At 39.9% G+C, this 139,346-nt stretch overlaps 5 protein-coding genes across 9 annotated transcripts in view; 1 reads left to right on the top strand and 4 right to left on the bottom strand.

Annotated features, from left to right (window-relative positions):
• LOC121865175 overlaps positions 1 to 14,241 on the top strand; it is a 21,323-nt gene extending 7,082 nt beyond the window's left edge. Inside the window, exons 2-7 of the mRNA XM_042364486.1 lie at positions 7,269 to 7,411; positions 11,387 to 11,467; positions 11,802 to 11,960; positions 12,604 to 12,713; positions 13,601 to 13,683; positions 14,005 to 14,241. Of these exons, the coding sequence (XP_042220420.1) occupies positions 7,269 to 7,411; positions 11,387 to 11,467; positions 11,802 to 11,960; positions 12,604 to 12,713; positions 13,601 to 13,683; positions 14,005 to 14,233 (805 nt within the window). The 3' untranslated portion in view covers positions 14,234 to 14,241. The remainder of the gene's footprint in view (positions 1 to 7,268; positions 7,412 to 11,386; positions 11,468 to 11,801; positions 11,961 to 12,603; positions 12,714 to 13,600; positions 13,684 to 14,004) is intronic.
• A 10,834-nt stretch (positions 14,242 to 25,075) lies between these two features.
• LOC121865174 (regucalcin-like) lies at positions 25,076 to 35,912 on the bottom strand. Its single transcript, XM_042364485.1, has 7 exons — positions 35,781 to 35,912; positions 34,048 to 34,225; positions 33,026 to 33,238; positions 28,703 to 28,806; positions 28,321 to 28,435; positions 27,851 to 27,966; positions 25,076 to 25,627 (listed from the first exon to the last, which is right to left on the bottom strand). Exons 2-7 carry the CDS (start codon positions 34,208 to 34,210, stop codon positions 25,364 to 25,366), a joined length of 975 nt encoding a protein of 324 aa, XP_042220419.1. The 5' UTR covers positions 34,211 to 34,225; positions 35,781 to 35,912; the 3' UTR covers positions 25,076 to 25,363.
• A 22,891-nt stretch (positions 35,913 to 58,803) lies between these two features.
• LOC121865172 (inositol monophosphatase 1-like) lies at positions 58,804 to 81,813 on the bottom strand. 4 transcript variants are annotated; one of them, XM_042364482.1, is made up of 6 exons: positions 81,498 to 81,813; positions 76,086 to 76,219; positions 73,425 to 73,684; positions 71,598 to 71,703; positions 70,013 to 70,164; positions 58,804 to 59,698 (listed from the first exon to the last, which is right to left on the bottom strand). In XM_042364482.1, exons 1-6 carry the CDS (start codon positions 81,561 to 81,563, stop codon positions 59,580 to 59,582), a joined length of 837 nt encoding a protein of 278 aa, XP_042220416.1. In that variant the 5' UTR covers positions 81,564 to 81,813; the 3' UTR covers positions 58,804 to 59,579. The 4 variants fall into 4 exon arrangements, with proteins under 4 accessions (XP_042220416.1, XP_042220417.1, XP_042220418.1 ...); XM_042364483.1 differs by lacking the exon at positions 70,013 to 70,164 and adding an exon at positions 71,148 to 71,299 and having other exon boundaries at positions 81,498 to 81,812; XM_042364484.1 differs by lacking the exon at positions 70,013 to 70,164 and adding an exon at positions 61,070 to 61,221 and having other exon boundaries at positions 81,474 to 81,807.
• Positions 81,814 to 89,897: 8,084 nt separating this feature from the next.
• LOC121865171 (transmembrane 9 superfamily member 3-like) lies at positions 89,898 to 113,002 on the bottom strand. Its single transcript, XM_042364480.1, has 11 exons — positions 112,820 to 113,002; positions 104,850 to 105,045; positions 103,541 to 103,663; positions 103,043 to 103,281; positions 98,992 to 99,123; positions 98,573 to 98,739; positions 98,280 to 98,374; positions 93,952 to 94,082; positions 93,320 to 93,528; positions 91,692 to 91,922; positions 89,898 to 90,405 (listed from the first exon to the last, which is right to left on the bottom strand). Exons 1-11 carry the CDS (start codon positions 112,892 to 112,894, stop codon positions 90,261 to 90,263), a joined length of 1,743 nt encoding a protein of 580 aa, XP_042220414.1. The 5' UTR covers positions 112,895 to 113,002; the 3' UTR covers positions 89,898 to 90,260.
• Positions 113,003 to 129,867: 16,865 nt separating this feature from the next.
• Positions 129,868 to 139,346, bottom strand: part of LOC121865170 (2-aminoethanethiol dioxygenase-like) — a 16,555-nt gene continuing 7,076 nt past the window's right edge. Inside the window, exons 3-4 of one of the 2 annotated variants that reach the window (XM_042364479.1) lie at positions 136,983 to 137,154; positions 129,868 to 130,685 (exon numbers count right to left, since the gene is read on the bottom strand). In XM_042364479.1, the coding sequence (XP_042220413.1) occupies positions 130,663 to 130,685; positions 136,983 to 137,154 (195 nt within the window). In that variant the 3' untranslated portion in view covers positions 129,868 to 130,662. Of the gene's footprint in view, positions 130,686 to 135,801; positions 137,155 to 139,346 lie in introns of those variants that run through there. The other variant, XM_042364478.1, reaches the window with a different exon arrangement.

Genomic DNA, 139,346 nt, shown 5'->3' with positions numbered 1-139,346 from the left:
ATTTTCCTCCTCTTTTTCTCTTTCCTTACCCTCCTCCTCTTCTTTCCTCTCCTCCGTCCTCCTCCAGTCCACAGCCAAAGGCGTCTCTTAAAACATGTAGAGACTAACCAAAGATTAATTCCCCTCAAGACCCTTTGTGTGCGAGAGAGGGAGGGAGGGAGGGAGGGAGGGGAAGAAAGAGAGGGGAGGGGAGAAAAAGAGAGAGAGATGGGGAAGAAAGAGAGAGGGGAAAAAAGAAAGAAGGGTGAGAGAGAGAAATTAAAAGAGTAAAGCAACGATAGAATATTCCGGAAAAAGAAACTTAGCCAACTCTAGTTTCTCGCCTGCACACACACAAAGGCACTTGGATGTGACCTCATACTTATCAACGATGTCCTGAAAGATTCTCTCACTCGTTGGAAGTTTGTGTGTGCGTACAACTCGGCTCCCGACTATTGCGCCCTCTAGAATATGCTGAACAGTCTCCAAGATTGGGCCACCATCTTCCACGTCACTATTAACCATACCAAGACCATGGTTGTGCACATCAACCTCTCCTCCGACCCTGTCCCACCTCCCTCCACCACACTGGGCCCCAACACACTCCAGGTTGTGGACTCCACAAAGCTCCTCGGCGTCACTATTGATAATAAACTAAATTGGAAAGCAAACGTCACTACAACCGTCAAATCTTCCAGCTTTCGTCTCCACCTCCTCCGTCGTCTCAAGTCCCTCGGAGTTCCCGCACCTGAGCTCTTGAATGCTTATATAACATCCATACTTTCTAAACTCACCAATGCTTCCCCTGCCTGGTCTTCCTCCTTAAATGTTACACAGCGAGGACTCACTCCCCCTCCTGCACCACATATCAAGATGTATTCAGTATACTAACCCTTTCAACTATCTCTGATCATCACCATGTACCTCATCTAAGAAGTTTGAGGAGAAGCTTCTGAACCATCCTCTCCTCCCACCACGAATTGCTGTTCGACACTACAACCACATCCAGCCCGTACGAGCACGCACTGATCACTATAAGAACAGCCCAGTCCCAACCATTGTAAAAATCATCAACAAGTCGTAGATCACCTGTGTGTTTATTCCTTGCCAGTCTTACTTTTATACTGTAACTGTTGAATTTTGTGTTAAACGACCGCCCCCCCCCCCTGTCACTATATATTATATACAGTATGGACCACTTATGCCACTTGCATATTTTCAGCTTATAGCTGCTGTATTTGTTAATAAAGCAATAATTACTACTTTTTCTACTATTTCACATGCACGCACACTACTCGGCACACACACGACCTATAAAACGTAACTCGATATATTTTCATTTCTCGGTTACTGATGTTGATATATCAAAGACCTTGGATCAATATTCTCTCTCTATATATATATATATATATATATATATATGTATATATATATATATATATATAGAGAGAGAGAGAGAGAGAGAGAGAGAGAGAGAGAGAGAGCGACCAGAAAGTAGAAATCTGGGTGTTAGGCCCCCGTGGTCGCCCCCTACTCCTCCCCACCCACCCAGAAAGGTTGAACCCCTTCACTAAAAAAGTATATTTTTCTATCTACAACTACAGTTTTTAATAGAGCTGAAATATGTGTGTGTGTGTGTGTGTGTGAGTGTGTGTGTGTGTGAGCGTGTGTGTGTGTGTGTGTGAGCGTGTGTGTGTGTGTGTGTGTGTGTGTGTGTGTGTGTGTGTGTGTGTGTGTGTGTGTGCGTGCGTGTGTGTGTGTGATGGAGGGGAGTGAACCTGTTATTAATAAATAAGTCGTGTATGAGGATGATAACTGCAGTACTGTAGTAGTAAGTGGCGTGCTGGCTGTAGCCTCGTACCTCTCCACAATCAATGCCACTAACCAACCCACGCCTCTACGCCACCCGAGTTTACACACCTGACTACTGAGCTTACACACATGACTACTGAGTTTATACACCTGACTACTGAGTTTACACATATGACTATTGAGTTTACACACGTACCTATTTAGTTTACACACATAATTACTGAGTTTGCACTAATGACTACTGTTAATTACGGGCCATGTAGCCGTGTGTGTGTGTGTTTGTGTGTGTGTGGCTGTGTGTACGTGCACCTGTGTGTGTGTGTGTGTGTGTGTGTGCGTGTTTAATTACGTGCATAAAATAATTACACTTTCGCCACCATTACTTGTTGTTCATTTGTCGAGTGAATTACAGTGTGAAATAAAATAAAGGAAATATAAGCACAAGTATACCTTAATATACAAATATACTCTACATACACATACACATACACATACACATACATATACACATTCACATATATACTGTTTATCAAATACATTGTGTGTGTTTAAATGTGCATCATGTACGAGTATTTCCACAGTTTACAAGTTAGAGGGCTGAAATTTGGTAGGGAGGTGCGGGTGACTTAGGAAGATGGTTGAGCACTATCACTAATAATAATAATAATAATAATTAACGGTTTATTGAAAAAGTTCTGCAGCCCGAAGGCTGAAAATATACATTGGGCATAAATGACTTATTACATACATTGGTGGTTTAACAAAAGCCTTCATTAGAGAAAGGTAAAGGAACATACAGTGAACATACAGATTAATGTAGGTGTTGAACAGCAAAAACGTAGTGTAGTAACTCCCTCCCAGATGGTGTTAGGAGGGACCTCACGTGGTGTAGTAGTTCCCTCACAGATGGTGTTATGAGGGGCCTCACGTGGTGTAGTAATTCCCTCACAGATGGTGTTATGAGGGGCCTCACGTGGTGTGGTAATTCCCTCACAGATGGTGTTATGAGGGGCCTCACGTGGTGTAGTAATTCCCTCCTGTCCCTCCACCCGGGGTAAGAAAGGTAACTCAGCCACGCCCACAGCCGTCTCGTCCACACTTACATTTACTTAACAAGGAAAGATAATTTGAAATAAACTGCACGTTTAACACTGTTCGACTCTGTGTGTGTGTGTGTGTGTGTGTGTGTGTGTGTGTGTGTGTGTGTGTGTGTGTGTGTGTGTGTATGTGTGTGTGTGTAAGTGTATGTGTGTGTGTAAGTGTGTGCGTACGCTAATTAGTAAAGAAATAAATATAGACAAAGAGAATTGGAGAAATAAACATTGATGAAGAAACAAAGATAAAACCAGAGAAAGACAGAGAGGTAGACAGGGAAAGACAGAGAGGTAGACAGGGAAAGACAGAGAGGTAGACAGGGAAAGACAGAGGTAGACAGAGAGGTAGACAGGGAAAGACAGAGAGGTAGACAGGGAAAGACAGAGAGGTAGACAGGGAAAGACAGAGAGGTAGAGGGAAAGACAGAGAGATGGGGAAAAAGACAGAGAGGTAGATAGGGAGCATAGAGAGGTATAGGGAAAGACAGAGAGGTAGGGACAGAGAAAGACAGAGGTAGACAGGGAAGAGCAGAGAGGTAGACAGGGAAAGACAGAGAGAGGGGGAAAGACAGGGAGGTAGACAGGGAAGACAGAGAGGTAGACAGGGAAAGACAGAGAGGTAGACAGGGAAAGGAGCAGAGAGGTAGACAGGGAAAGACAGAGAGGTAGAGGGGAAAGACAGAGAGGTAGACAGGGAGACAGAGAGGGGACAGGGAAAAGACAGAGAGGTAGACAGGGAAAAGAGAGAGGGGTAGACAGGGAAAGACATGAGGTAGACAGGGAAAGACAGAGAGGTAGACAGGGAAAGACAGAGAGGTAGACAGGGAAGACAGAGAGGTAGACAGGGAAAGACAGAGAGGTAGACAGGGAAAGACAGAGAGGTAGACAGGGAAAGACAGAGAGGTAGACAGGGAAAGACAGAGAGGTAGACAGGGAAAGACAGAGAGGTAGACAGGGAAAGACAGAGAGGTAGACAGAGAAAGACAGAGAGGTAGACAGGGAAAGACAGAGAGAGGTAGACAGGGTATTACAGGAGAGGTAGACAGGGAAAGACAGAGAGGTAGACAGGGAAAGACAGAGAGGTAGACAGGGAAAGACAGAGAGGTAGACAGGGAAAGACAGAGAGGTAGACAGGGAAAGACAGAGAGGTAGACAGAGAAAGACAGAGAGGTAGACAGGGAAAGACAGAGAGAGGTAGACAGGGAAAGACAGACAGACAGGGAAAGACAGAGAGGTAGACAGGGAAAAGACAAGCAGAGAGGTAGACAGGAAAGACAGAGGTAGAGGCAGACAGGGAGCATAGAGAGGTAGACAGGGAAAGCATAGAGGGCAGGGAAAGACAGAGAGGTAGAGGAAAGACACAGAGAGGTGTGTGTATAGGGAAAGACAGAGAGGTAGACAGGAAAGAAGTAGGGAGGCAGAGAGGGAAGATAGAGAGGTAGACAGGGAAAGATACAAGGAGGTAGACAGGGAAAAGACAGAGAGGTAGACAGGAAACATATAGAGGTAGGCAAAAGACACAGACAGACAGACACAGCACAGACACAGACAGACAGACAGATAACAATAGACAGAGAAAGACAGAGACACAGGGCGGAAGAGAAGCAGTAAAGGAACAAGAGAATCGAAGAGAGAGAAAATAATGAGAGATGATTTACGAAATTATTAGTGACGACCAGTAATTAGGACATGGGGAGGGGTGAGGGGTGGGGGGGGGGTGAAGGTGGGGATGAGGGGTGGTGGAGGGGTGCGGGTAGAGGGGGGGGGGTGGTAGAGGGGGGTGAGAGAGGGGGGTGAGAGAGGGGGGTGAGAGAGGGAGGTGGGAGGATGAGGGGGTCAAGGTTGGGAGTGAGGTGTGGAGGAAGAGGGGGTGGAGGGAGAGCAGGGTGACTGTACGGTAACTGCTTTGGCAGTCTACTGTCGTCCATGAGTGTAAAGTGGCCAGTCCAGCATAGATGTTCATGGATAATGGTAGCCTCGATGGTCCTACAGTTGGTGTCAGCAAGAACTGGCATTTGTTCTCTTGTCTTCCCAGCGAACATGGAGGATGGAACATAGACTACGTTGGTGAAAGTTTTCAAGTGTCTTGAGGTGCCTCCTGTATGTGACCCATGTCTCGCTGCCATATAGCAGGGTGGGGAGGACCACTGCAACTTTGTAGATAATTTCAGCTCCCTACAGCTGAAGACACGGGTACGGATGTTGAATCTCCCCACCGATTCCCCGGTAGTGGACAGGTGTGAGCCGAGATACCGAAAGTGGGCAACATTAGAGAGGGTAGTACCTAAGCTGGATGGATGGTGGAGGTGTGGCTGAACCAGGGGCAGGCTGAAAGAGAATCAGAGTCTTACGCACATTAACCTCAAGGCTGAAGTGTGCATACGCATCTGCGTAGGTGTTCAGGATCTCCTGTAGGTCGTGTTCAGTGTGTGACAAGGGTGAGGTCGTCTGTATACTGAAGCTCAGTAATGTTAGCTGCCGACACCTTTGTTCCTGCCTGGAGTCGTCTTAAGTTGAAAAGACCCTTCATATGGTACTCTATGTCCACCCCGCTGGCTAAATTGGCACTGGCATGAGTAAGGAAGGCAGCCAAGAAAATGGAAGAGAGAGTTGGTACTAGTACACATCCTTGTTTTACCCCAGTTTAGATGGGGAAGAACTCAAACTGGGTGCCATTGTGCAGGGCACTGCCGTTCATGCAGTGCTGCCTTACAATGGCGATGAATATTGGTGTGCAGCTAAAATGGCTGAGGGTCCGCCAAGGGCTTCCCTGTTGACCGAGTCAAAAGCCTTGGTTAGGTTGATGAAGGCCATGTACAGGTCACGACGCTGTTCTCTGCCCTTTTCCTGTATCTAAAGGGTAGCAAAGATCATGTCAGTGTGCCACGTGATGGTCTAAAGCTACATTTATCCACGAGTACATTGACTTCTGGGTCATTTTCATCAAACCAGTCCTGGTGTATTCTTTCGATTTGGCTGAGGGTCTCTGCAGATTTTTGTAACGACTGTGTGGAGAATACCCCTGTTCCCCACGAGGGCTAGCCAGCGGCGGCAACTGAAAGCGAGAGGAAGCAAGCAGTGCTTGCACTTTAACACAATCACAATGCTGCCACAATAGACGCATTACATCACCCTGTGTACGAAACACACACACATACATACATACACACCTCTGTACTGTCATACTTTAATGAAGGGTTAACCATAAGTTTCCGTGTTCAGTATGAGACGTCGCGGGTCACGGAACTCTTGGCAAGGCTCCGTGTTGTTCCGTGTTCAGTATGAGCCGTCGCGGGTCACGGCACACTCGGTAAGGCCCAGTGTTCAGTATGAGACGTAGCGGGTCACGGCACACTTGGCAAGGCTCCGTGTTAAGTGTTCCGTGTTTATTATGAGGCGTAGTGGGTGACGGAACACTTGGTAAGGCTCCGTGTTAAATGTTCCGTGTTTATTATGAGGCGTAGTGGGTGACGGAACACTTGGCAAGGCTCCGTGTTAAGTGTTCCGTGTTCAGTATGAGACGTAGCGGGGTCACGGCACACCTCGGTAAGGCCCAGTGTTCAGTATGAGATGTAGCGGGTCACGGCACACTTGGCAAGGCCCGTGTTAAGTGTTCCGTGTTTATTATGAGTGGGTGACGGAACACTTGGCAAGGCTCCGTGTTAAGTGTTCCGTGTTCAGTATGAGACGTAGCGGATCAGGGAACACTTGGCAAGGCTGCGTGCTAGAGTCTACCATGTCAGGTGAAGGAGCAACAGGTGTGCGTGTATAATTCAGGTAATGAATGATGGAGGATTACACAAGGGGGAAGGGTTGGTATACATGGAGGGCTATCATGCACTGAATAATACATGGAGGGCGGGTATACAAAAGAGGGTATGTTACTTAGGTACACAGTGAATAATACGTGGGGGAGGTAGGAAGAATTATCATCCACTAGTCACGTATACATTATCATCCACTAGTCAAGTATACATTATCATCCACTAGTCAAGTATACATTATCATCCACTAGTCAAGTATACATTATCATCCACTAGTCAAGTATACATTATCATCCACTAGTCAAGTATACATTATCATCCACTAGTCAAGTATACATAATCATCCATGACTCACTTATAAGAGCGACCCTGGATAATGTTCTCATCACAAAAGACAAAAAAGATCCTAATATAATGTAAATCACCGGTGTGTGTGTGTGTGTGTGTGTGTGTGTGTGTGTGTGTGTGTGTCAATCTGTCTTTCTGTCTGTGTCTGTAATTTCTAAATGTGTCTGTCTGTCTGTCTGTCTGCATGTGTATCTGTCTGTGTATGTGCGTTTATCTGTATTAATGATCTCCAAGATGTCGATATGATAATAAACTGGACCCCCCCTTACAGGTTCTTGGTGGATGGTGGGGCCCCTGTGATGGCCTTGGTTTCCTTCCCCGGGTCAGGTAACACGTGGCTGCGGTACCTGACGGAGACGATAACGGGAGTCTTCACTGGCTCCGTCTACCACGAAGAGACCCTGGCCAAGAGAGGTTAGTCACTTCTAGTGTTAGCGTATGGTCGTACTCAAGCAGGGTCGATCTTAAAGCCTTTTGGGAGTGGGGGGGTCCCAAGCTGACTTCTCTTTCGGGGGTCCTAAGTTGACTCTTTCGGGGGGCCCGGCTGACTCTCCTTTCGGGGGCCCTGCTGGACCCCTCTTTCGGGCCCTGTTGAGTCGGGGTCTTGCTTCTTTTAGCCCTGTTGACTTTCGGAGTCTCCTTGACCATTCTTTGGGCCCTGTTGACTTTTCTCTCTTCGGGGGCCCTAAGCTGGACTCTCTTTCGGGGACCCTAAGCTGTCTCTCTTTCGGGGGCCCCTATAACCTTCATATTCCGCCCCTATATCGCGAGCTCTAGGGTGACCCCGGGACATTGTATTCTAAATAAATAAATGAATAAATAAATAAGTTATAGAAGATTAATCAGTACCTCCTCCTCCTCCATCACTACAACTGATGACCCACCAGTCACACCCTCGAGTTGCTTAATTTAACAGTAAATACGTTATTATTATTTCCACCTAACCCAAAATAAACACACAGGGGAAAAAAACAAGCTGAAATTTTGATGTTAGGTTAGATTAAATTAGGTCAGGTTAGGTCAAATTAGGTCAGATCAGGTCAGGTTAAATTAGGATGAATGACGGCCCAGGTGTCATGTTAACCAGTGATAAAAACAAGAGACAAGTGTACCGTGATTACGAAGCCGTCTCCAGACACTCCACAATAAACCCGTGCACCCGAGGCCTTTAATACCTAGTAGGGAGCGTTAACGTAACTCTCCTACACCTGAGTATATATTGGGTGTGTGTGTGTGTAACAAGTATAATTTACATACTGTATAATTTAGAGTAAGTAGTTAATAACCTACAACTATGGATGTATACTTATGAACATTCATTATTCAGTGACCTGTAGATGGTAAAGGTTGTTCATCGGTTATAGCCGTGTTAAACATCCGGCGGGGGTTATGTCCAGCCCGAGTGTCGAGGTATTTCCTTAAACACTCAGTAGATTACTCCTTTGTGGTCAATGGTTACCTTGCTTCACTCTTGCACTGCGTCAAGTATGTTAGGTAGTTAGTTTGGTAATATATAGAGAATGACACCGCCAGTTTAGAGTGATTCATGGGTCAAAGGGACCAATTACCAGCCGGTTGTTTATACACGTTATGTAAACACCCCTGACTGTAGAGTTGCTTGATATTCCGAAGGGTTGACTACTTCCTCCTTCGAGGAACCTTCTAGAAGCTTGACTCATAGATCGCTCTGGAGACGAGTGTAGGAATTACTCTCCAGTCTTGGACTGGACCCCTTTTAGTAAAGATCTACACCTGGAACCTCCTTACGAGCTTGCCTGACACGGAGCCTGTCTCAGTATACAGCGCGACTCACAACGAGAACTCTTGAGTAACAGATCACGGGGCCAGTCTAATAAACTGTTCAGTATTTGGACTTGTAAATATCACACTGTACATATACACCAGTCTTGTGTATAATTTACCTCCTCTTTGTGGAAGAAGTGAACGTTTGATGAACCATAATTATCTACAGTCTCAGGCATCCTACTGATATCAACGGGACTTAAAACAACTACAAGCAAATTAATATTTAGTGAGACTGCATACTGACAAGTCTTACTCCTCACAGGCCTACAAGCCATAGACATGTGTGTGTGTGTGTGTGTGTGTGTGTAATATTCCTATAGGTTGTGACGCTGCTACAACCGTGGTAACGTCACCTAAAGATTAGCCCCCCACCTTATTTCACTGTGAGATTAGCCCTTCCAGTGGGTTAGGTTAGGATAGGTTAAAGGTGGTTAAGTTATCTTAGGTTAGGTTAAGTTAGATTAAATTAGGTTAGGTTAAGTTGGTTATGTTTGGTTGATAAGGCTAATTTACGTTAGGTTAGGTTAATTTAAAATTGGTTAGGTTAGTTAAAGTAAATTAGGTAAGGTTGGATAGGTTAAATTACGTTAGGTTAGGTTAAATTAAGATAGGCAAGGCTAGGCTAGGCTAGGCTAGGCTAGGCTAGGCTAGGCTAGGCTAGGCTAGGCTAGGTTAGGTTATTACATGTCTCTGTCGCCGTAATAACAAATTGTTGTTTACGGCGACATTTACTGACACATAACACGCAAGGTTAACCCACACACGAGCTGCGCAGTGAGTTAACAGCAAAAAAGATGAGTTAACAGCAGGAGTTAGATACTAATATGAGCTTGATAAACTAAGGGTATTACCTGAAGATTAACCTAACCTATCCTAACCTAACTTAACCCTAACGCTAACCGAACCTAACTTGGCCTAATGTTAACTTAACCTAACCAACCTAACTTACCCTAACGTAAGTGAATACAGCCGATACAGTTAATAAAAGCGAGTGAACACAGCCGACACAGTTAATAAAGGCGAGTGAATACAGCCGATACAGTTAATAAAGGCGAGTGAACACAGCCGATACAGTTAATAAAAGCGAGTGAACACAGCCGACACAGTTAATAAAGGCGAGTGAATACAGCCGATACAGTTAATAAAGGCGAGTGAATACAGCCGACACAGTTAATAAAGGCGAGTGAATACAGCCGACACAGTTAATAAAGGCGAGTGAATACAGCCGACACAGTTAATAAAGGCGAATAACACAGCGATACAGTTAATAAAGGCGAGTGAATACAGCCGATACAGTTAATAAAGGCGAGTGAACACAGCCGATATACAGTTAATAGGCGAGTGAATACAGCCGGATACAGTTATAAAGGCGAGTGAACACAGCCGATACAGTTAATAAAGGCGAGTGAACACAGCCGAGTGAACACAGCCGATACAGTTAATAAAGGCGTGAATACAGCCGACAGTTAATAAAGGCGAGGAACACAGCCGATGAATACAGCCGACACAGTTAATAAAGGCGAGTGAATACAGCCGACACAGTTAATAAAGGCGAGTGAATACAGCCGACACAGTTAATAAAGGCGGTGAATACAGCCGACACAGTTAATAAAGGCGAGTGAATACAGCCGATACAGTTAATAAAGGCGAGTGAATACAGCCGACACAGTTAATAAAGGCGAGTGAATACAGCCGACACAGTTAATAAAGGCGAGTGAATACAGCCGATAGTTAATAAAGGCGAGTGAATACAGCCGACACAGTTAATAAAGGCGAGTGAATACAGCCGATAGTTAATAAAGGCGAGTGAATACAGCCGATACAAAACTAAACTACATCACTGTATCTTATCGAGACCCAGGGCACGAAACTGTTTACACGACCCCCAGTTTGCCTGCACTGATCCTCACCACAACCCCACCACACAACCAATCACAACTCGCGGCCTGTATATCTCAGGCTTCTGATTGGACGAAAACTGTTTGGTTAGCTCTTGTTAATTAATTAAATAATTGCCCTTTGTTAAGTTGGTTGATACCAGTTTATATAATTTTAAGGTTAAATAATAAACGTTTTTCTCCTAAATTCGTAAAATAATAAAACAAATTAAATCGGTACAACAAAACTTTTCAAGATTTTCTCTACATGCTCTCTACTTTATACCGCTTATATCTACTTTATACCACTTATATCTACTTTATACCACTTATATCTACTTTATACCACTTATATCTACTTTATACCACTTATATCTACTTTATACCACTTATATCTACTTTATACCACTTATATCTACTTTATACCATTTATATCTACTTTATACCACTTATATCTACTTTATACCACTTATATCTACTTTATACCACTTATATCTACTTTATACCACTTATATCTACTCAAATAAATGCTGCAATGTTTCTGTGTATGTGTCTTTACCTATAATACTGTAATCATGTATCCCTGATGTATGTGTCTTAACCTATAATACTGTAATCATGTATCCCTGTTGTATGTGTCTTAACCTGTAATACTGTAATCATGTATCCCTGTATCATTATGTCATAGGTATCCTCTTCCTTGTAGGTTTCTTAGGTGAGCGAGATGGACACAGGAAAGGCACAACACTCATGCAGAAAACACATAGCTATCCCCTGCTGCCTGAAGGTATGTGTCTATACTCTTTATGTATCTCACACACACACACACACACACTGACACACACACACAATTCAACATTCTCCTCGTCATCCAACATTCTTCTCGACATCCAACATTCTCCTCATCATCCAAAATTCTCCTCGTCATCCAACATTCTTCTCGACATCCAACATTCTCCTCATCATCCAAAATTCTCCTCGTCATCCAACATTCTCCTCGTCATCCAACATTCTCCTCGTCATCCGACATTCTCCTCGCCATCCAACATTCTCCTCGTCATCCAACATTCTCCTCGTCATCCAAAATTCTCCTCGTCATCCAATATTCTCCTCGTCATCAGAAAACTTTAATGGGACGGAATTCAAGCTCCTGCTGCCAAGGTCCCCGAGGAAGGTGGTACTGCTTATACGAAGTCCCTGGGAAGCTGTCGTTGCTCTAAGACACTATCATGCCGCTGGTCACACAGGCTTCGGTAGCAACACTTTCTTCAGGGGTCCTGGTGAGTATGTGGTATGTGGTGAGGATGGTGAGAGGATGGTGTGGTAGTGGTGAGGATGGTGTGGTAGTGGTAGTAGATGGTGTGGTAGTGGTGAGGAGGGTGTGGTAGTGGTGGTAGTGGATGGTGTGGTAGTGGATGGTGGTGGTTGTGTTGTGGTGATGTTGTGGTGGTGAGGGAGTGTGGTGTCGTGGTTGTGGGGGGTGAGTGGTTGTGATTGTGTGGAGATGGTGTATAGGTATGGTGGAGATGATGTGGTTGTGGTGGAAATGATGTGATTGTGGTGAAGAGAGTGTGATTGTGGTGGAGATGGTGTGGTTGTGGTGGAGATGGTGTGGTTGTGGTGAAGATGGTGTAGTGTGTGTGGAGGATGTAATTGATACGGAAAATGTACATCTTTATTTTAATCCATGTAGGTGTAGTGAAGTCTAGGTGTGAGTACATGAATGTCAAAAAACTTTATTCAGAATACAGTAATCAAATTCATCTTCAGACACAAACTACAGGAACAGGTACAGTTTTGTATTCACTCACTCCCTAACTTAATTACTCACTAAATGACTCATTCACTGACTAACTGAATCACTCATTCACTGACTCACTCACTCGTTCGTTCACTGACCCACTGACTCACTCTTGCCGCCAGGGTGGGCCAACTTCACAGTGCACAAATCCAAAGTTTGGGTGAGGTTAAACAAGGTGTGGCTTACTCTACCCAAAACTACTATCCACGTCATCCACTACGAGCACCTCCAGGTTAGTAACTATCCACCTACCATCTAACCACATCTCAGAATCAAAGCTACTATCCCGTAACATATCCCCAATTGAACTATCCACAGCTGTTCTTCAACCTATTATCCACATCTCAGAATCAAAGCTACCTATCCACTTAACTATCCTCCAATGAACGATCCACATAACTACCATTCATTAAACTACCCACATACCTTTTCACTTAACTATCCGTCATCCACATTTTAAAATAATCTGAATTTTAACTCAGTACAGTAATTCCCCCTCTGTAGCACCACACACACAACACTTTCTTGCCCCTGTTATTAATACACGACTTCATTATTCACTAAATTCTTTCGGCTTTATTTTAATTCTTTATATAAATTTAATCAAAGTTTGAACAATATGTAAAATATTATTTAATTTAGTAGACCATTGTAAAGTATTTTAGTATATCTTTAATATAAAACTTTGATTGATGCAATAGTGTATAGGGGCGTCAAACTCATGGCCCTCGGCCCAATTGTGGCCCTTGGGATGGTCAGGTGTGGCCCGCGGGATGACGGTAAAATTTATCATCCCGTGAAATTATGAAAGAAATAGATATAATCATGTTTATTTAGTAAAATGAATTTTACATACTTAAGATCAGACAAACCCAAATGAGGTATTCCTGGTAAGCCAGGTAAGGCAATGTGTGAAGCTGTAAACTTCAATCCTGCAAATATGTGATATAGCACTTGTGTTGGCCCTAAAATAAGAATTGGCCTTCGAAGGTTTTGAGTTTGACACTGTATACAGTACAGTCTTAGTGTCAGTCTATCTAAAATGATCTAACATTCTTTAATTTTTATAAGGCTCTAGACATACTTAATAAACAACTAACACATGTTCCAACATTACAGCACCAGCTCGAGGAAGAAATGCTACGTCTCATGAGGTTTCTGGGGCTGCCTCTAGACTATGGCAGACTCGAGTGCCTCCTCAGGTGAGTGATTGCTTAAAACAGTGATTCCCAAACTGGTGAGCACTAATTTGGAATTGGGGGGGGGGGGGCATGAGGCCATGTGGTATACAGTACATATATATATTCTTTTTTCTTTATTATGAAATTTATAATAATATTGTGCATCATTAAATTTTTTCCGTAGTATATTTCACTCTTCCTCATATACAGTATGTGAGTGCGAGCTGTAAAATTTATTCAAAATTTATCAAATTGATTTTACCAAATGCTGAGGGAGGGTGAGGGTTTAAAATCTATATAACAAAAATATTATGGTTTACTTAGGTAATGTCCTACACACAGGTACCCAGAGGGCCGTTTCCGTCGTCCAAAATACCCAAAGCAATTGCAAGGATACCGCTTCCCAGTCAAGGTGGACAAGATCCTTCAGGAGGGCATGGCGGTCTTGAATGCCATCTTGGCACGAGGCGGCCATCCTACCCTACCCACACACCTCTACAACTTCAAGCCTATTTTCTATGGATCGGGAGACTCGCCAGCACCACTAGTTGCTGTACCCGTGGAAGGTTAATTTAAGAGACCACGGGGTTGAAAATAGCTACCAATACACACACACACAAGCAGAGAGTCGGCGCTCATAGAAACAAGTCATGTCCTAAGCACTCTCCCGGCAGCCTGGACGATCTGCTTAGCCCTGTCCCCCAGCTCCACCCCACCTTCCCCATCTCCTTCCCAACCTCACTACACCGGGATTTATCAACTAAACATTCAAGTGATAAGTGCAAAGATTGGTTATCAAAGTGATTCAATAATGTATCTCGAGGAAAAAACGAGCGTGATTCACAATAACAATCACCAGTGAGCACTGAGCAGTGTAGTACTAGCCCGTGGGTTCTTTGTCCGTGACCCTCAAAATGCCCGAGACAGGACTGCCGCGGTGTTTACAACTAGACAAGTATTGACAGATGTCTACCAGTGTACCACACCATGAAAATTTTGTCGATGGCCCTCAAAGTGCTGCCATCGAGTTAAAGATCACCGCATATGTTTACAACAACAGATATTACCAGATGTCCACCAGTGAAGTACTCCAGGCATACCTTGTAGTGTACAGTTTAAAGCCAGGGAAGAGATACCCTGCCAGCAGTGTTATTGTGCAACTAGAAATCACTAACTTATTCTATGCTCGTAGTCGCAGACAAAGATATTGTGTACAGAAGCCCATCAGGACCATCACCTCCAGTAGAAAACCAAAGAAACCTACTCCTGACAGACCATACCAATACAATGAAGTTCCCCAAATATGGCACAGTCTCCCCTCCTTACGGCTCTCCAACATCACTTCCCTCGCCAACAAATTTGAAGAGCTCACCACCACCGTCAGGTCAGTTACTGCCAACATCGTTCTCATCTGCAAAGCGTTGCAAATTGTTCCTGAAACTTGCCACATTGAGGGATATCAACTCTTTAACCACCTTCATACACATGGACGTGGAGGGGGCATTGCCCTCTTCTGTCAGGATGACCTACATCCATCACGCCTGGACGATTTAATCCCAGCTGATGTGGAGGCATTATGGGTACGTGTTGTGCCACGTGCCCACCCTCGCCACACTGCTTCTATCAAATACAGTGCGGCATACCACCCGCCTCACTCACCCACCAGAGACAACCACCTCATTACCACCCTAGAGTCAGGTATCCATGTACCAACTAGTATTATGTGGGGATTTTAACGAAACTGACACCACTGAACGAGGACCAGCTGCTACTATCACAAGCTGTGAACTTCCATACGAATAGTTAAAACACCCTTGACGTTATCTAAACTGACTTAGTGGACCAGTAATAACCATCTCAACCAATGCCTCTTACCGGGTGTAGCACATACCTATCTATGTTTTGGTCTCCAGCTCCCACTACCAGCCACGTGCAGAGTCCCTACATCAAGACTTACAGGCCGATTACTGATTCTGCAACGCATCTCTTCGGGCAGTGGATAGTTCACCATCCTTAGACTGAAGTAATAAGTGTTGATGAGGTAAACACCAAATGGACAAATTACATCAACACCACCACGGATCACCACCAAGTGGTGTTCTCCGAAAAGTTCGTCAGATTACACCCAACTGACTTGCCCTGAATCACACCTCGGATCAAAAAACTTATGTAGCCCCTTTTATCTCAATAACCACAACCGCTACAGGGCCCTTCACAACCAAATCATCCGTGAAATACGCACTGCAAAGAAGTCTTACTACCCAACCAAGCTGCAACACCTGAAGCAAACCAACATCAGTGAGTGGTATGGTAAGCTTAATGAACTCTGTGGACTAAACAATAAGACACACCCCCTCCCCTTCCTTTGCCATCTCACTAATGGTGACGCAGCTGAGCAATCAAACAACCATTTTGCAACTATATGCCAGACGCTCCCCCAGCTTGACACAACCAGCCTCCCTGCTTACCTACCCGTCCCCCTTTCCCAATGACTTACAGGTGGAAGAATTTGAAGTAACAAGACGTTTGGACAAACTGAAGATAAAGCGCTCCACCACCACTATTGTTTTACCAGTGAAACTCTACAAGGAGTTTTCCCCGGAACTAGCTAAACCCCTCTGCTCCAACATCAATGCTTCCTTCAGTCAAGCAAGATGCCCAACTGATTGGAAGACCTCATATGTGTCACCAGTGTCCAAATCAACCAGCCCACAATCCTTAAATGAGTTACAAACCATTGTCATCACCCCAATACACGGCTTAATCTGTGAAAGTTTCGTTTTTGACTGGGCTTATGCTGATATTGTAGGCGCCATGGATTCTCAGCAATTTGGCAATATGAAAATTTCATCCACCACCTACTGCCTTTTCAGCTTTCTTGACTACATATACCGCCATTTGGAAAAACGAAAGACGTCTGTGGCTGTCGCCTTCATTGACTTCACCAAGGCATTCGACCTGGGCGACCACAATTTAATCATCAACAATGCTATCGACCTCGGGTTTCGGAAAAGTCTTATACCATGGATTACAGACTTCCTAATGCTTATCAATGATACCCTGAGAGACTCTCCTGCTTCTTGGAAATATATCAACGACTCCACCATTGGAATCGACGTGAACAACTCGGATACCAACTACAGCGCCCTCCAGAATGTATTGACGTCTCCAAGATTGGTCTACCACCAATCATGTCACACTCAACCAAACCAAGGCCATGGTTAGGCACATCAACCTTTTCTCTGACCTTGTCCCACCTCCCTCCATTACCTTGGCCCCCAACACACTCCAGGTTGTGGACTCCACCAAGCTCCTCAACGTTATTATATATATAACAAACTAAATTGGAAAACACACCTCAGTGCAATTATCAAATCCTCCATTTTTTGTCTTCACCTCCTCCGCCGTCTCAATTCCCCCGGAATTCCCGAGTCTAAGCTCTTCAGTGTTTAACTCAACATCCATACTTCTCAAGCTCATCTATGCGTCCCCTACCTGGTCTTCCTCCCTAAATGCCACACAACGGAAACACCTAGAAAAAGTACAGATGAGGGCATGCAAGATTATTCTCTCCCCCTCCTACTCCACATATCAAGAAGTGCTCAACATACTGACCCTCTCGGATCTCTCTGATCATCATCATGACCTCATTTGCAAATTTGGGGGGAAGCTTCTGCACCATCCTCGACACTGGCTCTTGTTACCACCCAAAATCCCTCGTCCACGAATTACTGTTCGACACTATAACCGCATCCAGCCCAAACGAGCACTTACTGATCGCTACAAGAACAGCCCAGTCCCAACCATTGTAAAAATTATCAACAACTTGTAATCAACCAATGTGTTCACTCCAAGCCAATCTTACTTTTGCACTGTTAATATGTTGACATGCCTTGTAGTATGACCTTCTCCCCAACTAATTACAGTATTATATATCATATTTGTATCACTTATGTTACTTGTATATTATTTGTCAGTCAAGTAATCCATTCCCCAATTAGGTAACTGTATATTTTCAGCCTTCTGGCTGCCATGTTCTTTCAATAAACCGTTAATTAATATTATTATTATTTATTATCACACACACACACACACACACAGTCTTGCCGATAGAAAATTATCCCAGGTAGGGTAAGAGTTGTTTAGTCTTCAGGTAAAATAAGCTGTAACTTTAATCTTCAGGGGTTTATATACTGTATTCAAATGATCCGAAGATCCTATAATTCATCCTCACTAAAATCATTCCTAAACCCGGATCAACTTATTGTCTTTCTTAAATCTGTCTGGTGATACAGAGGGTTGATAAAGGTCCATCTAATAAACTCTTGGAGAACTACCATTTAGGTGATATTTAAAAGAAGACCATTACGCATTACACTGTGACCCGTGGGAGTAAAATACACCGTTGTCTTACCAGTATTATGTTATTACAGGTGTGTGTGTGTGTGAATAGAAAGTCATCATCTAGCAGTGGTTCCCAACCTTTTCAACTTCACAGACAAGTAGAGTGAAAGATTCTAAAGACAGGTAATTGTAAATATCTTATATTTACAATTTACACGGTCCATATACAATAGAGAAGACCCTTGATATTTCGTGAGCTTGGGGCTGATAATTACAGTGAATATCGTTTTCATGATATATCATTCTATAAATTTCAATGGTGAAGATGACTGCGTTGAAGAGGTTTATTTCAGTAAACAGATGGTTTCTGCCCCTTGCTTGTCTGCTGCGATTCCAGGTCTGCTCTCGACGGGATCGCATTTGGATCAGGGGAAAATAAGGACTTCATCCTCCGAATACGAGGGTTAACATCCACACTCGGGATGCAGGCCGTCCTGTGACATTCCTATGGACACCCAGTCATGTCGGTATCTTGGGAATGAGGCAGCAGATGGCCTTGCCAAGACTAGCTGCAACAAGGCCACACCTGACTACGTTGTTCCTCGAACACTCTTACAGATTAGGACCCAAATTCGCCGCAAACAGAGAGAAGCTCGGGAAGCAGCCATCCCCCTGGACTCCCCGCCCACCTGGTACGATGTCCTCCGTAAACTTCCTGACCTCTCGTACGTCTATGGGAAAGGGTCGCGGAAAGGGGACGTGATTGCTGCCCGTATCATCATTGGGTATGACTTTGCTTGGGAGATTGGTATCCCCGCATCCCCTGAGCAACGCTCTTGTGCATTATGCAGAAGACCCGACAGCAGCACCCTTATCCACTACCTCCTAAGATGTCCCCACACACAACGCTTCCGTGACGCCTGCTGGACCACCACTCCACGACCCCCTGACGGAGACACGATGATCCTCCCCATACTGGCCAGATATTTTGTAAATAATATTGATTATGTGTTAAAGGAATATTCTTCCTTCTTTAGGCTTTAGTAAGCCCCTTTATAATATTTATACTGTATATACTTGTCACACTTGCCAGATGCTTCTGGTGTCATTGTACAGGGGTACCTAGTGACAGCACTAGGATCCCGCTTCCTTTATCAAGGAATAAACAATTGAAATTGAAATTTGAACATTGATAGCAGCTCAGCAGTGAGGCTCCACTTTAATATGTACAGGTGCGTATTAAAACAAAATAGTAATACCTTGTAAACTGAGATAGAGGAGAGAGGAATAAATACACTCAACCCCCTCACCAACTGACTAAAGACTAATTCGTCAGTAATTTGTGACGTGTCATCTGCCAGGTCAACCAAGAGTCAGCGGACAGTTGCCAGACTAAATATAAATGTAGGATTTTTAATGCTAGACGCGATTGTATTTTTGAAAACTCAATTTCTACTGAGTTGGAGGTACAGCTCAGGTCAGGAGGCCTACAACCACAAAATAATTGTCATATTACAAGCTTTTATTTTTTTTTTACGGAGTTGTGGTCACGGCTGTGCTAAAGGCCAACCAGGGAGTAGTATTGTGCTTTTAGGTAAATCAGTTCATAGCGTCATCAGTGACCGCGGAAGAGGCTAACGGCGAACGAGCCGATCATTTGGTGAAGAGGATAAAAGAAAAAGAAAAGTAACAGAGACGTGACCGATCGCCCAAGCGGCTAACGAGCCGATCAGTGGTGAAGAGGATAAAAGTAAATAACATACCCGACTTTCACCAAAATCCCAAAGCCACCATTCCCCCCTAACAAAACCCAACATACACGACCAAATTCGACAAACTCCTCAAAATAGACAACCAACCCAACAACTGAAAAATAATAAATAAATAAATAATTAAATAAATAAAATCCTAACTCTCTTTTCAATCTCCACTAAAAACTTGACAAAAAAAATCAAAATCTTTATCCTGCTCTCACCAAAAACTTCTACGATACACTCATCCTTCCATGTTATGAGTACTTTGACATTTCAAGATCAAAGACTCAAAACTCTTCCTCCAACTCGCTCCGTTCATCTTTGACTAAAAGCTGAAAGACTTTACCTTCACCTTTCCCCAAAACAACCCTACAATTCTTACCTTTCGTTTTTCCTAGTTTTATGGCGGTGACGGTCTTCCAAACACTGATACAGTCCGTTGTCCGACATGACCGACGCCTGGAGCACCCCCCCAAACCCCCTGAGTCCGAGCGTGGTGTACAAAGACTATATACTAAAGACAGAAATGAGTGTAAAATAGTCGGTAATAATACTAGCTGAGACAGCAAGACACAGTGACGTCATTTTATGTAGTCCAGAATTAGGATGGCGCTGCAGTCGTACTTCTGTGACGTCAAGTTGTCGTCTGCATGTTTTCAAAATCTTAGACTAAAGCCAAGAATAGCCATTTTATAATCAGTAAAATTATAGATGACACCATTATATTTCAGTTTAACTTTGTTCTCATAGATACTAAGAAATTCGTAATTTTATTAAAGAAAAAAGTGGATACCTTTGGGATACTTTTTAGTAGATTATGGCTACGTTTTTACCTTTTTATTACTTCTGTGGATATGTTTTGATTTTTCCCACTAACACACTGTAGCCAAGACTTCTGGGCGCGCAGTTCACCATGCCGGGTAGATCGCATCCCTGCGTTATTTGCAAGAGGAGAAAGGATACACATCCACATTTTCATTTTCATCGGTTCCCAAAGGACAGATATAGGTAACTTAAGTATTTAACCTATTGTGTGTTACAGTGAAAATGTGCAATTATATATCGAAATACATTTCAAATCAGAGGCAGCAGCTTCATCAATCACTCCGACTCTTGATACGAATTTGACAGGTGTCGCGGATGGCAAAATACCATTGACATTACCAGAATATACGTGAAGAACTGTGGGGTATAACACAGAAGTTATATTTATATTGTGCATGATTAATAATTATTAATAATTAATGTTAATTTTTCTGATAATGTACCATGTTGGATGAAATATTATAATACATCAGTAACGAAGACACAACTTGAATTTTGGGTTTTGTGTTTGTTTATTTCAATAAAGATAAACAATAAGAATGCCGTTTAATAGCCAAGAACTCTACTGAAAACAAGGCAATTGTTCCCCCCAATATGTAACGGCATGACAGGTGATTCATCACTTGCAGTAATTTTATGGTAATTGTGCAGAGAAAAGATTTTCTTAATTTCTGAACTCATCTAAGATCTTGAGGCAATGAAGTCAGTGTAAATTATACAGTAGTGTTTTCATTCTCTCTTTATATGTATACATACATAAATGAAGATTGATATGTATAAAATAAATGGAAAACGTAAAAAATACATCACTCATGACGTCACATCAACGTCTATGACATCACGAATAGCTTTTTGGACGCAGCCAATAGATGGCACTATTATTGAGGTATTTGGCAACTGTACCAGATTTCAAATTTGCCCCCGAGGGGGCTAGTTTATTGGGCACCCCCTTACATCCTGTGCAAGGTGAAGCGCAGAAGCGTTTACAGCGCCCAACAGGGAAGTATGAAAAGTTCATACTTGCCTTTATGACTCGTATATTAGAGGCAACTGTACCGTAAACACATTTCATATTTATTTGTGCTGGAGCTCTCCTATCTTGAGTAGAGTATCTTTGGTTGTATAGATCCCTCCACCAATCACGACAGTGCCTCATCCAAGGTAGGTAGATACCAGGTAGCCTCACGCAGGCCCATAGGAAATCACTAATTGGCAATTCTACTCTCGAGATCGCTAAGCCACGCCCCTATTGTCACTTCATACGTTTGTAATGTGGTATTATTATCTGTATAGATCCTTTCTCTAATTAAAATATACTAGCATAAAATGTTATTAATCAGATATATATTTAATAATATGTAATTACAGTGTATATTGCCATGTGAATTATACAATAAGAAAATGTTTGACGAAATTTACAATAAAACGAGAACTCGGGTCGAATTGTAAAATATTCAATACATTTCCTCCCATTTTAGTTTCATTCTGGTGTTCTGGCTGTTCCCAGCAGTTTTCTGAAGCAAAATATATTGGTGTAGATAATTTTTTCCCATGAAATATATAATTGTTGGAAATTTTTACAATACCGGTACTGTATATTTTGACAATTGAAAATGCATAATACATTATTCATAAAACAGGAAACAAAACGTATGCACATTTAATGTACTTACAATATATGATCTTCGTACGTTGTAGCATTCTTGATTTGACCTCTTAATCCCGATAGATTTATTGTTAGACGTGAGTGTGGCTTTAACGAAAGCTTTACATTGTCCACTGCTAAATGGCAATTAAACATTCAGATTTAAAATGCACTGAACATATCGTATGCCACGCCTTCACTTGTTTGGTTTTTTTTATATCTTTTCTTTTACAGGCATCTAGCCACTTTGCCTGTAACTTTATGTCCCGAGGGAATGAATAAAAATATACAAACTTTTTCTTCTTTTCCGAGTTGAATTTGCAGGTGGCTACAGCGCAATAAATCATTATAAAAAAAAAACACTCCACTTTCACTTGTAAATAACCCGCTTATACGGTTTGATGTAACGAAGTGGGCGGAGCTTAATAAGTGATGTCATCGCTAGCCAATCAGCGACGTTAGATTGAATCCAGCGGTCGCAAGCGTCACAAGAAAGATATTTATTTTTATTTTATATATTTAATCTGTGGCTCCAATTAAAATAAAACAGAAAATCTCCCTTCCATACATTTATTGTACAACTTTTGATATCGTCATAAGCCTTCAAAAATACGTAAATAAAAATTTCAATTTTATTTTCATTAGCGTAGAGCCTATGGGAGTGAGGCTACCTGGTATCTATCTACCTACCTTGGCCTCATCGCCCACACACAAGCTGTGTTAAGCCACGGCACCTTTTTGTCTCACTTAAATTCACTCCCATCCTCTCTTTAAACTTCCACTGAACCTCTTCCCCCCTGTCACTAGCCTTTATTCATTCAATGAGCCATGGCGAAGAGGTAAATGAATAATATGGGTATGGGTATTAGAACAACTCTTATTTTTCTTAACAATAATTAATCGTGTCATTAATACTTTATTTCCTTTATTGTGCTTATTTACTTCATTTACCGAACACCCACTATAGGTAGCCACGCCGAAGGAAGGAGGTAAGGGACCTGTGTAGGATCCCTCCAATGTTCTTGATAATTTTATCAAGGGCTATTTTGTGGCCCAATACTGTTCTCAATTCCACAGCTTGGGCTCGTATACCATTCCATAGGTTTACCACCCTGTGTGTGAATTTTACTTTATCCTTTTCGCCACTGATCGGTTCGTTAACCGCTTGGACGGTTGGTCACGTCTAGGTTACGCATTCGTGAAAAAAATGATCCAGAGGTGAATTGGATTACAAGCGAGGTCAAATCAAACCCAAAGGATTTCTGCCGTGATGTTAAGTCGAAATTAAAGAACGTGAGCGTATGAAATCCGAGATGTTACTTGAATATGGTAATTACGCAGACTCAGATAAGGATAAAGCGGAGGCATTAAACAAATTATTTTCCTCAGTCACAAGTGAGAATACGAACAATCTTCCTACGATTCAGGACGGTATGACACAGCAGTGACGCACATTATGTTCTCGGAAAAGAGTAGTATTAGGAAAATGGCATATGTGAGTCCTATATTCAATCAGGGAGAACGCCAGTCCACAAATAATTATGGGCCGGTGAGCTTGACCAGCATAATGTGTAAAGTACTAGAGAGCACTAACCGAGATGCCATGGTGGAACATCAACGAAACAAACTAGTAAAGGAATGACAGCAGTCCTATATTCAAGAACGGCGATCACCACTCCACGAATAATTATAGACAGAGCAAGTGTGTAAAGTACTAAAGAACATAATAAGAGATACCATGATGGAACATCTACTGCGAAACAACCTCGTGAAGGACTGCCAAGACAGTTTTATGCCGGGACTCTCCCGTTCAACACAATCAATTACTCAAGATCCTGAATGTTTCAACAAAAATTCTGGAACAAGGTGGAATATTGACAATATTTACCGAGATTTTGCCAAGGGTTTCGACAACGTACCCCATGAATGGAATGGTACGGGATTCGGTGAAATGTCCCAGCGTAGATCGGAGACTTTCTTTACGGTCGCAAGCAGTGGGTGCTGATTAATGGCACGAAATCGTCATGTGTACCTGTGACAAGTGGGGTACCACAGGGCAGTGTATTGGGCCCGCTGTTTGTTTGTTTCCTAAATGACATGCCAGAAGCTATAAACTACTCCATACAAATTTTTGCGAACGATGCCAAGTTATTCAGGGAAATTAAGAACCAAACAAACTGTATTTACTGGTGACTGAGAGGCTTTTATTACAGTTTTGGTTACCGTACTAAAGAATGGATATCGAATCCCTAGAAAGCATACAGTGGAGGATGACAAGACTAATCCCAGGCATGAGGAACCTTGAGTATAGTGGCAGATTAAAGCCACTCCCTCGAGAGACATTGAGTGAGGGGCGATATGATCGAGGTGTATAAATGGAAGTCAGGGTTAAACAAAGGCGATAAAACGAAGGTAATTAACTATCCAACCAGGTACGAACTCGTAGCAACGGTTTCAAATTAGACAAATTTAGATTTAGGCGCAAGATAGGTAAACACTGGTTTGGAAATAGAGTAGTGGATGAGTGGAAAAAGTTATCAAACATCATTAACTCGAACACGCTGGATAGCTTCAAATATAGGTTGCGCAGATATAGGAGCGATAGGGGTTGGGTGTAGACGGGACTGCCCAGTATGGACCAATAGGCCCGCTGCAGTTTCCTCCATTATTATGTGTTCTTACATCCTCTGTGGTACCCCCGTGTCTCCAAACAGCCAACCTATAGCAAACCTATCCACCAATGATGTCCGTCATGACCAACACCGTTGCCGTTTGAAGACGGGGTGTAGAACACATTTCCGTAACTACCACTAGCGTGGAATAGGTTCGACAGAAGAAAAACTCATTTGTGGTTTTTACATTTATTTAAGTCTCGTGTTTTTGAAGCAGGTAACACTTACAGTCAACCAGGTACTGTACTAGTAATATATGCCTTACCGGTAAATTTGTAACTATTTAGATAAATGCAGAATATAGCAAATTACAGCCCATATCAAGTGTAGAGGGAAATCGGTGCCACACACCCACATCCCATTATTGCAATTTTAATTAATAAAAACAACTAACAGTTCATATTAAGTATATAACTGGACCCCACAAGTTTTTTCATGCTACTACAGTACAGTCTTTACATTCATCCTGTCAGCTTTGCTTTAAGCTTATCCATGTTAGCTTTGAAGTTAGTTGGAGGATTACCTTTAGTGCCCAACCCAGTGATAGCAAAGGTTCCCCCAGCAGATGGGTTGGAGGCGATTTCTTGAGGGGAGAGTTTGAGGGTTCCTGAGGTGACGTACAATGTGGAGTAGTCTTTGCCACCCCAGCACACAGACGTCACATTCTTGGATGGCACAGTCACCTTACGAATCACTTTACGTGCTTTAGGGTCTACACAGATGACCTGATGAGAGGTAAGTTTTATGTCATTATGATCCATAAAATATTCCTTCGTTGACTATTATAGAATTGTTCAATCACTAAAAAATTACTAATAAGATTATGGCACATTTGACCCACACATGTTGGTATTTAGTATTATATAATTATACACGTACTATTAGCAAAGTGCAATAAAATGATAACGTTTATTATTATGTATGATAGCAAGCAGTGGGTGGCGATTAATGGTAGGAAAACGTCATGTGTACCCGTAACAAGCGGGGTACCACAGGGCAATGTATTGGACCCGTTGTTGTATGTTTGTTTCATAAATGACATGCCAGAAACTATACGCTCCTTCATACAAATGTTTGCGGACGATGCCAAGTAATTCAGGGAAATTAAGAACCAAACAGACTGTGAAGAGCTGCAGAAAGATCTCAGTAAGCTTCAAGAATCGTCAAAGAAATGGCTGCTACGATTCAATGTCATGAAGTGTAAAAGGATGCACATGAGTCGTACTAACGGTAAAGAGGCATATCATATACCCCAATGGGACGAAAAAACTGCATTAATAGGGACTGAATGTGCAAAGGATCTGGGTGTGTATGTTGACAATGAACTAAAGCTCTTGGGTCATTGCAAGAAGGCGAATCAAGTAACTAAACTAGTAGGTCTTATAAGATCATTCAGATATCTTGACGGTCCGTCCCTCGTAACGCTTTTCAAGAGTGAGGTGCTTCCCCGCCTGGGGTACTGTCAACCCGTCTGGTCCCGAGATATGTTAGGGACTGTCACTTGACTGAAAATTTCCAAAGGAGGGCCACCAGACTGGTGCCTGCACTCCGGCACCTCAGTTATCCAGAGAGATTAGAGCGCCTGCAACTGCCTAGCTTATTCTACAGACGGGCGAGGGGGACCTAATAGAGGTGCAAAAACATCTCAAACGGCATTACTCAGATGAGTGTCCATTCCTGGAGTAAGCAGACGCCCGCCCCACAAGGGTCACAGCTCAAGGTAGAAGAAGCAAAAAGTCCAGAAAACTGGAAGGCAAACTTTGTCAGAGTGAGAGTTGTGAACTCTTGGAACAATCTGCCAGAGAGCATTGTGACGGCACCGAGTGTGAGCTCTTTCAAGACCAGACTTGACCAACGCTGGAGCAGGTACAAATACATTCAGGAGCTAGTTCATGCCCAGTACTTGCCAACAGTGTTTAACAGACATTACCGACCGCCAAGCGGCTAACGAGCCGATCAATGGCGAAGAGGATAAAAGTAAAAAAAAAGCCACCCCGCAGTGTAGGTAACACAGTAGGCACACCAGTGTAAGTAACACAGTAGGCACACCAGTGTAAGTAACACAGTAGGCACATCACAGTGTAAGTAACACAGTAGACACCCCACAGTGTAGGTAACAGTCGACAACCCACAGTGTAGGTAACACAGTAGGCACACCACAGTGTAGGTAACACAGTAGGCACACCAGTGTAAGTAACACAGTAGGCACACCACAGTGTAAGTAACAGAGTAGACACACCACATGGTAATTAAGACAGTAGACACACCAGTGTAGGTAACACATTAGACACCAGTGTAGGTAACACAATAGACACACCAGTGTAAGTAACACAGTAGGCATACCACAGTGTATGTTTCAGAGTAGACACCACAGTGTAAGTAACACAGTAGACACACCACAGTGAAACAGAGTACACACACACCACAGTGAAAGTAACACAGTAGACACACCACAGTGAAAGTAACAGTACACACACACCACAGTCAAAGTAACACAGTAGACACACCACAGTAACACAGTAGACACACCACAGTGTAAGTAACACAGTAGACACACCACAGTCAAAGTAACAGTACACACACCACAGTCAAAGTAACACAGTAGACACACCACAGTAACACAGTAGACACACCACAGTGTAAGTAACACAGTAGACACACCACAGTCAAAGTAACAGTACACACACCACAGTCAAAGTAACACAGTAGACACACCACAGTAACACAGTAGACACACCACAGTGTAAGTAACACAGTAGACACACCACAGTCAAAGTAACAGTACACACACCAGTCAAAGTAACACAGTAGACACACCACAGTAACACAGTAGACACACCACAGTGTAAGTAACACAGTAGACACACCACAGTCAAAGTAACACAGTAGACACACCACAGTAACACAGTAGACACACCACAGTGTAGGTAACAGTATATAGCACTCACCTGGCTCCCACCGAAGCAGGCCACCCACAAGTTACCCTCCACGTCTATGGTCATCCCATCAGGAAATTGGTCCTGGAGTCCTGCGGCCTCGTACTCCAGTAGTACACGCTGGTTACCTGGAGGAGGTATTGTGTACAGTACACACCACCATTTATACATGTCTCGACTTAAACACATTTCTACTTGAATATACCTCCACTTATATAATTATGTTTTCACTTGTATATACCTCCACTTATATAATAATGTCTTTATTTATATATACCTCTACTTATTTGTATCCACTTACATATGCCTCCACTTATGTACACCTTCACTTATGCACACTCGTACACTATCCGTACACCCAGAGCCACACCTCCCAGCCAGTCTAAATTTACAACCTATAGTAACTCCCAGTCACATCTCCTAGCCACATCCCCCACTCTGTCACACCTCCCAAGAAACAATAATGAAGGAATATATCATACTGATGGTGCCGGCAGCGTCGGCATAGTCGAAGTAGTAGATGCTCTTGGCGGGGGTGTCGATGTAGTAGAAGGTCTTCCTGTCATGACTCCAGGCTAGCCCGTTAGATATTGTCACCTGCAACACACACAGAGGTTATGTCTGCCACTGTAGTGTTTATGTCTTATATTGTACACACACACACACACACACACACACACACACACACACACACACACACTTTGAATGTTTATGGTGACAGCACGATATATGTAAATTGTGTAATAATTTATTTTAGATAAACGTTTTGAGGAATCTTATAAAGTTAAACACATTAAAGACATAATTATCCCATTATGAATATCTAAGTAGTAAAGACTAGTTGCGTTTTAAGTATTTACCTACCTTCTGTACCCAGCTGGTGAAGACAAGGTCATGGTCGTACTTGAACAAGGAGGAAGTGTTGAACTCGAGTAACTCACCCTTCTCATCCAGGGGGCCCATCGTGCCTGTAGGGAACAACCGAGGAAATGTATGGTCATCCACAATGGTCAGCTGTAACACACTGTCTTAACACTAACCTACAAACACACACACAACAAAGTCTCACTTGGATAACAACACTAGTGGCTCCCAAGGCCATTTGGACCAGGTTTCAGCATTGATATCTATTTATGTCTTCCCGTTCTGTCTATCTGACCTTTTCTTTCACCCACGACGGGGGAGGGGTAGGTGATGGAGAGGGGGTAGAGGGTGCTCGGGGTGAGGGATCGAAGTAATATGAGCATCATCTTATCACGCCCTCGACTCTTCAGGCTTCTACGCCCTTAACTCATGAGACATAAAGGCAAGCATGAACTTAGCATGCTTCCCTGTTGGGCGCTGTAAACGCATCTGCGCTTTACCTTACACAAGGATGTAGGGAGGTGCCCAATAAAATAAATAAATAAATAAATAAAATAAAACTTGCACAATCTCTCTCTCATGTCTGATAAGCTTCCCACTTTCTCTGAAAGAAATGGACTTTCACTATTCACAAGAAGGGGTTACATCCCACTTAACAATTCCTAAATAGAGGAATCCCAAATATACACAATTCAAGAATATAAACTAGCATAGACTAGAGAACAAAATAACATCACAACTTAAATTATCCAATTAAAGTCAATGCACACAAAAATACTAATACCAATTTCTCCTAGTTATACAATATAAACCTTGGCAGGAACCACCTCCTCCTTCTAGTTATACAATATAAACCTTGGCAGGAACCACCTCCTCCTTCTAGTTATACAATATAAACCTTGGCAGGAACCACCTCCTCCTTCTAGTTATACAATATAAACCTTGGCTGAGACTTTCTCCTTCTAGTTATACTATATAAACCATGGCAGGAACCACCTCCTCCTTCTTCTGAATTTATACTATACTAAACCTTGGCAGGAACCACCTCCTCCTTCTAGTTATACAATATAAACCATAGCAGAACCACCTCCTCCTTCTTCTAGTTATACAATATAAACCTTGGCAGGGGAACCACCTCCTCTATTTCAGATTATACAATATAAACCATGGCAGGAATTGCCTCCTCCTTCTTCTAGTTATACAATATAAACCTTGGCAGGAACCACCACCTCCTAGTTATACAATATAAACCATAGCAGGAACCACCTCCTCCCTTCTAGTTATACTATACTAAACCTTGGCAGGAACCACCACCTCCTTCTAGTTATATACAATATAAACCATGAGGAGCCACCTCCTCCTTCTAGTTATAAAATATAAACCATGTGAGAACCACCACCTCCTTCTAGTTATAAAATATAAACCTTGGCAGGAACCACCACCTCCTTCTAGTTATACAATATAAACCTTGGCAGGAGCCACCACCTCCTTCTAGTTATACAATATAAACCTTGGCAGGAACCACCTCCTCCTTCTAGTTATAAAATATAAACCATGGCAGGAACCACCTCCTCCTTCTAGTTATAAAATATAAACCTTGGCAGGAACCACCACCTCCTTCTAGTTATACAATATAAACCTTGGCAGGAACCACCTCCTCCTTCTAGTTATACAATATAAACCATGGCAGGAACCACCTCCTCCTTCTAGTTACTAAAATATAAACCATGGCAGGAACCACCTCCTCCTTCTAGTTGTAAAATATAAACAGCAGCAGGAACCACCACACCTCCTTCTAGTTATACAATATAAACCTTGGCGGAACCACCACCTCCTTCTGGTTATACAATATATAGCAGCAGGAACCACCTCCTCCTTCTAGTTATAAAATATAAACCATGGCAGGAACCACCTCTTCCTTCTAGTTATACAATATAAACCTTGGCAGGAACCACCTCTTCCTTCTAGTTATACAATATAAACCTTGGCAGGAACCACCTCTTCCTTCTAGTTATACAATAAACCATGGCAGAACCACCACCTCCTTCTAATAGTTATACAATATAAACCTTGGCAGGAACCACCTCTTCCTTCTAGTTATACAATATAAACCTTGGCAGGAACCACCTCCTCCTTCTAGTTATAAAATATAAACCATGGCAGGAACCACCTCTTCCTTCTAGTTATACAATATAAACCTTGGCAGGAACCACCTCTTCCTTCTAGTTATACAATATAAACCTTGGCAGGAACCACCTCTTCCTTCTAGTTATAAGAAATATAAACCATGGCAGGAACCACCACCTCCTTCTGGTTATAAATAAACCACTTGGCAGGAACCACCTCCTCCTTCTAGTTTGCAAAATACCAGCACCAGCAGGAACCACCACCTCCTTCTAGTTATACAATATAAACCTTGGCAGGAGCCACCACCTCCTTCTAGTTATACAATATAAACCCTGGCAGGAACCACCTCCTCCTTCTAGTTATAAAATATAAACCATGGCAGGAACCACCTCCTCCTCTAGTTATAAAATATAAACCCTGGCAGGAACCACCACCTCCTTCTAGTTATAAAAATATAAACCATGGCAGGAACCACCTCCTCTTTCTAGTTATACTATATAAACCCTGGCAGGAACCACCTCCTCCTTCTAGTTATAAATATAAACCTTGGCAGGAACCACCTCACTCCTTCTAGTTATTATATATAAACCCTGGCAGGAACCACCTCCTTCTAGTTATAAAATATAAACCTTGGCAGGAACCACCTCCTCCTTCTAGTTATAAAATATAAACCTTGGCAGGAACCACCTCCTCTTTCTAGTTATACAATATAAACCTTGGCAGGAGCCACCTCCTCCTTCTAGTTATACTATATAAACCCTGGCAGGAACCACCTCCTCCTTCTAGTTATAAAATATAAACCATGGCAGGAACCACCTCCTTCTTCTAGTTATACAATATAAACCTTGGCAGGAACCACCTCCTCCTTCTAGTTATAAAATATAAACCATGGCAGGAACCACCTCCTCCTTCTAGTTATAAAATATAAACCTTGGCAGGAACCACCACCTCCTTCTAGTTATAAAATATAAACCTTGGCAGGAGCCACCTCCTCCTTCTAGTTATAAAATATAAACCTTGGCAGGAGCCACCTCCTCCTCCCTAGTTATACTATATAAACCCTGGCAGGAACCACCTCCTTCTTCTGGTTATACAATATAAACCTTGGCAGGAGCCACCTCCTCCTTCTAGTTATACTATATAAACCCTGGCAGGAACCACCTCCTCCTTCTAGTTATAAAATATAAACCATGGCAGGAACCACCTCCTCCTTCTAGTTATAAAATATAAACCATGGCAGGAACCACCTCCTCCTTCTAGTTATACTATATAAACCTGGCAGGAACCACCTCCTCTTTCTAGTTATACAATATAAACCTTGGTAGGAGCCACCTCCTCCTTCCTATATAACCTGGCAGGACCACCTCCTCCTTCTAGTTATACTATATAAACCCTGGCAGGAACCACCTCCTTCTTCTAGTTATACAATATAAACCTTGGCAGGAACCACCTCCTCCTTCTAGTTATAAATATAAACCATGGCAGGAACCACCTCCTCCTTCTAGTTATATATAAACCTGGCAGGAACCACCTCCTCCTTCTAGTTATAAAATATAAACCTTGGCAGGAACCACCACCTCCTTCTAGTTATAAAATATAAACCTTGGCAGGAGCCACCTCCTCCTTCTAGTTATAAAATATAAACCTTGGCAGGAGCCACCTCCTCCTTCCTAGTTATACTATATAAACCCTGGCAGGAACCACCTCCTTCTTCTAGTTATACAATATAAACCTTGGCAGGAGCCACCTCCTCCTTCTAGTTATACTATATAAACCCTGGCAGGAACCACCTCCTCCTTCTAGTTATAAAATATAAACCATGGCAGGAACCACCTCCTCCTTCTAGTTATAAAATATAAACCATGGCAGGAACCACCTCCTCCTTCTAGTTATACTATATAAACCCTGGCAGGAACCACCTCCTCTTTCTAGTTATACAATATAAACCTTGGTAGGAGCCACCTCCTCCTTCTAGTTATACTATATAAACCCTGGCAGGAACCACCTCCTCCTTCTAGTTATACAATAGAAGCCTTGGCAGGAACAACCTCCTCCAAGTTATACAATACGTATAAACCCTGGCAGGAACCACCTCCTCCTCCTTTTAGCTGTACAATATAAACCTTGGCAGAACCCACCCCTCCTTCTAAAGCTGTCTACCCATTATAATTTCCTATATAAACAGCAGTGGCTCACCTGCCCACAGTCGTCCTTGAGGATCACACTTAGCATCATTGAAGTGGTCATCAGTGGTGGTCTGGATAACCTTGGTTTTGATGGTGTGAATGTCTGGGTCAGAGGTAGACCAGCGCACCACAGAGAGCGCCTTGCCCAGACCCACCACCATCAGCTCTGGGTCGTCGTGCACGGGGATCACCATACTCACGACCTCCGCCACCCCGCCATCATCTGTACCAATACACACTTTATTTACTCTTACTCTACTATAATATCGTGCACCCCCACATTCCATCTTCTGGTGTTACTCAAAGTGAGTGCAATGCAAAAGGTGAGGGTGGTACTCCTTCGTTGTTCTTTTTATTAGTTTGTTTTTATTTTTTGTTTGTTTGTCTCGGCAATATAATAATAATAATAATAATAATAATAATAATAATAATAATAATAATAATTAACGGTTTATTGAAGGAGCATAGCAGCCAGAAGGCTGAAAATACTGTATACAGTTACATAATTGGGGAATGGGTTTCGATTTGCAAATAATATACAAGTAAAATAAGTGATACAAATAAGATATATAATAACTAGATGGGGAAAAGCTCAAACTACAGGGCATCTGATGTACTTTGAGTTTGGATACAATATTTCATGACATGACATGGGGGTGGTTTACAATGTTCATGGCACACGCATGCACACGCATACACACACACACACACACACTTTTTACTTTAAAATTTATCCTTTTCACCACTGATCGGCTCTCTAGCCGCTTGGGAGATCAGTCACGTCTCTGTTAGGCACTGTTGGCAAGTGCTGGGAATGCACTGGTTCCTGAATGCATCTGAACCTGCTCCAGTGTTGGTCAAGTCTGGTCTTGAAAGAGCTCACACTTGGTGCCGTCACAATGCTCTCTGGCAGATTGTTCCAAGAGTTCACAATTTTCACCCCAAAAAAGTTACCACACACACACACACACTCAAACATACCCAAAGACAGACAGACAGACAGAGACACACACACATTGACAGGCTCCTCACCTAAATTCAATAACTGATGTCTTCCGGTGTTGATAAAGTGTCGCCGAAGAGCTTTATCGAAGACGTCAACATAGAGGAGAGCTTGAAGGTCCTCCTGCCAGTGTGGACCTTCACCCAGCTTCATACATGGCACGGGCAGCTTCTCTACCGTCTCGCTTGTCATAGCTGCTTCTTCAACCTACATAATCATAATGTGTCTTAATTAAACATACAGGTGATATAATCCAACAATTAGTAGGGTAGTGTATGGACTGATTAGTCAGTATACAGGCAGGTGAGTTAATATATGGGTTGGCGAGTCAATATACAGGCAGGTGAGTTAATGTACAGGTTGGTGAGTCAATATACAGGTTGGTGAGTCAATATACAGGTTGGTGAGTCAATATACAGGTTGGCGAGTCAATATACAGGTTGGTAAGTCAATATACAGGTTGGGGAGTCAAAATACAGGCTGAGTCAATATACAGGTTGGTGAGTCAATATACAGGTTGGCGAGTCAATATACAGGTTGGCGAGTCAATATACAGGTTGGGAGTCAATATACAGAGTCAATATACAGGTTGAGTCAATATACAGGTTGGGAGTCAATATACAGGTTGGTGAGTCAATATACAGGTTGGGAGTCAATATACAGAGTCAATATACAGGTTGAGTCAATATACAGGTTGGGAGTCAATATACAGGTTGAGTCGAGTCAATATACAATATACAGGTTGGCGAGTCAATATACAGGTTGGTGAGTCAATATACAGGTTGGTGAGTCAAAATACAGGTTGGCGAGTCAATATACAGGTTGGTGAGTCAATATACAGGTTGGTGAGTCAATATACAGGTTGGTGAGTCAATATACAGGTTGGGGAGTCAATATACAGGTTGGTGACTCAATATACAGGTTGGCGAGTCAATATACAGGTTGGCGAGTCAATATACAGGTTGGCGAGTCAATATACAGGTTGGTGAGTCAATATACAGGTTGGGGAGTCAATATACAGGTTGGTGAGTCAATATACAGGTTGGTGAGTCAATATACAGGTTGGCGAGTCAATATACAGGTTGGCGAGTCAATATACAGGTTGGCGAGTCAATATACAGGTTGGCGAGTCAATATACAGGTTGGCGAGTCAATATATAAAATGCAATGAGATAACACCCGGACAAGCAAGTAAGAAATAAAGCATACAGTACAATCACCAATGGCCCCATTTCGGCTGATCCGAGACCTAGAGGTACGGGCTTCGCGCGTCACCTGGAGACGGAATGGGGGAGAGGGGTGTACAGTTGTTGCAAAGGTGAAAAAAATACATTAACGCTGAAGATTCGTCATCCCAGTTTATTTCACCTTAAGTTTAACCACCCTATCGCTATCTTAACCTAACGTAACGCTACCTTAACCTAACCTTACCTAACGCTACCTTAACCTAACCCAATCTAAACTTAACCTAACGCTAACTTAACGTAATCTAACCTAAGCTAATACTAACCCAGTCTACCTAAAAATAACTCTAATCTAACCAATTTTAACACTAAACAATCCTAAGCGAACCTAATGCTATTCTAACCTAACACTAACCATATGCTAACCCAACCTGATGCTTACCTAACCTAACCTAATGCTAGCATTAGAGTGATTAATCTTCCGGTAAAATAAGCTGAGGGTACTGTACAGGTGATCCGGCACTATCAAATATCTCGAGAATTTTCAAAATTGACTATTGTTATGATAATTAAAATACCTTGAGTGTGTAGTATGTAATGATGGTGGTGGACTGCAACACACTGAGGCTCGGCGTCTCCTTCTCCCTGGCCTCACCTCATATCAACAGTTAGGTGGAGTGGCCGGGTGTTGCCCTCACCTTACCTCCCTCCCTCACACCTCATCTCACTACTCCTTAACGCACGTTTTTCCCATTAAGATATTTATCATAATATTAACTAGCACTTCTCAGTATCATACAAATAATAAGGAAAATATTAATCATTATTTTATGAGAAATATTACCGAATATAATGAATTGTATATTATAGGCTAACCGGCAACTTTGCTCGGTAACTGCTTAACCTGTTTTACCAGTAGTGATAATACACTGTACTTATTGCTAGTGATATATCATACCACCCATACTCTATACTTAATGCTAGTGATATATCATACACTATACTTATTGGTATATATCATGCACTGTACTTTTTGGTACAATCAAAATAGCATACTTATCAGGGGCGGCTCCAGGGAGAGGGGGGGGCGCTAGCGGTCCGGACCCCCCCAAATTCACCAGAAAATTCCAATACATTTTCTTTAAAGTATTATTGTAATCAGATATTTTTGCATGGTTAAAAGTAATTACCATTGACTCAATACCTTTGAGTATTGAGTCATGTTACGAGCTTCCCTGTGTCAAGTTTGATTGATAAGAGATAAAGTGTTGAAGTGTGTTGTTGTTTTATCTAATCTGCTCCTCCCTTTCTCAGTCAGTTATCTTACACCACCCATTGTTTAAAGGCATCAAGGTTAAACCAAGAGTAAAAGCTGGAGTTCTCTTCGCCAAGGATATACAGGTAGAAAAGGTTTTATCTTCCCCAAATAAATCTTTAAGATCTATTGTGTCAATATCCAAAATAAACCACAGATTATATTATATTTTATTTTATTTTATTCGGTATATATTCGGGAAAGTTGGAAGAGACGGTTATCACCGGAAGGAGCTGATGGAATTGCTGCAAAATTTCTGGAAATGTTATTTACATGATATTAAATAAGAAAATGGAAACAACAATGCACAGAACCTACCTAGCCAAGCTAACCTTACTTAACTTCCTAACTGGATCCCGTAACAGCAAAAGAAGCTTACCTTAATCCTAAGTGGATCAAGTGCAATATAGAGAAATATATGTGCGTCAAGTGCAGTACAGAGGAAATATTAAAGAGATAAGAAATTTTGCATCAATAACATAACTGTATGTACTATAATTGATTATATGAGCTATATTTGTATTAAGGGTTTATGTGAGTCCTAAGGGGGACATTCCTGGATTGGGGAGGGGATGATTTATGTCACTTCATCCCATTAAGATGTTTTTTTTATCTCAATAAACGTATCAATCAATCAAGTGCAGCGATGAGATCCGACTGTTACACTTACAATAATTTTTCTTTAAAAATCAGGACTTTGCCCCTTTTTGGACACTTGCGCGTCCTTCCAATAAGTCCATGGTAATGCGAGTCCTTTACACTGCACTACATCTCCCGTGTCGCCTGCATCTCATTGTGCGCCTAGGCAGTAGGCAGGCTAAGCGTCCCCTAACCCCTCCAGGGAGAAGAATAAGATAAGGCAATGGGAAAGTAAAGTTTATTAAATTGAAAACAAAAGAAAATTATGTAAATATTTACGTTATTATAACCCTTGATAAGATCCTCCAGTTTTTGTTTTACTTGTTAACAAATCTGAAATCACAAATTTATAATTTAAGAGTGAACGAGAACAATGGACGCCACTGGAGAATAAGCAACAAAATATTTACGGTAAATAAATTATTTATTCGCGTACAAAGCACGTAGAGCCGTAAAATTACTGCCCTCTGATCATTTTTTGTCATATTTTACCCCCAAATCCCTCTTTTTTCATACCCTGCCTACTACAGGTGATTTATGATTGAAGGTGGAGGGAAATTATATATATATATATATATATATATATATATATATATATGCTGATAACCACAAGGAAACAAAAAACACGGCAGGGTCGTTCACAGATGTTGCACATGTGGAGGGCTCCATCTAGCGCGGGAGGAGCAGCGGCAGCGTCTCTGCGGCGTTTGTGCTTGCCTGCCTCGGTTTGCAGTCAGACTAACTCTAAAGTATTGACTCCTCGTGTGGTGCTCCTCCAAGCGTTACAGTGTGGAGTAATCGTCTCCCAGGTGAGGGGTCGATTTGGCATGTTTTCAGGTTTGTCTTAAGACTATCCTTATACCTTTTCAGTTACCTACCAGCATTACGTTTACTATTCGTTAAGTGACTGTAAAGTAGCTGCTTTGGCAGTCTACTGTCGTACATGTGGGTAACATGGCCATTCCAACGTAGTTCATGGATAATGGTAGCCTCGATGCTCCTACAGTTGGTGTCAGCGAGAAGACTGGCATTTGTTCTCTTGACTTCGCAGTGAGGATGGAATGTAGACTATGTTGGTGAAAGTTTTCAAGTGTCTTGAGGTGCCTCCTGTATGTGACCCATGTATCGCTGCCATATAGCAGGGTAGGGAGGACCACTGCTCGTAAGACGTGCAACTTTGTAGATAATTTCAGCTCCCTACAGCTGAAGACATGGGTACGGAGTCTGCCAAAGGCTTGAGATACACATCTGATTCGACGTTGAATCTCTTTATCGATTTCCGCGGTGGTGGACAGATGGGAGCCCAAATACTGAAAGTGGGTAACAGTAGAGAGGGTAGTACCGTTAAGCTGGATGGATGGTGGAGGTGTGGCTGAACCAGGGGCAGCCTGAAAGAGAATCTGAGTCTTATGCACATTCACCTCAAGGCCGAAGTGTGCATACGCATCTGCGTAGGTGTTCAGGATCTCCTGTAGGTCGCGTTCAGTGTGAGCGACAAGGGTGAGGTCGTCTGCATACTGAAGTTCAGTAATGGAAGCTGCCAATACCTTTGTTCCTGCCTGGAGTCGTCTTATGTTGAAAAGACCCTTCATCCGGTACTGGATGTCCACCCTGCTGGCTAAATTGGCACTGGTGTCATGGTTACAATGGCATGGTTAGTCTGTTCAACACTTAATTATTCATATTATGCTACACCGCATACTATCATCCAAAGAACATCTCTTGAAAAATTGAGCCAATTCTATAAACCACAGTACTTCTGGTGGTGTATTGGTCTCGGTGTTTGTTTCATAAATGACACGCAGGGACTACACTCCTCCATACAAATGTTTGCAGACGATGCCAAGTTATTTAGGGAAATTAAGAACTAAACAGACTGCAAAGAGCTGCAGAAAGATCTCAGTGAGCTTCAAGAGTGGTCGAAGAAATAACTGCTAAGATTCAATGTCACGAAGTGTAAGAGGATGCATCTGGTACATCCTAACGGTAAGGAGGAATATCATATGACCCAATGGGACGAAGAAACTGCATTAATAGAGACTGAACGCGAAAAGGACCTGGGAGGTGTATGTTGACAATGAAATGAAGTTCTCCTGCCAGTGTGAGAAGAAGGTGAATCGAGCAACAAAACGAGTAGGTCTTACAAGAAGGTCGTTCAGATATCTAGACGGTCCGTCCCTCGTAACGATCTTCACAAGGTGCTTCCCCGCCTAAGTTACTATCACCCCGTCTGGTCCCTGAGATAAGCTAGGGACTGTCAGTTGATTGAAAATGTCCAAGAAAGGGCCACCAGAGTGGTGCCCGCACTTCAGTTATCCAGAGAGATTAGAGCGCCAGAAATTGCCTAGCTTATACAACAGACGGGCAGCGGTGAATTAATCTGAGGTGTATAAGCATCTCAAAGGGTACTCACTTCTCAGTCGAGAATCCATACCTGGAGCTGGCGAACGTCCGCTCCACAAGGAGTCACAGCTCAAGGTTGAAGAAGCCACAAGTCCAGAAAATTGTGAAGACAAACTTTTTCGGAAGTGAGAATTGGGAACTCTTAGTACAACCTGCCAGAGTGTTGTGATGGCACCGAGTGTGAGCTCTTTCAAGACCAGACTTGACCAACACTGAAGCAGGTTCCGATACATTCAGGAGCCAGTGCATGCCCAGTACTTGTCAACGAACCGATCAGTGGTGAATAGGGTTAAAGTAAAGTAAAAAGTACGTGTTAATACCAACATAAATCATATGGCATTGTTAATAATAAATGTTACTCGCAACAGTTTCATTTACGGGGTTTCATCACATTCCTGCCAAACCTGTCATAGGCAGATTAAAAGAAAAATATGTATATTTGGTTAGTATACTGTACATGATGTACAGTAGGCTCTCACCAATAACGTTTAATAGGTGCCTGAAAAACACCGTTATTAGCGAAAACGTTATTTGTGCGACATTAAAATACATGTAAAAAGGGTTTATTGGTGCCGCCGCCACAAGAATTTCACCCATTTTTTCCCCTTGAAGCCCTCCAAACACTTTTTGTTAGCTGAAATAAAAAGAATTGCTATTCAATCATCAAAATAAAGAGTTTGAGTAATATAACACTTAGTTTTTGAGGTGCTTGGTGTGATGATTGTTCCGTATCTGAGGGCCGCTAACACTTGCACTGTCTTTCATTCTACAAGTTAACCATTTCACAAGAAAATGCTCTGTTATCACTAACAACCTGTTTCTACCGCCTTTATCATTCATAGCTCGCCTCGCATTTCCATCACTACCGAAATATTTTTAGCCAGCACAATACTCTTCTTGGTCTCCTCTAAGTTCCTCTTAATATTTTGCACTGTAGACTCAGGACAGTTCAATTTCCTCACTTTAAAAGTTCCCAGTCATTCAGGTGGCAAATCACTCCCTCCACCACCTCCCCTAGCCTCCACAGGCAAAAATGCGTTAGCCATTATTGATCACCGACCCTAACAACCACTGGTTATAGTGGCGAAAATCTCACAGGTGGGCGCAGCGCTGTATTCCACTGAGAGTGCGTGAGAGTGAGGCGGAGTGGACAACTACGTCATCAACACGGCGGCAAACAAATGCTATCATTGATGCGCTCGGACGCTTTCCGCGAAATTTCCGTTATTCAAGAGAATCCAGACGTTATTATCGAAAATGGGTACCTATTGTAACTTACCGTTATTGTCGAAAACGTTATTGTGGAAGTCTTTATTGGCGAGAGCCTACTGTAAGACTTTCTAGTGTACGTTGTGCTGCTTGTGCAAGACACTTTATACTGTACACCATGGAAGACTTTCTACTGTAAGCTGTGCAAGACACTTTATATTGTAGCTCATGGAAGACACATTCTACAATAAGAATTTACAACCAATGTGTGAGTTACTACCAAGCACAGGCAGACTGCTTGCTGGGGTGTATTAAGTGAAGTACACAGGCCGACTGCTTGTTGGAGTGTGCTTATTAAGTGAAGCGCACAGGCACAGTGCTTGCTGGAGTGTTTGTTAAGTGAAGCACACAGGCACACTGCTTGTTAGAGTATGCTTATTAAGTGAAGCATATAAGTCAATGTCACAACACTTTTGACACAAAATATTGTCTTTCTTAACCTGTGTGTTTATTGACTTTTATTGTTGCTTGTTTAAGGTGGTTTGATGTTGTTTGTTGAGTCGTAGGTGTGTTTAATCATCTTAAGTCTCTGTCTATCCTTAAGTCAATTACAGTGGTATGCTGTGGATTACTGACATTACCAATACCTAATGCCAGTCAAGGTTAATCAGTTCTAATAATTCCATAAATGTGTAGAGGGTTCAGGTGTGTGTGTGTATGGTGCCCCAACATTACACGCAACCCACAGTGCCCTAACACCATACACAGTGCCCCAACACCATACACAGCCTACAGTGCCCCAACATCACACACAACCCAGTGCCCTAACACCATGCACAGGCCACAGTGCCCCATCACACACAGCCCAGTGCCCTAACACCATACACAGCCCACAGTGCCCCAACACCACACACAGTCTACAGTGACCCAACACCACAACAGCCCACAGTGCCCCAACACCACACACAACCCACAGTGCCCTAACACCATACACAGCCTAGTGTCTCAACCACACTCAGCACCTCAACACCATACACAGCTCACACATGACAACGTTATTCCATCTGGGAGACTAAATGACGTGCGTAATTGTTTGCCGAGTCTTCGTTAGTAGAGTAGGATCCGACTTGGAACATGAAGCCATGCTTCCGACGTAGATATACTGTATAGTCACGTCATGGGAACACTTAACATAGGGTGATGCCTCAAATCTCAGTGCTATGTAATGATTGGGTTGACCAAATTTATGGTGAATTTTGCAATACCATAGTCCATACCAGGTACTGTAATACCATAAATGCTACAATTATAATTTTCTGTAAGTAGCATTTAAAGAATAAAATGGGTTGTGCCTCACTGAGCAATGGTTTTCAAGTCATCCCACAGAGATGATTTATGTTACCTGGCAGTAAGAATTATATCCTGTAAGGCTGTGGCCACCTGAGTGAAGGATTTATAGGAGTGCATAGAGTTGTTTGTCACAAAAAGGTAATTAATTCGTAATGTGATAGTTCACAGGTCACTGGGACACAAATTGGAACCTGTGAAACACGTAGCTTGGACCTGCCGGTTCCCATCGAAAGATTTTTAGCTGTAGGCTTCGTTGGTCGGACTCCCTATAACACCCTCCCCTCTGCTATTGTATATAAGTTCATGCACTTGACCAGTTTGTTAGAATGTCAGTAAAGCTACATCTTCCAGTTCGTGGTCTGTCTCTCTGGATCAAGTTTGATCAATTCAATTTGTAACATTAAGGTGTGTTGTATTTTACTGTGCAGCATTCTTACAGTGATTCATGTTGTTTTGTTGTTGTTATGATGTTACTACTATGCTTCAAAAACCTAAGGTATTTAAATGCATAACAAGGTTAGTAACACACACACACACACACACACACACACACACACACACACACACACCATCATACTTGCCATTTCCTTGCACACACCATGGGTGAACGACATTGAGAGAGTGACTGCGAGGGAGTGAGAATAGGGGAGTGGTGGTGAGGAAATGACTGCGAGGGAGTGAGAGTGAGGAAGTGACTGCAAGGGAGTGACTGGGGTAGTGACAGCGAGGAAGTGACTGTGAAGCAGTGACAGTAAGGGAGTAATGGCGAGAAGTGACTGCAAGGGAGTGACAGTAGAGGAGTGATGGTGAGGAAGTGACTGTGAGGGAGTGACAGTGAGGAAGTGACTGCAAGTGAGTGAGTGGGGTAGTGACAGTGAGGAAGTGACCGCAAGTGAGAGAGTGGGGTAGTGACAGTGAGGAAGTGACTGTGAGGGAGTGATGGTAAGGAAGTTAATGTGAAGGAGTGATGGTGAGGAAGTGACTGTGAGGGAGTGACAGTGAGGAAGTGACTGCAAGTGAGTGAGTGGGGTAGTGACAGTGAGGAAGTGACCGCAAGTGAGAGAGTGGGGTAGTGACAGTGAGGAAGTGACTGTGAGGGAGTGATGGTAAGGAAGTTAATGTGAAGGAGTGATGGTGAGGAAGTGACTGAGGGAGTGACAGTGAGGAAGTGACTGCAAGTGAGTGAGTGGGGTAGTGACAGTGAGGAAGTGACTGTGAGGGAGTGACGGTGAGGAAGTGACTGCAAGTGAGTGAGTGGGGTAGTGACAGTGAGGAAGTGACTGTGAGGGAGTGATGGTGAGGAAGTGACTGCAAGGGAGTGACAGTGGGGAGTGACTGCGAGGGAGTGACAGTAGGGGAGTGATGGTAGGGAAATGACAGTGAGAGAATAACTGTGAGAAAATGATGGTGAGAGAGTGACGATGGGAGTGACCATGAAACAGTGACAAGAAACCACAACGTTAATTACTTCATCTCTCAAACACATTAACTAGCGATCAGATGTAATTACCTTCACCAAATCATAATGTTGAACAAATATCTTTCTCTTGTTTAGTCTCAAGCGATGAATTAAGAGAGTCATTATTTAAGGGGGACAAGTAACAAATGATACAAACTACTGTAGTAATTTACAAAACTTAATGAACTGTATCAACTCATTTCAGTTTCATTTAGGATCTTAATTGAGGTCAATTCTGTTGTTTAAATGAAGATAAAACCTGGTTCCAAGGGCGGATCCAGGGGATCGGGGGGTGTCCTGGGGGTCCGGACCTCCCTTTTTCATCAGAAAAATCCAATACTTTTTCTTTAATGCAGAATTGTACTCAGTCATTTTTGTATGGTAAAAAGTATTTACTATTGACTTCAGAATAACTCCTATATCAAGTGCGCATGGCTTCAAAATGTCCATGATATTGGTCAGAGTTCAAAAAATTTTCTGGGGGGGCACACAGCTGGGTGGGCTTGCTGCACTTGCCATGTTCCCACACCCACAACTTCTTGGATCCCCCCCTTTTGCTATTCCTGGATCCACCCCTGGGTTCTTAGTGTGTGTGTGTGTATATACAGTTGCCAGCAAAAGTCCTCCCACAAACTTGCTACACGGCTGTGGGAGAACTTTTGCTGGCAACTGTACAGATTTGTGTCTGTGCATGTATAGACTAGGGTTAAGATTAAAAATAACTTGCAATGTTTCCTTAACGACATCCTTGATAACTGCGCTGAACAAAGCGGAAATGTTGACAATACCAGCCTTGGTAGGTAAGAATACTTACTTTATATACTGATACAGTAGCATGAGCTAATGTAATTTCTTTAACGTCGTGTACAGGATTAGAGTGACGATATCCACAGAATAATTGACAAACAAGACCTACAAACATTGATTTATCTCAGTATCAGATAAGTATTTAGACATAAAAGAAGTTATCACACTACCTTTGAAGTGAAATCATATGTAAAGCACTTTCTATGTTGTCTAGTCATTTTGTAGTAGCCTAAGCTGCAAGCCAACAACACTTAACAGGATGTCAAGTAAAGACATTTGACTATTCTTCTCTAAAGAATGGGCAGTAGGTATCATCTATCAAGGAAATACTAGTATCATTGACAACTTTCTTGGTTTTGTACAACTTCCCAGTGCAATACCAAAGGAGAGGACACCTCTCAAATATTTTTAGGTAAATTCTAGCAGTGAGGTGTAACTGTGTTTAAGAAGCATGCACTGCAGCTAATATGTCTGGCATCCACAAAGGGGTGTTCAACCTCGAATCAGTCAACGGTTGGAGCTATGTATGTTCACTATAAGGTCTATTCTCTGAACCTACTAGCTGTTGTTCATTCGTACTCATACAGAATATGATGGGACCAGTACAGTATATCGCGTTTGCCTTTAATTCTTCAGTCAAGTTACTTCTACAGTTCAAATCAAGCTTGCAAAAGATGTACTTGTCCGAAATCATGTGCAGAAGCGTACCAAACTACGTACATTATGTGAAACATTGTGGTCCAGCAGGGCTGATGCCCTCTTCACATCAAGTCATCCTTGGTCATTGTGACACATGCCCTTGCCAGTCTACAAGATGACAGTGATGCTTAGTCAAATAATTGCTCCATACGGTACAGTATGTATAGTTGTTGCCGAATACCACATTAAGACTTATAAGTGTTACTAATATAATATATTATATATATCTTAAATGGTTTAGTCAGAACACATAATGAGTTACGTATAAAGTTACACGAGAATAATGAGGAATTTTTCACGGTGACTGAATGAAAATTATCGATTATAATTATCAATCATGAGGGTCGCTCCTCAGCTCCCCTTATAAACTCAAACGCCGTGAGCACTTGTCAGATGGGCGGCGCTTGCTGCCTCGCACTAGTAGTTCCTGGTAGCAGACACCAGTAGCAGTTGGAGACACTGTAAGACTACAACATTACCACCACAAGTGTTGATTGACAGAGCCATAACGCCAGCAACGCAACCATGGTGTTTCAGGTGACTGTGATGTTGTCAGTGTTGGTGGCAGCAGTGACACCTCGAGTGGTGGCAGAGGGTGTAATGTGGTACTCAGCCGAGGTGACCACCACTATGCTGGCCTCTAGTGTCTCTATGAGCCTCCAAACAAGAGGGGAGAGAATGTGTGCTATGAGGGCTACCCACACTCCTTGGTGCCACCTCTTCACCTACCAAGACGGAATCTGTACACTCTATGAACTACAGGTACTGAGCTACTCGCAGGACCAGGGGTCCACTACCACAACCTGCAAGACCCGCCATACCATAGGTAATACTTTCACACCTACAACAACACACTGTAAGCAACTCATGGGATCAACTGAACTTTAGGCACCCAAGAGATCAACTGAGCATTAAGGGGTCCCTAATAGTCCTAGGGGGTATCAGGGGGAGCATAGGGTCCTAGGAAATACCAGGCAGTAATACAGGGACCTAAGAGGCACCAGGGGTAATTATAGGAATACTTTACAGAGTCCTAGGAGGTATTATAAGAATACAGGGTTCTAGGAGGCAACGGGGAGTAATATGAAGTCCCAGGAGGTACCAGAGGGTAATACCAGGCCCTAAGAGGTACCAGGAGGTAACATAAGGTCCTATGAGGTACCAGGGGATAGCACGGGGTCCTAGGATGTACCAGATGATAACACGGTGTCCTAGGATGTACCAGAGGATAATATGGGCTCAAGGTCACCCCCTACCTCGACCCAATAAAGTCTATGGTATCCCCTGGGACCACCTAAGACCTGACCTCCATAGGAATCATTTGTATCCCCTGAAAAGTCGTATGACCCTATTGAGCCCCTATGACTCCCATGGTGGTGTGGTGAAGATGGGTGGCAGCTGGCTAAGGGCGGCACATGGACAAAGACTTTCCCTCTCACATTATTCTCTAATGCAACTATTTCTATTTTTTTTGTAGGATCTCTCTCAATAACCTCAACAAGCTCACCCTCAACTGTGGCAAGCTCACCCTCAACTTCAACAAGCACACCCTCTACTGAGGCAAACTCGCCCTCAACCTTAACAAGCTCACCCTCAACTATAGCAAGCTCGCCCTCAACCTCAACAAACTCGCCCTCAACATCAACAAGCTCGCCCTCAACCTCAACAGGCTCACCCTCAACCTCAACAAGCTCGCCCTCAACCAGCTCACCACCAACAAACACTGCTACAAGCACAGCTACAAAAAGCTCATCAACATTTCCAACAACTCTTAATAAAATAACAACAATTGCAACTTCTAAATCGACCAGTTTTCCAGCTACAGCCCTTACAACTACAATAACTCCATCAACTACAACTACTACTCCTTCAACTACAACAACAACTCCATCAACTACAACAACTACTCCACCAACTACAACAACTACTCCACCAACTACAACAATAACTACTCCATCTACAACAACAACAACTACAACAAGAAAACCTTACTGTAGCGATGATGAATGCGGTGATGATCGTTAAGCCACACAAGACAACGTAGAAATAAATAGATCACATGAAGATGACACCCCAGCTTATTTCACCTTAAAATTAACCTAACCTAACCAAATATAATCTAATACAGTATACCCCAATCTAATGTATCCTACCCTAACCTAATTTAACCTACCCTAATCTAATCTAATTCAACCTACTCTACCCTAACCTGATGTAACCTAATCAAATCTAAACTAACCTAAAAAGAATGTTTTTAAATGGTATTTATATGTAATAAATTCAAAGATACACAAATATGTAAGACACAAATAAAATAAAATAAATTAGTTAAAATGAATGTTTTATTCTGAGCTATGAGATTAAGTGTGTGCTACCACTAGTATGTTTCACCACTGTCAATGAGCACCAGACAGTAACCATTATGATGAATTAAATGAAATGGGATCATCCAAGTCTATTTGGTTTGATTTGATAACACAAAACAAAATCAAGTTGACAGTAGGTGTGTGCTATAGGGCTGACTTAGCCTTGGGGAGGAAGTAGCAGATCTCCATAGACATATAGGCAGCACCCAGAGCACAAGACCTCATCATGGAAGATTTTAATAACGATACAATAGACTGAGTGTGAGTGAATCTTACCACACATTCCTCACACAATACATGTGTGAACCCATGAGAATATTCTAGATTCAGTCTTGACGACCAAGGGGCTATAACGGACAAGGTCTGTGTCGGGGGGAAACTAACTCTCTGACCAATGATCACTACATAATAAGATGGAATACAATACAGTATTTGAAAGTCGAGAGAAAGTAGTTGAGGAGGAATACTATGACTTAAACCATGGAGATTACTAGCTCACGAGGGACAAACTACGGGGAATTAACTGGGAGGAAATCATTAAAGAGGAGTTAGAAATAGACCAATCAATGCAAGACTTCATGAAAATCCTTGAGATAACAGTAGAGGAATTTATAACCTGAAAAACAAGACCAGGTGAATGAATCACAGAACTAAAAATGCCTGCAAAAGAAAATACAAGATGTGGAAAAAATACTGGAGCTCAGGGCATTATCAGATTATGTAGTAATATACAAAAAAAAAAAATAAATATGGCCAATCAGGAAATCAGATCAGCCAAATGGCACTTTGAGATGAAACTAGCTCAAAATATTAAGAAAGATCCTAAGTCCTTTTATACGTATGCTAGGAGTCAAATGAATACAGGGCATCCTTGCTTAACGTTGGGGTTACGTTCCTGAAAATGCGATGTTATGCGAAACAACGTTAAGCGGATCAATTTTCCCCATAAGAAATAGATAAAATACAGGAGTTACGTTCCCCATTCTCCCTTTGCCCCATGAAACAAGTTTCATACTATACGTCAAATCATTGCCATTTCTACAGAAAATAGTATATAAAACTACAGTACCAAGTTTGTATTGGTACTCACCGATGGGCGGAGGTGGTAGCCAGGTAGAGAGAGTGTGTGGTGGGTAGTGGAGCAAAGGAGGAGGATGGCGGGAGCGGAGGAGGAGGGCGGGAGAGGAGGAGAGTGGTGAGTCACTGAGACTCTGCGGCTGCCTCCTACTCCTCCTGCTCTGACTGGGGTTCCTCCGCCTCTGCTTGCTCCTCTTCCGTTGATGTTTGCTCCTCCTCCGTTATTGGCGGGAATGTCTCGGCAGCAACCCTATCTGAACTGGCAGCTTCACCAGTCATCTCTATATTGTGGAAGTTATACCGACACTTAAATCGTTGAAACCAGCCTCAGCCGGTCGTAAAGGTCTCTTCCTTCGATCCTTCACCCTCTGTTTCCTTCATGTCGTCAAACAAGGATCTGGCCTTATGCTGGATAACCATAAGGCTCACAGGGGCATTGTGTTGATTCTGGTCTTCCATCTACATTGGCAGCATCTTTTCCACCTTCTCTATCACAGTGCTTCTAGTACGAGTCGTCTTAGTAGCACTAAGAGAAGAACCACTTCCAGCAATAACCTTAATCTTGTCAGCGTTGGTCCGGGTAGTATGCAACGTTGTGGGGGTTAGACCAAGCACAGCGGCTACGTCCACAGCACGTTCCCCTTTTTCAAATAGGGTTAATACATCCATTTTCGTAGCAAGGGTAATGGTCTTCCGTTGCCTCTTCACTACACTAGCATCAATAGCACTTGATGGGCGCCTGGAAGCCATTTCGAATGGTTAGAGTACAGTTTTAGAGCAAAAGCACTTAAGCACACACGAATGATGTGAAGTCGTAATAGAGACTGGCTTGGTGTCGCTTGGGAAAGCTGTGACGTTCAGCGAGTGAGGGCAGCATGCCAAGCCGAGATAGCGTAGTGCAACCAGACAAAAGCGGGTGATGCGCCGTAGAAAGTAGTCTGTGATGACGCAAAACGACGTTAAACGAATTTTTGGTCTCTAAAATTCAGGGACGTAGTACTGAAACAATGTTAAGCGGGACGAAGTTAAGCGAGGACTTACTGTATAAAGAATACTGTCAGCCCTCTAAAGGACAAAACAACATGGCCCTGGAGGATGACAGAAAAAGTTGATACATAAAATGAACACTGTAATTTGCATCTATATTCACACAAGAGATGATGGATAACATGCCAGTACCTAAGAGAATGCATACCTCAGAAGTGGAAAATGAATTAATACAGACAGCAATTACAGAAAATATCACCAATAGGAAAGTAGCCAGCTTGAATGAAATTAAAGCCCCCCTGGACTGGATGGAGCACAGACCAAGGAGATAAAGGAGGTGGCACCCTAGATTTGTACTTCACTAAGACTCTTATTCATAATGTCTTTGGAGCAAGATAAAGCACCTAGGGACTGGAAATCAGCCAACATTACCCCAGAATACAAGAAGAGCAGGAAAAGTCCAGCAGAAAACTATAGGCCGATAAGCCTAACATTCCATATATGCAAACTCTTTGAAAAAATTCTGAGGGACGACATCATCCAACACCTGACCGAGCAAAGTCTCATCAACACATCACAACATTGTTTCATGGAAAAGAAAATCCTGCCTGACAAATTTAATAACATTCCTTGAAATGATAACAGACTACATGGACCAAGACTCACCAGTGGATGTGTCGTACATGGATTTCTCCAAAGTGTTTGATAGTCCCACACGTACGACTAGCCTTTAAGATACAAGCACATAGCATCACAGGCAAGATTTTGAAGTGGATTAACAACTGGGTCAAAGACAGGTAAGAGAGAGTAGTAATAAATGGAGTACAACCTGAATGGAAAAAGATTCTCATTAGAGTACCATAAGGCTCTACTTGGACCCACCCTGTTTGTGATCTACATAAATGACAATGATGAAAACATATCAAGCCACACTATCAAGTTTGCAGACGACAAAGATATTTAGGAAGGGAGCAAGTCATGACTGATGTCACAACAATGCAGAAAGACTTGAAAGATGTTCAAATGTACTAAAGACTGGCAAATGCTCTTTAACATAACAAAATGGAAGACCCTACAAAATTACACTACAGGTACACTCGGTAAAAAACCTATCTTTACAATTCTTGTGCGGTGCGAAGTAATGACACCACGAACGAAGGTTTTTGATAGAGACCCATGAGGCATACTGTGATTCACCAGTCGTATTGCAATGAACTTATTTTATATTTCGAAAGAAATAACTAAATTAAGGCTAACATAATCCTTTTTATATCGGGTGTACAATATTAATCACAATTATTCTGTTAATAACACTTTCCTGGATACTGGCGATAAGGAGAAAAATCTAGGCGCATGTTCTTAAAATTCGTGACACTGAATCTTAGCAGCCATTTCTTCGACCATTCTTGCAGCTCACAGAGATCCTTCTGCAGCTCTCCACAGTCTGCTTGGTTCTTAATTTCCCGAAATAAATTGGCGTCATCTGCAAACATTTGTATGGAGGAATGTACAGCATCAGGCATGTCATTTATGAAGCAAGCAACAGCGGGTTCAATACACTGCCCTGTGGTACCCCTGATTGTGACGGGTACACATGATGATTTTGTGCTATTAATCACCACACACTGCTTGCGGTCATGTAGAAAGTCTTCTATCCACGCAGGACATTTCCCCGAGTCCAGTACCCTTCCAGTTTAATTTTCAGCCTTTCATGGAGTACACTGTCGAAGGCCTTGGCAAAATCTAGGTGTATATTGTCGATATTACCACCCTGTTCCAGAATATGGGTCCAAATATACAGTACCTTGAGTAATTGTGTTAAGCAGGAGCTCCCCGGCATAAAACCATGTTGGCAATTCTTTACAAGGTTGTTTCGTAGTAGATGTTCCACCGTGATATCTCTGATAATACTTTACATACCATGCTGGTCAAGCTCACCAGTCTATAGTTGTTCGTGGAATGATGATCGCCCTTCTTGAAGATAGGACTCGCATAAGCCATTTTCCAATCACTGGGGACCTTTTGTTCATCCAGGCATTTACAGAACAGGATCTTCACGAGCTCAGCATGCTTGTTGCACAACTCTCTTAGCACTCTGGGATGCACCATGTCAGGGCCAGGACTCTTATGAACCTATAGCTTTGAGTTTATTTCTTGTAACCTCTTCTGTAAACACAATGTGGGTCAGTGCTGTGTCAAACATTCTGTCCTCAAAGGCAGGTAGGTTAATCGCATCCCCTTTGTAAACACAGGTCGGTTAATTGCATCCTCGCTTGTGAACGAGGAAAAGAAGCTGTTCAATGCCTTAGCTTTGTCCTGATCAACATCTGCGTAACTACTATCTTCAAGCCTCAGGTTCCGATACTCCTACTCGCATTTTTCATTTTGACTTTGCAAGGCGGTAAAACGCCTTTGAGTTTGACTTGACCTAGCTTGCAGCCAGCCCCTGGAACTCCTTTTTAACCCTTCTACACTCTGACTTTGCTTGGTTTTTGCATACATCCTCCTGTCCTGATCATCATTTGACCTAACCCAAGCCTTGAATTTATGGGTTTTCTTCTTAACTTTGTCAACCTCCGCATGGTCAATGTGTAGGGGTCCACTCGTATTCCTAGAGGCACTGGGGTTGGTCTTAGGTATATATTTATTGATCAAATGGTTCACTTTACTGGCTATGATATTCAGTAAAGTGTCTGCATTCCTATGCCTTAGCAAGTCAGGCCAGTGGATATCCCTCATCTCCTTCCTCATCCAGTTCCCCTGTAATATTTGCACCTTGGCCTGGCCTTATCTTGAACTAGGTAACAGTTAAATCTGAATGACAACACTATATGGTGACTGGTGCCAACTGGGGCATAAGTCCTCCCCTGCCATTACACAACCTCTTCACCATCAAGACTCCTGCTGTGCCTCTTCGTGGCAACATATGGTAACTGGTTGTCTCGTAGGCCCAGGCTAGACCAGCAGTGGGCCCCAGAGGAATGGAGCATAGGCCCACTGGCATGTGGTATTAAGGTCACAGTTCAAGGGTTCCAGGCAACACCCACGATCCAAACACGCATCTCATTGACTATATCATTGTCAAAGAAAGAGATCGCCAAGATGTCATCACCCGAGCCATGCATGGCTCAGACCACTGCATGTATATTGAGCAGTGATCCTCTACATCCTGCCATATGGCAGCAGGAGATGGGTCACATACAGGAGGCATCTCGAGGCACTTGAAAACTTTCACCAACATAGTCTACATAACATCCTCTTGAGTTCGATAGGAAGACAAAAGAACAAATGCCAGTATTTTCGCTGACACCAACTACATGGATGACAGTAGACTGCCAAAGCAGCTACTTTACAGCTACCTAATGAATAGTAAATGTATTACTGGCGAACAACTGAAAAAGTATAAGGATAGTCTTAAGACAAACTTGAAAAATTGCCAAATTGACCCTCTCACCTGGGAGACGATTATTCCACACCGTAAGCAAACAAGCACCAACGCTGGACAGACGCTGCCATCATCCCCCCGCACTTGATGTAGCGCTTCCCACGTGTAACATCTGTGGACGATCCTGCTGGTCCCATATCGGCCTCTCTAGTCACCTCAGCTCACCAACGAAGGTGACATCCTTAATAACTCGTATCATTTTATCATAGCTGGATAATAGTCATACTCGATTCCGAGTGACAGCAAAGTAGTACGTAGTAGAATTTCTCACTAATGAATCGTAATGGATGTTACTATAGTATGCAGTCTAACGAGCTGGAGTTGTATCTACCTGGATATTTACACTGTAGCGTCCAATAACCAAACCTAGGTTAAGTTAGGTTATGATATATTAGATTAAATTAGGTTGGGTTAATAGATGCTATATTGTAGATACAACTCCAGCTCGGTAGACCGCATATCATAGTAGCAACCCCGTAATATTTATTTAATTTATGATAATTAAGTTATTTATCATTCTATTAATCTTTATACACAATTAGACAAAAACTTACTGGGACGCGGAAGATATCAGAGCGGATCCAGAGGGGTCCTGGGGGTCCGGAACCCCCTTTTCATCATAAAATTCCAATACCTGTACTTATTCTTTAATGCAGTATTGTACTCAGGCATTTTTGTATAGTAAAAAGTAATTACTATTGACCTCAGAATATCTCCTAATATTAGGTGCACATGGCTTCAAAATGCCCATGATATTGGTCAGATTTAAAAACAAATTCTTGGGGGCTTACAGTGCCCCCTAAAATCCCCCACCTGTGTGGGGTTGCTGTGCTCGCCATGTTATCCCCACCCAAAACTTCTTGGACCCCCACTTCTGATATTCCTGAATCCATCCCCTGAGATATAATCTATAACGTTTTAAACCAAAGATACTATAGTCCTCTATGAGGATGTTAAGTCCGCCTTCCCCTCAGAAGCGGCTGCTAAGTTAAAAAAAAACACATTCCATTGCATCTTACACGATATTTACTTGCTTTACTTTTACCTTTATCCCCTTCTCCAGTGATTGGCTCGTTAGCCATTTGGGTGGTCGGTCACATCTCTGTTACGCACTGTTGGCACTTGGCATGTACTGACTTCAGAATGTATCTTTGCCAGAGTCAGACTGGCACTTTGTTCCTTTGTGCCATGGCACACTGGCCCCCCCCCAACAGGCAGTCATTATGGGACCCCCTTTCCTACCCCCCAAAAAAACTTTGAAAGTAATTCAAATACTAGAATAATTTTTTAATTCAAACTCCCAGAGGGTATAAGCTAGGCAATTGCAGGTGCTTTAATCTCTCTGGGTCTCAGCTACCCAGAGAGATTAGAGCACCTGCTACTACCTAGCTTATACTACAGACGGGCAAGGGGAGACCTAATTGAGGTGAATAAACAAACATCTGAGGTGAGTGTCCATACCTGGAGCTGGCGGACAATTGTCCCACAACGGGTCACAGCTCAGGGTTGAAGAAGCCGAAAATCCAGAAAACAGTGAGGGCAAACTTTTTCGGAGTGAGAAACGTTTAACCCTTGGAACATCCTGCCAAAATGTTGTGACAGCACCGAGTGTGAGCTCTTTCACGACCAGACTTGACCAACACTGGAGCAGGTTCCAGGGACAGATCCAGGGGGACCGCACCCCCCCCCCCTTTTCATCAGATTTTTTTTTTAAATGCAATATACTGTAGTACTCAGATGTTTTTGTATTGTAAAAAGTAGTTACTATTGCCCTCAGAATATCTCCCAATATCAAGAGAACATGCTCTCAAAATGGCCTCAAATTGCCCATGATATTGGCGAGATTTCAAAACAATTCTGGGGGCTTATAGCACCAGCTGGGTGGGCTGTTTGTGCTCGCCATGTGCCCCCAAGGGGATAGAACGGGGAAGTTAATGACACAGTCTCTTTTTTTCTATTAACTATTGGTATCGAGATGGATAGCACAGTCAACACACCTGGAAATGATCAGATGAGTGAGTGCTTCTACTTAAAAAATGATGAGCCTGGTGACAAATGCATAGGTCATAGATGACTATCAGTATTAGTGTAGTGAAATGGGTCCCAACTATCATTGCTAGTGGGGTGGAAGGGGCCTCAACTATCATTGCTTGTGGGATGGAATAGGCCCAACTCATAACGAAATGGCACGGCCCCCAAACAGTGGTCAATAAAAACAATTTACATATAGTAAGTAAGTTATTGACATCCAACTTTAGATATCTAGGAATAATTTCTAAGGCAACACATTAATTATTTTGCAGAAAAAAGATAATTACCTACTTAAAGGAATATACTCCCTTCAGTTCTTCAGTAAGAGCGATGGTGGTAGACAGCTTTACACCATTTAATAAAAAAATATCACATTCAGTTAACCAATGTACTTTATTGTACATGTAATTATTTTGAACAGGCTACTATTTTACTACCGATATAAAAAAAAATTTCACTGAGGTCTCCCTCAGTCAAATTGCAACTACACGTAGTGGAAAGGTACCAGTTTCTCGTAACTAACGATCACCGGCGAAAAACGTTGGACATAAAGGCACCCTACGGTCCAGATAACATTCCTTATGTACAGCTGTACAGCCTCCGCTGTATTTCCTCCAGCTGCTCCTAGTGTGAGGTGCATTATTCTCTAAATGAATGTCTTCTCTGGCCACACCCCACAATAGAATATTATGGGGAGTTAAGTAAATGAGGCAGCTACTGAGAATGAAGGGAGGCCAGACTCATTATTAAACTCAGAGAAGTTACTGAGGACTATTTCTGACTTGAAAGTCATGTACACTACTATTGACACTTTCCTCGAAAAGAGAGCGGAGTTTGAAACTCTACTCGGTTAACGAGATTTCGGTTAACGAGTTACCTTCCATAATATTCTTAACTTCGGTTAATGAGCAATCCCTCGATTAACGAGTTTTTTACGAGCCGACTTCAACGTGTTTTCGCTTGCATTTGGCGGTCCACCAGCTGTAGTATTAGTCCGCCAATACAGTAATTGGTTTTAGGGCTTAAATTCCTTACTATTTTGGTAAATATCAAGAAGTTTATACTATTCAATAATTTTAAAAGTTTAATATTAACTTTTTTAGTCATTTTAACAATTATTGAACATAATTGAAGGTAAAGAAACTAGTTTCTGGCATGCCATCCAGCCTGTTAACACACCAGACAGGCGTTAGTCTCTCTCTGTTTTCAGTGGAGGTAACATCTTGCTTGAGACTCTCTTCAACTAAACGCTTTTTTTTCTGTGTTTCCAAGCAAATTATTGGTCATTTTGAAATTTATTTTACATAATGACAATATATAATGCAGTGCAGTGTTGATTTAAAGAAAATAATCTTGAATTGCACCAAGAGAACTAAAATTTTGTGGGTGAAATGGTGCCATGGGGTGACTTCTCTTCCACCCCAATGCCTTCTCTTCTCCCTTCTCCTCCACCCCCATTCTAATTCCCATCATCATCATCATCATCATCCAGGAGCCTTCTACATACACACCTCAAAGTAAGTGTACTTTTCTACCTTTTTGGTTGAATTTAGGCAATTTTCGGTGAGCTGGAACCAATTACCCAAAAACCCATTGAAACAATGGTTTCGGTTAACGAGTTTTTCGGTTAACGAGCAACCTGCTGGAACGGATTGTGCTCGTTAACCGAGGGACCACTGTAGTCGGGGACAAAAGTTCGCTCCCCGTGGTGAAACCGAGTCACGGGAATGAGTCTCCGAACTTACCGTACTTACCCTGACTGTTTTATCTCATTTTGGGCGGGAGCAAACTTTTGACCCCGACTGTACATCAACCTGATATAGTAGAACTGTTGTAGAACTGTTGTACAATTACAATAGAATCAATACTGCCTCCCGAAAGCTGGGAATGCTGTGCAGATGCTGTAGCTACTTCACTCCTGAGCAGTTGCTTCAAGTTTATAAGGGATTCATTCGTCTTAACTTGGAGTACTGCTCTCGTATCTTGGGTGGCTCCTCTTCTGTCCAACTGTTAGATAGGGTGGAATCAAAGGCATTTCATCTTATTAACTCTCCTCCTTTAGTCGATAATCTCTCTTCCCTTTCTTTTCGCTGCAATGTTGCTTCACTCTCTCTCTTTTACAGGTACTTTAACGGGCAATGATCGGTGGATTTGGCATCCTGTGTACCACCAGCAAGGCCGTGGGCTTGTACTAACACTCGTGTTGCCCACTGTGCCCACAGTTTCTGTGTGGATGTCGGTCACACTAGAATAACCCGTTATAGTGCATCCTTCTTTCCTCACACAGCCAGACTGTGGAATGCTCTGCCTTCTTCTGTGTTTCCATACTATATTACAATCTGTGGGTCGATGACCTGTGCCCGGGTGGGATATTCCCTGTAAAAAAAAAAATATATATATATATATATATATATATATATATATATATATATATATATATATATATATATATATATATATATATATATATATATATATATATATATATATATATATATATATATATATATATATATATATATATATATATATATATATATACTGTATATACTTATTCATAATAATTTAGATTTAATTCTTGTACGCTACCCGTGCTTCGGTGGGTGCTAACTCCCATTGCCCTTAAATAATATCAATATTGTCTTCATATCACAAGTCATAGCGAGACACGAGTACCAAAGCACTCGTATTATTGTCCAACCGCATGGTCTTGTGACTCGGCTTGTCACCCCCTGGGGTGTAATAAATCAATCAAATAATAAATAATAAGCCCAACATGACTAAACAGATGCTCACAAGCAGCAGATGCAAGTTGTGGGGTGTTAAGCTTAAGAGATAAGTTACATAATGTAGGCAAAGACCTCAATAACTCCATTCCATCCCCAGGGCATTTCAAGTAGCTATCAAGCTCCTTCAGTTGCAGAGGATTGTTCAAGTGCAGATCCAGGAATATCAAAAGGGGGGATCCAAGGAGTTGTGGGTTGGGGAACATGGCAAGCATAGTGAGCCCACCCAGCTGGGGGGAGTAGGTATTAGGCAGATACCAAACAGGGAGGCACTACTGCCTGGGAAGATTTTGGAAGCATAATGTATTGTCTAATGGTAGACCCTGCTGTCACATAGCATTGCAAAAATTGCGACCAAGTCCCAGGTTGCTGATCCGACTTTCTGCCTCATTTACACACAATTGCAGGGTCTCAATTGTTTCTCTTACTATTGACAACACAACATACATACAATATATTGTTTCTCACTTTTGATCTTTTTGTATTTCTTTATGGTTCTTTATTATTATCGTTATTATTATTACATTTCCGCCCCCCAGCCTCAATGTGGGTCAGTGATCTGTGCCCGGGTGGGCTAATCCCTGTGTGTGGTAAAAAAAAAATAAAAATAAAATAAAAAATACACCTAGGGTCTTAAATCTTTGGCACCCCCTATATTTGCTTCATGCATGCCGCCTCTGGTCTCTGATATTCTAGGTGTAATGTTTATTGTGTATTAATGAGCCAGAAAATCAGTACAGTATAATATTTAAACACATAAACTTAAGAAAACAAATAATAAAAAAATAAATAAAATAAAAATGGTGCATAAAGGAGATATATTTACCCAGTACAACTGAACACACGCACACACACATTTGTTCATTTCTTGTTCCTTTTTGTAATGAAAGATTTTGTTAAACAACTCACTCCCTCCATGTCAGTGTAAGTAATAAGTCATTTTTGTCCATTAATTATAATTATCATCACTATTACAAACACACAGAAGGAACAAAAAACTGTATTAGAAAGGATGTAATAAAAAAACATTTCTCCCTTGGACAAGTGTATTAATCTTCCATGAGAATATTGGACTGTACTTGTAGAGTGACCAAAGTGAGGGAATCCATGTACCCTGGCTTCTGTACAGTATTTGTGTTATATCAACAATACTGTACTCAGATGGTGTCCCTCTTATAAACATTTACACATCAGCTTATTCTCTTACATAAATACATTTTCACCTTATATACAATATTTGGATACAAATAATTCCTATAACAACATTCCAATATCCAAATAAAGAATAAAATTTTGTATCAGTTATATATATTATGATCAATTATACAATAAAAATAACTTCACAATTAAAAAAAAAACCCAATTTGTGGTAAAGTTAAGAGACGATGAACACCTTATCTTATCTTGATGTACTGTACATTACAGTATATTATAAGATGTGTCACTAAACAACACATGGCACCATTAATTATATACCGGTACATCAGAATATAGGAACAACTATAGTTGGTATATACCTGTAATCACTCTGGTATAACACCTGTATAAGGAATGCTGTCAAAGTTCTAACCTTACAATACTGAGATTTATTTTTACTCATTAAACATAAGAAAAATGTAAAAGTGTGTTTAAGCTTAAGAGTTAATTTAAAAGTATGTGTAAGCTAAGCACACACTTTTAATTTAACTATGTTTATGAGTTAACTTGTACAGTACATAAAAGAAAATGGTATGGTTATCGGCTTCTACAGGCGAGTGTTAGTAACACGTATATACTGTACAGTGTACTATTTCGTCTGTACACATTACTCACTAACACCATCTCTCTCTGGCTGGTACTGCTTCAACAGCTTTGCTATCTTCTCAGCCAACTCCTGTGTTGAGGCGCACAACACTCGCCGCCGCATCAGGTCAAATGGGCCACCTGTTACCACCAAAAAAGTTTTATTTCCTAAATATGTACATCACTTTTTTTATAAAATATCTACAGTATGTGGTAAGAATTAGGCAAGAATATCATATATATATATATATTATGCAAGTATACACATAAGACACATTCAGATATAACATGAATAAAGACATCATTTAATGCAACTACAGTACATGCTCAATAATGTTCTGTAAGAAGAAAAAAGTAAAAGAATATAAGCACATGCATAAATTATCTACAAATAACCCAGGCAAAAAAAGCAACTATAAACTCCAACAACTAGAGAAAAGACACATTGTTCATTATACTAATGGTGATTAATAAAGTTTAATTTCACCTCTAAAATGACACTTTCTCACTGTTTCTTGATAAAAGGTGTGCTTGGGAAGCACTGGGAAGCCGTTTTGTATTCATTATGCAAATTTTTGGTAATTTCTTACAAAATAATTGCCTACATATGTAAACAACTAATAATGCTACAAGACAGTACAGTGGTCCCTCGGTTAACGAGCGCCTCGGTTAACGAGTTACCTTCCATAAGATTCTTAACTTCGGTTAACGAGCAATCCCTCGATAACGAGTTTCTTACGAGCCAACCTGAACATGTTTTCGCTTGCATTTGGCGGTCCATCAGTTGTAATATTAGTCCGCCAATACAGTAATCGGTTCTAGGGCTTAAATTCCTTCCCATTTTAGCAAATATCAAGAAGTTTATACCATTAAAAAATTTTAAAAGTTTATTATTAATTTTTTTAGTCATTTTAACAATTATTGAAGGTAGGGTCACTAGTTTGTGGCACGCCATCCAGCCTGCCAACACAGCATACAGGCGTCAGTCTTTGTATCTTTTCAGTGGAGGTAACATCTTGCTTGAGACTCTCTTCAACTAAACACTTTTTTCTGTGTTTGCAAGCAAATTGTTGATCATTTTGAAATTTATTTTACATATTGACAATATATAATGAAGAGCAGTGTTGATTTAAAGAAAATAATCTTGAATTACACCAAGAGAACTAAAATTTTATGGGTGAAATGGCACCATGGAGTGACTTCTCTTCCACCCCTATGCCTTCTCTTCTCCTCCACCCCCATTCTAATTCTCATCATCATCCACCTACAAGCATTAGTTAATACTCCTTTAAGTATGTGTGATACAAGCATTAGTTAATACTCCTGTAAGTTTGTGTCATCACTATCACATACCTGAAAGCAATATTGTAGAAAAAAGTAAAAGCATTAAAAGCTGTAAAGAAAATTAAGCACTACAGTTACATTAAGGTTATGGGTAGTACTACATGCAGAGTCTACATGTTAGTTTACCATTATTGTAGTAAGCTATTGAACATCACCACAATGACATACCCTCAGTATCAATGACTACTCCCCCTGCCTCCTTTATGATCAGGTAACCAGCTGCCATGTCCCAAGCATGAATTCCGAACTCAAAGCAGATATCAACTCCGCCAAGGGCCACGTGACACATATTCAACGTGCATGACCCCATGGCACGTATTCTAAAAGAAAAAAAAATATAAATACCTTTTGTGTGACATGTTAGTAGCAATTAATGATGAATTAATCCTGAAATCCCACTGTACGTATATTTAAGCCGAGGTTGTAGAGAGTCTCTAAGAAGTAACAAGGTACAGTGGTGGTGTGGGCTATGGTACCAACATGGTACAGTGGTGGTGTGGGCTATGGTGCCAACATGGTACAGTGGTGGTGTGGGTTATGGTACCAACATGGTACAGTGGTGGTGTGGGCTATGGTACCAACATGGTACAGTGGTGGTGTGGGCTATGGTACCAACATGGTACAGTGGTGGTGGGCTATGGTACCAACATGGCGTACATGGTACAGTGGTGGTGTGGGCTATGGTACCAACATGGTACAGTGGTGGTGTGGGCTATGGTATCAACATGGTACAGTGGTGGTGGTACGGTACCAACATGGTACAGTGGTGGTGTGTGGGACAGTGGTGGTGTGGGTGGTACCAACATGGTACAGTGGTGGTGTGGGTTATGGTACCAACATGGTACAGTGGTGGTGTGGGCTATGGTACCAACATGGTACAGTGGTGGTGTGGGCTATGGTATCAACATGGTACAGTGGTGGTGTGGGCTATGGTACCAACATGGTACAGTGGTGGTGTGGGCTATGGTACCAACATGGTACAGTGGTGGTTTGAGCTACGGTACCAATATGGTACAGTGGTGATGTGGGCTATGGTACCAATATGGTACATTGGTAGTAAGATATTGTTGGAGGATGGATTTATATGTACTGTGCATTACTACAGTACAGTACAGGTACAGACAATCCAGATATCTTACAGTGCACTGTGTGTGTGTCTTTGAATGCACCTACCATACTTTAAGACAATTACTTTAATAAATGATAAACTGTACTACTGTATATGAAAAAAAATATTAAAAACAATTTTAAACAATGAGAAGTACAATAGACAATGAGTTACGTGAAAATAGAAAAAGGTAGGAGGAACAAGGGAAGGTTTCTTTTGTATGATAATATAAAGTGAAGACATCAGTTTAGGGCACGGGTCCGCAACCTTTATATAATAATAGGCCACATTACAAACAAGAAATCAGTCATCAACCATTGCCATCACTCAGTGTAATTATGCAATATGTATTAAATTCAGAAAAATAATGCATGAAATTGAGTTTTAAGAAATATAGAGCTAAGCCATGTACTGTATTCAGATAAATATACTGGTAGACAGAAAAAAAATTTAAGTAACCTACTGTGGTACAGTAGTGTACTGCACTTGTTCTTTATGCAAATCCGCTGGCAACAGTAGGTTGACCCAAACATCGAAAACACTATGAAATCTACTCGTTTCACTGTTACCTGATGCACTTCTTTCCCCCAAAAGTCCAACAATGACTCTGTTCTTTTGTGAGTGTGCTTCAAGATACTGTATTAGTCTACAGGTCTAGGAGCTACAACTGTGCATCACCAAGATTTTCCTCGTCAATATACTGTATGGCTAACAGTGGCTGACCTCATTTGCTTAAAAAGAATAGGATCCGAAACAAATTAATAAAATTTTCTTACTCGTTAATCTTAAAAAAACTATGCATCTGTGAATTCTGACTGAAATTGTAACAAGCATTACATGTACCCTGTACTGTACTTTTGTGTGTGTAGTCAGCTGCCAAAGTATAAAGTTTCTTAGTCATACAAAGAGATTAAGTGTTTGCTGCATTAAGTGTTCAAAGAGCTTTATCTTACCTTATCAACTTAGCCGGCCGCTCATAACATTATTTGGATATCATCAAGCCAGCCGCAAATATTAATACTGTACTGTATTCTGGTTACATACGGCCGGAAATACGAGGGTTGTGGACCCCTGATTTAGAGGTACAAAGACTAATATTTACCATAATTATAAAACTATTTTGTGATCATCAAACTACTTCTTACAACCTCAAGAAATAATTATCATGTCCACACAACCAAGAATTACAGTAACATGTTGTATACTGTATCTAGTTAACAACTTTGTAGCTCACCATGCCTATAAGTTTGCAGCTCATAGTTAACAACCTTCCGGGGAACAAATCCTAAAAACAGAACAAATTCAACAACCTTCCAGGGAACAAATCCTAAAAACAGAACAAAACAAAAGTTAACAACCTTCCGGGGAACAAATCCTAAACACAATAACAAAACAAAAGTTAACCTACCAGGGAACAAATCCTAAAATCATAAACAAATCCTAAAATAAAAAAGTAGAGATGGATGCAAAGTTTAATATTTAACAAAAGATAACACTGTATAACAAAGAAATTATACAAACTAACAATGAAAATTGTTATGCTTTTTAAGGTGTATATAATTAAACTGATAGTTTTTGTGTATCACACGTTTTTCTGTATTTTAAAAGTGAATATAATATGCTAGACCCTTTAAAGGCACGGTTTCAGAATGCATAATTTCGGCTGTATAACATTTTTGCTTTGTTCCCACCCTTTGAAAACACTGACACTAACTCCAACAAGTGATAATTCTAATACAAGCTGTTCAGATTTCCAGCCAGAGGCTGACGTTCACAAAGTATTTTGGAAGTGTAATAAGATCCACCTGACTTTTCACTGATGTATCAACCTACAGTGTAAAGGCAGTGTTGCTGCATAATGGCAATGTTTTACCTTCTGTACCAGTTGCATATTCTGGTGTATCTTGAAGGAGACTTACGATAACCTTGGTTTTATTCTCAACTGTATCAAGTATTCTGATCACTGTTGGTCTATCTGTCCAGACTTAAAGGTTGTTGCACTTTTACCAGGACTGCAGATTGGATTTACCAAATAAATGTGCTTTATACATCCCGTATGTGGGACAGTCATGCCCGAGCCTTCCAGCTGCCATGCTCTTTCAATAAACCGTTAATAATTATTACTATTATTATTATTATTATTATTCATTACACTCGCAAAGTTTGGCCACCATACAACTCAGTCATTCCTAGTACATTCAATGTAGATTGTGGCCAAAGCTCCATTGGTTCCAAAAGACAAGATTCTGTTGCCACCAGTGAACATTAAGCTTGGTTTTGTCAAACAACTGGTCAAGGCTATGGACAAGGATCCTCTAGCATTCAAATACCTGTTAGGAAAGTTCCCCAAATTTTGAGTGAGTGAGCGAGATGTAATTTTCTTCTTTTTTTTTATTCAGTTACATGCAAACACAATCGTATCATAAGGTCAAAAACATTTCTTACGTGTGTAGGAGTTAGCACACAGGTCGGGGTAAGGGGATCTCAGCTGTTTGTTGTCTACTGTGTCTCATGTAGTGAAACAATTACCAAATGGCCATGCAGTATTTTTTCTTTTCTTTTTTTTATTAATATTGTAATATTTCTATTGATTCCTCACAATTACTGGTGCAGTATACATTATTTTATGTACAAAGAATTGCTTCTTCAACACTCAAACCATTCTCTGGGTGACATGACACAGTTCAGCCGGGTAACCAGCTGACTCAAATTGGGGAAGGAAGGAAGGGAGGTAGGAAAGGAGGGAGAGAGCGAGTGCAGCTGGAATGGTGAGTAAGCGACCCAGTTACAGCTCACTGCCTCCACACACAGATGTTCACTACCCACACATACACATCCATGGTCTTCATTTTTCTGATTTTAGTTTTATATTATATTTTCGTTATTTCTATGCCACGTTAGAGTACGTACATTAATACCTTGGTTAACACTCAGGATGTGTTCCTGGATAACAGAGCGTTATCCAAAACAGCTCTCTAAAGGGCATTATAACATTGCATAAATGGAGAAGCATTCCTGATGACATTATTTTTTATCAATGAGATATATACAGCTGTACTGTACAATATTGTATGTGAAGGATACATGCATTAATAAACAAAGATTATAACAGTAAGGTTGTTGTGGATTCCTCCCCTACAAACGCTGTTTGTCGCTGAGTAGCCGACCCCGCGAATTCCCCAGTGCATGCCTCGTGGTCTAGGTCAACCAGCACCGCCTTACATGACGGAGGTCAACTATTAAGCCACGCCTACCTCCGCTATATAAGACCTGACCTCGTGGTGACCTACCTCTCTTTTCTACTTACAGCCACCAGCAAGCAACACCTCCTCCTCCTCCTCCTGCCTGGCGGTCCTCGCTCCCGCCGGCAACCATGGCGACCCACAAGCTGGTCCTCCTCTGAGCACCGTCACCAACCAGCTCTCTCTACTCAATGCTTGTGAACATACTGCCTTCCCAGCACTGAGCTGCATTGTACATCTAATACAATATGTATACAGAGAGCACATTGTGAGTTTCCTTTCTCCATCCCATCCTGAGTGTGAACCCAAACATAACATACCCCACAAGGTTTCCTTACTAGTTAATGAATAACAACTAAACAATAATGTACCATGAATGACAGTCGTATGATGAATAGTAGTGACAACTGTAGTATAATGCATGTGAGAGGCAGTGTGTCAGTGAGGTGAGATGCAATGCGTGGGAGGGAGGGAGAGAGGGAGTCAGTGGATATCATACGGCTCTGCTCTGGCTGAAACTAATCCATCTTTGCATCACTAAAATTATTATTTAGGTGGAGATAATAGACATAGTGGTGATGATGGAGGTGGCGAGGGAGATAGTGGTAAGGAGGTGAAGTGTCTATTGGTTTTTGGTAACACTATGCCTGCAGCACTGCCAGATGCTATTGAACAGTTGATATCCACCCACAAAATTGAATGAAGTACAGGGTACAGTGGACCCTCGGTTAACGAGCACAATTCGTTCTAGAAGGTTGCTCGTTAACCAAAAAACTCGTTAACCGAAACCATTGTTTCAATGGGTTTTTGGGCAATTGGTTCCAGCTCATCGAAAATTGCCTAAAATCAACAAAAAAGGTAGTAAAGTACAATTACTTTGAGGTGTGTATGTAAAAGGCTCCTGGATGATGATGATGGGAATTAGAATGGGGGTGGAGGAGAAGGGAGAAGAGCAGGCATTGGGGTGGAAGAGAAGTCACCCCATGGCGCCATTTCACCCATAAAATTTTAGTTCTCTTGGTGTAATTCAAGATTATTTTCTTCAAATCAACGCTGCACTGCATTATATATTGTTAATATGTAAAATAAATTTCAAATTGACCAATAATTTGCTTGGAAACACAGAAAAAAAGCATTTAGTTGAAGATAGTCTCAAGCAAGATGTTACCTCCACTGAAGACACAGAGACTGACGCCTGTATGGTGTGTTCACAGGCTGTATGGCTCTCAAAAAACTAGCTTCCTATACTTCAATTATGTTCAATAATTGTTAAAATGACTAAAAAATTTAATACAGTATAAAACTTTTAAAATTATTGAATAGTATAAACTTCTTGATATTTACTAAAATAGTAAGGAATTTAAGCCCTAGAACCGATTACTGTATTGGCGGACTAATACTACAGCTGGTGGACCGCCAAATGCAAGCGAAAACATGTTGAGGTCGGCTCGTAAAAATCTTGTTAATCGAGGGATTGCTCGTTAACCGAAGTTAAGAATCTTATGGAAGGTAACTCGTTAACCGAAATCTCATTAACCGAGGCGCTTGTTAACCGAGGGATCACTGTACAGTATAAATGAGCAACATTGTATCCCTTTAATATTACATTACATAACATTTTAAAATATGGAGTGGGAAAGCAGAAAGGTATGGGTGATTAGAGAGATGGAGTGGAAAGGAGTGGCAACACGCAACAGGTGTGTTGCTAAGCGCTCTTCAACAGCTGATCTATAGCTCATCACCATGCTGACATGCACTTGTGCTTCAGTTAACCACACACAATTTTAGGTCATACAATAAGACCTACACTTAATATAATATTATATAACAAAGCGCTAAACCAGCAACACAGTCATCACCCTCACTCTTGATGCGTTGCTGTATTAATTCCAATGTGTATGTGTATGTGTGTGTGTGTGTGTGTGTGTGTGTGGTAAACAGAGAGCACTTGGAGCTGATTGGCCAAGTGAGTAAAAACAGAGTTGCACCTAGCATGTTGTGAGTGTTAGGACTCGTGACTTTTGACTATTTTTTTCTTCTAGATCACCAAGATGCAAGCAAGAGCATTATAACAAAATAGTGCTCTGTGGGGTAGAGCTAACTAGGGTATTACTGTATAGTACAACTAATGCTTTTATTTATATTAATTTTTTCTCAAATGAATACAGACAAGTGATAAACATGCTGAGCTAGTGAGATATGCTGAGTGGGTTGGCTCATGCAAAAGTGAGACCCAAGTGTAAGGGCGGTTCAGGGGGTCAGACACTTTGGATAGTGTACTCCGAGACCTTACTGTACAGTATTTTCTTTATTCATAAGGCACACTAACAAATTGAAATGACTTTTCTACTAATTCTGTGGTGACTATACTTAACAATTTCTGCAGTTAAAGGATGCTGGACTAGAGAGTTTCAACCTGTACTACAGTATATAACATTCTTTGCACATGTTAATATATATAGATGACTGATATACACTGCCCCCCTCACTTAACACTGAGGTTGCATTCCCAGAAAACACTGTAGATCAAACCCATTATAACACAGGGAGATAAGGGATACATCAGGTGGACCCCAAAAAGTTCCCTCGCCCCCCCACACATACACCAAAGTTCAAAGACATCGTACAGCTCTAAAGTAGCTCACGAATACACATACATCTACCAAATTCACTTAAACATAATGTTGTGGAGACACTGGCATTTCCATGATATCAGTTCCAGCACAACAACAAAATCTATCTAATTAATGATAAATAGTACACAATTACTATAATTTACTACCTAACACATTAAAAACATTAATAAAATACTATCTAGATGAAAATATGCAGCTAAAACCATTAAGGACAAGCTAAATGAAAGTTTAACACAGCCGCCATATGCACAGACGTTGGCTGTGTCATGCATGACTGCCCTCATTATCCCTCTTCATGGTGCATCAAGAGGAATGCTGAGAAGATTAGAGCCATAATTTCGTGTAGATAAACAGAACTTTATATTTTTTTTTATTCAGTTACATGCATATACGATCCTACAGTACATACAGAATGTGTAAAAACAAATAATAGGTCTCATTACGTAAAATACATAAAGGGAATAAAATTTCGTTGTGCAACAGTGAGTGTTAGCAGGATGAGCTGGGAGGATATATGTTATGGTTATTTTTCAACTCATATTTCAGGTAGATAAACTTAACTTTCTTCACTTTTTTTTTACTCAAGTTACATGCACAAACAATCCTACAAACAAAATGTGCAAAAAAAGTAAAAGAAATAACAATCATAAGGTCAAAAACATAAAAGGAGTAAACATTTATTTGTGTGTTGACTTGTTTATGGAGAAATCATCCCGATAGAGAAGGTGCAATGGCCTCTTTCAAGTCATTGAAAAATGTCTAACTTAATTCCCCGAAGGGCATTTGGAGAACACTTAAGTGGAGCCATGGTGAGAAAAAACAGACGATAAAACTGAAGTTAATCCCAGCGAAATGTTTTGTTGTGGCCGGACCAAGTACTATACAAACAATGGGCCCACGTGGCGTGTGGGTGGCATGGGGACACTACCCATGGACTGTAATAGACTCAAGCATCAGCTGGCTTGGCTGGCCTGTGCAAAACCTATTCTAACTGACTGCATTTGACCAAAATTTCCCATGTTAGCCTGGCTCAAGCCGTGTTCGAGCAAATCTTAGCCGTGTTAAGCAATACTATGTAGTAATCAAAAACCTGTGTTCAAGCGAATCTGTGTTTAACAAATCCATGTTTAGCGAGGAGGCAGTGTAATCATAAATCTTTCCTATTAATTGTACAGTATTGGAAGTTTTGTATGTATACTATAAGGGAATGAAGCCTTGAATTTACTCTATAAAATTATATATTAAATAAAAGTTCAATAAAATGTGATTGGATATGCAAAAACGGTTTTCATTTTCCTGATCAGCATACAGTACTCGATTTAGTGAATCTGATACAAACTTGTGCATATACATACTGTTAACTGTATTTCTAAAACTTAAACTTGGTTACAGTGTAATCTTTAAAAAAAAATATAAGGAAAAATGTACAGTACTGTCCTTAACAGTTTATAAAGAGAAAATGATTCAATCCAGGTTGTATTAATGATTTAATATTTTAACTGACTCCCTGTGTATTATAAATGAATTCATGGCAGTGGCTGTACTTTATGTATATATGGGTATGAGTTGACATGTTTCATTGAGTATGAGTTGTCCTGCACCCAGGTCCTAGTGAGTCACACTTACAATATTGTACTACTGTAATGGCAAACAATGATCTATATCGTGTCCTAGTGAGTCACACGCACTATACAGTACAGTACTAGTGGTAGACAATGGACTATGCTTGTGACATGCCCTGTGATAGCAGAGGAGGTGCATAAAAAGAACCAGATTAATTAAAATTTTCTGGATATATGATTGCAACAAAACTTAAATTCAGGGGAAAGGTTCCCAAGAAACTGATGTAGATATTTTAATGCCTGTCTCACCTCCCAACAAGCAGTTTTTGTTGAATGCCTGTCCTTAATCCTTATGGGCCTTTAACTGATGGCTACAAACACCCCAAATAGAGCCATAAACAGTTATCAAGGGTCACATTTTAACATGTCCCTAAAAAAAAAGTGAATTTCACAAGGCCAAGCTACTTTTTTGAATTATCTGGATGATATCAATTCTTAAAAAAAAGGTGTTAGGCAAATGAATAACAGTTGTTAGAGCAGAGAGTATTAAAAGTAGTACGAACCTTGAGTGTCGCATAAATACCCCCCTGCCTCCTTAATGATTAGGTAGCCAGCAGCCATATCCCAACAGCACAACCCACAGTGATAGAAGGCATCACCCCAACCTGCTGCTACATACATCATAGAAAGTGCAGCCGAACCTACTCCACGAATGCTGAAATTAAGTCATTAACAAATTACAGCCTACTCTGGGCTCAGCTGATATATGATACACCAACCAACAACCATCATAGCAGTGAGTTTCTCATATACAACAAGTACAGTACATGTATATAACAATACATTACTGTTGATAATGCACGACTTAGCTATTATCTGCTTAAGTTATCCTACAACTCATGGTAATTATGAAAAATTAGGCCCTTGGTCACCACATCCCAATACTGCGGTGAAGAGGTGTTCATTACACCACATAGGCAAGCAGCAGTACAAGACACTCACCCCTGTTATAGTAATTAACATCAGTAGTTTAAAAATGCACTTTTGGTAGTAACTTTTTATAGAGTACAAAGACTTTGACATCAATGTGAATCCATCCCATTGTGTTATATTACCAAATCTCACCAGTCATCACCAGAGACCAATCACTAGAGGCAAGTCATTACTAAAGACCAGTCATTACCAGGGCAGTCATCACTAGAGGTCAGTTATCAGTCATTACCAAGGCAGTCATCACTAGAGGTCAGTTATCAGTCATTACCAGGGCAATCATCACTAGAGGTCAGTTATCAGTCATTACCAGGGCAATCATCACTAGAGGTCAGTTATCAGTCATTACCAGGGCAATCATCACTAGAGGTCAGTTATCAGTCATTACCAGGGCAATCATCACTAGAGGTCAGTTATCAGTCATTACCATGTGTGGTAAACTCTCAGCACTCGATCCATTACCATGTGTGGCAACCAAGAGGTTAAGATACAGCTGGACATACATAGGATTTTGACAGTGATTAATCAATGAAAATAGAGTAAATAAAATTACTGTAAATTAAAGAGAAGAGAATATCCACACAAAGACCTTTAGAGGAGTGTTAGTATCTGTGAAACCTCGTACTGTACTAAAAAGCCTTAAAATACTCCCTGTAAGCCTGTACGTATAAAGTACTGAACTGTAAAACCCTGTAATACTGTAGGTACCTGCAGTATCTACAACCACTCCTCCTGCCTCCTTTACCAAGAGATAACCAGCAGCAATGTCCCAGCAGTGGATGCCCAGGGTATAGTTGGCATCTGCCACGCCCCACGCCACATGAGCCATGTGTAGGGCAGCAGAGCCCATGGTGCGGCACCTTTACACAATGTGACTTGTTACTCTCTCTAAAGTTGCTTCTATATTTTGAACTAACAATTAACATCTTCACTTATAACATACTGTACTATACTGTACAGGCTTTAATATCTTCCTACAGGTCTATGGAAACAATTTAAAAAGATAACCAACTACAGGTGTATCTAAAAAGATTAGTAAAACAAATTTAAAATTTTATTGAAAGAAATATTAAATACAAAAATATATCATACCCAGAACATATCAGCAAGTGAGCCAGAAACTTCTAATGTTTAAACCAGATAAAATATTAAACTTACCCATGAACTTTGGTTATTAAAGTTGTCAAATTGGTAAGGACTGTATCAACTTTCTCAGGGTCACGACTTGTACCCATTTCTGAGAATACTAGGGCCTGACCCAGGTCTGAAATGAAAGATATAATATTTATCACAAGAGTGCCAGGGCTGGCCTAGGTCTAAAAGATATCATAATATTTACCACAAGATGCTGCTGAAGGTGGGAAAATTGCCAGTTGTGACAGTAACCTGAATCAAGCCATAACTGCGGAGATTAATGACAACTTAAACTAAACTATCATAACATTTATACAGTACAGTATTGTTAATATACATTTTCTTTAAAATAAAAGATAGATACACATTAGAAGAGCAAAGAGGAGCTTGCTGGTTATTGTTCCAACTCCACTCCTCGCCATTGCATTATGAGCGAGGTGGCCGACGGGAAGTGATCTTTGCTGAAGTGTTTCACACCCCTCCATGCCAGCCAGCTGGGGCTGAGGCAGGCATTGTAAGTCTGGCGGTGAAGGGAGTCTTGAGGACAAGTCAGCCAGCAATCAAAACGTTCACCAGTTGCCCGAGTAAATTTTGTGAACGAAGATTTATGAATTTTACCCCCCCCCCTCCCGAAATTGCCCCTATTTATTGCCACAACACCCGCTGTTTCTTTGCTTTTTTTTACCACAATGGGCAAGAGGAAAGATTTAACAAAAGAGCAGATAGTATCAATTATTAGTCTGCCTAAGGGCAAGAAACCTGTAAAGGAAGTCTCAAGAATTGTTGGTGTGAGTGAACGATCAGTTCAGATTTGGATTAAACAATTTCAAGATGACGGCGGGTTGGCAATACCAGTGCACAGCGTATGGCCAGAGAAGGCTCGAAAAACTTCCCAACGCACGTGACCTGTTCTTAAGAGGCAACTTGATGCTAATCCACGTCTGTCAGCACAGGAATTGAAAGAAAAAACCCTGTACTTCCAGGTGATGTTTCTGTATGGACCATTCACCGCCGCATCCATGATGACCTGCATTTTCGCAGCCACCAACCACGCATGAAGCCACTCCTCACCCTTGTCCAGAGGCAGCATAGAGTCGCGTTTGCCAAGGCTAACGCTCAGTGGGATACGACCAATGGCAGCACGTGTTGTGGGGTGACGAGGCAGCATTTTCTTTTACTGGAAGTCGTATTTTTATTATGTACAGGCACCCCGGAGTGATTCACTTGACCCCAAGTTCACTTTTAGCACAATTAAGCATCCTGAGTCACTAATGGTGTGAGGTTGCCTCTCGTACTTTGGAAATGGTGATCTTGTTGTGCTACCTAGGAATGTGATGATGAACCAATTTAACTACTTGGAGCTGCTTTGTGATTATTTGCCCGGGTCTTTTGAAGAATGGCCTGCTGATATGTTTATGCAGGATGGTACCCCATGTCACAGCAAAATCTGTAATACAATGGCTTGTTGACTGTCAGGTAAACTTCATAAGTGATTGGCCAAGCAATTTGCCCGACCTTAATCCGATAGAAAATAAGCGGAACATTGTCAAGCTTCGTTTACAAGGCAAGGACACAAATACCGTCCCCAAGCTGGAGGCAGCCAGTCGTGAGGAGTGAAATAATTTAGACCCACAAATAATCCACAACTTGCCAGAGTCGGTTCCTTCACACCTGCAGGAGTGTATCAAGAGAAAAGGGAGGCCTATAGACCACCGGAAGTTTGTTAACGTCTCAGATTATTTTTTTATTAATATTTCATCTTGTTGTTTAGGTCTGCCACGACCCTGTGCATAATGCAAAGGTGAGGAGTGTAGTATGAGCTGTGCAAGGCAACTTTGTTACAGCACTCACCTGTCTGTCCAGAGGCGGAGATCTTCTCATCATTCAAAAAGGCTCCCTGGCCTTTAACAGCTGTAAACATCTGTTCCAACACTGGGTTGTACACAATGCCAACTTCGGCATCTTTATTTACCCATAATGCCACAGAGATACAAGTGTATGGGAAACTATGGACAAAGTTCATTGTCCCATCTATGGGGTCAATAATCCATGTTGGCTCATCTGTCAGCACACATTTTTCTCCCGCTGCTACAGACTCCTCCCCAATGAATCTAAAACATAATAATACATACTTACATATACTTTATATCAATACCTCATAAGTTTATTTTTTAGGTCATTTGCAGTCAAAAATGTTGTAAACACATGTGTCCGAATCTGAACAGTTATGGAACTATGAGTACAAGTATTTGAATAGTGATTTGCACCTAAAGAAAATGTTTACAATGAGGTTCTGTTGAGAAAGGGGACAGTTCCCCACGGCAGCAGATGCTTGTGTAATAGGAAAACAATGCTTGGTTGGACAAGGGGATTAACATGGTCATTTTTCTGAGGTCAGACTGCAAGCAAGTGCGGTACGTGAGGCCTGGAGAGGTTTGGTCAGTTACTTCAGGTAACAAGTAACTGAAGTTAAGACTCCCTTCACTCTAGGCCCAGCTGTTTGACATCGCTGGTAAATTTAGATCAGGTCATAAAGAGCAGACCATTCACCCAACTACTTCAGTTTTGTACAAGACACCATCGTGACACTGACCACCTCTGTACGTATTGGATTCGGTAATTTACTTCGTTGGAACACAAAGTTATAAGGTAAGAAAAGTTTTGTACAGTGGGGTATGCTATAACGAATCTAATTTGTTCTAGAACCTTGTTCGTTATAGCATTCGTTCGTTATAGGATTAATCCGTTCCAGGCCCCCAAATATAACCACTTAACACTGAAAATTATAATATAAAATTGTAAAAATTGTAAAAAAGTGCATAAATATGCATCTAAACCCCTGAAATAAAGAATATCATTAATACTTGTAATAAAAAACAATAAATTAGTAAAAAAAAAAAATAAATAAATAAATAAATAAATAAATAAATAAATAAATAATGTTCGTTGTAGGAGTTTCGTTCATTATAGCATTCTCAATTTTATAGGTAAAACCGTTCGTTATAGGAATATTCATAGTAGGATCCGTTCGTTATAGTATACCCCACTGAATTTGTTTAAAAAATATTGAAGTAATTTTGCCATAGTACAGGTTGACAACCCTTTATCCGAAATTCCGAAAACCGAAAAGCTCTGAAAACCGAAAGTTTTTTGGGGAGCATCTTATTTTTTTTTTTTTAAACAGGGATTAGCTCACCCAGGCATAGATCACTGACCCACATTGGGGCCTGGGGGGCGAAAATGTAATAGTAATACTAATTATAATAATAATAATACCGGTAACTCCTCCCATACAGTGTGGTTGGCAGAAACACCATTCAAATGTCAATGGCTCAACTATCGAAGAATGTTTTTGTAGATCAGTCTATGTACCATACTTGAATTCCCATTATAATTATCTTCATTGGAAAGCCGCAGAAACTAAGCAAAACTATGACCTTATACAATATTCACTTCACCCACTACAAATAGCAAAGCTTACAAGAGAAGAATTACATTATTATTTTTATCATTCTATTTTTGCCCCCAGGCCCTCGTGTGAGTCAGCGACCTGTACCCGGGTGGGCTAACACCCTAAAAATGAAAAAAGAAAGAAAAAAAGTCACAAATAAACATTATAATCCAGGAATACAAACAAAACTAATGTTCTGTGTGAAACGTTCTCAAAACTCTCATTACTATTCGAATACATACAAATAAATCGCTTCATGAGATGACTTATCTCTATCATGAGAAAATACCTGGCAATTAGAGCAGGCATACCAACACTTCAGCACACCCAGGAAGTGGCACGAAAATTTTTGTTGTTGACTGTACACTAGGGATAAGTTTTAAACATGTGCACATTTTTGTTTGGTGTTAATCTCCGATTGTTTCTACTGAACAAAGATGTTTATCAATACTTTACACATTTAAGATATTGCAATGTACAGTCATCTTAATGAATTCCTAAAAGTTGATGTACAAAGTTAATTATTCAGTACAGTACTGATAGTACAGGAAATAATAAAAACCCAAACCCTGAACTATTAAGCCCACAAACCCGAATGTGGGAGCTGTCCTTGCAGAGTGTAGGACAAAACCCTCAAAAAAAAAAAAACCCTAGGACAAAATTCTAACCAAATCTAACCTAACCATGAGAAACATTAATATAAAAAAGGAGTGAAGTTTGTCTCACTATGCACTCTAACTGAGGGGTGTTTTGTTGTCCTAGGATGCTTTTGTCCCCCCCCACCCCCGCCATGGGAAAAGTTCCAGCATATGCCCAAGATAGTTTAATCTATAATAAATGTTCAAACTGGCCATCTTCAGCTTGGATACACATTCTACTTCGTTAGAACACTAATAAGTAACCTTACCAAGAGCATTGGTCGTTCTGTATGTGTTCTGCAGCATCCACAATTCGATGAAACACTTCACCTCTCCTGTTCGTTTTTTGCTTGTATCAGAGCTGAAGTCAGCCATTTTAAACATTTATTAAAGACTAGGTTATGTTAAATTACATTAACTAACTTGTGGTCAGGGAAGACACCAGACAAGCCAGTTATCAGCAGCTTCTCCACTGCTTTGTCTGACTCTGTCACAAGATCTACCACTGAGCTCTTGGTCTCAACGTTCTTCTTCTTCTTGATGGCATCACGCACCAGCTGTAACACAAACAATACTTGTACAGTTAAATGGATTCTCTGTGCAACGAATGTTCTTCGTCAGCTTGGTAAACTATTTGCCATGTACTGTATTTGAAAAAGAAGCCACTGCTTTGACATCTTTAAGGTTCATGGTATTCTGCCAACTACTGTGAGGTGTGCAAAGTGTGGTCCAGATTGTCAGGAGCGAACTCATAACAATGGTTTTAAATTAGACAAATTTAGATTTAGATGCAAAATAGGTAAACATTGGTTTGGATATAGAGTATAGTGGATGAAAGGAACAAGTTACCAAACATCATCATTGACTCGAGTACGCAGGATAGCTTCAAACATAGGTTGGATGGATATATGAGCGGTGGGGGTTGGGTGTAAATGGGACTGCCCAGCATGGGGCAATAGGCCTGCTGCAGTTTCCTTCATTCTTATGTTCTACTGTCAGACAGTCATGTTAATCAAGTTAAATGCTAAACCCATGGACTTGGTAATAATACAGGTTTATGCACCAACAAATGATAGTGAGGATGAAGTCTTTGAAAAAATTTAGATTTAAATAATGCATATGACACTGTAAAGTTTAATGAATGTCTGATTATAATAAGTGATTTTAATGCAAAAGTTGGGAAAGGAAAAGTAGCACCAAAAGTAAGAACACATGGGTTGGGTAATAGAAATGAGGAGAAATATTAATTGACTTTTGTAAGGAAAACAAGATGATAATTGCAAATACGTACATGGTTTGAACAACACCCTAAGCATTTCTATACATGGGTCTCACCCCCAAGACAATGAAAATAACTTAGTCACGAATCAAATACTCCTGTAGATCACATTTTAATTCAGGAAAGATTCAGAAATTCAATAACCCAAACTAAGACCTATCCAGGGCCAAATTGTGGATAGAGTCAAGTCCCAGAAATGAGTTTAGTGAGGCTTTAACTTCAAAAATTAAAAAGAAAAACTATGGACAAAATCAAATGGGATTTATGTAAACTCTAAACAGGGGCAGGGATAGAATATGAAATTTCAGTATTGCTAGAGGGTGACTTTGATGAACCAGGACAACAATTGAATAATTACAATTAGAGACTGGGGAAAACTAATAGGACATGGAAGGAACGAGATTAAAAGTGAGTGGATGAAAACTGTACAATAATTTCAAAGAAAATAGATAGGCGAAGAGAGTACAGTACAGTATATGGTAAATAGAAGGGAGGTTTACAAAAAAAATAATAAAAAAATTGAAAAGGACTGTAGACAGGCCAAGGAAGATGATCTAGAAAGGAAATTCAAGGAAAATGAAGATGAGGACAGAAGGCATAAGGAAAATGTACCAAAAGATTAAACAAATGAACCAGAAAAAGGGAAATAAATGGGGTGGGACAATTAAAAGCATAGACATTAAGATCCTACTTGAGCAGAAGTAAAAGATAAGAATAGAGTAGAGGTAAGAAACTAAAAGGAAATATAGACCGAAATGCCAATTCTTTTAATATAAGTTGAGGCAGCTGCGAGCAAAATGATAAATTGTAAAGCTTGTGGGGTTTATCAGCTTCCAGTAGAATTTATAAAACAAATGGGCAAGAAAGGGATCAAATGTTTGACTATACAGTAATATGTAATTCTTTGTACAGAACAGCTACTTTATTTCAAAGGAGACCTTCCCAATACAGCATTTAAAAAAAATCAATATTTGTACAGGGTATTATTAATCGTACCATACTAAAAAGCCAAGAGCCTTAGAGTGCACCCAGTTTAGAACAATTAGCTTAAGTTATGCCTGCAAAGTTTTATTAAATACATATTTAAGAAATTAAATTTGGAATAGAAATGAGTTATCTGAAGAGCAAAATGGATTTAGAAAAGGAAAAGGAACTACTGTAGAGGAGCTATATTTGGTTTTAGAATTTTGAGTGAAGGGGCTTTAGAGGTCCAAAAAAATTTATACACCTGCTTTGTTGATTTTTAAAAAGCAACGGGAGGCTGGTGTTAGTAAATAATAAACTCACTAATTGGTTCACAGTTAGGCAGTGAGTAAGACAAAGCTGTATTCTATTTCCAACATTGTATAATACATATTAAGAATTCTTAATGAGAGAAGTCATAAGTGATAATGAAGGACTAAAAGTTTATGGTAGAGTAATACCAAAAACATAGACTATGCAGATGATACTGCTATCACAGATAGTGAAGAGGCATTACAAAAATTCCTGAACAGATTAGTGGAAATTGGTGAAAAATAGTTTAATCATCCCTGTATTTAGACATATAAAATAAGATTTCTGACAGATATCAAGGTCCAAATCATTCAAAACACAAAAAAAACATTGGGAAAACAGTTTGTATATCTAACCTAACCCAATTCCTAAGATTCCTCGGATAGCCAAAACTAAAATAATACCACATAACCTGGCCACACAGGCCCACATAACCAGGACACATACATAGCCTGGGCCCACATAACCAGGATACCTACTTAACCTGGCTAAACAGGTCCACATAACCAGGACACATACACACCTGAACACACAGGTCCACATACATAACCTGGACACACAGGTCTGCATAACCAGGACACATACATAACCTGGCCACACAAGTCTGCATAACCAGGACACATACATAACCTGGTCACACAGGTCCACATATCCAGGACACATACATAACCTGGAGACACAGGTCCACATAATCAGGACACATACATAACCTGGTCACACAGGTCCACATATCCAGGACACATACATAACCTGGAGACACAGGTCCACATAATCAGGACACATACATAACCTGGAGACACAGGTCCACATAATCAGGACACATACACACCTGACCACACAGGTCCACATAACAAGGACACATACATAACCTGGACACACAGGTCCGCATAACCAGGAGAACATACATAACCTGGCCACACAAGTCCGCATAACCAGGACACATACACACCTGACCACACAGGTCCACATACATAACCTGGAGACACAGGTCCACATACATAACCTGGAGACACAGGTCCACATAATCAGGACACATACATAACCTGGAGACACAGGTCCACATAATCAGGACACATACACACCTGACCACACAGGTCCACATAACAAGGACACATACATAACCTGGACACACAGGTCTGCATAACCAGGACACATACATAACCTGGCCACACAAGTCCGCATAACCAGGACACATACACACCTGACCACACAGGTCCACATAACAAGGACACATACATAACCTGGAGACACAGGTCCACATAATCAGGACACATACATAACCTGGAGACACAGGTCCACATAATCAGCACACATACATAATCTGGCCACACAGGCATCCTATAACTCTGCAATAGCTATACTTCGTTTTACTGTAGTCTCTAGAGGCAACATTTATAAGAACATAAGAAAATAAGGAGTGTGCAATAGGCCGGTTGGCCTGTGCATGGCAGCTCCTGTCGAGAGTTACTACCACTCTCTATCATCCATGAATCTATCTAGCCTCCTTTTAAAACTTTCCAGAGTTCCAGCACTTACTACAAAGTTGCTAAGCTTGTTCCACTCGTCCACCACCCTATTTGTGAACCAGTTTCTTCCTATCTCCCTCCTAAACTTATCCAACTTAAATCCGTTGCTCCGAGTCCTATCCTGCTCGGATATTATAAGAACTTCTATATCCCCTTTATTGATTCCTTTCACCCACTTAAATAATTCTATCATATCTCCCCGCACTCTTCGTCTTTCTAGGGAATGCAAGTTAAGTTTCTTTAACCTATCCTGATATGGAAGGTTTCAAAGTCCCGGAATCATTTTCGTCATTCTTCGCTGCACCGACTCTAGTGAATTGATATCCATTCTATAATAAGGGCACCAGAACTGAACCGCATAATCGAGGTGCGGCCTGACTAGCACAAGATATAGTTGCAATAAGACCTCTGCACTCTTATTACTTACACTTCTAGATATAAAACCCCATACTCTGTTTGCCTTATTTCGAACATTAACGCACTGTTTTCTAGGCCGTAGGTCCGGGCTTACAAGTACCCCTAGGTCTCTTTCACAAGTCGACTTCTCTAGGTTGATGTTGTTAAGGCTGTATACATTGTCAGTATTTGTTCTTCCAATATTAAGTATGCTGCACTTGCTGGTGTTGAATTTCATTTGCCATTTTTCAGACCACCCCTGCAGTTTATTTAGATCCTCCTGTAATGCATTTGCATCCTGCCCTGTATTAATCTGTCATACTTCAATTAAGTGTATAACATATATACTTACTACTGTAATAATAATACGGTATTTTTATAGTAGTTCACACAACATTCCTACACCAAATCTTTTATCACATTCGAAAAAGACGGCCATTTTTAAGATAATTTTCTTTTAATACATTACCGTCGGAAACATATAATAACGTATATATCGCATGCCAAACCTTTCTTTTTTTAATTCCATTAATCTTCAGCCATTATCGCCTACCTGACCTCCCACTCGGCGTGTTCCCTTCACAAATCCTCATGCGTTCCTGTACACATCACGCGGCCAATCAATAGCGTTCTTTTTTTTTGCACCCAATTAAAATCAATTGTGTCTTCTGTTTTTAGAATTGTCGGTATTTTTTTGCCCAATCAGACTAGATTGTAATTTTGGGTCTCTCATGCTTCGAAATTCAAATTCGTTTCCGACAATGGAAGTCTGCGATGGGTGTCACTTCAATTATATGGAGTTGATTGCATTAAAAAAAAAAAAAACGAACATGCAATAGCATTTTTAGATCTCATGGTGTTCTCCCGACCTCAGTAAAGACCCTAATTCGGAATAAGTTAAGAAATAACAGTGATTCCCTCATATGGTGAAAGTCTGGTTATATAAAAACACCGCGAGGGTTAGGTTAGGTCAGGTTAGGTAGGGTTAGGTCATCCAAAAAAGGGTTTGGTTTATATGTTTTCTAGTGTTTTTTTACTGTATTTTTTATTCACTTGGCCATGATTTTTGTCAGAAGAGTCCCACCCCGGTTCCCAACAGGTAATCTGCGACGGAAATCAAGTCAAAATCAACCAAAACACACAAAAATACACTAGAAAAACATAAAACATAATTTTGACATTCTAACAGAGTTGTGTGAAGTACAATAAATTTTCCAATAATACAAGTTAATAAGGTTATGTAATAATTTTGTGAAACCATGTAAGTGCTGATTGCCATAGTTTTGTTATGTAGCTTTAACTCTTAATACACATATACTAGGTACGTACACTAACCATGAGTTAAGTTATCACACTAACCTCGCCAGCTTCCTTAACTAGCTTCAAGGCAACAGAAAGACAATGTTGGGGATTAACAGATGTCATGATGTCAAACAGTTACTACCAATAGTCCTGTCTAGACTAGTCACTTCAGTACCGGCACCAGGACTGATTAAGGAAAGTATATGGAAGGAAGGGCGACTTAAGGCACTTGTAGTCCCTGTAGGCGCCTGGCCACTAGATAAAACTGATTAAATGGCCGGAAAAGTTGTGTCGGCTGTTTATTTTGACCTGGCCGTGGTGATTGGTGACTGACATGAGAGTGACACAAATATGGCGAGAAGGAAAGTGAGTCACCGGTGTGTTATATGCGGGACAAATAAAAACAACGGGATTTGCACCAAGTTTTCAGGAGGTGTTTGGATGACATTTAGTAAAGAAAATATCATGACAATGCACAGAACCTACCAGAACCTAACCTTACCTAAACTTACCTAAACTTACCTAACCTGTGAAAAAGTAGACAAACCCAGCACATACTTTGAACACAATTAATTCGCAGTAACATTTTCCCCTTCGTTTCTGACAATTTTATTTTCTTAATATATTTGGAAATGGGAAATAAAACTGGGTTAGGTAAATCGAGATTAGTTTTCGTTAGGTAAAATAAGATTTGGTTAAAAAGCCACACTCTTCTCTTTATCAATATCATTAAAAAAATTTGGCAAAAAATAGCAAAATCAATAAGGTAATTTAGGTGCTAGCTGTATACTACATATTTACCCATACTTTCATCTGGCATACACTGGGAATTGCGGGTCGATTCCTCCCCTACAAACGCTGTTTGTCGCTGAGTAGCCGACCCCGCGAATTCCTCAGTGTATGCCTCGTGGTCTAGGTCAACCAGCGCCACCTTACACGACGGAGATCAATTATTAAGCCACGCCTACCTCCGCTATATGAGACCTGACCTCATGGTGACCTACCTCTCTTTCTACCTACAGCTACTCTTCAAGCAACACCACCTCCTCCGCTCCTGCCTGGCGGCCCTCGCTCCCGCCGGCAAGTATGGCGACCCACAAGCTGTCCTCCTCTGAGCATCCTCACCAACCAGCTCTCTCTACATCACGCTTGTAACCATGCTGCCACTTCCCAGCACCAAGCTGCATTGAACATCCAATACAACATGTATACAGAGAGCACATTGTGAGTTTCCTTTCTCTATCCCATCCTGAGTGTGAACAAACATCTCGAAACCCCACACTCCAACTTGATCATAGAGTTGGCATCTCCCAAGAACTATGCTCTTGTGTACAATAATAATTAATGTACAAGAAATTAATATAAAGGATAAATTTGACTCGTGTGTGTATATATATATATATATATATATATATATATATATATATATATATATATATATATATATATATATATATATATATATGCTGATAACCACAAGGAAAGAAGAAAACACGAAGTTCTCAAGCGCTTTGTAATTCACATCTTCAGGGTGAGTATCAGCATATACCTAGATCACTTGCACCCTACAGTGATTTACTTGCATATATATATATATATATATATATATATATATATATATATATATATATATATATATATATATATATATATATATCACGTTTTTTTAAGTATTTACTTTATATTATAGTATACCCTTAAAAGATAAAGAAATCGTTCTTCTGGCCACTAGATGGCAAATCAATCGGAGGCCGCAATAGACAGTATGGGAGATGCCTTCCTTCCTCCTATATATATTCCTTGGGACCGACTCTTTATTCTCAAATACAGAAACTCCCTAAACAAGTTAAACAATTTCACGACGATTAAACACTTATTTTTGCATGTTATTATTAAACGTTTTTCTGATGCAATTCTTATTTTCGTTTTAAAATTGCTCTTGAATAATGATTATATTTTATAGAAATATAAACATAAATCCCAATCACTTCAAATTAACGATAGTACCTACAGTATAGTTCACTCAACTCGACTGTTGCCATAGTCACCAGGCGGTCGGACAATATCTTTAAATTTCTTGATTACAAAACCTAAATTTTATTAATTTTCAAATAAATATAATCTCAAATCTTAATTTAAAAATGAACTCTCGCCTTTCACTTGCATTTCTGTTCTTCCGCCCTTCAGGAATAATGTATCCTTGTAATATTATTTATTTAGTAATTGTCACCAGTGTAGGACTTCACAGCCGACGAGTTATTTGTTTTGACGTTTATATTCTTAATATATTTTCATCAGTTCTGATATTATATTTTTTGTTTATTGCCTCAAGGTTATGAAGTTAGATGAGGTTAGGTAGGTTTCTTTAGTTAGGTTGGCAAGGTCTTCTAACAATGCTTATGCCACTTATTTTTCTTATCAACTAAAGTTAGGTTAGGTTTAATTTAAAAATAACCACCTTTTTAACACATTTTCCATAACTACGGCAGTGTCCACTATAAAACAGTGAAATTGCAGCATTTTAAAATCCATTTTCTATGAAAAATCAGCAGTTGTGAAGTCACAAATAATTACCATTCTCACCATAAAATTATTGGAGCGCGAAGTTCCAGCACAGATACAGCGCTAGCCTCTTGTTCCAGGGGTTGGTGATACTGTACCCAAGTTTACAACCGGTCGAGACTCGAGTTAGTACCGGTTGTGAAATTTCTACGGTTTACCCATGAAATATCTTGTAATTTTCCTAACAATGTCAATAAAATAAAGGAAATGCTAGTGACAGCTACAGTAGCAATATTCTTCTTATTTTAAGCTATATTTACTTATAATCAACCAACAATAACTAAAATCTCTACTGCCACTTGTAAATCGATATTTTGAGGAAAGAGTTGTAAGATATGCTACAATCTGGGTAGTGGGAAGCACATTTTCCTCAACAATCAATAAAATAGAGGAAAATGCAAGTGACAGCTAGCACTATCCTTATTTTAAGCTACAAATACTTAATCAACCACCAGCAATAACACAAATCACCTAGCACCACTTGTAAGTTGATAGTTTGAACAAAGAATGGGAGGATATTATATAATCTTGGTCTCATGGTGTCTGCTTAAGAATTACATGAACACTTTGCAATTCAAACAGTACTGCAAAACTACAATATATCATATGACATATTACAAGGACATATCACACCATGTGAACTGAAGCTTGGGAGTTAAGAGGATACTGACTGTATACAGACAGGAAGAGAGTATAAAATGATTAGTCTAAGTAGGAGAAGATATTTTCACAAATGTGGAAGCTGTAATACTTGAGCACGGTTTCTTACGAATAATAATTATCCATCATGAAAGAATAACAAAAAGTAAGTTAAGATAATGCAAGGAAAAAATGTCAGCCATACAATCAAATCTGATGTACCGGTATTTACTGAACGAGGAAAATCTGTTCTCTGTATAGCAAAGATGACCACTGTTTAAATGCATTTAAATTATCAAAAGCCACAACAAACATTAACATATCCATGGCTATTAAGCAAGCAACTAATTCATCTCCTATGACGGTACAACACAAACAGGAATATTAAATAACATAGTACAGTATTGGAATGATTTATTCAGAACAACGGGTGGAGTACTATGAATCAGGGCTTAACTAACTTCCACACCAAATAATATGGTTTGGCTTGGTACTCTTAAGGACTTATTAAAAATGATACTTTGGTTAACTCTGACAGCCCAACATTATGCATAAAAATATTCAATGGAAATATGACATGATACAATTTTTTTTTTACAATACTATAACATAAAATGAAATTGAAATTTAGTCAATTTGTGAAAAATATAGGATTCTTTCATAAAAAATATGGAAAATTAAGATACTTTATACATATTGTCACACTCAAGTACTGAAGCTTTCTTCTGTTATTAAGCCTACAGCATTTCAGCATTTGGCTCTTGGTCAAGTAAAAGTTTGACACCGAGATGCTTGTTAATGGCTGAAACACAGCACCACATTGGACTAAACTATCAACCTGGACTTTGAAAGTTGAACTTTCAAGTTGGTGTAAGTAAAACTCTTACCATGAGTGTAAGGAAGCAAATTTATAATGAAACAAAGAGTTCTCTCATACTGACATTACTGTACATATGCTTACATAAAGCAAATTCATAACCGTCCTCACACCAACTTGAAACTATCAAGACTCTATAATTTACCTCTCAGCATAAGCATCCTAAATAACAGTTCTTTTTATTTACAAGTCTGGATAAAATAATATTTTGGTCAGAGGAATGCAGCAAGTATTTGTGCTGACAAATATTAAAACTGATAATAAATAATTTATAATTATGTTTAAAGAGTGGGTCACATCCACAACACACTCCAGCTACAGTATAATGTGTTACAGTACTGTACTTACAAACTTAACAAAACTAACCAAAATACCGTCACATTTAGAGAAACACTAATGGTCAGTCCCTTGATAATGCCTCCGTGTATTCATTCCTATTTGCACAAACTTTCACCTGGAAAAATGTGAAATGGTCAATTCTTAACAAGAACTATATAAAAGAATTATTACAAAGCTCCTTTCACCTATAATTATGATCACAATATATAAATGGGAAAAGTTAAGCAATTCCTTTCACCCATAATATTTAAGATCACAGGAAATATCTAAAAAAAAAAAAAAAAAAATACACATATTGTACACAACATCAGTTGTGTGGCAGGACAGTCCACAACCAGTGTCCAGCTGCTAAATTTATAGCAAACACACACACACACACACACGAATTACACTTCAATGTTGTAATCATAATCATTTCATTAAACTCGCAGGTCACTAACTCGCTTATCAACTTGACAGTGATCAACCATTTTTATCCTGTCTGGTAAGTTCAGTTTTAGATTCAGAAAACAAAATTTCAGCACAAGATGAACTCCTTGTCTTTATTACTGTCTTCACACACTGATTAGTATGAAAAATGCTGAACCCTCCTTGCATTATAACCGCATTTACTGTTCCCTTAATAATTCTTTACTGTTCTCATTCTAAATGCTGCAAAGAGCTCAATAAAAAATTTAAAATTTTTTTACGTATATATTTTTTTCAATAAGGTCCACGATGTCACATCAAATTCTTAAAATTCCTCAAGCAAATGCAGGAATAAAATGTATAAAACAGGTAAATGTAAGTACGTATAGAGCAAGAAATGAACCACATGGGCATCTATAAAACTGGATACAGACAGTGATAAAGTTTGCAATGCTTGATTTTTTTTTCAATGTTAATAATACCACAGAACTTCAAAGCTAAATTACAATAGCCCCTGCATACACTCCCCACCAAATTGTACATGGTATGTACACCTTAAGTTATTGGGAGGATCATGCGGAAACACCCTACATCACTCCATATGAAAGGACAGCTACAATTAAACCCCTGCCAATCAGTAATTAGTTTCAAAAGGTGTGTACACATACCTGTACAATATATGTACTGTACTGGATATGTGAGGGTGGTTCAAGCCATTCCCAGATATATGTTTCTGGGAGTAAAATTTACACAACATAATTAACAAAATTAGCCACTTCTACCAATTACCTCCATGCGTGGCGTGTAAAACACACCCGTGATCTCACTACTGCCTCAATGCTTATTGAACAATTTCAGGACAAAAGTCTTCACCTTATCATCAGCCTGGAATCACTACCTACCCTACAAGATCCTCCAATCCCCAAAAGATGGGAGCTGATAGGAGCCACATCCAACCTGTCGCATGGGTGAGAACCCCCCAGTCCAAATTCTGTAGTCTGAAATGTTATGTTGGGCTATGTAACGGAGTGCAGAACTTTAAAACATTGCAACAGATGACCTACAAGTTTTACCTGATGACTTTGTGCACATCATTTATGTGATTTTCTTCTGCTTGAGAAACTGAAGGAGCCCGACAGTTGGCACAGACTCCAGTTTTGATAAGGTTAAAACTTCCCTTGTCCTGAAGTGTTTAAATCGGGAACAAATCTTCTGAAGTACAAGCACCCATGACCTACCTGGTTCATTACTGGGAGAAATGTTCTGTCTCAGGGGGTTATGTGGAAAAATAGGTTACTTTTGAGGCTTCTGGTTTTATAACTCTGACTGCAGTGAAAAATAATACTATATATATATATATATATATATATATATATATATATATATATATATATATATATATATATATATATATATATATATATATATATATATATATATATATATATATATATATATATATATATATATATATATATATATATATATATATATATATATATATACACACATATACATATATATATATATATATATATATATATATAAACTGTATTGGATGTGTTAAAATAGATTAAAAATAAAGTTATGTAATAATTCAGCAGTCATATAATGAAAGGGACTTGGAATAATGCTGATGATATTTTTCTATTATTAACTTTATACTTTTACAAAATATCAGACAAGTGTAAAGTAACATTAATTAATACTGCATGTCATTAGTACAAAAGTAAGTACTTATTACAGCATCAAGCTCTCTACCTACCGTACATCACAAAAAGTTCTACTGTAAAGATCTTTCATCTTGACTAACATTACCTCATCCATACGAGCTTCCTGTTTAATATGGAGTTACATTATACTGTACACAGGTACCTCAAGAAGCAATTATTCTTTATCTAAATAAAATCACTGTATCTGTAAATGAGTTCCACTTCAGAGTGTGTAGTTTAAATAGTTCTAGCTTGTCACTACTAAAGACATAAAATACACTCTTATGCCAGCAAGTTTTTATCATATATTATTAGTATTTATAATATATTATTAGTTATATTATTATAAGATTATATAATTACCTCTGAAATTAAGCTGCAGTTTTTGTCTGTGTTAATAAATGTACTATGTTACTAAATACAGTATAACCTGTTAACTATAACTATTGTACACTGTATTTGTGTTTTACATGAAAAAACACTTAACTTAGTGTACACCATCAAACATTATGTAAATCAATCTTAATCATATTGATATAATATAACCACAATTAAATATAACATACTGTATTGAACTAAAACATTTGTTTTTAGGAACAAAAATTCATCAAAATTATTTTTTCCTCTATTTTTGTTCAAGATTTTTTTATATTCAAATTTAAAGCACACTGAGGGGTGAAAACTAGGCAATAGTTGTAGCTGTGCTGGTAAGAGCTCTTATTACACTGCTGTATTAACAGTAACATCAACCAATCATCCATAAATATCTAGGTTGGATTAGTTTCTTGTTGTCTCCACCTTTGTTAATGGTTAAGTGTTACACATTCATAACAAGTTTTACCAAACAGCACCACAAATATTCTTATGGAGATTATGTATGATTTCTGTGAGGTCAAACTCACTTTTCACTAACTTTCCCACCACAATTACATTCTGTGCACAAAAAAAGAATATTCTCTCTCTCTCTCTCTCTATATATATATAAAAAAAAAAAAAAAGAGCAGCAGCAGTAAATATGGCAGGGGCTATAGTAGCAGCCTACCCAGAATACAAGGTTGTGTCAGTGAGGTTGCAAACATTACCTAAAAACAAACTGTATTGAAGTAGGTAGATCTTTGTAAATATACAGTACAGTACAGTATAGTAAGCTTTTACTCTACAAGCTCTCTTACAATTAGGTAACCTCAGGCAATGAGATTCTTTAATATAAGGAATTCACCAAGATATTAGCTTTTCTTGAAGTTATATAATGGTACTTATTTATTACTATTATTATTATCATTATATGTTTAATATAAACATATCATGACACTGTGAAGAACTTTAGTTGTTATTAATCAATGTTATATATCAGTTTTATCAAACGGAGGAAGAGGAGGAGGAGAAGATTTTCCCATTAAAACTGGCAGTATCAGGGGAACAAAATCAAGGTCTCAGTAGACATTACAGTTTCTGAGATTAATCAATAAATTAAAACAATGCTAATATAACAGGAGAAAATTGAACACATAAGCAAGAATGTTTTGGTGCTCATACATCATAATACTTCACTGGAGGATAACCAAACTATTGATTATTATAGTTTTCTTTTTCTCTCTATCAACTTAAAAGCTTTCTTTATTGGTTTCAGCCAGTAAATTCACAATTAAGAACTAAGAGTATATATCATGAATCCACATAATTGCTAATTCTCAGTCTTCACTTCAATAGTGCATTAGTAAATCACAATCAACCCACACCATTACTAATTCTCAAGCTTTACTCCAGTCAATAAAATCCATATAAATTGCTGCTTGACATGCTTGGATGTGAAGATTAATCATCTTTGTATTGGCAGGATATGATTTAGTTTTCAAATCCATATAGTTTACGCAAAAAGAGCAACTGAAAAACAATTATAAGATAAGCAGGAACTTCGTATACAGGAAGAAAAGTTTATTAAACACAAGAACACAGTTTCATGTAATAACTGCAGGAGATCATTAACAGTGTCTCTCTCTCTCTCTCTCTCTCTCTTAATGATAAAGGTTGGCAAAAGTTTAATGTAGCTGTTCACTCTCAACATTTTGTGCTGATATAATGACCCTCAGGATGAACTTTCATAGAGTAGTTATCCCGTACAGTAAGTGACACTTAAGTCATCATTATTCCTTTGGAGAATTTTTCATTTTCTGGAGAAACAGATTTCTCTTCTAAGCTAGAGGGAAACTTGGGTACCGGTACTTTTCAACTTAGTATGATCTGTCCTTAAGCAATAGTACAGTAATTATATATTACAAGACTTTAATCAATCTTGACGGTTGAGTAAATCTTACGGACAAACTTGCTGGTGCCAACATAACCGATAGTGCCACACATGATGCCCAAAGTAGCACTGAAGAGAGCCATATAACCAAAGTAGAAGGTAGTCTGGAAAAACCCATACATCCTGCAACAAAACAATGACATAAGATACAACAGGAGGATTAAGATAATGGAGTATGTTGTGAAGGTACCGACATAAAGTTATTACTGCAATTCGACAACAAAAATCTTTAAGCACATAGCCAGGTTAGTAATTACACTAGTTCATTAACAATATAAAATATAAGAGATGCTACTCTATGTGTGAAGGATATGGTGGATCAAATGTTGCAGCAGAAAGTGGACTTAAAAGAAATCTGTAAGTATTTATTCATGAAAGGGATGATAACATTGGATTCTGTCTACATAAAGTTTAGGATAATGGAGGGGATGTATCTTACCTTTCTTTCCCTAACGTAAGTCCCTAACCTAACTTACCTTACCTGACTAACCTAACCTAACTAGCCTAACCTGTGTTATCTTAGGCTAACCTAATGCTGAGAGGAGATACAACATTACAAACTCAAATACTGTGCCTAATTAACTTTCACTCCACATGGGAAAATAAACACAAATATCTAGGGATACAATTACCCTTACACCATTGCTAAGTCACCCACAGTTATGTATAACCTGTTTTACATGTATTGTGATAGAGGTTAGTGTATAACTTTACTTGTATTATGATAAAGGTTTGGTAGAGTTGTGGGATAAATACTAGTACAGTAGTGAGAGACAAGGAAGCAAGAGTGAGGAAGGAAGTGTAGTATTCTGTGGCAGAAAAAAAGATTAATGAATACTGTACAATATACATTTAAAAGAGATGAGCTAGATAGTAACATAAGTAAACCTCACTCAACACACCACCAGACACCTTATCACCATCAGTAATTTACAGACAATTTCCACACAAGCACGGGTTCGCTGTAATTACCTGATGGTATGGTGTCCTGGCTCCCATCATGCAAATTTAAAAAAAAGTGAATATCCTGTGTTTCCCACCACACAGATTATTTTCTAAGTGTTCAACTTTAAAATCATGAATTATAAAAGGATAAGTTGCTACTTAGGTTGAAACACTACCTCTCTTCACCTCCAAACAAACTCTTAAATACACCATTTACAGCTTTTGTGCTACATTCCTTTATGTGACATCTAATAATTTCCTTTGAACCCCTTCACTCTACTGCTTTCTTATTTTACACAGTTTAGAGAACCTGCTTAAATATCTCCCCCTCTGGTTTATTCCTAGCTATTCTTAAACTGTAAACTTTATACTTCATATGCTTTACAATTCTTCATAGTCTCTTAACTAAAATTGCACCTCTATACTTTGATCAATCACAAAACATCATTGGCCTTTGATCTTACTTGGTTTTGAAGAAGAAGTAATAGGTGGCATAAACATAGACATAGCCAGAGGTGGATGCTGCAGCTAAGAAACTGGTCCACTGCCATCTGTAGTCCTCAGCGTTGAGCAAGAAATAAGCACACACGATGGTGACACACATCACCACAACCAACAGTATCAGGAACACCAGCAACATGAAGCCATACACGTAATAGATCTTGTATGCCCAAAAGGATGTGAAGATGAAATACCTGTAGATGAGGAATTATCTTAAGCCAATTTTCATTAATATTTGACACATGATGAAGATTCTCTGAACAAAATATTTACTAATGCTTTCATCTCCACTGATATTTTTTAATAATTTCCTTTTTATTAAAAATCTAAATACAGTAAAGACCCCGAGTACTGGACTCCTGAGCAATGACAAGAATCTTAGAATTTTTTTTCTTCAAAATTAAAAAAATAAAATTAATAAATAGATATATAAAATAAAATAAATATTTTTGGGTCATTTGTTATTACTGTGGAGCGATGCTACGTGAATCACATGATCCACCAGTCCGCATCACAACAACACAGCCTATGGGTGATTCCAAGAGTGGACGGTTTGTTGTTTAAATGTTATTACTGCGTTTCGACAACTAAGGTCTTTAAGTGTGTAACAAGGTTAGTAATTGCACTATTACATCAATAATTAAAAATTGTGAGATAGAACTCTCTGGGACGAGTTCAGCTAGCCAGCTGATTTGAGAGATGCCTGGCTGCTACATCGTGCATGCCCTGATATCACATCGGGGAGACAGCATGACACATCCATACATAAGTTCACCTCTCCCAGAGAATACTATTTGCACACATGCTCTTGATTTTTCTTTTCTTTTTTATAGTTGTATATTATATAGTGAACCCTCGAAGATCCGGACCCGGTAAATCCGGATTTTGGAAGATTCAGGCAAAAAATTTGGGGGTTTTGGGCTAAGAAGCATTCCCAAAATAGAGCCTGAGGAGGTGGGAAACATAAACAGTTGTCAATTGTTGTTTGTGGGAATATTTCATTCACTTTAGTAATGATACAATTTTTCTTATTACTGTATGTTATCATAGCTAAATGCATAGCTTATATAATTTGTTTATCACTGTGCCCATCACCGTTTTCAAATTAGACTAAAACATATGTATTTCTCACATACGCATTTAAATCGTATGCCTGGCAACGAGTGTGGGTAAGGGGAGTGAGTCAAGTGCCTGCTAGTTGAGTGTCACCTGCACTTAACTCTCCTCCCTCCCTGTCATACTTCACTGGATTTACTGTTATTATTAGTGTTTACTGATATAATAATGCTTAATAGTGATTAATTGTAGGCAGGTTAAACTGCAACCACCAGGCTACTGGACCAAGCTATGAGGCGTTATAGTCTCTGCGACTCTGCAAGCTCACTCAATGTTTCTCCACTAATAAGTCTGATCAATTGAAACAAAATTGTGCCCACTACCTTAGACAAAGGCAATGAAGATGAATAATAATATACTGTAGTTAGATATTATTGAAGAAGTATCTACAAAATATTGGTCAACTATCACAATAACAAAGTTAGATATAATACAGGCACACAAGGCATGTCAACAAAGGACACACTTCACTTACATCTCAATGAAGATTGAGCCAAAAGGAAGAATACCACCCAGAGGTATGATGACAAGAGGCTCCATGAACCACTTCTTCTCAGGAATGGGTCGTGGCACAGCGTTGATACGACACGGGTAGTTGGGTTGTCCTGCCAAGTTTCGCCCCAACACTGTGCCTACCAGTGTCAGGGGCAGGATCACAAACGTACAGATACAGATCACAGCGAGCTGCACATGAACAAATTCCATTACTTCAATGTTCAGAGAAGACATTGCCGACTGTGATTAATTACTAAGTTTAAAAATTGACAAACAACTGAATCTATCAAAGTTGACTTAGCTTTACCTTACTACACTACATAGAGCAAGGGAGCTAGTGTTAATTCTTGTACTGTACTTGTACTACATGCCAATATTTTCATTAAACAGTTACAGTTGGCTAACAGCGGGTTGACTTAACTTTCACAATATTAGTCTTTATGATACAACAGTTGAGATGTGTGTACTTGTTAGCTATCTCTAGTTAGTGAACAGAAACAATGATGGGGTAATACAACTAGCTGTCACTACAGATATAGTAATACACTATAACACAGCTGAAAACTTCAGAAACAAACTTGAACAAAAAAATAAAGATGTAATTGACCTTACCATGATGGTGAAGGCAATAGCTCTGGAGGCATGGTAATAGATTGCTATGAAGTTAATGAAGAATGCTGTGCCACACACAAGAGTTGGCAAGAGTAAAGCTGACAACATCATCTGTCGAATCCAAACTTTCCCTGGAATTGTGAAAAAATTTTGTACCTCAAACTGCATGCCAATATTTTCATAATAAAGAAAGCAAGACAAGTCAAGCTAAAGAATGACAATTTTATTGACTGGCTGTTACAAACAACACAGCATGCTGAGGGGGAGGGGGGATTGTTGTTTTTGTTACATTTTTACTTGTGCACAAATAAATGTATATTCCCTTTATGTATTTGCCCTTAGGACAATTATTTCTTTTACCTGTATTGTATATTTGTGTGTGCGTGTGTGCAGACACACACACAAAACACATACCAATAAATAATAATGGGAAAATCCTCTCACAAATAATCAGAAACAAATGTATTAAACATGTTGAATCTACCTTCAAGTCCACGCTGTGCTTTATTAATAACAAAGAATGGAGTGGACTTGAGGGTAGACTCAACATTTTAAATATATTTGTTTCTGATTATTTGTGAGAGGATTTTCCCATTATTATTTATTAGTATGTGTTTTGTGTGTGTGTGTGTGTGTGTGTGTGTGTGTGTAACTCGTCCTATGGGTGTTGATATGAAGGACCTCATGTGGTCATGGGGACATCGGGTGGTGTGGTATTCACGTGGTGTAGTAACTCATCCTCGGGTGTTGATATGAAGGACCTCATGTAGTCATGGGGACACCGTGTGGTGTGGGGTGGTGTCATAGTACCTCACTGCTCGGTGCTGTTGTGTTATCCCGTAGTCAGGTGCATAGCTGGCCGGCCCTGTTGTTCCCAGGGTGAACGGATTAGCACCTCCTTGTCAGAAGATGGTAGTTAGTTCCCAGGGGTGCTTATCTCACTGGTGGGTCGTGGCTTTTACTGGTACTGTCTAGTGCTGAATTCACTGGCTTAAACACTGTTCAACACTGATCCCAATTCTTTCCGAAACGAAATTGTCACTTTTGATTATGTAGATATCCCGGTGGTGAGGATGGGTCAGGGAGAGGGACTGGGCCGACATTGGCCAAGGGGGGCAGCTGCATAGCGGTAGCAGCGCCTGGATAAGTCTTGACCATACGGTGTGTGTCTGCACACACACACACGGCATTGGTCAGTGGTACGCCAAGGTAAAAGATCTCTGTGGTCTCAACCGTCAGTCTCCCACACTTCCTTTCATCTCACATTTACCTAGTGAGGAGGCAGCTGAGATAATTAATAAACATTTTGCGACCATATGTCATACCTTACCCAGTCTTGACCTCTCTCTCCTCCCGGCTTACTTACCTTCCCCCTCCCTCCCTCCCAGTGTTCAACCATATGAAATCGCCAACAAACTCCTGAAATTTAAATCCAAACGCTCCACGACCCCAATTGACCTCCCAATCAAAATAAACAAGGAGTTTGCAGTCGAACTTGCCAGCCCCCTCTGTTCTATTATTAATGCATCCCTCAGACAAAGCAAATGCCCTAATGAATGGAAAACCGCATTTGTCACCCCCATCCCCAAGGTCACCACCCCACAGTCCCCTAACGACCTCAGGCCAGTTGCCATTACCCCCATACCCAGTCTACTTTGTGAGGACTTTGTTTTTGAGTGGGCATTTGCCAGTATCTATCAGTCAATTAACCCACAGCAATTTGGCAATATGAGGACCTCCTCTACATCACACTGCTTGGTGAGCTTTCTGGATTTTCTGCACAAAAATTTGCAGAATCGTAAGACATCACTGGCCATTGCCCTTGTGGACTTCAGGAAGGCCTTTGACCTTGTTGATCACTGCACTGTTATCAACAAGGCTATTGCACTAGGGCTGCCCACCAACCTGGTCTCATGGCTCACCGATTCCTTGAGTGGATGTCGCCAGGCAGTGAGGTATCAGGGCTTGGTCTCCACATTCCAACACCTCACCTGCGGTGTTCCCTAGGGGACCAAGATGGGACCACTCACTAGCGTAGCTAGGGGGGGGCGGTCCGCCCCGGGCGGCACTTTTGGGTCTGCTCATCACCCATATCTGCAGCTACTGGAGACGTTAATTCTTCCCTTTGTATCGGCGGCAAGTTAATCCTTGTCGTGTCTGACCTAACACCTGACCCACATCATCACGGCCACGTCATGAGCTACGTACACCCTTGCTATGCGCCCCCCCCCCCGCCACACACACAACCTGTAACCTGTTGAGGATTAAGGAAACAACTTCAAACAAGTACGCCAGTGAGCTCATGTGGTGTGGGTCAGGTGTTAGGTCAGACACGACGAGGATTAACTTGCCGCCGATACAAAGGGAAGAATTAACGTCTCCAGTAGCTGCAAAACCATGCAGTCTCGGGTCATATCAGTTCATGTACAGCCGACCAATCCACCAGTTACAAGCAATTCACTTCAGTTCTCCACAAGTCTCCATCATGACAAGACGAGGGGAGGCTAGACGACTTTTAAGTTCTCTTGTGTTTTCGATCCAGTTATTTACTTCGTTGGAAGACATAATACTATAAGGTAAGAAATATTAAAGAATTGGTTAAAAAATATTGATGTGACTTTTGCTGCGGTACTGAGATTAAACATTAAGATTTTGTTTCACAGCATTGCGATTTTATACTAAGACACTATCCTCACTGGGGTACAGACAAAAGCCCCCCCGACAAAAGCCACCCAGACAAAAGCCCCCCAGACGAAAGCCACCCAGACAAAAGCCCCCTACTTTGATCGGGGTGGCTTTTGTCTGACAACAGTAAGGCAAACTATTTAATATATATATATATATATATATATATATATATATATATATATATATATATATATATATATATATATATATATATATATATATATATATATATATATATATATATATATATATATATATATAAAAGAGTGAGTCACTGTGCAATATGTATTTTTTGTAGGGTCACGGGGGGGGCGGCAAACTCAAGGGCCGCCCCGGGCGGCACACACTCTAGCTACGCCACTGGGACCACTGTGCTTCCTCATCCTGATCAACAACGCTCATCGGACACTCCTCACAAGTGGAAGTACGTGGATGACTGCACTGTGGGGGTTTCAGTGGACAACACTGCACCATACTACTCATCGCTACAAGGCACCTACAGGCATGGACTACGGAAAACAAGGTCGCCATCAACCACACCAAAACCGTAGTCATGCACATCAATACCGCCACCACTCCAGTGCAAACCCCAGCAGTCACAGTGGGTGCCCATCCTCTCCAGCTGGTGCAGTCTGCCAAACTCCTGGGTGTAAATATAGACAACAAACTTGACTGGAAGGCCCATGTAAATAACACAGTCAAGGCAGCCTCGTACCGTCTCTACATGCTACGACGACTTAGGTCACTTGGGACACCCACGCCAGAGCTGAGGACCATCTACAATGCCTTTATTCTCCCCAAACTAATGTATGCGTCACCAGCCTGGTTGTCGTCTCTCAACTCCACCCAACAACGTCAGCCAGAGAAGGTACAGAAAAGGGCCTGCAGAATCATGCTTGGCGCAGAATACTCCGGCTACACCAACGCTCTCTCCACCCTGGAAATACCATCCCTCAGTGACCTCCACCACCAAGCACTGGAAAGGTTTGGCAGTGGACTACTGCACCACCCTCGTCATCGCCACCTCCTGCCACCTGCAGCCCCCCACCCAACTCGCGCAGTCCGCCACTACAACAAAATTCAGCCCATAAGTGACCGCACCGATAGATATAAGAACAGCACCATCCCATCTATTGTTAAAATAATAAACAACTCCTGATTTATGTACTATACAGCCCTGTAAATATATTCAATGCATATTATATCATTATGTCTAAATCAAATGTAAGTCTGTATATTTTCAGCCACCTGCTGCAACTCTATTAATAAACCATTTAGTATTATTATTATTATATACAATACAGGTAAAGGAAATTACTGTCTCTAGAACGTATGGCTCCCTGTCCCGGCCACGAAAATGGCAGGAACTTTAAAATTACCCTTAGACATTCTTGAGTACATCCAAGGTGTCATCCGTGAATAATCAAGGTCCACGAATTAAAAATCCGCAAATTTGGAGGGCATGCTGTACTGATATCACAAGTCTTCAGTATTACAGTGTAAGACACATTTCTGATTTTTTGGGGGGAAGAGATGACAGCTAACAGAGATATTACTGAAGTTATCTTGTTACTACCATCACAACATTCTCAACTATTACAGTGTAAGACTAGTTATCTTAAATAAGATATAACACTTACCTCCCATTCTAGCATACAATGAACCTCCAAAATAGCCATTGACGGGTGAAGTGGCAGCATATATGAAAATCGCAATGCTCACCATAGAACCTCGCCTGTGAAGTATGAAGGAAGAGTAATGTAAACTGTGCATATAATAATAGTTATGGAGCCTTAAGCAAAATATAAGACTCTTCAGGAACAAACCTAAGGTTAAATCTCTGAAACAGCTCGCTATTATGCAAAAACTTAACTTTCTTTGTATTAAGTGCCAAAAATGTGGAGTGATGCCAGAGGTCGACTAATCCACTTACTCTGTATACAGTTCTCCAACAATTGCCAGAAGAATAACAAGGAAGGTGACAGTAAGCATCTGGTAGCCAGACCCGACCAATGCAGAGAAGAGCATGGGGTGTGATGGGGGACGGAACACATCCCCATGAACTTGTTTCCATCCATACTCATCCCCCAGGTCACGTTCCTGAGAAGGGATACACTACTACAACAACTGCTTAATTTTACATAAACATAATACAAAATGACATTTGATCAGTGACATTTCTCTGCAACTACAAAATAATTCAGACTTATCAGCAAAACATCATTTCATTCACCACTGCTTTTGACAGTGCTAATGAACACTAATACAGTACACAACTGCTGTATGTGAAAAAAATTATTTTGAATCAGTTTATATTTTCCATATCACATAGGGGATACTGATCACACTCACCATATCATCCATCTCTTCATCCTTGGAATAACGGGCGTAGTCCTTACGCAAAGTTCTCATTAATATCATGGACACCAAACCCACCAGGAAGATCACCATCATGAAGGAATTGAAGATGCTAAACCAATGGATCTGAAATACATAACCAACTCTATCCATTAACAAGTGAACCATTGCTGAGGCACATCTCGTTTTAACACTTCACCTCTCTTAAGGGTCCTCCTGCTAACCATAATTTATGATTAACCATCAAACTATAATGTGGGTATGATGGAGAGTACTGTACTGCACACTATTACCAAGCAAAGAAAACTTACATAAAACATGTAGATTATTTCCATGAAACACTGTAAACCAGGTGTGTACAATCAAAGAAAAAGTGTCGCGGTTTTGTACGAAGATTAAATATAACTCGTGAAACACTGAGAGCCCCCGACCACAAGGCAGAGTGCACCAAAAGTTTTAGCCCTTCGGCATATGTTTTCACCAAATTTCACAACACGACTTTGTCTTTCTTGCACAATATATATATATATATATATATATATATATATATATATATATATATATATATATATATATATATATATATATATATATATATATATATATATATATATACACACACACACACACACACACACACACACAGTAGTACATATATTAGTTGCCCTGCCTCTCATAAAGTTACCCTTCACATTAACTTCCACAAGCAGTATAAGTGAGGCTATTTTTCTAACACTTAAGTCACCTTGTATCTTTCTTGGTTAATAAAAATCAGGTTAAAATTTACTAAAGAAGATAATCACTAGTTCCATTCTGTAGGGATAAACAGACTATACAGAATAATGTACCATACTGTACACATAAATAAACACTGAATATCATCATTATTCTCATCACCATTTTAAAAACATTTCCTACACTTGCTGATAATTTAAGCCACTTTGTATGAGATAGTCAGGTACAGGTGAACATGAAGTGAAGAACAAGACTACCAGGTTCACTCTTATAAGATTTAGGGCTACAGGTGGTCAGGTGAACCACAAGTGGCTCATGTTTGACTGTAGATCTACAACCACTTTTATGATGAAGCATGGGATGCAGGCTACAGTCAACACTGTAGATCTACAACCAGTTCAGCTATACCCAGTCACAAATTTCAGGGCAGCAAAACTGGCTCAAGAATTTTAAGGAGAGCTATAGCCTCCACAACATAAAGTTAAGAAGGAATCAGCAGACCACAAAACAGTAACCAGCACAGCTGATATGAGAGTATTTCGGAGAAGAATACCTTCCTGCATCCAACTTCCATGCAATAAAAAGTTGATCTGGGTTTCAAAATGGCTAAAGACAGACTTATCTCTATATTATGTGGCAACACCAGAGGAGACTATTGTGTGCTTCTCTACCCAGCCCTCAAACCTCCTGTACTCAGGCAGAACAAGCGTCAACTATGGCATTCTGGCAAACCAATAGGAGGGCATCAGTAACGTGCATTGTTTACTGATTAGCTGAACAAATTCTTTATCCATGAAGTATAAAAATACTTTGTGCCAGAGACACTTGTACAACAAAGTACAGTACTGTAATGTACTCAAATATTCTGATAATAAATAATTCACCACTTTATTGCAATGTCATTAATATACAGTACTACATAAATAATGCATAATACAAATAACATATTGTTGCAGTACAGTAATTATGTTTTGTTTAAAATAATGTAATAATAATATGAATATGACAACAATAAACCTTCATAAACCACATCTAGCAGTTTCAATACAGGTATAGGGTATCTTTATTTTCAGCTTTACCAAATATATTCTATAACAACTTGATAACTTTATTAACAACTGTCTAATTGTAATGGAATAAAACAAGCCACATGTTCCTCTTTCCCCATCACATTGGTAAATTACAAAAAATATTTAAACAAATAAATACTGTATAAGAAAATGGAAAAAAACTTTTGGTGAATGATCTTCCATGATAAAGTACAGTATATTATTGCCCTAACAGTGTTGTGTCATAATATAATACACTACTCTATTGCTAAAAGTGACCACTGTGGTGATATCATATACTTTATATGAGGCGTCCCACATCGTAAGGTGCATTCAGACCATCCGGGCAAAACCCGTTTTTTGTTGGAAAGCACTATTTTTGGCATAGCTCTTCACGATGGTAGTTGATAAGATCTCCTTACTACACTGAAAATAATGTTAAATGCCCCTTGAAAATAGAATAGAACATCATATTTGTGGCAGAAACGAAATTATGGGCCAGCCTAGTCTCTTCCCCCGTCTCGGCCAATGACAGTGAGCGTCTGCTATCTACGTCACAGCCCCTCCAGCGGGAGGGATCTACACTCTGATATCGATTAAAGTAAAAAAGTCATAAGCGAATGGGAGTTTTGTAGCTTCAAGTCAACATCGCAACAACCCAGTACATTACTTCATGACATGCGACCCACCTTCTGCAAGTACAGTCCTTTAGCTTCAAAATGCATAAGAAATTAATGCTGTATCCCAAAAAACAACAAAGTTATGCTTGTTTGAAGTTGGAAAAACTTTAAATGCAGTTTTCTCGGTTTCAAAATTTGGGCGCGAATAACCCATACGATGCGGGGCGCCTCATATATTATACTGTATAGTGCTAAAAGTGACCACTGTGATGTTATCATATACTGTATATATAACATATCGCTTAAAGTGTCCACTGTGGTATTATCATATACTGTACTAAGTATACAGTAATATATATATATATATATATATATATATATATATATATATATATATATATATATATATATATATATATATATATATATATATATATATATATATATATATATATATATATATATATAATATCATACTAAAAGTGACCACTGTGGTGTTATCTTATACTGTGGTGTAGTGGTCAGCATGTTCAACTCGCAAGCAAGTAGATGACTCAGGTTCGATTCCCGGGCAGGGTGAAACTATGGGCAAGTTTCTTTATTGCGATTTGCCTGTCTATCCAGCAGAAATTGGGGACCCGGATGTTAACTGATTTGCAGATCGTGTTCCAGGGTAATGGTTTGTCAAAGCAGTTGGCGAATTGTTCAGTCTTCTCAGATTATTCCTAGCCAATGGTTCATGCAACTCATTAACTTGGGGTATAATTGTTGTGCTGGCAACAGCTTCTACACTTTAAACAAATTCACGCCCAGGAGGCCCTAGGGCCGGCCTTCCTTGAACACTAGCGACTAAAGCCTAAGTGACCATTATTACACGTTGCAACAGAAATATTTACATAAGAGTAAAATACAGTAGAGGAAGGACATATTCTGGCCTTAAGTGTGACAGGATATTGATTATTAATTATAATGTTGTAGGAAATTACACAATATTGGCAAGAATAGTAAATATAAAATGGTAAGTGAATTCTTGTTGCAGGTCACAGTTAATGTCTGTTAAGGCTTAAAAGCAACAAAGAGCTAGCTGAAATTATCTTTTCATATTCTGGCCTATTTACTGATGCTGCACCATAAACACAAAAGCAGACAACACTTGTTATTTCAAATTAGGTTAGGTTAGGGAAGAGTAGATTAAGTTGGGTTAGTAATAAGTTAGTTTAATTAGGTTAGATTATACAGTATTAGATTAGGTTGGGATAGTAATAGTTTAGGTAGGGTTAGATTAGATTACTGTAGGTTGGGTTAGTAATAGAATAGGTAAGGTTAGTTTAGGTTAAGTTAGTAATAGATTAGATTAGGTAAGACTAGTTAAAATAGGTTAGGCCATTTAAGATTAGATCATAATGGGTTAGAATAGGTTTGGTAAGTGTTAGGTTAGTATTAGGTTAGAATAGGTTAGAGCTACTTTAGAATTGGTGAGGTTAGTATTAGGTTTGTTTAGAATTGGTTAGTATTAGGTTAGGTCAGGTCAGTTTAGAATTGGTTAGGTTAGTATTAGGTTAGATTAGCATTAAGTTGGAATAGAAATTTCTGAATAAAGTAATCATTAAAGATAAGCACAAAGTTTTAAAAAAACCTTACCCGGTGCTGGAAGAAGTTTGGATCCAAATATTTGTCAAATCTGTCCTCAAACTTAATATTAGACTTTTTCCAGTTGACCTCATAAGTGAACTTGATCTTTGCTCCCAGTTCCAGTTTCAGGCGAGCTTCAGATGTGAGGTTAACATCCACAATTTGGTTTCCATTGTAACCAAGGTCAAATTTCTTATGCGTCCAGATATAGTAAACATCATTGGCCTCATCAATCTCTCCCACGATCCCTGGAATCATATTTACATTAACAATTATATGTATATTAACAATTATAATTCCTAATACCAAGACACAAATATTATCACCCTTGACATTTTTCCTTCTTTAAAAATACTTAGTCTTTGAGAACACGGAAAGTTTGGGAAAACCAATGGATGACCAGTAACATGCCCCATATAGGAAAATCATAATCAAAGACTCACCCCATGTAGGAAGATGATAATCAAAGACTCACCCCATGTGGGAAGATGATAATCAAAGACTCACCCCATATAGGAAGATCATCAATATACATCTGGTACCAATAGTGGTTCTTCACTGCGTAAACAAATGTCTTCAGCCGAACCTCATTTAGCTCAATTTCACAATATGGAGTTTTGGCTATAGCATCTGAAATGGAGTAGATATATTTATATATTTACTGTTAGTTGAACCTCACTCTTGTGATCCCCCAATAAATCCTACAATGCACAGTGGTACAGGTCGATCTCGCAAATGTCTCAGAAAAACGGACTTAATTAACACTTCTTCCACTCTATATAAACGATGTGGCTTAGAAATTCAGAAAAAAAAGAATAAAAAACTATAAAACAAGAAACATTAATAGCATGGGTGTGTATGTGTGGGAAGTGAATGTGTGTGGAGACGGTGGGCTATACAGTAACGGCTTTGCCGACTCGCCAGCCCAACCGCCTCATACAGTAGATTGTTACTGTACACATAATAACACTATAAAAGTTGTGGATAAATCATTACTATCCCCTAATGTGGCTTTGAAATAAAGAGAATATAATATAAAAAATATAAAATAAGAAAAGAATGGGTGTGTATGTATATGTGTGGAGGGGCAGATCAAGGAATATCAAAAGAGGGGGCCCAAGAAGTTGTGGGCCGGGGAACATGGCGAGCACAGCGAGCCCACCCAGCAGGGGGAGGTTGTGTGTGTGTGTGTGTGTGTGTGTGTGGGAGAGTGGGGGGTGCTGTATAAAAAATAAATAAATAAATAAATCACAAAATAAATCTGACCAATATCAAGGGCATTTTGAGACCATTTTGAAGCCATGTGCACTTGATATTAGGAGATATTCTGAGGTTAATAGTAAATACTTTTTACAATACAAAAATCCCTGAGTATAATACTGCATTAAAGAAAAAGTATTGGAATTTTCTGGTGAAAAGGGGTGGTGGAGTCTGAATCCCCAAGACCCCCTGGATCCCTCCTTGCGGTGGGCTACAGATGCGTGGTCCCACTCTCTCCCGATGTGATGTCATAGCAGACACATTTGCGAGTCAGCTGGTTGACTGCCTGTGAACGGTGTCTTATCGTAATTCCTTTTATCCTCTGCACCAGTGATGTACAGTAGTCTAGACCAAGAACAAGAGCTTTTGTAATTTTATCCTTTATGGATTACCATAAGACTAGCCCCCAAGTGCTCACCTGAAATAGCTTAACTGGAGGACAAATCTTACCGTGATCGATAAAGGCTAAAATTACAAATGGTCTCTGTCTTGACTTCATCACTGTTCTGTACCTCAATTACTTCAAACAAAGTGATTAATACAAGTAGACACTCACTTTTAAAGTCTATGTCCAGTCCAGAAAACTCCAGCTCAACACCCTGGAGTGCCTCACCCAAGGTCTCATGGTAATGGGATATCTTCTCTTTGGGGCCGACACAAAATGGCAGAGAGAAATAGGAGTACGTCTCTTGTCGGTTGTGATAGGGGCCCACTGTGTTCATCCATAGTACTACTTCTTCTAAATCCTTATACTGAAAAAACAATATCATTACTTTACAAATGTGTTTCAGTAATAGACTATACTATACTATTATCTACTGTATAAAGTATGCTTTTATATCTTTATTCTCTTTATGTTTATAAATGTGATTTGTTTGGTTAATATATATTTCACAAAATATTTACTACCACATAAAGTATATACACTATTTTCTTTTATGGAAATAGGGGAGAAGATTATTAAAATAACTAACAAGGAAGCATCAAAATTCTGTGTCAGGTCCATCAACCATCACTGTTCCATGATAGTACAGTACAGTACAGTACAAGGCATAGGTAGCATTTGGTATAAGTTACACCAAATCTTTGGTCTAATTGAACTAATATTAATTTCAAAAGCTGTGTGAAAATAATGTTATTAATACAAATAAATATAAATAAAGATAATCACGGTAATGAACAGCAGGTATAGTAAACCCTCGATAACTCAGCATTTGATACTCGGAATTTCATATTACCCGGGAAATGCCGATATATATAAAATTATCTGGGAAAATCTTGGCATTTCTGGCCACCTGCATCACCTACCATGCATCTACTGTATATCTCCTACTATGGTAATTCATTCTCCACCTGCAGTGCTAGCAAGTGTTACTTTTTTACATTTAGTAATTACATGTACACATACTGTATATGGGTCGATATTTTTGTATTCTTATATTTTTGTAGGAGGGGGAAAGTGTCTCGATAAGTCGGAATTTGATATAACTCAGCAAGGCAAGAGCCTCATATGTGCCGAGTTATCGAGGGTTTACTGTGTTTATTTAATTAGACAATAAATGTAATTTATCAACATTCTACTTGTGGCAAATAGCCTGTGATCCTGTCACAAGAAGCTGCTGGGGCACAGACAAATCCATATAGTAATATCTCCATTAGCCGGAATCCCTTAAAACCTGGAACTCTCCAATAGCCGGAATTGAAATTTTCTTGGAATATCGTCCCCAAAGCCAAAATTTTCCGGCTTTGAGAATGATTTTCCGGAAAATTCCAAGAAAATATTCCCGATTCTAGAAAATTCCCGGGACGGGGTAGTCTTTTCCAGGTTTGAGAAATGAAAATCAAACGCATTTTCTGGAAATTCCGAGAAAAATTTTCCGGAACCAGGAAAATTCTGGGGATGGGAGATATTTTTCCTGGTTCGACAGCTGATGTAATGGGCAATTTTTGGAACTCCCGAGAACATTTTCTGTTACCTTGAAAATTTCGGGGACAAGGGTTTTTTTGTTTTGTTTTGAGAGATGATGTAATGTGCAATTTCTGTGACTTCCAAGAACATTTGTCCATTAGATACCCAGAAAATTCTGGGGATGAGGGATTTTTTTCCTGTTTTGAGAGTCGTCTTGTTACCCGGAAATCTCTCATTCCCGGAAGTGCTCTGCACCAATTGTTCCGGCTAAGGGAGATATCACTCATACATGTACCTCACTTTTAGGCAACTCTCAACTTCATAAAAGACTGTATTTAATGTATTTTTGTATTTAAAGTATGTTAACAAAAAGTTTCTTTATTTTGTTAGTAAAGAAGTAAAAAAAACCCAAACAATATTATGGATTTGAGGTTTACATTTAATTGTACTGGGTTAAGTTGCCCAACGTATAGTCTCCGTTAAGTCCTTTGCCGTGCATTTCTGGCTAACCCGGTTATGTGGCAAAGTTGCAGACATGCACGCACGAACACACATGGTGGAACTACCGGGCCCCTCCCTATTGATGACTTCGCACAAAGAATGTGGCATAGAAGACACCTTGTTGTAAACCACACATGGTCTCCTCAATGCTTCCCATTCTGCCAAGGTTGTGCTGGATGAGTTGCTGTGGTGGATCCCAATTCCATGGAGTCATCGCATTGGTGAAAGGATGGTCGCTAATGTCTGCCACAATCCTCGCGTCATCTGCTGTGCTGGTCAGTCTAGGCCTTCCTGATCTAGGAAGATCTGTTAAATTACCAGACTCTTCAACCAGCTGTAACCAACACTGCACTGTCAATCTCGAGACTCCGATCTGCCTTGTGATCTCACTGATACTTATCCCGGTGCTACACCTGCCGACAAATTGCCCTCTCTGGGAGAGATCATGGTGTAGGTCTCCCTTGGTTGTAGTAGGTGGAATGACTGAACGGTTGCTGTATGACCACGTTATAACCTCGGATACGTTAAAGGTTGTGGTGAATGGCATGAGTTGTCCCTAGAATTGTCAATGTCATAAGAGAAATCATATCAGTGACAAGTGGTTAGGTCGAGTCAAATAGTTTCCTTTAAATTTATATTTCACTAATAATAATGGAGACTTCAGGTATTATACTGTACTTGCATTGTTATTGGCTGTAATGATATTGTAGGGATAATACAAATAAATTTCAGTAGCTTTATCTTGCATTGTTATATATGTAAAGGAAAACCACACATGGAACATAATTAATTTAACATAAAAATAAAAACAATTGTGAAAGCGAGGTAAGCTTTTCCTTGTTTATAAATTGATCTGCCTATCAAGCACTTTTTTCTTCAATTGTACAAGTTTATGTTTGAAAATAAATGTATTAATTGAAAAGGGACTTCTATTTTTAAATGAATACAGTGAGTTCTGCTATAACGCGTGTTTTGATAACGCGAATTTGCTCTAACGCGATTTATGAATTCGGAACAATATTTGTATAACGCGAACGCTTGTTTGCTATAACGCGATTTTTGCTTACTATTTCTCCAATTTTGTGGTATTAACTGTGAATATGGTAAAGAAGAATATCTCCAAAAAGCGTTCTGATGATAGAATTCCCGGTGATTATCGTAAAAGAAAGGATATAACACTTGAAGAGAAGCTCGATGTTATCAACCTCAAAATCACCCTTCTCCCCCATCAAGTTACATTCATATTTTTTGAAGGTAAAGTGTTAAATTTACTGTATGATTTCATTATTAGATATGAATGTAACATTTATTTAGACTGTGCTATCCTTTGTGTTAGGCTAACTACTAAATTTTTTCGATTTCGAGTAATCTGCACCGAACCCTATTTTCTCCATAAGCCCTGTTATTTCTATTACGCGATTTTCTATAACACGACATTTTACAAGAACACAATTATCGCGTTATAGCAGAACTACCTGTACCTCTAACCTAAAATTTTAATTTTAGCCACGGTGAACGCCTCTACAGCAAGAACTTGGACCACTGCATATCATTGGTCATGGCCACACTCTGGGCCACTGCTGGATCATTGTTAGGCACTGGGTTGATCAGACCCTAGGCCACGGCTACTCAGGACCATTGACAGACCCTAGGCTATGGACAGACTCAGGACTATTGCCAGGCTTTCAGGAGAAATCGTCCCGATGCAAACTCGCTCTCCCTATGTTAATGACACCATAACTAATTCATAAGAAGTTCCATTTTAATTAAAACTTTTCCAAAATATCAAAGGACTGTAGTACAGTGAACCCTTGCTTTACGAGGTCAATTGAACCCACGGAGGCCCGCGTAAAGCGAGAAACGCGAAAAGTGAACAACATAACATATGGGATTAATTGAAATACAGACTGGGCCGACCCCCAAGCTCCACGTTTTCCCGACACAATACGTACGTTTTAGTAAAAATAACAACTTAACTTTATGATGGTATGCACACACACACAATATAGAAGAGAACAATCAATAAGAGAATAATATACTGTAGATTAGGTTAGAAAAAAACAAGGTTAGGTTTAACACTTACGTTAGTAGAAGAGATGGGTTGGCGTACGGGAATGGAGGCTGGTTCCGAGGCAGAGGGCAGGCTACTGGCCCTCAGGTGAGTAATCATCACTGTCATCCACACTTATCAGTGTCTCCCTGACAAATCCCTCAAAGTCACCATCACTGTCTCTGTCACTATCACTGGCTTGGGCTGGCTGTGGTGGGTTGCGGGCGAAGAACTTGGTAATGCTTTGTTGACGGCTAGTGTTGGTGTTGTCGTGATACACCTTGATGTAGGGCTCCATATTCTGCAACAGCTGGGTAGTGAAGACTTCATACCGGTTATCGTCAGGGTCGTCGGAAAGGAGGAGCTTCAGTTTCTCTACACACTCGATGGCACCCCTTACATTACTATGTGATAACTTGCGTTCTTCTTGGGATGACGCACCACCTGCCTCTTCACTGACGTCATCATCATCTAAAATCTCGTCGGCAGTCACATCAGGATCCCTTATCACCTCTATAATGTCGTCGTTGGTGGTCTCGGAGAAGCCTGCAGCTGTAACACTCTGCGCAGCTTCTCTGGTAAGGTCCACTGCTACTGCAACAGTCTGAACCTCACCAGTCACAGATTGACTCTGCCTCCCACCTGGAATACCTTGCAACACATGTCTCCATGCGTGACGAACCGTTGCTACAGACAGCTGATCCCATGCCTCCACCAAGAAGTCCACAGCTTTCTTGACGTTGAATTTTCTCCAAAAATGTTTCACAAGTACTTCTTGCTCTGCCAACTGTTGTTCCTCGTCCTCTTCGCTCTTGCTATCGGTGTCACCCAGGTTACGCAACTCATCCTTGGTGTTGGTATAGTCGTTCAGGAGCTTAAATTTCTTTGCAGAGAATGCAGCTTTCACATTGCAGATTAATTCTTGGTCCATGGACTGTATTAATGATGTAGTGTTGGGAGGAAGGAAGACCACATTTACGTTGGGGTGACGATCCAACAGTGTCCTGGTGCGTTGTCAAGCAGCAACAAAATCTTGAATGAAACATTCTGTTGCTCACAGAATTTCTTCACGTCGGGAACGAAACAGTCATCAAACCAGGAGAGGGACAGAGTAGAGAACATCCACGCCTTATGTGCGGTCAGCCAGTGGACATTTAGCTTGGACATGTCCATGTTCTTGTAGACGTGCGGCTTACGTGCTGTGTGGATCACCGATAACTTGAGCTTACAGGTACCGGAAGCATTGGTGGTAAACATGACGGTGATGTGCTCCTTCTGCAACTTCCGGCCCCGACACTTGTTGGCATTCTTCACAACGAAGGTCTTGGAAGGTAGCTTTTTCCAAAAAAGACCAGATTCGTCCGTTAAACACCTGGTCATCGGTGTACTGTCCTTCCTCCATAATCTCACGTAAAAACAAGGAAAATCCCTAGCCGCAACACGGTCAGCACTAGCTTCTTCACCACCAATGTTAATGTTGGTGATCTTGTTCCTCTTCTTAAACCTCTGCAACCACCCAGAGGAAGCATTGAAGGGTTTGGGCTCTGAGTATTCCCATCTTACGTGACACTGCAGCATACAGTTCACGTGCGTACTCCTTAACTGAGCGCGTGTCCACCGCCATGTTCCGTCTTACCTGACGAATCAAGTAGCTCACAAGTAATTTCTCCGTCTTGAGAAGCACCTGGTTGTGGCAATACTTGATCAAAGAAGCACCTGTAGACTTTGTGATGTTCATGTGCTCTTTTATCTTGGCTGCATCTTCTTGATCGTCCGGATCGTAGATTCGTTAACACCATGCTGGCGCGCGAGATCAACCTGTCTTGTTCCTTTCTCCAACTCTTGGATGATCTTGTATTTAATTTCGTAGCTTAGGGAACGTCGTATCTTCTTTGGCTTAGGGTGGCTGGGTCCAGGTAATGCAAGGTTTCTTTGTGGTGGTGGTCCGGTGGAAGCCATTCTTATGGAACAATAGATACCGATATACACTGTGTAGCCGGGAGGGGTATAACTGACGCGGGTAGGTCAACGGGCTTGAACGCTCCCGCTGCGGGGCACGTCATATTACATTAAACCAATCACAGTTAGCGGGGGAGGGAGTTAAGGATGCTTGGCCCAATCACAGTCCGATATGTCATATGACATCACCGATAACGCAACAAAGACATACACTGCGCAACCTACTCATGCCGCTTACCCAACATGGCGGGAGGTTTGAATCCAAAAATGGCACGGCGCGAGATGACCTCCAGCCGCTCTCCACGTAAAAGAGTACACACACCGCGTAAAGTGAGCATTCCGGTTCTGGCAGGGTACCGCGTAAACGTGGAATCTCGTAAAGTGAAACCGTTTAAAGCGGGGTAATACTGTAGTAACTATTGCTGGAGTGACTTGTTGGTCCCAGGCCGTCTGGAGGAAAATACAGGAGATGGGTTTGTCAACACCATACAGAAGAGAAGGCACGTACCACTTACTGAAGATGTAGTTTGCCCTTCCCTTACTGCCCACTGAACACATCACTCCTGCATCTTCTGTTTCAAAAAATAAGTTGGACACCTAATTTCTTAATGATCTTATAGACGAGAATTGGACAAAGAACAGAATCTGGCCTATTGTCTCTTGGAATGCATTTAAGGAGCCAATAAGAAAAAACAATGATGTCGAAGGGTGGCATCGGCAGATTAATACCAAAGATCATTGTACAGTAGTTAAACCAACTATCTGTGCATACTTTGTGGGAAACTATATGAGACCATGGACGATGAATATTGGTATATGAAGGCTGTCACTAGTTACACGTAAAAATTCGGAGCATATCGACCCCCACCTGCACAGATAGTTGCTTTAGCTACTGTACAAACAAATGCAAGGAAAGATTTTTTAACTTAGGGAAAATTATGAGCAGGACAATATAAGTACAGTACTGCTAGACTCCTTAGATAGGCTGGTCACTTATACAGGCCCTGTATAACTTACAACAATAAAGTAGAATCACCAAACCTAATTTCAAATTTATAATGTATTCTTTTTATTAAATATTATTTGTAACTTAGTTTTTTAACCCTAGTATTAGTATATTTTTTAACATAATTCAGCCAATAAACTTTTATTGTTGGCATGTTGATGCAATGTACTGTATTTTTTAATTAATTTTTAGCATTGATATTGTGTAAGGAGGGCGAGTTTGTGAGGCGACTTCACCAGTTACCACTGCCAGTTATATTGGAGTAGATGGCTAGCACCAGGAGTTGTTTGATTTCATTAATTTTTTCCCTCAGATGTTTTTTGGATGATAGCAAGTAATAAAAATCATAAATCACCTCAGTGGACAGGGTACCGTTATGAAGGATGAGGGATATTGTGGGGTAAAATACAGTGAAAAACTGATCTTATAACACTAAATGATGTCTCTACGTGTTTTGTACGTGAAGAAATTAATTATTTATCATAAATATTCCACCAAAAAATCTGTCATGTCCGAGCATGTTGTTGTCTGCTCTTTGTTTGTTTATGCTAGGACCAAGTGGGTCGTTCGGTCTGAGTGTACGCTCATGTCTACAAAAAACGTAAATTTACACTATGTCACTTCAAGAAAGTTACTTTTATTCATACCAGATATCAAAGTAAGTAGTTTCTGTTTAATGTGGTGGGGGGTACACCTCCCACCTAGGAAGTTAGGTAGGTTTCTTTTGTTGGTTATGTCAGGTTCTATTTAGTTCTGTGCATTGGTGTATCGTTTTTATTACTTACTATCATCCAAAGAACATCTATGGAAAAAATGGTCCAGGATTACCCTACTGGGCCATGGCCAGAGTAAGGACCACTGCCAGGCCCTAGGCAAGCAGTGATATAACTGTCACCTCACTTAAATCAACACCATACTCAACTTTACTGTATTATACTGAGGACAGTTTGCCATGTGCTGGAGACATTGCAACCATTATTATTGAGGATAAATGATGAACAAAAAGGTTACAATACACCGTAAGGAGGATCCACGTCCCCTAACCTACCTTGCCGAGATCACTGACCTCCTAAACTAACCCATATCTCCTTATATTCTCACCGTATGTGTGTGTTCGTCACCTACAACGACGAACAATAAGTTGCAGACGAAAATTAAAGTCCTCCAAGATATCATTCTGACGAGTTGGCTTAAAAATCGGTGAATGTTGAGGAATGTTTACACTCAGTCATCTCGCCTCACGCCACGTCAGCTCGACAGATGGCAGCAGCTGACGCCTCAACACCTGACTCACTAATGTTCCTTCATAACACCGACACTAACTTATCCCCTCACTTTACCTTTTAGGAGACGCTAAAGTATCAAATCTATTATTTCATGACAAAAAATAACAAAAAAATTATTATAATAGGTTGATTTATGTTAATTTTTGTCTTCTTTAAAAAGTTAATAGTTTAGTGTTTCAGTTTGTGGTGTTTTTATAACCTTAGTAGTCTTGCCATCATTCAGCGGCGTAGAAAGGGTTAGACAATTTTACACAAACATTTGTCACTACAAGCTACATACATCAGTTTTCAATAAATATCAAATACACGTAAAATTTATCGTATAAAATAAAATAAAAATCTGAAAGTTAATATTATCGGAAGCTTTGGATAACTTTCGTGTAAAAACAAAAATATGACCACATGTATGAGGTCCACATCAGAAGACAGACGCCCTGCGGCATTTTGATTTATATTTTCTCTTCAGAGATTCATATATTATATTATATTATAGCTTCACACTCATTCATATATTATATTACCTCATCACAGTGACTTAGATATTATATTATCTCCACACAGTGATCTATATATTATATCCTCACACGATTCCAATTTCTAATCTCTCCAATAGGTAAAACTAACCAAATAAACATAAAAATATTTATACAAAACACATTTATTTATTACGTCTTCACATTTTAATATTATTTCCTTTTGCTCTTGGTCACTTACCAACTTACGAGCCCGTCGAGCGGTCAGTCAATTCCTTGTTATGAACATTTATTAATTACGCCCAAGGGACAGGGGGAGGCACACACACACGGCTGTATCATTGGGCTCCCAAACAGAGGCGCTATGGGACTGTACTGTAGTGCATGTGAAAGGATGCAGTAGAGGCGATGCCGTGGTTGAATGAGCAGTGCACCCGCACTAGGGATATATAGGAGCAAACTACCCCACAAATTTTAAGAAGAAAATTATTGTAATTGGTGCATTCTAAGAGGGCCCTTTGCACTGTTCTTCGCATAATTGTATAATTGTGCTGATAGATATGAATAGTTATGATGGATGAAAAGAGTAAATCAAAACATAAAATTGGGTAAATTAACCATAATTTTTACTCAGCTCTACTGTGGGGTATGAGATTGTTTGGTTCACACTCAGGATGGGATGGAGAAAGGAAACTCACAATGTGCTCTCTATATACATGTTGTATTGGATGTACAATGCAGCTTGGTGCTGGGAAGGCAGCATGGTTACAAGCGTGATGTAGAGAGAGCTGGTTGGTGAGGACGCTCAGAGAAGGACAGCTTGTGGGTCGCCATGCTCGCTAGCGGGAGAGAGGACCGCCAGGCAGGCGGAGGAGGAACGAGGGCCGCCAGGCAGCGGCAGAGGAGGAAGTGTTGCTGGCTGTGGCTGTAGGTAGAGAGAGAGTGATCACCACGAGGTCAGGTCTTAAATAGCGGGGGTAGTCGTGGCTTAGCAGTTGACCCCCGCTCCGTGGTGTATGGCGGCGCTGGTTGACCTAGACCACGAGGCATACACTGGGGAATTGGTGGGGTCGGCTAGGCAGCGACAAACAGCGTTTGTAGGGGAGAATTCCACTACACGACCTTATCTTCTCGTTGACTCTGTCACTGGTCGGCACGGCACTCTTATCTTTCTTTTGGTACTACCTGGGATGCTGCCGTACAGGCACCAGTTGGTGTAGTAGTAGTAGGCAGCTACCAAACAGGGAGGTACTACCGCCTGGGAAGATATTGGAAACATAATGTGTTGTCTAATGGTAGATCCTGCTGCTATATGGCATCACGAAAATTGTGACCAAGTCCCAGGTTGCTGATCTGACTCTCTGCCTCATTCACACACAATTGCAGTTTCAATTGTTTCTCTTACTTTGACAACACACCATACATATATCATTTCTCACTACTGATTTTTCTTTATAGTTCTTTGTTATTATTATTATTATTATTATTATTATTATTATTGCTACCTGTATCATAATTATTTCACTATTTTATTTTTAATTATGTGTTTTTATTATAAATTCTATTTACTGCACATTATTATTATTATTATTATTATTATTATTATTATTATTATTATTACATTTTTGCCCCCTAGGCCCCGATGTGGGTCAGTGACCTGTGCCAGGGTGGGCTAATCCCCGAAAAAAAAAAAAAAAATTCTGGTGGCCTTCCTTTTTTGGACGCTCCCATTCAATTTCAACTGACAGTCTCAAACATAATGTATCTTGGGGACCATCCGGACCAGACAAAAGGATAAAGTATTGTGAACTCTTGGAACTATCTGCCAGAGTGTTGTGACGGCACAGAGTGTGAGCTCTTTCAAGACTAGACTTGACCGACACTGGAGCAGATTCCGATATATTCAGGAGCCAGTTCATGCCCAGTGCTTGCCAACAGTGTTTAACAGAGACGTGGCCGATCGCCCAACTGACTAACGAGCCGATCGGCGGCGAAGAGGATAAAGGCAAAAAAACTCCAAGTGAAGAAGCACTTAACTTTTGAAGAGCCTTATGAATGACGGACCATATTGGTACGTATTAAGTTGATTTACCGTCTCATAACTTCATTATCTTTGCCACTGGCGCCTTTTCCAGCCACTCGGGTGGTATAGGCCAAGCACCGAGTGTGAGCTCTTTCAAGACAAGACTTAACCAACCGTCCCTCGTAACGATCTTCAGGAGTGAAGTGCTTCCCCATCTGGAGTACTGTCACCCCATCTGGTCCCCGAGATATGTTAGGGACTGTCAGTTGGTTGAAAATGTTCAAAGGAGGGCCACCAGACTGGTGCCTGCACTTCGGCACCTCAGCTACCCTGAGAGATTGGAGCGCCTGAACTTGCCTAGCTTATACTACAGACAGGCAAGGGGTGACCTAGTTGAGGTGTATAAGCATCTCAGGGGCACTACTCAGTTGAGTGTCCTTACTTGGAGCTGGCGGACGCTCGCCCCACAAGGGGTTACAGCTCAAGATTAAGGAAGCTGCAAGTCCAGAAAACCGTGAGGGCAAACCTTTTCGGAGTGAGGGTTGTAAACTCTTGGAACTCTTCACCAAAAGATCGGCTCGCTAGCCGCCCGGGCGATCGGTCACGTCTCTGTCACGCACTGTTGGCAAGTACTGGGCATGCACCGGCTCCTGAATGTACCTGAACCCGCTCCAGTGTTGATCAAGCCTTGTCTTGAAAGAGCTCACACTCGGTGCCGTCACAACACTTTCTGGTAGATAGTTCCAAGGGTTTACAACCCTCACTCCAAAAAAGTTTGCCTTACCAGTTTTCTGGACTTGCGGCTTCTTCAATTTTGAGCTGTGACCCCTTGTGGGGCGAGCGTCCGCCAACTCCAAGTAAGGACTCTCGACTGAGTAGTGCCCCCTGAGATGCTTATACACCTCAGCTAGGTCACCCTTGCCCGTCTGTAGTATAAGCTAGGCAAGTTCAGGCGCTCCAATCTCTCAGGGTAGCTCAGGTGCCGAAGTGCAGGCACCAGTCTAGTGGCCCTCATTTGAACATTTTCAACCAACTGACAGTTCCTAGAATATCTCGGGGACCAGACGGGGTGACAGTACTCCAGATGGGGAAGCACTTCACTCTTGAAGATCGTTACGACGGACGGGCCGTCTAGATATCTGAACGACCTTCTTATAAGACCCAATAATTTATTTGCCTAGTTTACCTTCTTCTCGCAATGGCCCGAGAACTTCAGCTCATTGTCAGCATACACACCTAGGTCCTTCTCACATTCAGTCTCAACTAGTGCAGTTTCTTCACCCCATTGGGACATATGATACGCCTCCTTCCCGTTGGTACGCCCCAGGTGCATCCTCTTACACTTCGTGACATTGAATCTCAACAGCCATTTCTTCGACCATTCCTGGAGCCCACAGAGGTCCTTCTGCAGCTCTTCACAGTCCGCTTGTTTCTTAATTTCCCGAAATAACTTGGCGTCATCGGCAAATATTTGTATGGAGGAATGTACAACGTCAGGCATGTCATTTATGAAACAAACAAACAATAGCGGGCCCAATACACTGCCCTGTGGTACCCCACTTGTGACAGGTACGGATGACGATTTCGTGCCATTAATCACCACACACTGCTTGCAGTCATGTAGAAAGTCTTCTATCCACGCTAGGACATTTCCCCGAATTCCGTACCCTTCCAGTTTGATTTTCAGCCTTTGATGGGGTACACTGTCTAAAGCCTTGGCAAAATCTAGGTAAATTTTGTCGATATTACCACCCCGTTTCAGAATATGGGTCCAAATATCCAATACCTTGAGCAATTGTGTTAAGCAGGAGCTCCCCAGCATAAAACCGTGTTGGCAATCCTTTACAAGGTTGTTTCGTAGTAGATGTTCCATCGCGGCATCTCTGATAATACTCTCAAGTACTTTACATATTACAGTATGCTGATCAGGCTCACCGGTCTATAGTTGTTCGTGGAGTGACGATCGCCCTTCTTGAAGATAGGACTCACATAAGGAAAAGTAATTAGAGACGTGACCGATCGCCCAAGCGGCTAACGAGCCGATCAGTGGTGAAGAGGATAAAAGTAAAAGTAAAGTAAGGACTATAAACAGTAATCCTTGATATAGGCTACAGAGAGCCAGTACAACACTGTATATATCTGGACTTTACCAAGACTTTCGACAAAGTACCCCATGAAAGGTTTAAAATTAAACTGAAACGATACGGAATTTAGGGGAGTGTCCTATCGTGGATTGGAGACTTTCTTCATGACTGCAAGCAGTGTGTGTGTGTGTGGTGATTAATGGCACGAAAACGTCATGCCAATGAAAAGCAGGGTGCGACAGGGTATACTGAGCCGGTTGTTGTTTTTTATTTCACGAATGGCATGCCAGAAACTATACCTCATGTCATGGTCACACTAGCATAGCTAGTCTATTTAACACCTAATAATTCATATTATGCCCCATGCCCACAAAACATGTGAAACTGGTGAGTTATCCCCAGAAAGAGACATGTTTTCTCTAGCTTAGATGCCATCCATTTTTTATAATATCCTGAAGCAAACCTCTCTATAAAGTAAATTTGAATTTAAGAGATAACGTGTGGGAGTAACCATAAGTCAGATACAGTGAGATAAAGCATTCAAGGTGTATCGAGTACAGTATTACCCCGCCTAACGCGGTTTCACTTAACGCGTTTTTTTTATACGCGGTGCCTCGCCAGAGCTGAACTTTCACTTAACACGGATTTTTTCCCACATATATGCGGTGAGTGTCCGGCTTGAGACGCTATTTTTAGATTTGCCCCACCCGCCACCCTGCCTGACTGCCTGTTTTAGCTATACAAATTACCCGGCCAGAATATAATTTACATTGCTGGAATTCTTATAATTTGGTGATCATTTTGAATATAAACATCATATATTTTGCATTAGACATACAAATTTTAGATAAAATGTTTTCTCTAGTAAATATGTTATCTTTTGTGCAAAATATATGACATTTATATTCAAAATATTTCTGGTCTTACAAGGAATCCAGCAATGTCAATTATATTATCCTAACTTTAGTTTGAGGTATTATTTATTACTAAAAAGTTAAATATTCTGGTTTCCCCACACATCTCCTTGGGACGGTTGGTGGGGGGTGGGGGGAGGGAGGGACCGACCGACCATCTGTTACCCCGTGAAGAATATTTTTTTTTTTATTAACTGAAGATATTTGTTTTAGCTCATAAAATTCATACAAATTACCCGGTCAGAATATAATTTACATTGCTGGAATTCTTAGAATTTGGTGATCATTTTGAATATAAACATCATATATTTTGCATTAGACATACAAATTTTAGATAAAATGTTTTCTCTAGTAAATATGTTATCTTTTGTGCAAAATATATGACATTTATATTCAAAATATTCCTGGTCTTACAAGGAATCCAGCAATGTCAATTATATTATCCTAACTTTAATCTGAGGTATTATTTAATACAAAATGTTAAAATTTATTTTTTTCACCCACTCTTCTCTTGAAGGGAGGAGTGGTGGGGGGTGGGGGGAGGGTTGGGACTGACCGCGCGGTTGGAAGAGGGGGGAGGCAAGGTGGGGTACTTTGATTGACAGATAGTGTCGTGAAGAATATTTTTTTTTTATTAACTGAAGATATTTTTTTAGCTCATAAAATTCATACAAATTACCCGGCCAGAATATAATTTACATTGCTGGAATTCTTATAATTTGGTGATCATTTTGAATATAAACATCATATATTTGCATTAGACATACAAATTTTAGATAAAATGTTTAATCTGAGTAAATATGTTATCTTTTGTGAAAAATATATGACATTTATATTCAAAATATTCCTGGTCTTACAAGGAATCCAGCAATGTCAATTATATTATCCTAACTTTAGTTTGAGGTATTATTTATTACTATACCTGGTTTTCCCCCAAAAAATTTCTCAGAGGGAAGAGCCAGCACTGTAGTGTGAGAAGAGGGGGAGGGAGTCGTGTCCATTATTTGAATGGACATTAACTTGGAGACTGTATTTCTCTATTTCACTTAAGTATTAATTGTGTGCATGTACCATCATAAACTTAAGATGTTATTTTTACTACAACATAGTTATGTGTCTTCAAAAAGTGGAGTTTGGGGGTCGGGCTGGTTTCTATTGGAATTAATCCCATATGTTCTGTTGTTCACTTAACGCGGATTTCACTTAACGCGGGACCCTCTGGGTTCTATTGACCGCGTTAAGTGGGGTACAACTGTATATGGTAAAGGGTTATTGTATCTTTGTGTAAAGAATTTCCTTTTGAAACTAACGTCATATATTTCGATCGATGAACAATCAGAGAATCTGATGTTCATAGTGAAATTGTTGTAAGGATGTTAATTACGAATCACTTGTTTTATCTTGAGAATTTAACGGGAAGTAATTTGAGATCCTCTGTCCTACGTGCCCACAATGAATGCCAGTCTTAAACTTTAAATCAATTCAATTCTTGTCTTTGAAAACTGAGTAGTTTAAAAAGTTGACTTTAGACAACTAAATTAAGTTTGTAGCCTCATTTTCAAACGTCAGTGTATAGTAACTGAGTTTATAGTATACGTATCTGGATTCCTGTTGTAGTGGATACTCTCCCCTACAACTGCCACTGCCGTTAGTCGCTGATCAGCCGATCCTGCAATGAAGTTTCTCTGACAAGCCTAGCCGTCTAGACTCGTGGGGGGTCGGCTTCCAGCGACGCTTACTTCCAGTGGATGTGTATACAGTGACCCCTCGTTTAACGAACGCCTCGGTTAACGAACTGCCTTCCATAAGGATCTTCAATTCGGTTAACGAACAAAAATTCGGTTAACGAATTTCTTACGAACCGACCTCAACATGTTTTTGCTTGCACTGGCCGGGCAACCAGCTTTAGTATCAGTCCGCCAATACATTAATCGGTTCTAGGGCTTAAATTCCTAACTATTTTAGTAAATATCAAGAAGTTTATACTATTCAATAATTTTAAAAGTTTAATATTCAATTTTTTAGTCATTTTAACAATTATTGAACATAATTGAAGGTAAAGTGACTAGTTTAAAGCGCAGCATCCAGCCTCTTAACACAGCAAACAGGCGTTAGTCTCTCTGTTTTCACTGGAGGTAACATCTTGCTTGAGACTCTCTTCAACTAAATGCTTTTTTCTGTGTTTCCAAGCAAATTATTGGTCATTTTGAAATATATTTTACATATTGACAATATATAATGCAGTACAGTGTTGATTTAAAGAAAATAATCTTGAAATACACCAAGAGAACTAAAATTTTATGGGTGAAATGGTGCCATGGGGTGACTTCTCTTCCACCCCAATGCCTTCTCTTCTTCCTTCTCCTCCACCCCCATTGTAATTCCCATCATCATCATCATCATCCAGGAGCCTTCTACATACACACCTCAAAGTAAGTGAACTTTTCTATCATTTTTGTTGAATTTAGGAAATTTTTGGTGAGCTGGAACCAATTACCCAAAAACCCATTGAAACAATGGTTTCGGTTAACGAACTTTTCGGTTAACGAACGACCTTCTGGAACGGATTGAGTTCGTTAACCGAGGGGTCACTGTATAAGCTCACAGCCTCGCTGTGAAAAGGATTCTACTGAGCGCTCTCAAGCAGACAAGACCTCTCATCAAGCTCCTCACCACACAGCAACTCCCTATTACTGCACTGTACATAATATATATATATATATATATATATATATATATATATATATATATATATATATATATATATATATATATATATATATATATATATATATATATATATATATATATATATATATATATATATATATATATATATATATATATATATATATATATATATATATATATATATATATAGCTGTACACATTGCTGGCTGGTATTGCCAACACACATTGCACAATCTAGAGTAAGTTTGGGGACTCCTGAGTTTTTGAAAAATTTTACCCACAAATCAAAGGAGTTTGCTTGTTACTATTTTAGACATCTCTTGTGGTGATGCTGAGATGAAATTTCTGTTATGATCTTCATGGCAGGTAGCACTTCTTCACATATTATCCCAATGTTAAGGAAGTATTATATTTGAATTAAAAATTATAAAATATTCATAATTACTCTTGGAACAACCTGCCAGAGAGTGTTGTGATGGCACCAAATTGTGAGCTCTTTTAAGACCAGACTTGACCAACAATGGAACATGTTCAGATACAATCAGGAGCCGGTGCATGCACAGTACTTGCCAATAGTGCATAACAGAGACGTTACCGACCGCCCAAGTAGCTAACGAGCTGATCGGCGGCAAAGACGATAAAAGTAAAAAGTAATTCAAGAATTTTGGCTGTGACTGGACATTCGGCATCCAGTCAGTACTCTTGCCTGGACATGGGATAACCTTTGGCAACCCTAGCACTGTTGTGGGTAATAATTTTTGAGGTGGAGGAAGACAACTTACAAAAGATAAGACCTTCCTGAACCAAATCTCATTCTTTTAAGGATCCATATCAATTACAGTACAGTATAATAAATTATGTATAAAAGTAAAAAGTTTACCAAATAAATTTAAAGGAATCAGTTATAATGACATTAATAAATAAATAATAAATTTATTCAGGTTCTTTTAATAATCTTTTTATTATAAAAAGATTAACTGATTTACATCACCCTGTAGCACTTAGCATAGCAATATTTATGTTGACCATAAAGTATTTGAAATTGTGCCCACCACTGCTAGCAAACAATTATTATTTTTTTAAATTGTATTTATGTATCTTAAAAAGTAAAATGAGTTAGCAAATTGATTAAATTAAAGACAAGTTTCTTACAAATGTTGGAGGCAAAAGCCAAGCTGACTCAATATAAAATACAAATATTATCTTGTCCTGCAACACAATTACATACATATCAAGGTTTTCAAGTCAGGTCAAAATTAAAGAAAATAAATTCACAATGATGAAAGCAATAAGCTTCATGTCTTGTTCACCACCTCACAAAAAATTCTATAAAGTTAAATAACTTCTTCATATACAGTATATACTTTCTTATACATTATGCCATGCTAAGATTTCATGACTTAAGATTGAAATTTGGTGGAAATGTTATGGAAACCTAAATTTAAAGCTGAGAGAAAATAAAAACTATTACAGTGGTACAAATCTGATCACAAAATTTAGGTCTATTACAGGTGTTTTACATCAATGATGAGGTATGTGGCAGCCCCAAATGACAAATCTGAATGTAAAAACATTTATCAAACTGTCCTTACTAAACTACGAAGGTCAGTTTTATGAACAACTCTGAAGTCTTACAACTGTCGTGTATCTGTACCTTTATATACTATACCCTCATTAATCCCACAAAGGGGGGCTCAGGGGTCACTCGAATTACTGAAAAATCCGAATGAACCGATATAGGAAAATTTTGAAATTATAGGTTGATTCCGAATTTTTGTGTTTGAGTATTTGCTCGATTTCTGTTAAATTTTTGCACATGGCCTTGCTTTGGGTACCCCCCAAAAATAAGATATTAATACTTACTGTACTGTCCAAATATAATATTTTAATGTATATACTATACAGTAATAATTAGGTAATTAACACAGTAAAAAATAAATGTAACACTGTGAGGTGAGGTGACGAGGTACTTACACAGCACACACATGAACAGCACTTCTAAACCAGTCTTATAATATTTAAATTTATAATTTCAAATTTAATATTAATTAATACATGATGGTTCAATTTGAGATAATTGATAAGTGAATAAACCAGGGCATATGGAGAAGCATTGTAAACTACAGTAACATTTATTAAGTTCTGATAAATATGCTACAATATTATTTACTACCGGTAAGTGCTCAAGACAGATCCTGTGGTAAGCACCAACCCTCTTGAGCAGTGACAACAATGGTGCTAGAGAGATGGTGAGTGCTGACAACATTGTTAGGGAGAGTGCAAATGATCAGCTTTCACTGGTCTGTAAACAAGTGACTGGGAATATACTACAGTGCCTAAGGTCAGCTCATCTGGGATTGAGTGTGAGATTTGTTGGGGGAAAATAATTAATTTTCGGTAATGTTTCATTAATCTGGCACCAAATGAACCTAAATAGTATGGAAATTATGGAGAACTTGCATACTGTCATTATAAAGGGATTGGGTGCTGACAAGTGCGGGAGGTGAGTTGTCCTCTCAGTCTAACCGGCACTCCCTCCCTCCCTCCTCTGCCACCTCCTCTCCCCAGCTACACGCACATTGTCTTGTATCTTACTATAATTCACATTTTATTCCTATAATTCATTCATCTTAATCTATTTCATTATATATTCCCATAATTAATCATCCAAGTTTGAATGGCAAAATACCGCACAGAAAAGACGATCATCCATGTGGGATGACACCTGACCCAAGCCTGCTTAGGGAGCTGCGAGAGCACAATTGAATCAATGAGACTGAAATTTCAAGCCCGTAGCTGTGCGACTTTACAAAACCGCTTGGTTATTTCAGACTCATTCCAAATTCAAATTGTTTAATAATTAAAAAAAACAAAACAAAAAAAAAAACAAAAAAAAACAAACAAACATACAAATTAAGTAGAAAACCAAAATTAAATTATCTGAATTTTTAGGGTACAGTGTTGCTGTTGTGTACCAGTGCACATGTACAACTGCTGTGTACCAGTGCACATGTACAACTGTTGTGTACCATTACACATGTACAACTGTTGTGTACCATTGCACATGTACAACTGTTGTGTACCATTACACATGTACAACTGCTGTGAACCACTGTACCATTACACATGTATAGCTGTTGTTTACCAGTGCACATGCACAACTGTTGTGTACCAGTGCATATGTACTAGTGTACATGTACAGCTGTTATGTATCTGCACAACTTTTGCACATCCACTAAACCCTATTGAATATATAACCTTTAAGTTGTGATCATATACGTTTATTAATTTTCACTTTGTAATTATGTATTACACCAAGCAGTTATGTACAGTTGCCTCCACATGAATGTACCACAGCCTGGGAATGTGTGAAGGCAGAGGTAAGAGATGTGGCAACATAGTGCTGTAGTCATGGGCAGGACACAGTGGATTACCCTGTTTGTTGCATAGCACATATTACAGTGTCCGTTTATCACATTTAATGTTTGTATCTTATCATAGATGTTGATGAAATGTATTGAAATAGTGTGAAAGATATTCTAAAATCATTTTTATATAGGATGAAATATGATAATAGATGTAAGTGTTCTGCTGTCTGTTACCAACTTGTGGTTAGACAACAAGTGTTGTCATGATATATTTGTTTGTGAAAATTGTATTTGTAAGCAAACATCCGGCACTTTATTAATTTACTTAATGCCGAGGAAGGAGGCTAGTGGCAGCGGTATGATACATGATACAATATACGGCAGTCACAATGGAATAGGAATATAAGTTTGATGAACATAGAAAAATATTTAATTATGGTTCTCAAACTTATATCCAGTAGTCTGTATCAATAAATGTTAGATAAAATTAAAATTAATTATTACTATAATCCTCCTACAATGTCCATGAACCGAGGTTTTGTAGTTTGTATTTACCATGCCATTAGAGTCCCATCAAATAAGTAATCCACTTACAGTGGGTTAGGAAACATTTTTATATAATCTGATTTAGGTTCCCAGAGCTAATGCAACAATCTGAACACTGATAATTCCTGATCACTCCACCTAATCTGTGTAAGCCAAACCTAAATATTGTCATCATTAAAACTGGATACAGCCCTGGACTTACAGGGCAACACCAAACAGACCATAAATTATAATTTCATGTTCCTGGACCTATAATTCTACTGACATTTTCCACAAAGTTGGTATGAAATGAAAGATGGTGTATAAGTAATAGCTTGGGTGACGCTTACTGTAGGTTAATTTGGGTGTAAATTAGCCTATAGTTGAACAAAGGAGAAAACACGTTCACTTACCACTATAATTACATCCATCTCATACAAGCCATCAAATTAAGATTTTATAATTTTGTATCATTACATCAGATATATCGCAGTATCTTGGTTGTTATATTGTTCAACACATCTCCCTTAGTTCACAATGAGATGTACACATCATTAATATTGGGTGATTTATGTCTCTACCACAGACTTGAGAGTGTTGGGGTGCAGTGTGTGCTGTTGCAGACATAGTGCTATACTGTAGATCAATTATTGATATACTGTCATCTTTGTTGTTTATATATTTCAATGTGTCAAAAGTACTTTAAGGTAAAGTAGACTACCAAGCATATTATGGAAACACTGGATGTCTGACCACTAATTATCAACCAACACAGACAAACACTTTGACCTTATTATCATAACACAATGAAAATAGTAAATGTTACATTTCATTAATATCTGCAGTAATATATAAACAATAATTACATAAACAAATAAATCATCCATGTGATAAGTGCTCTTCAGCAGTGATGTGTGGCCACACAAAACGAGTAATTTCACTGTCCTTGCCCATTCATTCAGCCCTGACTATGGCACTGCATTACCACATCTCATTCTTGAGCCCTTACACTCTCCCAGGCTGTGGTACGTTCATGTGGAGGCAACTGTATTTGTATCTACAGGTACTCCCTGATTTGTGAAAGGGTTCTGTTAATGAAAAAATTACAAAAATACCTTTCTGTAATCAAAGAACATTTCTCCAGACTTCCATTATAAAATCTGAGATATATTATTCCTTTGAAAAAACCTTACCCCAAACATCTTAAAATGCTACAAAACATGTGAAGAGAAAGTATGAAATGCCAAGCCAACATAGTAATGCACTGACTCCATTATTTATTTGGATATATGTTCACTATGAATAAAAATCCAATGCTTGACCCTGATGAATTATTGTGTACAGGGTATTCTAAATTTCCGCTGTTTTTCTTATGAGACAAAAATGCTGCATTTAGACACTTGAGCTATGATAATGTTGGTTGAAACATCAGGTCGGGTCTACTCTGTACCTTGCTTAATATTAACTTTATTTTGCGATCATGATTTCCTCAAACACAAAAGTGACAGAACTGAGTTTAACAGTGTTACCGTAAAAGAAAAAAAAAAGGCACTGGTGTGAAAAATGGACAAAGGGCAGTTTATGAGGAGTTGAATTTTCAACAGCACTGTGATTTCATCATGGGCTGGCTTTGAATGTTTAAAAAGCAGTGCCTTAATTCTTTGGTTCATGAAGGTTTTCCTAAACTGAATAAAAATCATCTGGCAGTAGCCCCCAAAAAATTTGGAATGTGACAATCGGCACAAAAGGATTAATTAGCAAATGAAATTTAAGAATAACGAATAGTTTTCTTGTATTTAATTTTCTACACTACTACTATTACACGAGAGTAAATGAGGAGATGTTGAACACTCAGGCAACTGGCTGAATGAAGAGTCAGCTTGTCTTCACATGAGTTTGAGGAGTAAGTTATAAGGTGATTGTATGAGAATGATAACACATTGCAAGCTTATTTGTAGACTTTATCACACTGCAAATGTTTGAGAGTAGTACTGTAATGATAAACGTTAATGGAATAAGTAAGCATACTTGTAGTAAAAAAAATGCAGTATTTTAGCATATTTTCATTATTACTATATTAAAGCATGGGAAAAATATACTAAATCAGGGTCTGCCTAAAAAGTAATATCCCCGATAGCCGGAACAAATGGTGCAGAACGTTTGCGTGTTCAAGAGATTTCCGGGTATTGAGATGAATCCTCTTTCCCAGAAAAAATCGCACATTTAAATTTTTTTTCGGACATTGGTGAATGTGTCCAAGTCTAAACTATGCATCTGGTATGGAGCACTGTTGCTAGGGATAAGCAGTTTCTCCTAGCTTGAATACTAGCCATGAGGCTTAACTGCAGGCGACCAGCCACAGAGCTGCATTAATTTATGCAAACACTACTGTACAGGTACAGTACAGTATAGTATAGTAAATAAAAAAAAATTACTACTGTACTGTATACAGTACACTACTTTACTCACCAGCAGATGCTGTCATCTTGATATGTAGACTGTAAGTGTATGACTAAAATTTATCTTCTCGGACAAATAAGTAGTAATTTAGACATTTCAAGTGAGGCATGACTGGTAGTGTTATATAACCAAGAACACGGCATTATTGTTGAAGACTGTGTCTATACAACCATGAACACACCATTATTGTTGGAGACTGTGTCTATCAACCATGAACACACCATTATTGTTGAAGACTGTGTCTATCAACCATGAACACACCATTATTGTTGGAGACTGTGTCTATACAACCATGAACACACCATTATTGTTGGAGACTGTGTCTATCAACCATGAACACACCATTATTGTTGAAGACTGTGTCTATCAACCATGAACACACCATTATTGTTGAAGACTGTGTCTATACAACCATGAACACACCATTATTGTTGGAGACTGTGTCTATCAACCATGAACATACCATTATTGTTGAAGACTGTGTCTATCAACCATGAACACACCATTATTGTTGGAGACTGTGTCTATCAACCATGAACACACCATTATTGTTGGAGACTGTGTCTATACAACCATGAACACACCATTTGTTGGAGACTGTGTCTATACAACCATGAACACACCATTATTGTTGAAGACCCTACATGCAGCATGATGGTTCATGTGTTTCATATGACAGCTGTAACTAAGACTACAACATCAAGTGAACATGAACAATATACTGTGTACAGTGTATATGCAACAAAATCTAACATGATATCCAGTAATTGTGTTGAATGGAAAGCCTATCATTACCTACTTTACATAGCAAAAAAGAAGAAAAAAAAGCAACAAATAGATAACATAAATTGGTATTTGTGTCAGTGCATTTTTATTAACTCTTCAATGTGATGCATTAATATTGTGTAACTTACAGGTACTATTATATTGCACAAATAAAGAAAGACAAATGGGGTTATGTTAAAATCAATGTTTTAATGCAATGGAAACAATTGATCTCTTTTTTACATACATGTTTATGTATACTGTACTTATTATTATTCTGGTGATTCATTCAAATACGCTGTCTAAGAAATTCTCCCAATATTTAGCAAAGGTTACATAAAATATCTGTTTAATGTTACAACAGTAGGTACCTAAGGTGTCTAATGTTACAACAGTAGGTACCTAAGGTGTTAAATGTTACAACAGTAGGTACCTAAGGTGTCTAATGTTACAACAGTAGGTACAATCGGCCACAAGAATAAGTATACAGTACACCTATGGTTCGTGTTCGAGACAAAATATCTGGTAACACTATCCTGAACAGATCAGACAAAATTACCTGTAATTTATGTTTTATTCCTACATATATGTTATACATACATTTGTTGTGAATGTTTTACTAGTGTCTTGTGGTTATATTACAAGTAATATACTGTATTGTATCCAATGGTAGTAAACTTGTTGCCGAATGGGATTGCAGTTATTGTACAGCTCCCTACTTTTTATTTTACTGATGTTTGGATTAGTAAAGGAAGGAAGAGGAGTAAATAGAAGAATAAAGAAGGGGAAACATAAAATAGTTAGAGATAACAGGTGGGGGGGAGCTGAGTTTCATCATGCGGCTGGATGCGCAGTTTCAATGTTACCAGACCATTTTCGGACCTTACAGCTACAGTGTGTATACTTATTCCTGTGGCTGACTGTACCTAAGGTATTTAATGTTACAACAGTAGGTACAGTTGGCTCCACTCCTGACTTTACCACTTAGCATTGCCAATCCTCTCTCTCCCTGAGGTATGAACCCTAAACTTTGAAGTGAGAATTCGGAGCATTCACTAGTGAGTGAGTGAGCTGGAGGGAGAAGGGTGGGGTGTGTCGGGATAGGTGTCTTTCTGTGTGTGTGTGTGTGTGTGTGTGTGTGTGTGTGTGTGTGTGGGAGGAGGGGGGGGATACTGAGGGGTTAAGACAGAAGGTGTACAGTATATCAGATGGGAGAGATATTACATTGCAGATTAACGTTTTGACAATATTGGCGGGGTTTCCTCGACTGAGTGTAATTGTCTAACACTAGCCAGACGAAAATATACTAAATTTACACTAGAATGAAAGGGGGATGAATTCATATTCTAATTTTTGGTGTTCCTTTGCAAAAGCGGGCATTTATGAGCAAATTATTGATATGTTTGAATCTATATCTTGTAGAAGCAACAAAGTTTTGTTTAACCCCTTACTATGAGATGGAACTTCCCCAGCTAAATAAAATCGTCTGGCGGTAGCCAGAATAAAATAGATAAGACGACGTTGTACTGAAGGGATTAATTAGCAATCAAAACAATCAGGAAGTGAGCAACACTTATTTATTGTAATACAAACTGTTAAAAACAAAAATAGCTCTGGGCAGCAGTCCGATATAGAATCAGCAAACCACATAGTTTAATCGTGTCAAACAGTTAGGTTAAATGGATAAAAAATTATTATTATTTTTATTATCAAATGTGCAGTTTGTTATGCAAAGCTGTTAAATATTAAAGTTCTATATCAAGCACTAGACGCGACGGCAACCCTGGACGAAGGTGCAGGAGGAACCCTTGACTACCCACCCATTCCCCCAACCTTCCTCCCTCCACCACCCAATTTCTACTCAGGTAGTCGAATCACTGCAGACAATTTACAGAGTGGAATAATATCATGTCCTCTCATTATGAAGTAAAATCATATTTGTTTGATTTTCTATTATCTGGTTTGCTGTGGGGCAGAAGCAACTCACGTCAGCGTGAGCCAATCACAGAATATATGTCCAGGGTTTGATTCCTGACTAGTGAGGTATTGTTTGTACATGTATCCTCGATATTCACGGGACCCGATATTCCCTAATCTGGCTTATCACGGTATCCTCAATTGCTACCATGTGTTCGCTTACCACTGATCGATCTGGGTTATTGTGGAATTATCACGGGGTCACTGGACAGCGGCGGGTCCGCGAGAGCAACAGCAGTAACAGTAACTGCCAAGAGATGGGAGCATGGCTCGTGGCGCCAGCTTCCAGCGATAGCAATTGTTTCCCTGCTTGTTTTGGTTGGTGTTTGAAGATGGTTTCCTGCTCCTTGTTTGTTTTTGGTGCAATTTTTTAAACTTTTACTTACCCTTCACCATGGCACCTGTGAACAAGAAGAGTGTTAATGTCCCTGATCCAGCTAAGTAATGAAGACGTGTGTATTCTCTGCAGGAAAAGATAGGTAATAAAAAAAAGTAAGTTATGGCGTTACGTTCGCTGCAGTGGGTTGGGAATATGGTGCCAATGAGTCGGCCATACGGTCTGTGTATAAGGTTTGCGCTGATGTGATGAAAGCATTTAGTGAAGCATCCTCAAGATCTGTGAGTCGTATCGTCAAGGTTCAAAAGGACTAATTTCTGCAATCAATGGAGAAGGGGTTATTTTTGTGGATGGATGATTGCTACAAGAAGAAGCTTCCTGTGATGACAAAAAAGCTGTAGAGCAAGGCAAGACACATTTACAATAGTTTGGTTGAATGTTCCGATGTTCCCGACAAGGATAAGCATATTTTTCAAACAAGCAGGGGCTGGCTGAAGAAAGTTTTAGCAAGATACGCTGTAACAAACAAGGTGGTGTCTAATGAAACTGCAACTGCCGAAGCTGCTTGTCGGTACCCACAGGAGTTTCGTCAGGTGATACAGGAAGGTGGATATTTACCTTGCCAAGTGTTTAATGCTGATCGAGCTTTGTTTTGGAAGCGTATGCCTGACAGGACTTACCTTGCCAAAGAAGAGGCAAGGATGCCAGGCTTCGAAGCTGCAAAGGATCACGTGTCTCTTCTTTTCTGCACCAACGCTGCACGTGATTACAAGTGTAAGCCCCTGCTAATACACCGCTCGGCTCGACCTCGTCCCTTCAAGAACATAAGCATGTTAACCCTACCTGTGCACTGGCGTACTAATAAGAAGGGCTGGATGACCAAACCTATTTTTGAGGAATGGTTTATGACTCACTTCCGCACAGAAATGAGGAACTATTGTGCCGAGAAAAACATCGCCTTCAGTTATTCTTCTGTTAGATAACTGCACCGGCCACCCTACAAACCTCAATAATCTTCAAAGTGAAATAAAAGTTATTTATCTATCTCCACAAACTACATTACTGCCGCAGCCTATGAGTCAAGACGTTATGTCTACATTCAAGCTGCTCTATCTGGACCTTACCTTTGAGGCCATCCATAAGGCAATGGATGAGGACGAGGAGCTCACGGTTCAATAGTACTGGAAGAATAAGTTCAACATTCTACATGGTGTTCGGTTTATTGGCAAGGCCTGGACTGCAGTCGGTGAAACATGTCTCTTGAATGGTTGGCGCAAGCTGTTGCCTGACACAGAACCTGACTTTGTTGCGTTTGAACAGGGTCATTTGACTTGGGTCCTGAATAAAGCAAGAGGGTTTTGAAGACCTAGAATCTGCTGACATCATTAACCTTGTGGAAGCTACTGAACAAGAATTACCTGACAGCGATGTTCTTCAGTTAATAGAGGAGTCACCAAATGATCCTGGATTAGAAGAGGAAGATGAGGAATATGTTGAATTCAGCCCTACAATAAGCATGTCAAACCTTGCAAAAATACTGACCCTCCACCAGCAGTTACAGTAAACCCTTGATGACACGGCATTTGATAACTCGGAATTTCATATAACTCGGCATGGATATGGTCTTGGAATGTATTAGTATAACTTGGGCAAAGCCGTGATGTATAAAATCATCTGGCAAAATCTCGGCATAACTGGCCACCTGCATCACCTACCATGCCTGTGTCACCTACCATGCCTCTGTGTCACCTACCATGCCTCTGTGTCACATACCATGCCTCTGTGTCACCTACCATGCCTCTGTCACCTACCCTACCTGTGTCACCTACCATGTATAGTACAGTATCTGTGTCTCCTACTATGATACTTCATTCCTCACCTACAGTGCTGGCAAGTGTTACTTTTTTACATTTAGTAACTACATACTGTATATACAGTAGTCCCTCGATTAACAAACGGTCCAATTAACGAAATTTCGGTTAACGAATTAGCTCCCATTAGGATTTTCAGATCGATTAACGAACAAAACTTAAATTAAAGAAAGCCTTACGAGAAACACGTTTTGTTGTGCGCATCAGCTGATCGGCTGATCGGCCAGTCCACCAATACAGTAATCAGTTCTATGTTTACATTCATTTCCAGTGGAGTAACCATTAAGAAATCTGGTCTCTTGAATATTTCTGCATTTTTTATAATAAAATTATTGGTCATTCTGAAATTTAGTTAACATAGTGATAATATACAGTGCAGAAATTATTATGAAACACGAAGAGGGCATTAGAACCAATGCACTCTGTAAAGAATATGGCATGTCATCATCAACTACAATCAGCTGTTTGAAATGTAAACAAAGCTGCTGGGAATACGGCATACACACCTCAAAGTAAGTTAAAATACAGTATTCTATTGTTTTTTATTTATTATTGTACGGTATACTGTAAAGTACAGTACTATATTTAGTTTATATTTAATGTTTTGTTAATTCTATTACCAGTATACAGTACTTTGTATGTATACTTTTTCTGTGAGTTGGAACCAATTACCCAATATCCCATTGACACACTCCCCACTCTCTTTCCCGCTCAATAGTGAATGAATCGGTTTCACATTTCGGAGGTTCACACCTGAGGGAGAGAGAGGATTGGCAAAGCTAGGTGGTAATGTCAGGAGTGGAGTCAATTGTACCTAAGGTGTTTAATGTTACCACAGAAGGTACCTAAGGTCTTTAATGTTACAACAGTAGGTACCTAAGGTCTTTAATGTTACAACAGTAGGTACCTAAGGTCTTTAATGTTACAACAGTAGGTACCTAAGGTCTTTAATGTTACAACAGTAGGTACCTAAGGTCTTTAATGTTACAACAGTAGGTACCTAAGGTCTTTAATGTTACAACAGTAGGTACCTAAGGTCTTTAATGTTACAACAGTAGGTACCTAAGGTCTTTAATGTTACAACAGTAGGTACCTAAGGTCTTTAATGTTACAACAGTAGGTACCTAAGGTCTTTAATGTTACAACAGTAGGTACCTAAGGTCTTTAATGTTACAACAGTAGGTACCTAAGGTCTTTAATGTTACAACAGTAGGTACCTAAGGTCTTTAATGTTACAACAGTAGGTACCTAAGGTCTTTAATGTTACAACAGTAGGTACCTAAGGTCTTTAATGTTACAACAGAAGGTACCTAAGGTATTTAAAAGGAATTTCCGGCTTCGATGGATGACAAACGAAAAAAATATAATACAGTATTACCCCGCTTTACGCGGTTTCACTTTCAGCGATTCCTCATTTACGCGGTACCTCGCCAGAACCGGACATTCACTTTCTGCGGTGCATCTACTCATATACGCGGGTGAAGTATAATTTTTTATTTAGCTCATAAAATTCATACAAATTACCCGGCCAGAATATAATTTACATTGCTGGAATTCTTACAATATGATGATCATTTTGAATATAAACATCATGGATTTTGCATTAGACATACAAATTTTAGATCTAATGTAATAATTTGGTTTACACAAAGCAAATAATTTATGTTTTGTGCAAAATATTTGAAGTTTACATTCAAAATATTCCCTGACCAGCAAAGAATCCAGAAATGTCAATTATATTATCCTAACTTTAGTCTGAGGTATTTTTTATTACTAAACGTTAAAATCTAGTGTTTTCACCCAAACATTTCTCAGAGAGGTAGGAGCCAGTGAGCTGGGAAGAGGGGGGAGGGTGAGTTGAGTCCATTATTTGAATGGACATTAACCTGGCGACTGTATTTCTCTTAAATATTAATTGTGTGCATACCATCATAAAATTAAGATGTTATTTTTACTACAACATACTGTAGGTATTGTGTCGGAAAAAGTGGAGTTTGGGGGTCGGACCAGTCTCTATTGGAATTAAACCCATATGTTCTGTTGTTCACTTTCCGCGGAACCCCGTGGGTTCAATTGACCGCGTAAATCGGGGTACTACTGTATATGAAAAATTCCGTATGTGGACAGAATCTTATCGCAAATTTCGTAATATTTATGCAGCTATGTATGCCCCCCCCCCCCGCGTGTTCCTTTGGGTAGCCATATGAATGATTGTGGTAAAATATTTTCTCCCAAAATAGGAAATAAATGGCACAAAAGACTTTAGAAATTGATTTCAGGCAACTCCCTTCCTCTCTGGCAAGTGCGGGGAAGTAAACACACCATTAATCAGTAGGTCTGAGGCCTTGTCAAGGAGGGGTGTGCACTCTGCTGTGCTGATCAACTTACCTCACTTGTACTGTTGTACCAGGCTTCTCTCCTCGAATATCACGATGACACGTGATTCAAAACATAAAAGACAACTAAAGGAAGCACGTGCCAAGAGCACTGCTAAATCCAAGAGGAGTAAAAAAGAAAAAGAAAATATCGCTAAGACTGACGACGGTAACAGCTGTCCCACGAGACACCCCGAGGCAGCCCAGCCCAGCCTTCCACCCCTCCCCTCTACCTCATGTGAAGAATATAACTGGAGTTCAGTTGGAGATGTAAAAAAAAAAAAAAATAATAATAAATATTACAGCTAAAATCAACTCAGAATGAGCACGTACAAAGGGGAGAAAAGTTGAGAAACTTTATCAGCCTATATCTCAAAATGAACTTTTCCAACACTCGGAATAGAATTTCTCTGCCAGTTTTTGACTGATTTCAATGAAACAAAAACTCAGCACAGGAAGAACTTTTCCTCAACATAATTCCATCTTCCAATTTTTTCTATCGTGTAAGATATATTTTTGGCTGAATATTTTATCTCAATATTTTGACAAAAATTTTTACCAAACTTAAAAAAATTATATCCTTAAAACCAAAGACAAAAACAAACATATCGCCTTGTAATATTCAATGACAATAATAGATCTCTTTGCAATATGAATTTCAAAGCAAAGTAGAAAAAAGTAAAGGAGAAATACTTCCTTGAAAATTCAGAAAGGAGTGAGAAAGGGTCTAAAGGGTTGAAAAAATTGAAAGGAAAGAAGGGCGTTATGGAGCTAGAATTGATGTACATATGATCCTTAATTGATGTTAGGAATATAACAACAATCGACCAAAATCAAAAGCACCTACACCTTAAAGCCGGAAACTCCCCTTAATGTTACAACAAAGGCTTAAGGCATTTGATGTTACAACAGGAAGTACCTAAGGTGTTTAATGTTACAACAGGAAGTACCTAAGGGTATAATGTTACAACAGGAAGTACTTAAGGTGTTTAATGTTACAACAGGAAGTACCTAAGGTGTTTAATGTTATAACAGTAGGTACCTAAGGTATTTAATGTTACAACAGTAGGTACCTGAGGTGCTTAATGTTACAACAGTAGGTACCTGAGGTGCTTAATGTTACAACAGTAGGTAGCTAAGGTGTTTAATGTTACAACAGTAGGTACCTGAGGTGCTTAATGTTACAACAGTAGGTACCTCAGGCAAACAACTCTGATAAGATCCTTTTTTGAAATAAAGTATAAAATAACAATCCACAATAAATAAGATGAACATAATCATTGTTGTGGGTGTACAATCATCATCTCAGCCAACACACAAACACTACACAGCTGACTAGCGTTAACAGGATTACCAAGATCAGTGGAAAGTCGTACTTTAAAGTTGCCGACATATATATTAATGTAGTTACTGTCTGCTTTATTTTCATTGTAACATTTATGTCCAAAAATTATATGCAGTACGGGACTAGAGAATGTGAGAAGCATGCGTCTATATCAAAACTTTTGTTTGACCAAACCCAGTTTGTGTGGCAATAAGACTTATCACTTCCTGAGATTGCAATATTTTTATCAAGATAAAAAACTGCATAATGTTAGCTTCTAAGATGACATAGAAAGTTGTGCTCCTATTGATATAAAAAATCACCCAAAGTCAATTTGGCCATCATTACAGCTTATAATGGTCAGAGCATTGTATTAATATCTTGGTAAATCCATATCCCTAACAAAACATTTAAATTGGACAGACAACTGTATTACAGTAGAAGAATCACAATCCACTGTTGATTAACTTCATCAGTGTTGTAAAAAATAAAACCATATTTTATCAAGAATTATGTATGATCTTAAGAGCCGTGTTCATCACCATCCTCACTAATTATGGGTCCTTTATATTCTGTCTGATCGCACCAAAAATCACTCGGGGTGGGTACGTTAACGAGCCAAACAAGGTTACTCTCTCTTTGTGAAACTTCCCATCTACTTTCTATCTCTTGATAATAATGACAGTCTCGCTCCAAACCAAAACGTTCGTCCGTTCCGTATGGCGGTGACAAGATATCGAGAAATGCTGCCGGTCCATCTAGAGAATATATTTCATGTATATTTTGCTCACCGGGACAGAGTCGGCATGCAGGATCACTTGCACACACTTTAAGCAGTTGGTGTTTCGTTGCAGGTAAAATGTCAGAGAGAGTTGGGCTACCCATTAGCCCACTTTGTGGTCCTTCTACGGTTGTGTCTCCAATGAAACTATAACTTTGAACTGACACGGCACCATGAACCACCTGAAAAAAAAAAAGATTTTTCACTTAAAAGCAAATACTGTACAATTTTCATTCCTTACAACTACATTACAGTAGAACCTCAATTAATCGGACTAATTGGGGCAGACCCCAGTCCGAAAAATTGAAAGTCCGAGAGAAGCGAATATATAAGACGGGGGGGGGGGGAGAGAGATAACACTGCTTATCTTAACTGTTTAAAGAAAATCAGTTATGTTATGTTATTACTACACTTCAACAACTAAGGTATTTAAGTATATAACAAGGTTATTAAAAGAATATTACATCAACAAGAATTTTTTTTAAATAACTCTCTGGGTTGAAAATCAGACATAAAGTCTGGTTGTCACCGAGATGATTGTTATTTACTGTAGAGTGTTACATGCAAGTAACCACAGATTTTGCTTTATGAATAAAGAGAAAACTGTATACTGTGCAGTACTATAAAGATAAAAATAACAACAAATAATTGTAGGAGTATATTGTATGTGGAAGACGAATGTTTATCTGGGAGCAGCTAGCAGTGGGAAGGGTGGGTAGCATGGATGGGTGGCTCCCTCCCCCTAACTCCCACAAGATTCCTTTAACACTTCTTTACGCAATTCCACCACAGTTCTCATATAATTTAGGATCATTCGGCGCCAGGTACAGTACAGTACAGTTGTGTATTTATCATCACTTAATAAATACTATTGCAGTGTATTTATCACCACTGAATACATACTATTGTAGTGTATTTAGCATCAATACTGAGTATACAGTATTATGCATCTGCATATAGCCTGGTTTATTCATAAACCATTTGTCTAAGTGTACAAGTAGCCAATTTTAGTCATCATATAACACTCAAAGGTAGTAAATAACATTTTTAAGAAGGTATCTTCAGAGCAAATACTATCCAGTGTATTATAGTGACCCCTGTTGTAAGCTGGTCTGTGGGCTCCAGGAATGGTCGAAGAAATGGCTGCTGAGATTCAATGTCACGAAGTGTAAGAGGATGCACCTGGGGCGTACCAACGGTAAGGAGGCGTATCATATGTCCCAACGTGATGAAGAAACTGCACTAGTTGAGACTGTGTGAGAAGGACCTAGGTGTGTATGTTGACAATGAGCTGAAGTTCTCGGGCCATTGTGAGAAGAAGGTAAATCAGGCAAATAAATTATTGGGTCTTATAAGAAGGTCGTTCAGATATCTAGACGGTCCGTCCCTCGTAATGATCTTCAGGAGTGAAGTGCTTCCCCATCTGGAGTACTGTCACCCCATCTGGTCCCCGAGATATGCTAGGGACTGTCAATTGGTTGAAAATGTTCAAAGGAGGGCCACCAGACTGGTGCCTGCACTTCGGCACCTCAGCTACCCTGAGAGATTGGAGCGCCTGAACTTGCCTAGCTTATACTACAGACGGGCAAGGGGTGACTTAGTTGAGGTGTATAAGCATCTCAGGGGGCACTACTCAGTTGAGTGTCCTTACTTGGAGCTGGCGGACGCTCGCCCCACAAGGGGTCACAGCTCAAGATTGAAGAAGCCGCAAGTCCAGAAAACTGTGAGGGCAAACTTTTTCGGAGTGAGGGTTGTAAACTCTTGGAACAATCTACCAGAGAGTGTTGTGATGGCACCGAGTGTGAGCTCTTTCAGACAAGATTTGACCAACACTGGAGCGGGTTCAGGTACATTCAGGAGCCGGTGCATGCCCAGTATTTGCCAACAATGCATGACAGAGACGTGACCGATCGTCCGGGCGGCTAGTGAGCCGATCTTTTGGTGAAGAAGATAAATGAAAAGGAAAAGTAATCGGAGACGTAACCGATCGCCCAAGCGACTAACGAGCCGATCAGTGGCGAAGAGGATAAAAGTAAAAAGAAAGCTCTCACACGAAAGCATCTTGAGTAAATGACCTTCTGATACAATTTATCCTTTTATTTTCAAATCATATTACAAATTACATACAGTATTGTATGTTTTCTCTATTTTTGAAGTTGTTATATTAATCTTGATGAGCAATAAACCAAAGGAGGCCAATCATATGAGAATACAATACTGAATCAATAAATAAATAAACCTGATCCGCCCCAGCCCGCTTTCAGACTCAAGTGTCTTAGTTCTCAGTAGGCCTATAGCAAATTTGATTAGACCACTGAACAGTATTCATTAAATGTTGTTCATTTCATAAGATTTTTTTATTTATCTTCCCCAT

This window comes from Homarus americanus, unplaced genomic scaffold (genome assembly GCF_018991925.1).
Source record: "Homarus americanus isolate GMGI-L3 unplaced genomic scaffold, GMGI_Hamer_2.0 scaffold37678, whole genome shotgun sequence".
NCBI lineage: Eukaryota > Metazoa > Arthropoda > Malacostraca > Decapoda > Nephropidae > Homarus > Homarus americanus.
This window is presented reverse-complemented; position numbering and strand designations above follow the sequence as displayed.

Bases quoted from the DNA above. Each gene is read 5' to 3' on its own strand.
- LOC121865174 (XM_042364485.1), bottom strand. From the start codon at position 34,210: ATGACAAGCGAGACGGTAGAGAAGCTGCCCGTGCCATGTATGAAGCTG. The intron at 27,967-28,320 runs GTATGATATATT...TACCTCCTCCAG, and splicing joins CGACGCTGCCGGCACCATCA to GTAACCAGCGTGTACTACTG. The intron at 25,628-27,850 runs GTGAGTGCTATA...ACCTCTCATCAG, and splicing joins CCTGCTTCGGTGGGAGCCAG to GTCATCTGTGTAGACCCTAA.
- LOC121865172 (XM_042364482.1), bottom strand. From the start codon at position 81,563: ATGACATCTGTTAATCCCCAACATTGTCTTTCTGTTGCCTTGAAGCTA. The intron at 76,220-81,497 runs GTTAGTGTGATA...TTTGTGTTACAG, and splicing joins TAGTTAAGGAAGCTGGCGAG to CTGGTGCGTGATGCCATCAA. The intron at 71,704-73,424 runs GTGAGTGCTGTA...CTTTCATTTCAG, and splicing joins CTCCGCCTCTGGACAGACAG to ACCTGGGTCAGGCCCTAGTA.
- LOC121865171 (XM_042364480.1), bottom strand. From the start codon at position 112,894: ATGATATCTTGGAGGACTTTAATTTTCGTCTGCAACTTATTGTTCGTC. The intron at 99,124-103,042 runs GTAAGGTTTTTT...TATGTATTTCAG, and splicing joins CAAACTTCTTCCAGCACCGG to ATCCATTGGTTTAGCATCTT. The intron at 93,529-93,951 runs GTAAGGTCAATT...GTTCATGTGCAG, and splicing joins CTATTGCCTTCACCATCATG to CTCGCTGTGATCTGTATCTG.